At 38.1% G+C, this 144,179-nt stretch overlaps 1 protein-coding gene across 1 annotated transcript; it reads left to right on the top strand.

The window, feature by feature from the left end:
- The first annotated feature begins 25,034 nt into the window (after positions 1-25,034).
- Positions 25,035-137,079, top strand: LOC150085172 (protein-tyrosine sulfotransferase 1-like). The gene is made up of 6 exons (XM_090373061.1): positions 25,035-25,229; positions 53,079-53,270; positions 75,726-75,965; positions 92,550-92,744; positions 106,070-106,323; positions 136,399-137,079. The coding sequence occupies exons 2-6, from the start codon at positions 53,142-53,144 to the stop codon at positions 136,781-136,783; spliced, it is 1,203 nt and encodes a 400-aa protein (XP_090229187.1). The 5' UTR covers positions 25,035-25,229; positions 53,079-53,141; the 3' UTR covers positions 136,784-137,079.
- Positions 137,080-144,179: the final 7,100 nt, after the last annotated feature.

Here is a 144,179-nt window from a genome sequence, read left to right as displayed (position 1 = left end):
ACCCACTGACCTGATTTTCATAGATTCTTACGGCTCCTGTAAAATCAGATTATGGAAGTTGTCTTCATCTGTTTTTATTCTTAGCTGTTCAGCTACTGCTTTTGCCCGTTGTGCATTTATTTGGAGTATCTTCAGGACACTGTGTTGTGGGTTTAAGACTTTGTGCCATAATCGGTCTTTGATTTGGATAAACTCTTTGCCTTTAAATAGATCGGACATTTGTTGTCAAGGATGGAGTGTTCGTGAGGCATCTTCGGTCCCTTGCAATTTGCACAGACGGGCGGTTTTTTTTATTAGGGCACGTATTATACTCGTGGCCCTTTTCAGCACAATGGCCACAAGTAGCAGCTTGTCTGGGTGCAGGTGTGGGTGGTGTGCCCAAAAATTCCGCAATTAAAGCATCTGGGTACAGTTATGTGATCCCTGAAGCTGTGGCTGCCCCAGTTTATAAAAACTCTGTCTTGGTGAATGATTGTTTGCCAATGAATAGGGGCAATTTCAAAAATCCAGTTTACGTTGTTTCCATTCTCGGACTTTGTATGGTACTTTGGGGTGATACTTTCCTCTGGGTTGACGTCTAGGAGAGTTCTCTGGATATTTGTTCCGTATAGCTCGTCCCGAACCCGAGTCCGGGTGAGATCTTCGTCAATGTCAAAGACAATAATGGAGGGTCCTCTTTTCTTTGGTGGCACAGCTATGAGCCCGGGCATTGGTATCTTGGGGTTGTTCATGATATCAGCAGCTTTTATGAGAGGTTGTTGTTGTTGTTGTAAAGATTGACTGATTGGTTGAATGAAATTGGTTTTCAGCTGCAATATCAGTATGGCTTGAAGAAGCAATGTTCAGCTGAGAATGCTGTCAAAGTTTTATTGGATTACATAAATCAGTCAGCCAGCAGGTATGTTCTTGTGCTGTATATTGATTTCGAGAGTGCCTTCGACAGTATATGGTATGAGAGCATACTCTGCTCTCTTCGACAGCTTTCAATCCTAATCCTCTATATAGAGTTATGGCCATTATTAAAAAAAAAGCAGGAAAGTGGTTTATTAGGTCTCAGCATATGGTATTTTCCAAAATGGTAAGTCGCGGATGTCCCCAGGGCTCAGTTCTGGGACCCATCTTCTGGAATCGAGTGTTAAATTTATGGATGCAGGAGGATATTGGTAACTGTCATTGTGTTGCTTATGCTGATGATCTTGTGGTTTGTGTAACGGGAGGTCCAAACGGGATGTGCAGGAGACAGCCATGGCAGCAATGAATAGTTTATCTTTATTGGCTAAAAAGAACAAACTTAAAATATCTACTAAGAAAACAGACATGATGCTGTTCAAAGGTAAATTAGATATAGAGAGGCCTCCAGTAGTTTTTCTAGAGGGTAAACGTATACCAATGGTTGCTCATACAAAATATCTGACTATATAATTGACAATAACATGTCATTTAAGCTACATCTAGAACATTTAAGTCAAAAAATTAAAACTTTTTCCTCAACTATTATCCGGATAGCTAGAACTGATTGGCGGTTGCGGAGGAGGGCCTTGGTGTTATATTACAGGGCTCTCTTTCTGCCGATTGTAACATATGGTTCTAATATTTGGTATGTCAGGGTTGTAAAGGTAAAATTTAAACAGAAACTTCTTTCAATTCAGAGATCAACTGATCTTTCATTGTTCAAAATTTGTAGAACAGTGTCCACCAACGCTATGCAGGTTCTGTCGATCTTTTTGCCGCTTGACCTGTATGTGGTTTATAGAGCCTTTATTTATAATCTAAGGAAGGGTTTGTCGTTAGAATTCATATAATTAAAAGGGGAAATAACAATGGAATACGGAAAGGCAAAAAAATTAATTATGAGTCAACTGTTGGAAATATGGCAACAAAGATGGGAGGAGAGTGATACTGGATGTGTGACCAAACTCTTCATACCTAGGGTATCTTTTGCTTTAGATAAAGTGTTAATGTATGGTTTTTCCCTGAAATGAAAGCAACTTACTTTCTGACTGGTCATGGAGCTTTTCATTTTAAATGATTTTATTTTGGCCTAGCTGTGGATCCAAGATGTTTTTGTGTGTGTGAAGAGTCTTGGTCACATATCTTGTATGACTGCCTTATATGTGAACAATTCAGAATGAAAATTAAGCAAGTAGTAACAGAATTAAGTAGTACGAGCCGGGTACGAGCTGTTTTGACTGCTCAATGAGCAGTAAAAGATTTAATGCATTGCAGGAGTTTCTACTATGCAAATAAATTTTTTTTTTGGTCCCAGGTTGGGCTGCCTGGAAGTCAGAAGAGATTTGGCACCTATAGGTATTAGTGACATAGTGACATAGTGTTTTTTGACAAGCGGCACCGGTGCTTTCGCACAACTCCGCATTTGAATCCCTTGTGAAGTAAGACAGTACAGTACTGTCAAGGCCAGATAGCATATGTTAGTGTATGTTCATGTTTGCTTAGTGCGGGTTATGTTGTTCATCTGGCCGCTTAGCCTAGGGTCCATGGAACACCACAGACCGCTAGTTACCGTCACTGGCACTGGGAGCCGGACCAGGTATGTGGGAAGAGAACTCTGGCTGGCCGACCCTGGGGTTCGCCTGAGCTTCCCAGGGAGAGCCAAAAAATAAAATAAAATAAAATAAAATAAATTAAAAAAAATAATAATAATAAAAAATTTTAAAAAATAATAATAATAAAAAAAAAGAAAAAAAAAAAGAAAGAAAAAATAATAATAAAATAACAAATAAAAAAAATAAATATAAAAAAATAAAATAAAATAAAAATAAATTTTTTTTTTTTTTTTTTGAAATAGGAGAAGGGGTGAGAGATTGAGGTGAAGAAAGAAGGTAAGCAGAAGAAAGAGGGCGAGGTAGGGGGGAGTCCGCCCTACCTCAGGAAGAAGAGAAAAGATTGTGAGGTCAAGTGACCCACAAAGTCAGATTGCCTAATAGCATGACCCTGCATTTGAGGTCAAATGCCAGTCCCACTCCCAGAGGAGTATTTATATGAGTTCCTACACAAGTAGGAAAATCAGATATTGTCCTACACCTTTAAGAGAGGAGGTGCCGGCAAGTGAGTGGGTGCCACATTGGGCAAGGGGCCAGTGTCAGCAATTTAATCTACTTCATCCAAGGGTGACTTGTGGGCAATGAGCAGTGTCCCACACTGGGTAGAGGACTTGGATAACCTTCTCTTAGGGGATGAGAGGAGGCGCATGTATTCATGAAGCTCGAGGATTGCTTGGAGTTATTGTGTCTATTGTAGAAAAGTCCTTTTTGGGTTCGTGGATTTGTCAGATAGCTTCCTTTGTGAACGTCGAGAGATTCCTGTTAGGTCAGGATAAAGATCAATATTCTGTTTGTGTTTTCTTTGATTCCATTCAGGATATGTTCTGTGAATTGAGTTTTGGGTTCATTATAAGATGGGGGTGCGTTGAACGGTTTGCTGTAGGTGAATTTGACGCATTTCAAATACAGTCTGGGCAAAAGTAGTGAAGGCTTTGTAGTTGGTTTCGTCAATTATGTAGAGATGTTCCTGCCCACTGGGTATATTTCCAGTTCTGGTAATTAGGAGACTTCTGGGTTAATCATAAAGAGGGCAATTATACATGAGGTGAATCCAGTCTTCATTGTCGCCGCATCTGCAGAGAGGAGAATCGGTGACACCCAGGGCATGCAGCTTGGCCCGAAACGATCCATGACCAGTGAGGAAGAACGAGACGTGAAGGCCTGGTGAGTACCATGGAGGAGGTTTTGGTGCAGTTATCATAACTTGTGGAAGAAATCTTTTAGTTGTTTCACCTTTGGTTGTTTGTTCCCAAGATCTTTGCCAATGCTGGAAGAGCTTAGAGTAAATCTGTTTCATTTCGTTTTTTGGATCATTAGCTAGATCGAGTGTTATATCCAGAATGGTGGTGGGAATTCCTCTCTTTATGCGGTATGCAAGGCCGCGACGAATAACCTCCAGGTCCAGAGGAAGAGTACCTGCTAAGACCTGCAGGGCAGGATTACTGACTGTGCGGCAAGCTCTAGTTACAGTGAGTAGGATATTGCGTTGAATTGTATGTAGCTTTGCTTTATTACGGGCAATGATGGCACGAGGGAACCATATGGCTGCACCATAGCACACAGCTGGTAAGAAGATGGTTTGTAAAGTAGCATGAGAGTCCTCCTCTTCAAACCCCAGTCTGCTCTGCTTATTCTTACGATCATGGCAGTATAACGACGTATTTTGTTGGAGAGGTAATTAAGATGAGGTGAGAATGTTAATCGGGAGTCGAAGGTTACTCCTAGATATCATAGTTCTGTTTTGAGTTGCAATGTCTGCCCAGAGATTTTAATTTGCGGTCTTTTTATGTCCAAGGATCCTTTGAGGAGGATAGTCTTCGTTTTTTCCCCAGAGATGACTAACTTGTGCTTGTTTGCCAAATTTTGGAGGATCGTTAAGGCAGGGGAGGCAATTTTCTCAATCTGAGTTCTTGAATCAGCTTTGATAAGGAGGATGAGGTCATCTGCATAGGCCATGCAGTCCACAGGACCTAGATCCATAAGAAGGTATTGTACTACTTCTGGTGGGTGCAGAGATGGTGTTATTAGCACTGACAGTGAATATACTCAAATCCAGCTCCACAAGACTAGGGATACGCACCGGGTAACTGGTCCCCTTGATGGAGCCTGCTCTTGGTGGCGAAGGGGCTTTTTTTTTTTACTCTTTTTTTTTTTACATGGCAAACACACTGATACACACACTTGACACTACAGCCCATTCGTAAAAGTTCTACTTGGATACAAAGTATACAGGTGGAAGTGAATGTTTGTTCTGGTGCCACCTTAGACATGAACCCATACCTAAACATCATTGCTGACCAGGTACACCTTTTCGTGGCAACCGTCTTACCCTCTGGCGGTGCCGTCTTTCAACAGGCTAATGCACCATGTCACACCGTCCGAATTGTTTGAGACTGGCTCGCGGAACACGAAGAAGACTTACAGGTATTGCCCTGGCCTCCAAATTCCCCAGACATCAATCCCATCGAGCAGCTGTGGTTTGTGTTGGAACAGCAACTCGGATCTGCGGCGTCTCAACAACGAACCTTACAGAAGTTAAAAGATCTGCTGGTTACATGTTGGTACCAGATACCACAAGACATTTAGAAATCTTGTAGCAATCATGCCTCGCAGGGTACGGGCTGTTTTGGCTGCACGTGGAGGACCAACATCATATTAGGTAGGTAATCATAATGTTTTGGCTCATCGGTGTATTGTTTATAGGCTGCGACCAAACAGTCTTGTTTGCGGTACACAAAGAAAGAATTAGTCACAAGTAGACTGTTTGCGTGAAACACTATCACGAGATGGTTTGTGTGATATTTAAGGGAAATTAGTAACCATAAAACGAATATGCGGACACTTGAAATAGTGGCTTTTTGTTACAATTTGTGCAGCCAGAACTGCCTGTTTAACTATTTTGAAATTTTCGTGTCTTTAGAATTTTAGTGATTTATTTTTGTCGTGTTCCAATGTGATTTTTCGTGTTGTGTTAATTTGACATAAATTTATTGAATTCCTGTTTTATAAAATAAAAACTACTATTTTTTCCGGGGAGAATTTTATTCCACTTAGAGTGAAACTCACCCTCAGTTACCCCCCCCCCCCTGGATACAACACTGTCTACAACACACCATATTCCATTCAAATCAGTAATAGAATGCAGAGTTGAGTTGACATCGTATTTTACACATATATTTCAGTTTAATAACCATTTATTTTCCGAGTTTCGTTATAATTTTTCCGGAACAGAGAAAAAAGAAATAAATCTATATATAATTTTCTACCCACTCCATTTTGAGATGTCTCTAATGAATGTGAGATGAATCTGATATTACTGTATCTTATATGATTATTTACAAAACTTATCAAAAATATAAATCTGTATTTTTGTGATAATTACGGAATTATTATAAATTTTAAAATAATAAACACATCAGGAAAGTGATCAGGTGTGGATCAGGAAAGTGAGGCAGGATAATGAACAGTCTCTGTGGATAGCACAGTGGTATTGTCACCTTCCCATGCCGGGCGGATAAGGCTCGGGGTCGAATCCCGTCGATGATGCACGGAACTTTAATGGGCTTTTTTTTTTACTCCGTGGTTGAGTTAGTCAGTATCTGGCGTAGATAGCAAGGGTTCCCCTCCACAGAAACTGGGGTTTTTTTCGTTCAGCCCAATAGGCAAATCGACTAGAGAACACACAATTGGCAGACACAGTACACGTGGCTATATAAAAGAAAGTATCGGGTGACTTTAATATAATAGTTTGGTTTGGATAATAAACAACTGAAAGCTAAGATCGAGGTGCTTGCATTTTGCCATTAGCAAGGTGCTGAGTACAGTCACAGCTTCAGAAGAGCGCCAAGTTGAGGTCATAAAGAACGATGTATGGATTTACTGTGCTGCTGCATTAAAACAGCCAGAGCTTCCAACCAATAAAGGATCCAAACTTGCTATTATACTGAAGGAAGATGAAATTACCGCTCTAAAGAGCTGTGAAATGCTATCATTTTTATCCCTTTCGCCCGCTTTTAAGAAGCATTTATTCCTCAAAGTGCCCAATACTTTTTCCGTGGCCTGTATAACTAAAGTTGCGTCACTTCATCGGAATTTGTTGCGTCACTTCATCGGAATTTGTTGCGTTTCACTTTCGTTTTGGCACCTGCAACCAGCATCCCCCCCAGGGGATGCTGGTTGCAGGTGCCATCCGTTAAGTGTCCAGTCGATTAGTGATGTCATCCGTTAAGTGTCACATACATCCGTTAAGTGTCCAGTCGATTAGTGATGTCATCCGTTAAGTGTCACATACATCCGTTAAGTGTCCAGTCGATTAGTGATGTCAGGTCCCTCTCCTGATAGCAGGCAGGCAGGCAGTAATAGCCCCAAGAACGACGAGGGGAGAACGCAACTTTTTCGGGGAAAGGTGATTAAGCAGAACAAGAGACATGATATCTTACGCAATCGAATCCGATAAACATTGTCATTTCAAAATTCCATATGTAAAAGTGTATCGATTTATGTTCGATGTCCGCGATTGTAAAACAAAAGAAACTGCCCCAAAACAATAAGAGATTTCCATTCTACATATAACATATCATTTTTAGTAGTGTCAAATCCCAAAAGTTACAGTCCCCAAGTGTAATTCTTTCCCCCACATAATTAACTCATGAAATCAGAACAGGTCGTGGGAAACTTAGGAAGGGGGAGACAGGAATATATATATATCTGAAAAGGGGATAGAAAACGCAAGAATCTTTGGAGGATTCAGAGTTGTAAGAGAGTTTTTGGCTAGATTTTGGAACTTTCAGAGTTATGAAAAGAGTTTTGGAAGTCGATGATTAGATTCAAGAGTTCACAGAGTTGAAGAGTTTTCTAGAAGCCGAGTGTCGTCAACAGAGCCTTAAAGAGCGCCAGATAAAGAAAACCGAGGAAGATCGCAGATCTTGTCAATTGAGCTAATATTACCAAAACCGTACTTATGGAGCGAAGAGTAGAATCCAGAAGTGTTGTAGAAGAATGTCGATTTGTTGGGAAGTTGACTATCCTTTTTTAGAACAAACCAGACCCGACTACTCAAAGTTAATCCTCCCCCCCCCATTCCTGTAATTTATCCATATCCACTGACCTCTCTTCTCATAGACACATTCTTACAATTGTTTATCTACTTTTAGTAATTAGAATTTAACAGGTAATGAGACTTAATGATCTAGTTGTCAAAAATACTAATTATTATTGTCAACTTGACATATAACCTTATTCTAACAGTAGAACAGTTGTATGGTATGACCGACTCCAGCCATTGTGAATACTCGTGAGAGTAATGGTGGAAATGCCAACACAAAGAACACTGTAAAATTGTAATACTAGTAGCAGAAAGATTATACCTGCTATTCAGTTAGTTTCCGAACAATCGATTGCCAATTATGCTAAAACTATGGCCGGTTCTTTTGTAACTGTTTGTATGACTTATATGTGTAATAAACCTTGTTTTTTGACCATTTTGCTTAGTCACATTTCTCTGCTACACATAACTCACTGAACAAAGTGTTGAAGAAGAGCCATAGTTAAGCGGCACTTAAAATCCAATTACAAAGATTGGATTTACAAAAACAACGCAATTTTCGATGCTGCGAGCTTGCTCTCAGTGCCAATCTGAGTGAATCTTGAGGGCGCAAGATTTGTCCTAATCGAAACTACTGGAGTATCATATGAAACCCAGGTTTTCTGGGTACACATATTAGCGTGCGTTCTTACCGACAGTTGTATAATTCACAGAGAGCTTCGATTTACGGCAAGATAAAACCAACAGCACATGGGAAAGCGCACATGCTATAACAGAAACAGCCTGTGGAACAGAGCAGTGAGGAAATTAGAATGGAAGTTATGAAATCTCTTTGTCCACAACTTACCTAACTTAGAGTAAAGAAAATTCGGAAATTTTGAGATTGCAGCATCATCGTCGAAACAGCATTCAAGGAAGATGCAGAGCAAATCGAACAGTGTCAAAGACTGGTGGTCATGGGCCTGACAGCCAAGATCCCCAAGTTACGGGGACCCAGAATCCTCGTCTATGACGTTGATGCCTCTCTTTTCAGTGTGGAGCTAGCCTCCGAAATAATCACTAGAAATTTCGTCAGCTTCCTCCAGCCCGAGAAAGCAAAACGCTTGGTCAGGGTGCAGTGCTCCACAAAGACAAAAGGAAAAATATAGCCTTAACTGGATGGCAGAGATCTCCCCAACCTTAAGAAAGATCCTACGTAACCAAATAAAAATATTCATAAGGTAGTCTTCATTCCTTTTCAATTTCGTGATTTTGTGCGCGTCATCAAGGGTTATAACTGCCTTGGATATGAGCACATATCCTCCAGATGCATCAGGCCACAACCAGTATGCGAGCTATGTGGTGAGGAGGGTCGCATGTTCAGATATTGCCAAGCCAAGAATCTCCCTGCAAAATGTGCTAACTGTAAATATATCACAGGACCACATGAACATTCCGTTAGGGAAGATGCATGTTCTGTCTATCAACGTGCAGTAGAGAATCTCAAAGCGAACACCTATTTTGGGCCATTGCTGTAATCAATCAGGCTTTGTTCTGCACAGATCAAGAACCGTAATTAAACAATTGCACCAAATATTTGAAGAAAGGAACATCGATGTTCTAGTCTTCGAAGAACCATACTGCTCACAGAGCAGACTAGCTGAATATCCCTGGGGGAAACTTCTTTGGTTTTGAACCCAGGAATTATGGTCATGAACCAAGACATCATTCTCACACGAATGCATTCCCTCCCGAACACAACAAGCTGCACCAAGCCCGGAAGGTGACTTTCGTACAATCACAGTCCTCCCCACATAATTCCAATATAGTCAGGACATTGCATCTCACCTCGTATAGCTGGAGTGCGCCCTGGATCTTCTGTGTGTCTGTGTGTGTAGCACAGTGGTATCATCACCGTCCTCCCCACACCGGGTGGTAAAGGCCCAGGTTGGAATCCCGTCAATGACTGAGTAACATTAATTGGGTTTTTCACTCAGTGGCTAAGTTAGTCGCTCTCACGTGTAGATAGCCAGGTTCCCCCCCAAAAACTAGAGTTTTTCTTCCAGAAAAACAAACAAATCGACCAGAGAACATGTGCAATTTACAGACATAATGTAGAAACGGTTATATTGGAGGTTGGAAGTGGTGGAGACTAAACCCATGTTTAGTCTCTAGAGTTAAGTTCCGGTCAACCCTTCCCTATGTCTTCCATCATGCAGTATGATTGATGACTTTTGATGTTAGATGAACGTCCTGGCGAGATCCAATATTCCTTACCTTTCAAGGGTCAGCTCTAAAACGGTGTTCGCAGGCCGGCCGCTAGTTAGTACACCAGACCGAAACTATTGGTAACTCTCTAGGAGGCTTCCGGATCAACTGGTGTATAATCTTGCTACTTCTACTCTGCCAGATAGTGACTGGACGGAGTCCGAGTAGTGTGTATGCGGGGAGCATTGTCGATGCCACGTTATGTCAATGATCTGGGTATATTCTTACCACGTGTACGCCATATCCAAAAATTTCATTACTTTATACAGCATGTCCCACCCACTTTCTCTTACTATTGAATATACCATGAATTGTCAAACTAATAGAGCAAGCTTATCTGCAAAAAGATCTAAACCTCCCAAGCACTTCCTAATTCATTTCACAAATATACGTGGTCTCAATTCTAATCTCAACAATGTTCATTTCCACTTGCAGTCTGCCAAACCCCATGTACTTTTTCTGACAGAATCTCAGTTATCGGTTGATTCAACTACTGCTCATTTCAGATGCCCAAATTATTCGCTGTATGATTCCTTTCGCCTCAAAGGTGGTACTTGTGCATATGTCCGTTCTGATATTCCCTGTCAGAGACTTGGCAATTTGGAATCTCCTCTCTTTGATCTTCTCTGGCTCAAAATGTCTCTACCTCATTGTGTCAAATTCATCTGTTGTCTGTACCGTTCTCCCAACTCCACTAATCACTTGGAGCTCTTTGACTTCCTCTCTTTGCAACTTGACTTTCTCCAGTCCAACTTTCCTAACAGTGAAGTAATTTTCCTTGGTGATTTTAATGTTCACAACTCCAGCTGACTTCCGTTTTCTAGTCACACCGACCCAGCAGGTCGAGATGCTGAGGCTTTTGCAATTACTAATGACCTAGCACAGATTGTTCATTTACCTACAAGAATACCGGACAATGCTAATCATACAGCCAATATGCTTGATCTTTTTCTCACAAACAACCCTTCTAAGTACACGGTCGAAGTGAGAGGTCCTTTAGTCACTTCAGTTCACAACTTGGTGAAACACAAGTAGTTCTTCTTGACATCTCAAAAGCTTTTGATCGTGTTTGGCATAAAGGTCTTCTAAACAAGCTTCCTTCTTATGGTTTGCCAACTGTTTTTAGTAATTGGTTATCCAGTTTTCTCTCTGATCGCTCACTGAGGGTGATGGTAGATGACTCTCTGTCTTGTAACTTCTCCACTAATGCCGGTGTCCCCCACTCTTTTCCTCTTGTATATTAATGACCTTCTTCCAATGACTGGAAATCCTATCCATAGTTTTGCCGATGATAGCACATTGCTTTCCACTTTCCATTTTGAGAAACCTTGTCCTGCTCAATCACCTTCAACTTCTCGAAAATCTGCTACCAGTTCCTTAAATGCCGATTTTCAGGTATTTCTCCAGTGGGGCAAAGACAACTTAGTTGATTTCAATCCCTCTAAAACTCAGTCTTGTCTTATATCTCGCAAAAAGGATTCTTCTGCCCCTGTGCTTATTTTTACTGTCACTACAATTTCTAGGCAAAATGATATATCTCTTTTGGGGATTACCCTGACTTCTAATCTCTCTTGGCACAAGCACATTACAAATATTGCTTCCTTTGCATCTAAAAAACTTGGTTTTCCCTCTCGGCATTACTTTTCTTCCAAACAACTGCTCACTCTGTATAAATTGCAAATCCGCCCTGCAATGGAATATTGTTCCCACATCTGGGGTTGTGCCCCCAAAACCTCTCTCAGGCTTCTTGATTTCATTCAGAAGAGGACAGTTAGGTTAATTAATGATTCATCTCTAACATCATCTCTCCACTCGCTTTCTCATAGACGTGCTGTTTCTCCTGCATGCCTCTTCTACAGATACTTCTATGGGCACTGTTCTTCTGAATTGGCTGCTATAATTCCCGCTCTCTCTTTCAAAACAGTCCGAACACGTGCCGCCATCAGCCAACATCCATTTACTGTCCAACTTCAAACCCACAGAACGAAATTTTCATCTTCCTCATTTTTTCATTCAACTGCCGTTTTCTGGAACAACCTTCCTTCATACGTATTTCCTGAAAATTACAATCTACAGAAGTTCAAGTCCAATGTCAACAAATATCTTCTTTCGTCTTCTCAACCTCCAACCCAAGCGCGGTACTAAGTACTATAGGTTCTAATGCCTCTCGTGTTTGGGGTTCACATAAAAAAAAAAATTAAAAAAAATATGTAATCATTTTCGGGAGACCGTAATATAATATATATATATATTTTTTTTTTTCGAATATTCTGGATGACTGCCGGATCATCAAAGCTTATAAACACAAATGTCTGCCTGTAGACTTTTTGATTAAATTATTCTACTGACGAATGGGCTGATAATTGAACCAAATTGTCATTTGGTTCAATCCTTCTACTGACAAATAGTTCGAAAAATTGGCAGTCCAATAATGACTTCACCATGATGATACATTTCCTGGTTTAAGATCTATCTGGCTGGTGCGTTTATGAATACTTCACTTCTAGTGATCATAGCTTTATCACCTATGAGGTTTTCAGTGTTAACCAGTCATGCCATCATTCGGAACGACATGGCTCGTTATGCCAACAGATCTACAATATGGTAGCTATTCGACGAAACTGTCTGGCAGACCTGCCCACAGGAACAATCACTAGAAATCTTATTCACCATAACAGCTACCCAGAAAACGGATTTTATCGAACAACTCCTGGCTCAATCCTCAGACACAGCTATGAGATTGCGGAAACGCCATCAAAAAAGCATACGCTGGTCGACACAAGAATTGTCTACTTTAAGATTTGACTTAATATCTCCAAGAAAATAATATCAAAGAGTAGCCCGGCAGGAACAGCAGAGTCTCTATTTGAAAACTACAAAACACCCAGGTGAAGATAGTGCAATACTGTTTACTATTGAAGACATCTGCAGACACCTTTTCCAAACTGAAGGAAGGAGAGATCCATCGGGCATAGTCCACGAGATCACCTGATAGAAGCTCAGCACTCCGGATTACATGAAAACTACCTCCTCATTGGGGACCATGGGAAAGATACTCGATCAAATCATCATAGAGGATAATGGACACAATTCGCACAAAGAGCGCCACATGATTTCAGAAAATTTTCTTAATATTCCCATGAGCAGGGAGAAAGATTTTTCCCAACAGGAGGTTTCCGATGCCATCTGAAAAATCATGTGTGTCAAGGCTCCTAGACTTGACTGGATTGAAGGTGAAACAATTTAACGGCTATGGTCGCTTGCTCCCAACTTACTTGGAGATTTGTTTAATACCTGCCTTCGGAAAGGTAACTTCCCTGCCCGCTGGTAATTCCTAGCGACCTATTGCCCTTCTTTTCATTATGGGTAAGATACTTGAGCATTTGCTGCTAGGCAAAAGCTCAAGGACCTATTGCAGGGTTTGTAGGCTATTACCTATCTATGAAAACAAGGGATTTAAATCCCCCCAAAATTATGGATTTAAACCAAGATGCTCCACTATTGACACAGTCCAGAACATTTGCAATGCAAAAGAGAGATGGCATTTTAAATACATTCCATCGGGGATTACAAGGAATGCCACTAGAGGCAGCCCGCAGGATTTCTTTTTTGGCCCAACTGTGTCGAACATGGTGTTGGATGAGTGGCTAAGCTACAAGTTGGAACGCGCGTCCATGTTTTCATAATCTGATGACCTCGTTATCCGGGTAGAGGGACCTACTCGTTCCTCGATTGAGAACTCAGCAAATCACGAAACTGAAGCTCTTGCCACATGGGCTTTAACTCATTAGTTGATGATCAGCACAAATATGAGTCTGCGCTAGTCATTCGCGAGATCTACCACTGGACATAAGCCGAAGCTAAACCGGTACAAATCCATAGATGAATGATGTCCCAGAGAAGTATTAATTATACTGCATCGAGTGCGGCGCAGGATGAAGTCATTCGCGTTCAGGCCTTAGGCAGAGGGGACGGTTCGAAAAATCAGAGCCGGTCTCCCGAGGAAGGCAGTGGAGCAAGTGGCGCTGTCCTCCATATGGCTACCACAAGAGAAGGGCAAGACCAACCAGCCCCACTGGAAGTGCTTCCTGCGCAACTGCGCTAGTGACCACCCAGGAAGGGGAAAAAGCCAACACATGAAGTGGAACATCGAAAGGAATACGTACATCATGCATCACTACGAAATAACGAAGTTGGAGACTAATATGACAACTTACAGGGCGAGACTAAATACCAAGTACCTGGAACGATTCTGGGATTTTCCGGACATAGCAAATAGCGGACCAGAGGACCATCGTCACGAAGAACCTAATAGCCCTGCAATCTTGAAAAAACTCAAGCAGGACGTGAGCGATCAACTACAAAGGATAAAGAATATGGAACCAGAGGAGGAAGAACATACCACCGCCTAGCCAGAGGAAGAAAAGCAAGAGGAAATACAACCCGCAGCAGATGAAGTGGAAACAGAGGAGGTCATGATATCCAGAATAGAGGACGAGTGGAAGAAGGCCCTAACAGAATTCGAAGGAATGGACCCCACAAAGATTCACTTGATACCGAAGCAGAGGCCAAATAGAACCTTGTGGAGAGTCACAGACCACCTGAATCGGCACATAATACCGCATTACCTCGAGAGCAATGGTGCAACACTCGAGGCCATCCACACAGCCGTGTATTGTGCTACGGTAGCAGCCACAAGGATTAATAGAAGAGAAGTGCGTGACCAGCAGCAGAAGAACCAAAAGCAGAAGGAAACACCAGCTTGGGAAAGAAGGCTTCAGAAGAAGACCCAGTACCAAGGACCAATAGGAATAAGAAATTAATTGTAAAAGTGAAAAGCATCCTCAAGAGAGACGGCGTTCCCAGGAAACATGAGACAAAAAATCAGAGAACAGGAGAGCATTTGGACACACTGAAGCAGAACCTTCTTGCACTCAGCAAGAGACTACGCCGATACAAAGAGAGCTCCCATAGGAAAATAATCAACAGAATCTTCGATGAGAACAAAAGAGGCTTCTACTGGAATCTCGCAGAAGACGGGAAACAAGGGAACGGACCACCCGAGAAGAAGATGATTGAGGATTTCTAGGGAAACATATGGAGCAGGGAAGTAAGACATAACAGCCGAGCCACCTGGATAGAACTAGAACGCAAGAAAACCAAGGACTTTCAAGAAATGAGATGGTGGGAGATTTGGGGAGAAGAAGTAAAACAGACGATCAAGAACTCTCACAACTGGCTAACTCTAGGAATAGATAACGTCAACAACTACTGGTACAAGAAACTCACATGCACACACAAGCACCTGGCAGAACAGTTCACCTGAACGATAAGGCACCCAGAGACAATCCTGAAGATTCTTACTCAAGGAATCACATATCTGAAGCCTAGAGACAAGATACAAGAAACCCGGCGAAATATAGGCCAATCATTCAACAATGTACAAGATCCTGACCAGCTGCTTAACCAAGAAAATAACAGACCACTTGGAGAGCCAGAACATAATGGTCGAACAGCAGAAAGGATGCAAGCGGCTGAGCAAAGGTTGCAAAGAGCAATTAATCATAGATGCTGCGGTTATCGAGCAAGCATTCAAGAATCGCCACAACATGTCCACAGCCTACATCGATTACCGCAAGGCCTTCGACTCCGTGCCTCATAGCTGGCTAACAGAGGTGCTGAAAATCTACAAAGTCAATCCAATAGTGACAAACTTCCTAGGAGAAACGATGACGAAATGGAGTACCACAATTAAGGTCGAAAACATCACAACCAGACCAATACCCATCAGGAGAAGAATCTTTCAGGGATATGCCATGAGCCCATTGGGGCATGGGCCTGCTCCACTGATTTAGCGGTCATCTTCTCTATGGACCCCTTATCTCTGTCTTTTTTCCCAGCCTTCAGTCTCTCTTCCCCTTCTCTAACTTATAACCAGTGTCTGAACCAACTCTAAATTGCCTGAGCTCTAGACCCAAAAACTTATTAAAAACATCAGTTGCATAATCAGTAATCCTTTTGGCTAACCCCTATCTGTAGCATTTTTTTTTTATGTCCTAGCCACTGAAATCTTAGGAAATTAGGTGGCAGAACCTGCCAGAGTAAATAACTATAATACTGGTGTACCTGGTCTGCCTCCACGGGCCAAAGTGTGGACAATGTTGGAACCCATTAGTGGCCCAGCAGCTAAATGACCAGAGGAACAACGGTACACAACGCTACACATATACGAAACCCATACACTTTTAAACCTCTGGCATTGACAGTGTTCTGTTCCATACCCACAATGTATACTATGCAGAGGTGGGGGGGGACCCCTGGTGCCGTTTGACACTAAACATACTCTACACTCTGTGGTTCTGTCTAGCACTTAACCCACTATCTACCATGCTCAACAGAAGCAAGAACGGATATAACCTCAAAGAAGGAAGGAAAAACCTGTACACCCTAACCCACCTGATGTATATGGAATGCATCAAGCTCTACGCCAGAGGGGAGAAGCATCTTCAGCAACTACTCGTGATCACCGAAGAATTCAGCAATGATATTAGGATGGAATTTGGTCTAGACAAATGCAAGACCCACGGATTGCGTCAGAGAAAATTAGTCAACTGAAACTACCAGCTGCAGAGTGGTAAAGAGATCGAAGCCATGGCAGAGGGGACAGGCCTACAAATACCTGGGGGCGATGCAGTCTCAGCAGAAGGAAATTAAGGCCTGCCTGACCGAAAAATACCATCAGATACTCAGAAGCATGCTGAAGCAAAGCTGAATGGAGGGAACACAGTTAAAGTCATAAACACATATGCAGTCCCAGTGCTAACATACTCCTTCGGGATCATAAATTGGACTAATACCGAGCTGGAGGATATCATGAGAAAGACAAGGACAATGATGACGAAGAGCCGCCAACACCACTTGAGATCTGCCATGGAGAGACTGACAATTGCCCGGGAAGGAGGAGAAAGGGGCCTTATAGACCTCATTGAGCAACTGAAGTCAGCGATAGTTAACGTGAAGGATTATTTCTAGAAACGCACAGCAGCACTCCACCAGGCCATATGGACGATAGAGAAGCGGAGGTACAAACGAAGCTAGAATGATGGGCAGACAAGCCACTCCATGGCAGACACTACACTGATCTGTAAAAAAGTGTAAAGTGTGTTTAGGGTCAAACGGCACCAGGGGTTTCCCCCATCTCTTCATTGTTTTCATTTTGGGTGTAGCAGTTCACTGGAAATGCCAGAGATTTAAAAGTGCAGATATTGTATTTGTGCAGTGTCATGTACCGTTATTCTTCTGGTCGTTTAACCGCTGGATCCCTGCTGAGGCCCAACGTTGCCCTACTTTCGCCCGTGGAGGCAGACCAGGAAACACCAGTAAACTAAGATTTATTCTGGCAGGTTCTGCCATTTAATTTTCTGAGATTTCGGCGGCTAGGACCTAAAAAAAAAAAAAAAAAAAAGGAATAATCGCGTAGGTAGTGGGGACAGCCTTAGGATTTGAAAGGCCGGAAATATTAATGGGCGAATGTAATTTAGACTAATGTAATTAGGTTTGGAAAGTGTGGAGCATACGTTTGCATCAGATAGAGTGGGGGAGGGAGACTGAAGGCTTGGGAGGAGATAGACAGAAATATTGGAGTCAATAGGCAAGATGAGTCCAGATTTTGGTGGCGCATGCCCATGTCCCACCAGAAGGGAAATTGGGGATGGCGAGGAGGGTTGGAAACAGGAGGACCGTCTACTCCCCTGCTGGGGAAAGGGAAGGAAAGGTGGGCCAGGCAAGGGCGCCAGCTCAGACCACCAACATGGCTTGTGTCATCAGTCGGTGGAAGGTCACTCATAGGACGGCATTCCGAACACGGTATCCAAAGATCCAATTTATTTAGTAGTCATTCATGGGACTAGTCTCGTCCATATCGTCTTCATTTCTTGCTTCTTGTACTCACTACAGTAGAAGTGTCGGTGGTGTAGTCTGTTTGCGGGCAGTTTATGCCGTTCGGGTTTATGTTAGTATGAGGTCCATGCCGTGGTTTGGCATAGTTTATGCCTGGTAGACTCTTTACAGCTGCAGTTGTGGTTGCGGCAACATCCTTCTTCTTGTAAAGAGATCTTGTGCAAACTGGGTCAAAGCATTGTAGATGTCTTCTTCAGTTAGTAGAAGGTGCTCCTGATCTTGTAATATTAGTTGGGTGTTGGTTATGAGTCGGCAATGGAGGTCTTCGTACAGTTGGCAGTCGTACATTAGGTGTCTCCATGTTTCCCGTTGGCCACAGTGGCATAAGAGGGGTGTCGCTAAGTCAGAATCCTTAGAGTTCCTCTCTTATAGCGCCGTGTCCAGTTAACAGAAAGGTAACAAGTAGTTCGGGAAAGAGCCAAGTTGGATATTTGGGAATACTAGTTGTATATTGGGTATAATTTTTCTAGTAATTTCACCCTTGCTTGATGCTTGCCAGCGGTTTTGCCAAACCTGCTCGAGCTATATGGAGAGACGTTTACATTCTGATTTGGAGTCGTTTGCAGGGTCCACAATGAAGTCCAAGTGGGTGGCTCCTCGTTCTTTGGAGAGTTGGTATACTAGACCACGGCAGGCAATCTCCAGGTCGAGGGGAAAAGATCTCCATCAGGATAACATAGATAAAATTGCTTCCAATGCATGGCTCACGAGTGGACGCTTTTCCCCGATATGGAAGGCTTCATGCTCACCACAAAAGACCAGGTAATCAACACTAGGAACTACAGAAAATACATCGCCAAGGAGCCCGGAGTGTTTGATGACACATGTTGACGATGCCACCTGGCCTCAGAAACGATCCAACAAATCACCGCAGGATGTAAGGTGATCACCCAGACTGAGTACACTCATAGACACGACCAGGTAACCAGAATAATACATCAGAAGCTAGCAGTGAAATACCATTTGGTCGAAGAAAGTGTACTGTACTACAAGTACGAACCCCAGGTAGTGCTAGAGACCCCAACCTACAAGCTGTACTGGGACCGAGCCATAATAACGGATTGGACAGTCCCGCACAACAGACCGGACATAACCCTTGTGGACAAGAAGGAAAAGGCTACCTATCTGATTGATATGGCGGTATCCAACACTGCCAACCTGCAGAAAACCCATGGGGAAAAAATCAGGAAGTATACGAACCTAAGACAGGAGATCAAAGTGATGTGGCATATGCAACATGTAACGACCATCCCGATCATCGTCTCAACCACAAGTATGGTGCCAAAGACCCTATATAACAGCCTAGCAGCAATAGGTCTCCCTGCGAACAACTACAATGAACTCCAGAATGTCTCGGTCCTGAACACCTGTAGGATTGTCAGAGAGTTCCTCGACCAACAGTAACATCAGACCTAACAACGACCACCCTGTGTACTTGGTAGCAATACCCGTCACTAGGTGGAATCAGGGAGAAATAATAATAATACAGGAGTGGCCTACTTAATTTGTGATGTGATCTACTTTTTTCCTTCAAAATGTGCCGTGATCTACCATCTGAAAAATTACATTGCCTAAGGTGCACAAATCGAGGGATGACTGTATATTTAAAATTCGTAGTGATCGACCGAAATTAAATCCGCGATCGACTGGTAGATCGCAATCGCCTCGTTGGCCACCCGTGATAATAATTGAATAGAATACAATACAATTTATTTTTATCAAGAGAATTTGTTTTCAATAAATGAACTTCTTAAGAAAAGTAAATTTCTTGACAACAAGTTGTAATTCTTCAATTCAATAGTTTTTCCATACAAATTTGTTATCTAACAGAAAAGATAATGAAATCATAATACATTCCCCACATAGTACATTCCGCACTGCAAACAGAGATAGCAATTTATCTGCATAGCAATTCTAATCTACTGTATCATTGATTATCAAAAATTTTCTTATTAAGAATTTTAATTTGGAGTTAGAATAACTATTCCTGAGTCTGAAATCTACACTAGCCAACAAGTTGTTTATTATATTCATTGTATGCCTATCTCCAAATCTATTTAGTACCCTAGGGTGAAGCAAAACAATTGCTTTTGGGTTCCTTAAATTATGTGACATATTTCTTTGCAGATTCGACTCTTCAAAAATAGTGTTAAGATTTTGCAAGATTAAATTTAACTTTAGTTTTTGAACTGGATATAGTATTTTATATTTCAACAAAAATTGCCTTCTCTTATTCAGGTCATTCCACAAGTTTGTCCACATTAAAAGTCTCAAAATCCTGTTAATTTAGTTGTTTATTACCCTTGTTTGATTTAGATTTGCTCGTGCCCATACATTTACTAAATAATTGAGTTGGGAGTCCACTAATGCATAATATAAGGTAACTTTTGTCTAATATTTAACTTATTCTTAATGTAGTAAAAAAAGTACACATAAAATCTCATCTTTTAGTACAAATTTGTTATATACATTGCCCAACTTAGATTGTAGTCAATCCATAACCCAAGGTAACAATGATTTGAAACTTCTTCCACAGTTAGACATTTGCAATTCTGGAAATTCTGATATGTAGGCATACATGTTTATGTAATTTAATAGAGGGATGAATGCCCAAGGTTTGATGAGGAGGTCTAATTACCAAAAAGTTTGTTTTTCAAAGTTGAGTGGTAATTTATTATCATGCAATCAAGTTTGTACAAGTATTACATCCTGCTATAAATCTTTAGCCATTTTTGTCAGGTCTTTCCAATTGTGTATAATATTATATCATCTGCAAAAATTTTTATAAAGGAGTTCTTTATTACTTCGAATATTTCATTTATATAGATGTTGAACATGATTGGCCCTGCATGAGTGCCCTGAGATACTTCTATCTTTACATTATATGATTTTCCCTTTGTATTTTCTACTTCAACTGTTATTTTTCTTTTCTTTAAATAACATGCTCAGAATTGATTGATTCTTTCCCTTATATCATATTTCAGTAATTTTTGTTGCAATATTGGGATATCAATTAAATCATATGCTTTGGATAAATCTATATATAGAATCATTATGAAGTTATTGTTGTTTAAATGTAAGTTAAAAGAGTCTACTGAATTCTCTAATAATTTCTGTGCGTTCTTGCTCTTCTGATATGAGAATAGAGAGTTGTTTAACAGTCCATACAAATGTATTGGTGTAAATATTTTCTTATATGGGAAAAAATATAATTTTCTATTATCTTATTTATAACTGACTGTATTGTTATTGGACTATAATTGCAAAAGTCATCTGGTGATCCTTTTTATATATAGGTATTACCTTAAATGAAAGTAAATTTGTAGGATAGCTTCCTGACTCTAACATCCGTGCTATAAGCTCCACCAAAAGAACAGAGAAAAGTTCTTTATTTTTCTTTACTTCGGTTACTGTAATACAGTCCAAAGTAAGATTTTTTGTTCTTTAACTGTTCTATAAGCTTAAGAATCTCAATATATTGTAGAGTTAAGACTACACAAGAGTTCACTATCTGAGGAAGACTAGTTGATTAAAGGAATTTTTGGCAATAATGAATATATTATCTATTGAGATCTAATACAACTTTGGCAAACCTATTTGCAGCTTCATATTGTTTCTTTGTACCAGAAATCTGTTCTAATTTGATTTCCCCTTGATAATTTCTTCCTTGTACCTAACAGTTATTGATAATATTCCATTTGTCCTTTTGAGTTATCTGCTTATGCATAAAAAGTTGATTGTAATAAGTGTTTTTTTTTGTTTTCTAATCATACCTGTCAATTTGTTTCTGAGTGTTTTATAATTGTGATAATGTATCTTTGATGGATAATTTCTATACTGATATTTTTATTATACTGATATTTATTGTACTAATAATAATAATAATAATACAATACAATACAATTTATTTTTATCAAGAGAATTTGTTTACAATGAATGAACTTGTTAAGAAAAGTAAATTTCTTGACAACAAGTTGTGATTCTTCATTTACAAGTTTTTGCATACAAATTTGTTATCTAACAGAAAAGATATCTGCTGGGACGTGGAAGATTAGAATCATATCATGTTTAACTGTGTTGCCTTCTTAGACTTCAGACAACGTCATCTTCTGGAGAATGTACTACAAATCTACTACCTGCCCACTCCCTAAGTGCAACAAAGAGAACCTTATTTGCCTTTTCTAAAATCGTGTTTAAGCGGAGAAGTAATCTCTTGGCAGCTCTCCCACAACCACAACGTAGTATAACATCCAGCTAGAATCAGATATATCACAATCAATATCGTGGATTGAAATTGCTATGTGGCGACCTTCAACTGCATATCAATTATTGATGGCCTGGTAATTTACTTTGCTGACAACTGCCCTTGAGATTGGGCACCCCCATTTGAGAACCTTGTTATCCCACTGAGAGGTTCAAACATTTGCTTGGAACTCTGATTGGGATAATTAGGCTGCTAAGTGGATGACTTCCACTACAGATAACCCCATCTGGAGTAGGATATCTGCTTTCTGGTCTGGAATACCATGCAGGATTAAATACCATTGCTGGATTCCCAGAACATGGCTTTAGGGTTGGATTTACTTGCCTGGTGTCCCTCTGACTGACCATTCACCTCTCACCACTAGTTCCCACAAAGAGCTTCTTAGATCACCTCATGGATGAAACATCACCGACTTCGTTCCTTTACTCGAGAAAACTTCCTGTCAGTGAAATAGCCCTTGAGCTCCAGGATGCTGCTTCAGAAATACTCCTTAAAATTATCTATTTACGCTCAGGCACTTGTACTCAAATTAAGAAAGGACAGATGTAGAATAGATGTGCGGAAATTTGCCTTTAGCCAGCGGGTGGTTAATTGCTGGAACAAACTTCCATCTGTCGTTGTGGAAGTTGATAGGTTGAATAAATTTAAGGAGGAACTGGACAGGCATTTGGAGGGAATGGTGTGATTTTTTTTTTTTTTGGCTGATGCTGCATAAGCTCATACATTTGCTTTCTTGCATCAGATGCCACTACTACTACTCTCTTTCCCTTCCCCACCCTTCTTTAGGCCATCCTATGTACTACAAGTTTTCCTAGCTCCTACTTGCCTTAGGGACATGTCTCTTGGTTTCCCCCTTTCATCACCTTTCCCCCTCATCAGACGTTCTTATACACTATGTTCACCTTTATTATATGATGTATATACCTAAGGCTATAGTAGGCCTTGTCTACTTAATGCAATATTTCCTTTCCCGTCCGTCCTCTCGTAACGAACTTTGGGATATGTATTTAATACAAAATTATTTAATTCATTTATAATTTCATGCCCCTAGTGTATAGTTTTACTGAAATAGTATGCATAAATAAACGAAATTCAAATATTGTACTGTATTCTTTTCATTGAGTCCCATTTCCATTAAGTGGGCCACAGTAGATTTTAAATGGAAATAGTACAAAATGCATTTTTTTTCGTATTTGCTTGTGTGATTGCTGTTTTAGATGTATAGTTGAACTTGATACACACAATTACTTTACTGTATTTTAGCTGATAGTTGAATCTTAAAAAATCTTGAATGAAAAATATTTGTCAGAAAATTTTATCAATAAACTGAAATATCCAGTTCCGATTTTGTGAACACGGTTAATTTTACTATATTTTGGTTAATTAATTTCTAGTGTTTCTAATACCACGTTTACTCGTTTGCACTTAGTATGTGGATTCATCAAGTTTTCTGCACAACCGTTGGACATTTTTACTACTAATATTGTTAGGACATTGTAGAATTGTTGGGCTGTTTGTAACTGAGCTTTTGACATCGAATTTGGCTTGCTGCTTTTCATAGCTGTTCTTATACAAATTGTACATTATAAATAAATAAATAAGAAAAAAATTTAATTGACTGAAGTACGAGTAATTAATTAATTTGTATTTTAATTTTAATGAATATATATTAATTAAATCAATACTGTATTACACTCTTAAATTAATTTTTAATTAATTGTAGGGTCTACTGTAATAAGGTCTATTGATATGATGAATCATGAAATGTGATGGCGACTGTCATATACAGTTTCAACTGAATTTGAATTGTCAAGAAAATTCTACCCATTGAAAATTTTCCACCACTGGTATTATTATTATTATTATTAGCTATATGGTGCAAGGAAGCCTGAGGCTTATGCTGCACCAGCCAAAAAAAAAAAAAAATTCCGCGAGTTACTCTGAGAGAGACAGAGAGAGAGAGAGAGAGAGAGAGAGAGAGAGAGAGAGAGAGAGTCACCAAGAAAGAGAAGAATGATGATATCCAACTCAGGACTCTGGGTGTGCCAAGCCCATACTCACCAGATGTGAGCCCCCGGAGATAAATTGCGCTTCCTTCAGTGGATACGGGATTAGTACATTAAGTAGGTAACATACCCATCTACTCTTGTCAAGCAGCAGCAGCAGCAGCTGCCCATCTATCGTCTGTTTTCTGGTGGCTGAGGCCTGATATAAACAACGCATATTACGTTACACACACACTAACGTATATTTACCCTACATATCAGGCCGTTTTACAGAGGTCTGTATTTCGTCACATAGACATATTGTGGAGATGGACGTCATGTCTAGTGGCCACCCTCGACAAGCTAAACATAAACACATACACATCGAGGGTTTTGTGTCAAGTAACGTTAACTACAAAACTGCATTTTCTTTTTGCGATAATTTTAGTTTTACTTTATACAAATAACAATACATATGATGTCATAGAACTTTATCTCTCTTGTACTTTACAGGTTAGCTTAATCTATAAGTACATTTCCGGTAAACGAAGAAAATGTCAAATGAAGTTTTTTTTTTTTTTCTTAGTTAATTATGAAAACATCAACTACAAAATGATTTTGTAGGTAACGTTGTTTGATACTCAACCCTGGACATGTATACACGTAAAAATGCTGAGTTGGGCTATTTATTTTCCAAATTTATTCCTTGTGTAAATGGGCACCGCTTCGCTTTCATTTTCTGTTGTACCACGTTGTAGCTTCTGTTTGTGTTTTGGAAATGTCAAAGTGCTTGTTAATTTTTATAGTTATTCGCTTGATTTTCTGCCATAATATTTTGGTTTATAACCTTAACTGTATATTATGAAAAGAAAACGTATGTTTATTTGTGGCTAATAACTTGGAATCATTAATTTTGTTCATAATTGGTGTGGAATTATTTAAATCGAGCTGATCAATTAATACCTAGTGATGACATAGCATTCTCATTTTCTTGAAAATGTCCAATTATATGAGGGGTTAAAATTGAACGAAGTACGTTTTGCCTGTCGTGGTTTCTTGTGGAATTTCTCTGAATAACACATTGAATTTGTTTAGAGAATACAGTAATGTTGTTAACGGGTTTTAAAGTTTAGTGTTCCGATTAGCAACATCTTCATGTGTTCGTTTTGGTAAGCTATTTTATCTTATATTTACAACAGGAGTTTGTATTTTAGTAACTCCAAAGGAAGTTATTTTATTTCATCTTATGAAGATGCTGTTTTTAAATTATGTGCCAAGCTGTCCGAAAATGGTGTATATATATATATATATTTTTTTTTTGTAGTGAATAACAGCTTTAATCAAAATTCTATGCGTATTTCATTGTGGATTGTATATTAATATAAATGTACATGACTAGAGTACATTAATTTACCCTGAATTTATGCAAATAAAATTATCTCCAAAATATTTTGCAGCATTAGTAATGTATAACTTTCATTAATTACTTTAAAACGTTATTTAGAAATGTTCACATTATTTATTTAGAGAAAGATAAAAACGTACAAATTGTGATTTTATATTTAATTAAAAAAATTGCAATGGCATATTGTTCCGGTAAATATCTCCTAACACGAAACTGGAAGTGTGTGTTAACAGTTTAAATTAGAATTAATCCATGAGATATATCCATTTTATTGTATTATGACGATATTATCACTTTAACTTCAATAGTAAAGTACATATCGCTTCAAAATACTTTGGGTTTCATGCTTGTGTGGATTTATGCATATATAAATAATCCTGATTCCACCAGGAAGTTCCGGTCTTGGTTTATGTGGGGAGGGGGGGGAAACTTGTCTGCTGAACTTCTTTATGGGGGGGGAACTTGTCTGCTGAACTTCAGCTTTATGAAATGCGTGACGCTACGCATCAGTGATTTAAATCGAAAAACATACACTCACTCACACAGGGAGCTTGTTTGCATTTTATATTCGATAATTATTTGCAGCCATCTCTCAAAAAAATAAGTCATTTATTCTGTCAGTTAGCCAGTCAGACATGTTTTCATGCTTGAGAATTTGTGGAAGCATTCTATTTAAATTGCTTAAATTCCGAAAATTTATTTTTTCCATCTTTCAACAAACTATCTTTTAAGCTATGGAACATAAGTCAAGGTACATATATTTTATTCATATATTTTACCAAATAAGGTAAAGTATATGCATATACTTTATTACATGTACTTTATTAGCAAATAAAGTATATGTAATAATATATATATATATAATGATAATATATGTGATGGTATTGTTTATATATAGTAATAGTAATTACTATTAATATATATATTAATGTATTATAACTGCATTTTAATTATATATGCATATATAGCTATATATATACAGTATATAAAATATTTTGTATAATATTGAAGACAATAATATAGAAGGCAATTCAAGCAGACAATACCAAGCAGGACCCAAAGAAACGCAAGGGATATAAAAAATATATATACATAAAATTTATCATTGTCCACCCACTATCTAATTTATCATTGTCCACCCACGTCGTTTTTTGCCTTCAGTCTGGGTGGTTGGCCCCAGTTGAAGTCACCTAGATTGTAGGTGGACATGACAAGAAGTTCTCTGTTAACAGAGAACTTGTCATTTTTTCTTGTTCTCTGTTAACAGAGAACTTGTTGTTTTTTCCTTCAGTCTGGGTGGTTGGCCCCAGTTGAAGTCAGTGGGTGGACAACGATGAGTTTTATGTATATATATTTTTTATATCCCTTGCATTTCTTTGGGTCCTGCTTGGTATTGTCTGCTTGAATTGCCTTCTATATTATTGTCTTCAATATTATACAAAATATTTTATACACATTATGGTTGTAATGCATAATTGCTCTAGCAACTGCATTGACCCATAAGTATTAGTTACAGCTTATTACAATTTATTAACTTTCTTTCCATATTACTCATAAATAAATATATATCATAACTTGGTCCATTCAGAGGCTTCCATTTAATGCTTCTGATAGTGTCATGTATGCAAATCAGTATCCATTCCTACTCTGTGTATCTATGAATGTGTTCCTCTTAACTTCTGTTAGCCTATAGGGTAAAAAAGTTCTATGTTTGGCATTCTGTTTCTGTTTCTATCCTTTCTGTACAATGTGTACAGAAAGGATAGACAGGACAGAAAGGGAGGAGGTGTTATGCTGTTAATTAAGAAAAACATAAAATCAAAAGAAGTGCATCCAGTTGATATAGATGGACAGTGCACTGTTGAGTCAGTTTGGTGTGACATAAGCACTGCAAAAGCAAAAATAAGAGTAGGAGTGTGTTATAGGCCTAATGACTCGAATGAGTACAATGAACAATTGTACAGAGAAATAGAGTGGGCCAGTAAATCAGAATGTCTTATAATGGGGGATTTTAACTTCCCAGATATTGACTGGAACTTGTGGGTTGGTCACTCACACACTAGTCAGACTTTTGTGGATTTATTGGATGATTGTTTTCTGCAGCAGCATGTTCGAGAGGCAACCAGAGAAAGTAATACTCTTGATCTGGTTATCAGCAGTGATCATTCGTGTATTAAGAATTTGCAGATAAAGGAACCACTAGGTGGCAGTGATCACAGTGTGCTGAAGTGGGATTTACTCAAAGAGGTAACTACCGTCAGGGGTAAAGGAAAGGGTTTTTGCTTCCGTAAAGGGGAGTACAGTGGTCTCAGACAGTTTTTAAATTCTGTACAGTGGGATCGACTGACGATGTTACAAACAGTAAATTCTAAGTGGGAAGCATTCAAGGAATTAATTGTGGAAGCTACTAGACTTTTCATACCGATGAAGAAATATTGTTCAAGGTTTAGGCCTAAATGGTTATCAAATGAACTAATGAGACTCGTGACAGAGAAGAAAAATGCATGGGATGCATATAAATTATCAGGCGACGCAGAAACCTGTAGCAGATATAAGCTAGTCTGTAATCAGGTCACAAAGGAGGTTCGGCAGGCAAAGGCGGATTACGAGAAATCTTTGGCAAAAGATGCTAAGAAAAACAGCAAGGATTTCTTTACTTATATAAACTCTAAAAGGAAGGGGCTGAATATGATTGGTCCACTTGACATTGATGGTTCGACTGTTGATGATCCTGCTCAGATAGCAAACAAACTGAATGAGTATTTTGCATCTACATTCACACGTGAGGAATCATTACAGTTTGAAAATGGAAGAAGGTTATCAAATTGTAGCAGTGTGCTTAATGATTTTGTAATAACTGAGAGCAAAGTGGAGGAGAAATTGTTGAAGTTAAACATAAGAAAGGCACCTGGGGCGGATGGGATCTATCCAGTTATATTAAAGGAGGCGGCAAAGCAACTAAGCAAACCCTTAGCCATAATTATGAGAGCGTCCTTGGACTCAGGGAAGGTTCCCACGGACTGGAAATGTGCAAATGTATCCCCAATTCACAAAGGAGGTTCGAAGGGTGACACGAATAATTACAGACCAGTTAGTTTAACTTCTGTTCCGGGTAAAATAATGGAGTCACTGGTTAAAGATGCATTGCAGGATCATCTAGACAAGACTGCAGCAATAATTCAGACAGCATGGGTTTGTTAAGGGAAAGTCTTGTCTGACAAATTTGATTGGTTATTATGATGTGGTCACAAAGGAACTGGATGCAAAAAATAATTTTGATATCATATACTTGGATTTCAGGAAAGCTTTTGACACTGTTGCGCATGGAAGACTACTGTACAAATTGGAGCAGAATGGTATTAAGGGTAAGTTGCTACAATGGATAAAAGGATGGTTAAGTGGGAGAAGACAGAGGGTGGTAATCAATGGGTGCTGCTCTTCGTGGACTAATGTTATTAGTGGAGTCCCACAGGGTTCGGTGTTGGGGCCACTGTTGTTTTGTATATTTATCAGTGATATTGATGAAGGTATATCAGGCTTAATGTCGAAGTTTGCAGATGACACGAAGGTTGGCAGGGTTATTAATGACAGTAATGGCAGTGTGCTACTGCAACAGGATCTAGATAATTTGGGCAGATGGGCTAAGAAGTGGCAACTGAAGTTTAACCTTGACAAATGCAAAGTACTGCATATGGGTAGAAGTAACCCCAGAGAAACGTACCAACTGTGTGGTACTACACTTAAGGTGGTAGAAAATGAAAAAGACCTGGGAGTAATTGTGCAGTCAGATATGAAGTTTTCTGAGCAATGTAGACAGGCTGCTAGGGCATGTCATGGGGTTTTGTCAATGATATATAGGAATTTTGCTAGCAGGGAAAAGGAGGTGATTGTCCCTCTGTATAAGGCAATGGTCAGGCCACGCCTTGAGTACTGCGTACAGGTCTGGAGGCCTCATTTTAGGAAGGATGTAGATTTGCTTGAGCGTGTACAGAGAAGAGCAACACGATTGGTGAGGGGAATGAAGGGATCCTCTTACCAAGAGAGGCTTAAGTTCTGCAAATTGCAGTGGCTGGAGACTAGGCACCTGCGCGGTGATCTGATTGAGGTCTAGCCGACCGGGCTAGCCGAGTGGGTAAAGTACCTGCCCGGCAACCCAAAGGTTGCGGGTTCGATTCCCGCCTTGGGCTTGGATCAAAGTACTGCAAAAACCTTGGGAGGTGTAATATGGCCATAGAAGCCGATGCGCCAACAACTACCAAACAAAAAAAAAAAAAAAAAAAAAGATTGAGGTCTATAAGGCCTTGAATGGGTTGAACACGCTGAATTCTGATGGGATCCTCCCACTTGTTCAGAATACGAACCTACGGGGACATAAGTTCAAATTAAGAAAGGATAGATGTAGAATAGATGTGCGGAAATTTGCCTTTAGCCAGCGGGTGGTTAATTGCTGGAACAAACTTCCATCTGTCGTTGTGGAAGTTGATAGGTTAAATAAATTTAAGGAGGAACTGGACAGGCAATTGGAGGGTATGGTGTGATTTTTTTTTTTTTTTTGGCTGATGCTGCATAAGCTCCTACACTGCTTTCTTGCATCAAGTGCCACTACTACTACTACTACTACTACTACACTTAATTTTGGAATTTGTTAGCTTCCAAGAATTATCTGTCTAATAATAATATTAATACACCAGCATCAATGTTATTATTGGTAGAATGGTTCAAGGAATTAAATAAAGGAACAGAGTTTAATTTTAATGCAGGTATTGAAATAATTTGGTAATGTTGTTGTTGTTATTTGGTTTTTAGGAGCATTAGCAACTAAGGCCATATTGCTCCGGAGATATGCGGTGGTCATTCCCTGACCTTTCTGCATCCTCCGTATTTGGTGTTCACGGGCTCGAACCCCCGGTCCAATCAAGAAGCGTGTGCTATGCACTTCTGCTCCTGCCCACCTGGCAACGGAGGTGCCCATTTGGTAATAAATGCTCAGTATTATATTTTTCCATATTTTTGTCTTGGGCAAGCTTTGTTCCACGTAGTAGCATCAACAGACTGAAGTGTAAACTTGCTGTGGAAGTGAAATCTTTGTCCATGAGTTGATCCTAAGTTACTAATATCTTTTTTAATCAAATAACATCACAAGGAGGTGAACCCATTGTTCATTAAAAACTCAGACGCCGAGGAGCTACTAATTTTTGAAACTAGTAATAACAGGTTTGTCTTCTTGGTGATGTTATTCAGTTGAAAGCACTATTAGCAACTTTAAGTCAACTTGTGGGTGAAAGTTTGTTGCTGTCATTAGAGGGAATAAATACTGATTAGGAGTTAAATGATTATATGATAACTGAAAGGAAGATACAAAATAAATTTTTCATCTAGAAGTAAACAAGGTGGCTGGAGCTGATAAATTATATATCCAAATTTAATTCAAATAAGCAACAGAAAAGGTAATATTTTAGCTATAATAATAATGAGAGCCCCCTCTGAACTCAGGGATCTATTTTCGTAGACAAATCACTTGCCTATGTCAATCAGTATATCTTTCAGGTGTCTCCGTAGCCAGGTGGACAGGAGCAGCAGTGCGTAGCACGCGCTTCTTGATTAGACTAGGGTTCGAGTCCGTGACCACCAAATACGGAGGATGCGGAAAGATCAGGGAATGACCACCGCATATCCCCGGAGCAATATGGCCTTAGTTGCAAATGCTCCTAAAAACCAAACAACAAACAAACAGTATATCTTTTGCCCAAGGCACGGAGTTGAGGAAGCTCTGGTTGAGCTCTCACATGTCCAAGATTGTGACTCAAAATATGTCTTTGCCATCTATGTTGATTTTACCCCTGCTTTTGATCATCATTGGTGGCCCAGTTCGGTTGCCTTGGTTGTGTCGTGCATCTTGTCCAGTCTCTTTGTGTAGTCTAACTAAATGCTACCTTGAAGACTGATCTGTTACTGTTCTCTCTCTCTCTCTCAGGCTACAAATGCATTACGTCTGTCAGTCGTGGTTATCCACAAGTGGACCTAACATTGATGTTAGGTCCATGATGTTCCAGATGAGTGGACCTAACGTCAATGTTAGGTCTACTCATCTGGTACTTTGTCCTGGACAAATAGCTCCTTAGGACTGCTCATGACATCTCTAAACTGGCATATGCCAGTGATCTTGCATTGCTTGTAAAAGGATATACCTATTTCTCAATTGAATCTGATGCATATGCTATTATTACTGATTTGTCTCAATGGTATACCATCAACAAGTTGTCTGTATCATCAACCAAGACTACAATGATGATGCTGAAGGGATTACTTGGTCCATCCTGGCTTCCGATGGTTAAATTTTCAAATCAGTCATTGTTTTTTGGTGGCCTTTGGAGGATAAATTTCTTATTATGATCATTGACTCCAAACTGAATTTTATTAAAGTTTTGGCATATCTTCATGAAAAAAAATCAAAAATTATATGGTCCCTGTTGAATGCCTATCAGTGTATATAGCCAGTAATTAGTACATATGTATTGTTTTATTTTATGCTTTGTTTTATTTCATGCTTTTATTTATTTAATTATTTTATTTTCATATCTTGGCCTGATTAAAATCAATTCACAGCTCGTTTTTACACAGTATGACATTAATTACTGGTTTTTAACTTGGGTACAAAATTAAGGACACCAGTACTCTAATAAAATTTAAATATATATATATATAATCAATTTTTACAATAGAACCATGTTAATACAAACTATTTGCACAAAAACACTCCAATTTAACCCCTCTGTTCATTCGAAATACCTGTCCAGCTGAGCCTTAAATTTATTTAGGCTATCGCTTTCCACAACAAGGAATGGAAGTCTGTTCCACCAACCAACGACCTGCTGGCTAAAGGAAAACTTCCGCACATCTATCCTACATCTGTCTTTCCTCAATTTGGATTTATGCTCTCTCAGATGATTATTCTGAGCAAGAGAAAGAATCCCATCAGCATTGAGCATGCCCAAACCATTCAAGGCTTTATACACCTCTATCAGATCACCTCGCCGGTGCCTAGTCTCCAGACACTGTAATTTGCAAAACTTAAGCCTTTATTCATAAGAGCAACCCTTTGTTCCATTCACTAATTTTGTTGCCCTTCTCTGTACTCGTTCCAGCAGCTCTACATCCTTCTTGAAATGAGGCCTCCAGACCTGTATACAGTACTCAAGGTGTGGCCTGACCATTGTCTTATACAAGGGAATAATCACCACCTTCACCCTGCTAGAAAAATTCCTGTACATCATTGACAAGACACCATGAGCTACTCTTGCAGCCCATCTGCACTACTCAGAAAACTTCATATCTGCCGCACAATTACCCCCAGGTCCTTTTCATTCTCTACCACTGTCAGTGTAGCACCACAGAGTTCATACGTTACTCTGTGGTTACTGTTTCCCATATGTAGTACTTTACATTTGTCAGTGTTAAACTTCATTTGCCACCTCTCAGCCCGTCTGCTCAACCTTTCCAGATCCTGTTGCAGCAGCATACTGTCAGTAGTGTCCTTAACAACCCTGCCAACCTTTGTATCATCTGCCAACTTGGATATTAAGCTTGATATACCATCATCAATATTATTTATAAATACAGAAAACAACAATGGACCCAACACTGAACCCTGAGGGACTCCACTAATAACATTAGTCCCTGAAGAGCAGTGTCCATTGATTACCACTCTGTCTTCTCCCACTCAACCATTCCTTTATACATAGCAGCAATTTGCCTCCATTGCCGCACTGCTCCAATTTGTGCAGCAGTCTTCCATGTGTAACAGTATCAAAAGACTTTCTAAGATAAAAATATATGATATCAAAGTTATTCCCTGCATCCAGTTGCTTTGTGACCACATCATAGTATCCAATGAAATTGGTCAGACAAGACTTCCCCTTAACAAACCCATGCTGTGTCCGAGCTATAACTGAAGTCTTGTCTAGATGATCCTGCAGTGCTTCTTTAACTGGTGCCTCCATTAATTTTCCTGGAACAGAAGTTAAACTTGCAGGTCTATAATTACTTGTGTCAGCCTTTGATCCTCCTTTGTGAATTGGGGGGTCACATTTGCACATCTCCAGTCTATGGGTGCCTCCCCCGAGTCCAAGGAAGCTCTCATAATTATGGCTAAGGGTTTGCTTACTTCCTTTGCTGCCTCCTTTAATATAACTGTATAGATCCCATCCACCCCGGGTGCCTTTATTATGTTTATCCTCAACAATTTCTCCTCTTTCCTCTCAGTTATTACAAAATCATCTAGCGCACTGTCAGAGTTTACTTCACCTCTGCCATTCCCCTTCCTGAATAACTCCTCATGTGTGAATGTAGATGCAAAATACTCGTTTAGTTTGTTAGCCACCTGAGCAGTATCATCAACTGTTGAACCATCAATATCCAGTGGACCATATCTCTCTATCTCTCTCTCTCCCCCCCCTGCTAAAGGAGAGGCTCCTCTACATATTCATTTATTACAAATGTCTGTTTTTATCCCATGAGAAATAAATCATATTATTTTATTTTGTTAATACAAGGCTTGGTATGATCCTAATTAATTCAAGTTTAATGTATTTCCAATTATGTGTATCACCAATATGGTTTGTTTGTTTGGGGATTTATTAAGCACATCGGCATCTATGGCCATAGTGCTCCACACCAATATGGATTCCATCAGTTTTGATTCACTGGTATTATATTGGCTTATGTTACCCATCTCTGGATAAATTTGGTAAGACCAAGTATTTGCTCTTGACATTCTAAGGCTTTTGATTAAATGTGGACTGATATTCCAGAGCTAACAGTGGTGATTTTATTCTTGAACTGAGAATAGCATCAGTGAATATGGGTAAGACTAATCTCAATGGCTCAGACAATTTTAAAATTCAAGAGCAAATTTCTTGTTTGCTCTTGATGTTTGAATTGGCTGGATGGACTTTGGAAATCGCTGCCTACTTTTGAATGGATGCACTTCATTCTCTGTATGATATTGTAAATATGTGATGGGGTTGCCCGAATTTTGCAGGGACCACCTAGTACAATAAATATAAATGGCATATAGGTCTTCTAAACAAGCTCCCATCTTATGGCCTGTTGACTTTTTTGTAATTGGGTATCCAATCTTCTCTCTGACTGCTCACTGTAGGTGTAGGTTGTAGTAGTAATTCTCTGTCTTCTAACTTCTCTATAATGCTCGTGTTCCCCAGGGTTCACTTTTTTCTCCTACTCCTTTCCTCATATATATTAATGACCATCCACTGACTAGAAAGCTTATCCATAGTTTTGGTGCTGATAGCAAAATACATTCCATGTTCAGTTTGAGAAACCTTTTTCTGTATAGAAATAACGTCAACTTCTTGAATATCCTCCATTAATTCCTTAAATACTGATCTTCAGATAATTCTCCAATGGGGTAATGAAGTTTACTTACCTTCATTCCCTCTAAAACTCAGTCCTATATTATTTCTTGCAAAAAAGAGCTTACTGCTCATATTGGATGACATTCATCTAGACAAGATCATATATCTCTACCTTAACTTCCATTCTCTCTTTTGGAAAAAGCATATCACAAATATTACTTCCTCTGCATTAAAAAAAAAATATTGCGTTTTCCCGTTTTTTCATTTAAAAAAACTGCTTTTCCTTTTTCTCTCTTGGCATTACTTTGATTCTAAATAACTATTCATTCTGCACAAATCTGAAATCTGCTCTACCATGGAATATTGTTCCCATATACAGAATAATGCCCAGAAACCTCTCTCAAGCTTCTTAGCTCTATTTTATTTATTTATTTTTTGGTACATTCTATATATCAAGGAATAATGATAAATAATAATATCACAAATAAAGGAAAAAATTTATTTAAATTAATCAAAAAAAATAATAAAAACAAAAGCCTTGTCTTACAACACAGTAATAGGAATAACACATTTTTTAAAGATTTTATTTGTATATAAACTAAGAGATCTGCTGGGAGTTGTCATGGAACAAGTAAGTACATGGGTTGGGGTAACTAAGAGTAAGAATAGTTGTATGTATACTTGCATGTACACCAATGCTAGAATTATAGTAAATGAATTTGAGGTGCTGGTGAAGACATCAAAGGGATATCAGAGACGTGTCACGCAGAGAGCAGAATCAGAATTTGGGGAATACAGAAAGGAGAGAAGGGCTGAAGCTATTAGTTAAGAAACAAAATCTAAGGAAGTGCATCCAGTTGACATGGGTGGATAGTGCAATATTGAGTCAGTTTGGTGTGACATAAGAACCAGAAAAACCAAGTTGAGAGTAGGAGTATGTTATTGACCTAATGACTGTGATAAGTACAATGAACAACTGTACAGGGAAGTAGAGTGAGCCAGTAAATTAGATTATCTTATAATGATGGGGGATTTTAACTTCCCAGTTAGACTGGAACTTGTGGGTTGGTCACTCACACAGTTGCAAGACTTTTGTGGATTTATTGGATGATTGTTTTCTACAGTGGCATGTTCATGAAGCAACCAGAGGGAGTAATACTTTTGATCTGATTATTAGCAGTGATTCGTTAGCATTAGCCATTAGTAGAGGCACATGATGCAAGGAAGAAAGCAAGCTTATACAGCATCAGCCAAAATAAAAAAAAATAATAAAATTTTTTAATTTTTTATTTATTGCCAAACAATACAAGATTGGGAATAGCCATGAGAACAAGGCTCTGTTTGAGAAGAGACAATCAGCAGGTTGTGATCTGAGGTACCTAAAGGACCACTCGCTTTGACCGTGTACTTAGGTTTGTTTGTGAGAAAAAGATCAAATGTGTTGGCTGTACGGTTAGGATTGTCTGGTATTCTTGTAGATAAATGAACAATCTGTGCAAGGTCATTAGAAATTGCAAAAGCCTCAACATCTCAATCAGCAGGGTCGGTGTGATTAGAAAACGGAAGCAAGCTGGAGTTGTGAACATTAAAATCACCAAGGAAAATTACCTCGCTGTTAGAAAAGTTGGACTGGAGAAAGTCAAGTTACAAAGAGAGGAAATCAAAGAGCTCCATTAGTGGAGTTGGAAGAATGGTAGAGACAGCAGATGAATTTAACACAATCAGGTAGAGAGATTTTAAGCCAAAGAATATCGAAAAGAGGAGATTCCAAATTACCAAGTCTCTGACAGGGAATTTCGGAACGGACATATGCACAAGTAGCACCTTTGAGGTGAAAGGAATCATACAGCGAATAATTTTGGTAACTGAGATGAGCAGTAGTTGAATCAACCGATAACTGAGATTCCGTCAGATATAGTACATGGGGTTTGGTAGACTGCAAGTGGAAATGGACATCATTGAGATTAGAAGATTAGAATTGAGACCACGTATATTTGTGAAATGAACCAGGAAGTGTTTGGGAGGTTTAGATCTTTTTGCAGATAAGCTTACTCTGTTAGTTTGACAATTCATGGTGTACTCAATAGTGAGAAAAAGTGGGGGGGGGGGCATGCTGTATGAAGTAATTAAATTTTTGGATATGGCATACACATGGTAAGAATATACCCAGATCCTTGACATAACGTGGTTTTGACAATGCCCCCCCGCATACACACTACTCAGACTCCCTCCAGTCACTATCTGGCAGAGTAGAGGTAGCAAGATTATACACTAGCTGATCCGCAAGCCTCCTAAAGAGTTACCAATAGGTTCGGTCCTTTGTACTAACTATTGGCCGGCCTGCGAACACCGTTTTAGAACTGTACACTCAAAATGTAAGGAAGATTGGTTATCGCCATGATGTCCATCATAACCTCAAAAGTCATCAGTCATACTACATGATGGAAGAGATGGGGAAGGGTTGACTGGAACTTAGCTCTGGAGACAAAACTTGGGTTCCACCACTTCAAGCCTCCAGTAAGCAAAGTGGTGGCATTGCACCGGTTGATGAGAGTCATCTACCACCTAGTATTGCCTGCTAACACAGAGGGGTAGCATTCCTACATGTGGTGTGGGTGCCACGCCTCGGCCCTGCTTACATTGGTTCATATCTGTGTGGTGACCCGCAGCGTGCTCTTGCTCAGATTAAGAACCTGAGGTGGCATAGATTCAAATTGAGAAAAGGCAGTTGTAGAATAGATATGCGGAAATTGCCTTTAGCAAGCGGATGGTTAATTGCTGGAACAGACTTACATCTTTTGTTGTGGAAGTTGATAGCCTAAATAAATTTAGGCTGAGCTGGACAGGCATTTTGAACGAATGGAGGGGTGAAATGGGGGGGGGGGGTTTGGCTGATTCTGCATAAGTTTGCTTTCTTGCATCATATGCCTCTATTAATGCTAATGCTACCGTGTCAGGTCTGGAGGCCTCAGTTTTCTCTCTACTTCCAGTAGCCTTACTCGCTGCCTGAACAAGTAGAGAGAAGGGCAATAAGATTATTGAATAGAACAAAGGGATGCTGTTACGAAGAAAGCCTTAAGATTTGCAAATTACAATGTCTGGTGACTGGCACATGCGAAGTATATAAGGACTTGAATGGTTTGAGCAGGCTCAGTGCTGATGGGATTCTTCCTCATTAGCATTAGTAGTGGCATTTCATGCAAGAAAGCCAGCTTACGCAGCATCAGCCAAAAAAAAATAATAATAAAAATAAATAAAAAATAACCACTTACACTTCACCCCTTTGTTCGTTCGAAATACCTGTCCAGCTGAGCCTTAAACTTATTTAGGCTATCAACTTCCACGACAAGGGATGGAAGTCTGTTCCACCAACCAACCACCCGCTGGCTAAAGGCAAATTTCTGCACGTCTATCCTACATCTGTCTTTCCTCAATTTGAATTTATGCCCTCTCAGGTGATTATTTTGAGCAAGAGGAAGAATCCCATCAGCATTGAGCATGCTCAAACCATTCAAGGCTTTATACACCTCTATCAGATCACCTTGCTGGTGCCTAGTCTCCAGACACTGTAAACTGCAAAACTTAAGCCTTTCTTCGTAAGAGCACCCCTTTGTTCCATTCACTAATCTTGTTGCCCTTCTCTGTACTTGTTCCAGCAGCTCTACATCCTTCTTGAAAGGCGCCTCCGTAGCCAGGTGGGAAGGAGCAGCAGTGCGTAGCACACGCTTCTTGATTAGACCGGGGTTCGAGCCCGTCACCACCAAATACGGAAGATGCGGAAAGGTCAGGGAATGACCACCGCACCGGAGCAATATGGCCTTAGTTGCTAATGCTCCTAAAAACCAAATAACAACAACATCCTTCTTGAAATGAGACCTCCAGACCTGTATACAGTACTCTAGGTGTGGCTACAAGGGAATAATCACCTCCTTATCCCTGCTAGAAAAGTTCCTATATATCATTGACAATAAACCATGAGGTACTCTTGCAGCCCGTCTGCACTGCTCAGAGAACTTCATATCTGCCTGCACAACCACCCCCAGGTCCCTTTTATTCTCTACCACTGTCAGTGTAGTACCACAGAGTTGATACGTTGCTATGGGGGTTGCTGTTTCCCATATGCAGTACTTTACATTTGTCAATGTTAAACTTCATTTGCCACCTCTCAGCCCATCTGCTCAACCTTTCCAGATCCTGTTGCAGCAGCATAGTGTTAGTAGTGTCCTTAACAACCCTGCCTACCTTCGTATCGTCTGCAAACTTGGACATTAAGCTTGATATACCATCACCAATATCATTTATAAATACAGAAAACAATAATGGACCCAATACTGAACCCCGAGGGACTCCACTAATAACGTTAGTCCATGATGAGCAGTGTCTATTGATTACCACTCTGTTTTCTCCCCCTCAACCACCCCTTTATCCATAGCAGCAATTTGCCTCCAATGCCACACTGCTCCAATTTGTGCAGCGGTCTTCCATGTGCAACAGTATCAAAAGCCCTTTTAAGATCCAAGTATATAATATCAAAGTTATTCCCTGTATCCAGTTCTTTTGTGACTGCATCATAGTATCCAATCAAATTGGTCAGGCAAGACTTCCCCTTAACAAAACCATGCTGTGTCCGAGCTATAACTGAAGTCTTGTCTAAATGATCCTGCAGTGCTTCTTTAACCAGTGCCTCCATTAATTTTCCTGGAACAGAAGTTGAACTAACAGGTCTATAATTACTTGTGTCAGCCTTTGATCCTCCTTTGTGAATTGGGGTCACATTTGCACATCTCCAGTCCATGGGTACTTCCCCTGAGTCCAAGGAAACTCTCATAATTATGGTTAAGGGTTTGCTTACTTCCTCTGCTGCCTCCTTTAATATAACTGGATAGATCCCATCCACCCCAGGTGCCTTTCTTGTATTTATCTTCAACAATTTCTCCTCCACTTTACTCTCAGTTATTACAAGATTCTCTATCTTACTGCCAGAGTTGAATACACCTGTGGCATTCCCCTTGCTGAATAACTCCTCATGTGTGAATGTCGATGCAAAATATTCATTGTTTGTTAGCTACCTGAGCAGGATCATCAACAGTTGACCCATCGATATCAAGTGGACCAATCTGATTCATTCCCTTCCTTCTAGAGTTTACATAAGTAAAGAACTCTTTGCTGTTTTTCTTTGCATCCCTTGCCAAAGATTTCTCGTAATCTGCCTTTGCCTGCCTAACCTCCTTTGTAACTTGGTTACAGATCAACTTGTATCTATCATAGGCTTCTGTGTCACCTGTTAATTTGTATGTATCCCATGCATTTTTCTTCTCTGCCATATGTCTCATTAGTTCATCTGACATCCACTTAGGCCTAAACCTTGAACAATATTTCTTAGTTGGTATGTAAAGCCTAGTAGCTTCCAAGATAAGTTCTTTGAATGCTTCCCATTTTGAATTTGCTGTTGGTAACATCATCAGTTGGTCCCACTGTATAGAATTTAAATACTGTCTCAGTCCATTGTAGTCGCCTTTACGAAAGCAATAACCCTTCCCTTTACCCCTAATGGTAGTTACCTCTTTGAGTAAATCCCACTTCAGCACACTGTGATCACTGCCACCTAGCGGTGTATTTACCTGCAGATTCTTAATGCATGAAAAATCACTACTGATAATCAGATCAAGAGTATTACTCCCTGTAGTTGCCTCCCGAACATACTGATGTAGAAAACAATCATCCAATAAATCCACAAAAGCCTTGCTAGTGTGTGAGTGACCAGCCCCCAAATTCCAGTCAGTATCTGGGAAATTAAAATCCCCCATTATAAGACTCTCTGATTTACTGGCCCACTCTATTTCCCTGTACAGTTTTTTATTATACTCATCAGAGTCGTTAGGCCTATAGCACACTCCTGCTCTCAATTTTGATCTCCCAATGCTTATGTCACACCAAACTGACTTGACACTGCACTGTCCAGCACTGTCAACTGGCTTCACTTCCTTGGATTTTATGTATTTCCTAACTAATAGCATAACCCCCTCCTCCCTCCTATCCTGTCTATCCTTTCTGTAGACATTGTACTCCCCAAATTCCAGTTCTGCATTCCTTATACATGTGTGACACCATGTCTCTGAAATCCCCACAATATATGCCTTTGATGTTTTGAGCAATACCTCAAATTCATCAGATTTATTTACTAATAAACTTAGGTATATCAGGTGGAGTCTTTTTATTGGATTTCATTCACAGAGATATATATCCCATGTAACAAATGCATTTTGAACATTTCTGCAACCCACAATGCAGTGCAAAACATTATTTGCAAAATGTGAAAATTATGCAGTTTTTTTGTCCTCTACTGTATATATAAAATATTAATTTCATGTATTGCCATGGTATTGTATTACCTCGAATAAGTAACACTTCACCAGTGGAGAAGACTACTGTTACTTATTCTCAGTGGATACCACCACTCAGACGGCACCATTTCAAAGCTTGTTGGCTTCTCCTCGGTGGGTGGGCAGGTACCCTGGTGTTGCCAATAGTGACAGCCTAATTATGAAGTATAACTGCACAATACGAGAGATGCCTGAAGATGTGCAGTGATATAGACTATAAACCAGGGTATAATACCATGGTAACTTGTTAATTAAATTGGCAACAATGCCAATTTAATTAATTAATTTAACTACTTTGGTTGATGGCTACGTTAAAATGATGCTTTTGCACTAACCTATATGTTAGTCATTTTACCTCATAGCATGAGGTCTTTGCCCTTAAATATTTTATGTTAATTTTATTTATTGTGAAACTTTTAGCGTAGATGAATACACGGTGCAATTAAATGCAATCTTTGATAAACTATAGGCCGTGTATGCGAACTGAGGTATCCTTAGTTGTAAAAGCAAATAACAGCTGTCTATGAGATGCTTATAACAAGTAAAGTTAAATTTGGAAGAGAGCATAATATTTTTATTTATATATTTCATATTGTTACAGGTATGTGACATTCATTTCGAGCTATCCCAGATAGCTATCCCAGACGGAAATCTAAATTTGATGGGGAAAAAAAGAGAATCACCTTAGATTCAACCAAAATTAATTCACAGAGCTGTCCCATAATAATTTCCGAACTGTCCAGGCTATTTGTATTACAGGATTTACAAGAGACAGTCCTGAAAAGAAGGGAAGATTGGAAGAAAAAAAAACTTTGAGAAGGCTCTGGAAAATAGTATTAAGAGTAAATAAGATTATGAAAAAGCATGAGAATTTCATGTTCCCTACTAGCAGAGTGCTTGAATAGACGTACAGTATTCGAATGCTGGCAAGTTATTTCAAAAAATAACTGTATTGTGTTTTTATATTTAATATATCAGCCAGCATCTTCCATTGCCTATTCAGTTGTGATTAGTGCAGATTTGATGTTGTCGGTATCATTTGTTGGAATGGGAAAAGAATGCATGCAGGTATTCCCCTGAAGTATTGATGTTTTCGATATCTCTACATGCCTACAAATTTCTACAGCATTCTGCTTTCCTACTTCTCCCTCATCCAAGTACTCTTTGTAGGCTCTGCTCTTTTCTAAACGCAAAAATTCCAGATGATCCGCAAAAGAATTATTTTCTGATGTGTGCTACAGAAATTGGCCATTTTTTAATTCTCGAGAATGCAAAATTAGTTTAATGATCGATGAAATGAAATCTTATGTTGATTACTGATTGATTTTCTTTGAATGATGTTTGCAAAAATGGTCATTTGGAGAAATAATTTTAAATTTGCTAATTAATACCATTATCACTATTTTGCTTAACAATTTTTGTTAAAATAAAAATGTATTAAAAGCAACACATAAACTTAAACTTCAAACATCAAAAAATAATTTCTGTTCAACTACAGTAATTAAATTATTAGATTTAATGAATAAATGTATGCATTAGTTGGATTACAAATTACATGTAAAACATTCAAAATGTAATAAAATAGTTAACTATAAAATGTGTTGTCTTCATTTTTTCAGAATGTTATTGATTAAAAAAAATTATCACACTTCAGTATCAAAACTGTAATTTTTTATTTATTTATTTTTTTTTCATATTGTTCCTTGCAACATGAGTTAGCTTTCCATTATGCCTAGAAAATAAAGTCGATTTACATTCAACTCTTGCTTTAGCTTTTCTCAGTTCTGCGCAGCATTGTAGCTTTATGTACTTCTTATGGCCCACTTATGATGACGTCAAACATGCAGTGATCAGGCTTTATCTAACCATGACGACGGCCCGCCTAACCTTTTCTTAACTGTTACAGATCAATTTGTAGCTGTTATAGGCTTCAGTACTTTTTTTTGCTTTGTAAATTTTCCATGCTGTCTTTTTCTGCTGAAGTAATCTGGCAATTTCATTATTCATCTGACTTGGAATTCTCCTCTTGGAGTATTTTTTTAATGGTATTCATTGCTTTGGCAGGTGTGGGTCTTCCTGATTGCCTGTCTCATTTTTTCTTCATGAATCTCCCATTTTGTCATTTCTTGTATGTCCTTGGATTCCTTCCATTCTAGTTCTATCCAGGGGACTCGGGTATTAATCTTACTTCACTGCTGTCTGTGTTGTCTCACAACTCCTCGATCATCTTTTTCTTGGGTGGACCATTACCTTCTTTCCTTCCTTGTCCAATACCATATACAAAGCTCTTTGGTTTTCATTGAAGTTTGGTTGTTGTTTGTTTTCCCTCTGCGTGCTCTCTTTGTATTGGTGTAGTCTAGCTAAGTGTGAGGAAGTTCTGCTTTTAAGTAACCTTTGATTCTCATGTCTGCCATGGATGTTTTTTTCTTGAGGATGCTTTTCCAGTCCATTTCTTACTTCTCTTACCTTGGCGGTATTAGGTCAGTTGGCCTCTCTTGACTCTTAGTTCTATTTTTTGCCAAATCAATCTTTCCCACACCAGACGTTACTCTCTTTTTTTTTTTTCTTCTTTTGTTTCTCCTTTTGCTGGTCTTTTTGTTTCTCTTCCATTGGCTATGGCAGCACAGTACATACACAGCTGTAGTAGTAGTAATGTCAAATGATGCAAGAAAGCAAGCTTAAGCAGCATCAGCCAAAAAAAAACACTTTTGTCTGTACCCTCCAAGAATGTCTAGTTCTCCCTTGAATTTATTCAACCCATCTACTTCCACAACAGCAGATGGAAGCCTGTTCCAACAATCAACCATTCGCTGGATGAAGGCAAACTTCCACACATCTATCCTGCAACCATCCTTCCTCAACTTGAGTTTCTGCCCCCTAATGTGTGTAGTCTCAGCAAGTGGAAGAATACCATTAACATTCAGCTTACTCAATCCAGTCAAGACTTTAACCACCTCAATCAGATCTCTTCCACAGGTGGCTAGGCTCAGCACGTGCAATTTGCAGAACTGAAGCCTTTCTAGGTAAGAGCACCCTTTTGTTCTCTTCACCAATCTGGTTGTCCTTCTCTGCACCCATTCCAGCAGATCTACATCCTTTTTAAAGTGATGACTCCAGACCTGTATACAGTACTCACAATACTCACAATGCAGCGTAATCATGGCCTTATACAAGTGGGATAATCACTTTATCACTGCTAGCAAAGTTTTTGTATATCATTGACAAAACACCATGATCTATCCTGGCAGCATGTCTGCACTGCTCACAGAATTTCATGTTTGACTGCACAGTTACCCCAGCTCTTTCTTTCTCCACTACCCTGCATGTTTAGTACCACACAGTTGATAAGTTACTCTGGGGTTACTGCTACCCCTCTGCAGTAAATTGCATTTGTCAATGTTAAACTTCAGCTGCCATTTCTCAGCCCATCAACCCAATTTTCTCAGATCTTGTTGTATTAGCTCACCCTGAATGACTCATTAATCACCCTGTCAACCTTTGTATCATCTGCAGACATTAGGCCTGATATACCTTCATCAATATCAATGATAAATACTGAAAACAACAATGGATCTAGCACAGAACCCTGGAGAACTCCACTAATAACATTAATCCAAGAAGCAGTAACGTTCCCTTAATGCCACATTGCCCCAGTTTTGTACAGCAGTCTTTTATGTGGAACAGTATCAAAAGGCTTCCTGAAATCTAAGTGTATTGTGTCAGAATTATTTTTTGCATCCAGTTCCTTGGTCACTGCATCATAGTAACCTATCAGATTGGTTAGACAAGACTCCTTGAACAAATTCATGCTGTGATTGCAGTATATAAGGCTTAAGTTCTGTAAATTGCAGTGCCCGGAGAGTAGGCACCTTCAAGGTGATCTGATTGAGGTGTATAAGGCCTTGACTGGGTTGAGCAAGCTGAATGCTGGGATGGGATTCTTCCTCTTGCTCAGATTAAGAACCTGAAGGGACATAGATTCAAATTGAGGAAAGACAGTTGTAGAATAGACGTGTGGAAATTTGCTTTTAGCCAGTGGGTAGTTGATTGGTGGAACAGACTTCCATCTTTTGTTGTGGAAGTTGATAGCCTAAATAAATTTTAGGCTGAGCTGGACAGTTATTTGGAACGAACGGAGGGATGAAATCAGTGAATTTTTTTTGGCTGATGCATAAGCTTGCTTTCTTCCATTGTATGCCTCTACTAATGCTAATTACATGCCTGTCCAAATGGTCTTACATTACTTCTTTAACCAGTGACTCCATTGTTTTCCTTGGAACAGACATTAAGCTAACAGGTCTGTAATTACTCATGTCATCTTATGATCCTCCTTTATGAATTGGGGATATATTCACACTTCTCCAGTCCATAGGGAATGAATAGGGTCCCTGAATCCAATTATGGTCTCATAATTATGGCTAAGGTTTGCTTACCTCCTTTGCAGCCTCCCTTAATATAATTGGATAGATTCCATCCACCCTAGGTGACTTTTTTATGTCCATCCTCAACAATTTCTCCTGCACTTTTCTTTCAGTTATCACAAGGTCATTTAGCTCATTGTTAGAGTTTGGTAAACGTTTGCATCCCCTACTCTAAAATTCCTCATGTGTGAATGTAGACAAATTAAATACCTATTTAATTTGCCTGCAACCTGAGCAGGGTCATCAATTAATCCATGATTCAATCCCTTCCTCCTACTGTTACTATAAATATTAGCATTAGTATTAGTAGAGGCATACAATGCAAGAAAGAAGCTTATGCAGAAAAAAAAAAAAAAAACCCTCCCATTTCACCCCTCCATTCGTTCCAAATGCCTGTCCAGCTCAGCCTTAAATTTATTTAGGTTATCAACTTCCACAACAAACGATGGAAGTCTGTTCCACCAATCAACTACCCATTGGCTAAGGGCAAATTTCTGCACATCAATTGTACAACTGTCTTTCCTCAATTTGAAATATAGAAGTCTTTGCTGTTTTTCATTGCATTGTTTGCCAAAGACCTTACAAGCTGCCTTAGCTTGTCTAACCTCCTTTGGTACTTGATTATAGACTAGTTAACTGTGTGAATGGCCTCCGGAATTGCTCTGCTGTTCAGGTAATGTGGTATTATTTGCCGATTGAGGTGGTCTGTGACTTGCCACATGGTTCTATTGGGTCTCTGCTTTCATATGGCATTGGTCTTTGTGGAATCCGTTTCCTCAAATACTCTTAGGGCTTCTTCCACTTGTCTTCTATTCTGGATACTGAAGTGGAAACATTACCTTGTCTGTTTCCACTTCAGCTGCTCTGGGTTGTATTTCTTCTTGCTCTTCCTCCTCTGGTACGATGTTGCCCATATTGTTTATTTTTTCTTATTGATCGCTCACATCCTGTTTGATTTTTTCCAAGATTGCAGGAGCTATCAGGTTCATTGTTTGATGGTGGTCCTTCTCTTTCTGCTATTTCTTTTCAATGATCTGAACAGTCAGGAATTGTTCCAACCACTTGGCATCTATTCTCATCCTGTACATTGTTGTATCAGTCTCTAGCTTGGTTATTTTGTAGTATGTTTGCATGATGAACATATTTATTTCGATGCTCTACTTCCTGCATTGGCCTTTTTTCTCTCTCTTTCTGGGTGGTCACTAGGACGTTTGCTCGGGATGCACTTCCCTATTACTATAATTATTTTGTCATTGTTCATTATTATTATTATTATTATTATTAGTAGTAGTAGTACTGGGAAATGATGCAAGGAAGCAAGTTTGTATAACATCAGCAAAAAAAAAACACTACCTACCTCATAATCCGCTTTAATAATATGTCTGATTTTTTTCTTATTTTGAAGTATATTTTTTCTGTATTTTGAAGGTATTTGTTATTCTAACAATCAGATACTCTGGCTTAAAGAAACTTCTGCAGCCATCCTTTTTTCAGTTTAAGTTTATACCTCCTTGTGTGTGTTGTCTTAGAAAAACTAAGAATACCATTAGTAGTAGTAGTAGTACTGGGAAGTGCAAGAAAGCAAGTTTATACAGCATCAGCCAAAAAAAAAATAAATAAATAAATAAACCTTCCCAATTCACCTATCCATTCACTCCAAAAGTTTGTAAAGATTCATCCTTGAATCTATTTAAGCTATCAGCTTCCACAAAGACAAATGGAAGTTTGTTCCAACAATCAACCATCGTTGACTAAAGGCAAAATTCCGCACATCTAATCTGCAACTCTTTTCTCATTTTGAATTTGTGCCCTTTCAAGTGCGTAATCTGAGCAAGAGGAAGCAATCCCATAAGCATTGAGCTTGCTCAAACTATTCAAAGCCTTATACACCTCGATCAGATCACCTTGCAGGTGCCTATTCTCCAGATCGTGTAGTTTGCAGAACTTAAGTTTTTCTTGGTAAGAGCACCCTCTTTGTTCCTCTCGCCAACCTTGTTGCCCTTTTCTGTACTCGTTCCAGCAGCTCTGTGTGCTTTCTAAAATGAGGCCTCCAGACCTGTATGCAGTACTGAAGGTGTGGCCTGATCATTGCCTTATACAAAGGGATAACACCTCCTTATCCCTGCTAGCAAAGTTCCTGTATATCATTGACTAAGTTTCCTCAATTCAAAAGCCTTAAATACTTCAATCAGGTCTCCTTGCTGGTGTCTAGTCTCCAAGCACTGCAATTTGCAGAACTGAAATCTTTTGTGGTAAGAATACCCCTTTGTTCTCTTTACTAATCTTGTTGTTCTTTTTTTGTATGTGTTCCAATCCTCATCAGTTCATCAGATATCCATTTAGGTCTAATTCAGACTTGCATGCAGTACTCATGATTCGGCCTAAACATTGCCCTATACAGGGTGTCTCAAAAATATTGGTACAAACGTTTAGGGGAGGTAGGTAAAATCTGAAGGAATGTGAATCGCATAGGAACCCATAACCGAGAATGTCGCCGTAAGTTGGTACATGGCACTGTTCATCAGTTTGCGAGAGGGAAAATTTCTGGTTTACTCATTCAAGCAGCAGTAGTCACCGCACGAAGAGCATGCATCGATATATGAACTGTGAGCTGGCAAACATGCACCTAGTGTATGGATTAGCAGAGGGCAATGGACGAGTCGCTCAATGAATTTATGGAGAACGCTTCCCAGACAGACATGTACTGGACCACTGTTTGTTTGTGTATGTGCATCAAAATTTGTGCAATTATGGGTCATTTAGAGGTAACAGGAGTAGTGTGGGCAGACCACGTTCGACGCGAACTCCCGCCATGGAAAAGGGGGGGGGGAATAATCCTGCTACCAGCACACGTGCCATTGCCTCTGCCTTAGGAGTGTCATGTTGCAATGTACAGCGTGTCTGGCACGACGATTCCTTACACCCCTTTCATCTCCAAAGGGTTTAGTTACTGCTCCCCCAAGATCATTCTGCACATGTGGCTTTTGCGCAGTGGTTTCTCCAAGAAAGTGTTCAAGACTCGAATTTTCCAGCCTATGTTTTGGTCACGGATGAGGCTTATTCAATCAGCACAATGCTCATGTGTGGGCTCACGACAACCCACACGCCTCACGCCTCCACGTGGCACAACATCGCTTCGCAATGAATGTGTGGGCAGGTATGGTCGGTGACTGCTTAGTCAGCCCATACCTGTTACTATCCCGCATGAACTCCGCTAAATATCGATCTTTCTTGAACAAGTTCTACTAGGGTTACTTGACAATGTTCCAGCAAATGTGAGATGCAACATTTGGTTTCAGCACGATGGGGCGCCTGTCCATTATGGAAGGTGTGTTCATGACCATTTGAACAGACGTTTTGGGTGTCGATGGATTGGCCGGGGTGGACCCGTTGCCTGGCCCCATGCTCACCTGATTTATCGAGCCTTGATTTCTTTCTGTGGGGGCCCTGAAATCTATTGTGTATGAATTGCCTGTGGAGATGGAAATGGATCTCGTGGCCAGACTCGTCTGTGCTGCTGCTACTGTCAAAGAAACTCCAGGTGTGTTCGACCGTGTCTGCCAATCCGTGCTGGGTCGGTGTCACGCATGCATCGCGTCTCATGGTGAAACCTTCAAGCATCTGTTGTAACATCATGAAATGCCTCCATCTCGTACTCCATTGTTAATATTATGTCAAATAAATGTTTGCCACTAATTACTGTCTTGTGTCATTTCTGCTTCTTGTGCCTCTGCTACTACTTTACCATGCCGTTTCCGGTTATGGGTTCCTATGCAATTCACATTCCTTTAGATATTATCTACCTCCCCTAAATGTTTGTACCAATATTTTTGAGACACCCTGTATAATGAGATATTCACCTCCTTATCCCTGCTGGCATGATTCTTGTGTAGCATTGACAAAAGCCCATCGACTGACCTGGCAGCCTAGCTGTATTGTCACTATCAGAGACAGTGCAGCCAGCCTGCCATATGTCTGTACAATTACCCCTATGTCTTTTTCATTGTCTACTACCTTGAGTTATTCTGGGATTACTGCTGCCCATATACCATACCTTGCATTTACCGATGTTAACCTCAGTTGCCACTTCTCAGCCCACCTGCTTAATTTTTCTAGATCTTGTTGCAGTAGTGTGCCAACCCTCTCAACTTTTGTATCATCTCGAAACTTAATAAGCCTGAATCTTAGTATTAATAATGGCCGCATGGTTCAAGAAAGCCCATGGCTTATGCTGCACCAGCCAAAAAAAAAAAAAAAACGAATAAAACAATGATAAAAAAAAAAAGTTAATAATTAATAAAAGAAAAGAAAATTAAACGTATCATTCTATGCGTTTCCCTTACCCGAAAGTACTATCCAGATGACCTTTGAATTTCCCCAAACTGTCAGCCTCTACCACCCATGTAGGTAACTTATTCCAGTAATTTATAACTCACTGGCTAAAATAAAACTTCCTGCAGTCCAATCTAAACATTCCCCCCCCCCCCAAAACTTGAATTTATGTCCCCTAGTTCTAGCATCATTTATAATCTTGAAAATTTCTTTCTCATTCATTTTACTGATGCCTCTCAGAGCCTTAAACACCTCAATCAAATCTCCTCTAAGGTGTCTAGTGTCCAAACTCTGCAACCCACTTATTCGAAGTCTTTCTTCATAAGGACGCCCTTTTGCCGATCTCACCAGGCGAGTTACCCGTCTTTGCACTCTTTCAAGAAGCTCGATGTCTTTCTTTAGGTGCGGTCTCCATACTTGAACACAGTATTCCAAGTGTGGTCTAACATAAGCCTTATATAATGGGATTATCACGTCCCTATCTCTACTTGCAAAAGTTCGATAGATCATCGATAGGACACCATGGGCCTTCCTTGCAACCATGGGCCTTCCTTACAATGCTCAGAGAATTTCATGTCTGACCGTATCGTAACACCCAAGTCCCTTTCCTCCAGTACTGGGTTTAGTTGAACTCCACCAAGTGAATAAGTTATTTTGGGATTACTGTTTCCCAGGTGTAATACCTTACACTTTGTTGCCATTTCAGGAATGGTCAGAAAAATGGCAGCATAGCTGCCATTTTTCTGACCATTCCTGAAGCCTATCTAGGTCTCTCTGAAGAAGCTCAACTTGACAGTGATCATTAACTACTCTACCAATTTTAACATCATCTGCAAATTTAGACATCACGCCCGCTATTCCTTCATCGATGTCGTTTATGAAAATTAAAAACAACAGTGGTCCTAATACTGATCCTTGGGGAACCCCACTTCTTACATCAACCCAATCTGAGGAATAGCCATTTATCACTGCCTTCTGCCCCGAAGTCATCCTGCTATCCATCTAAGGATTTTCCCAGCAATTCCAACGTGTTCCAGCTTATAAAGCAACCGCTCATGTGGGACTGAGTCAAAAGCTATGTTGAAATTATTCCCTAAATCCAGCTTGTGAGTGACCCTTTCAAAATAGTGAACCAGATTTTCAAAATAGTGAACAATGTCCTTTTGAACCAGAGTAGTTTGCACTTGGTTTTTCTGTTTTGAGGCCCGAATCGGGTGTGCATCACTTGGTAGATTGCTGGAGTCTTGAGTCCCTGACGAGCTCCCAGATGCATTATTCTCGAGGGCAAGCACCCGTTTTTTTAGTGACTCAAATTGTTCCATCAGTTCACTAAATTGTAATTTAAGATCAGTGCACTCCTTACATCGATCAGAAATAATCCCCAGGTGAGCTATGATTAGTCACCAGGTTGACCTTGGAAAACATTCCACAGGTTCCGCAACAGATTAAATCATGACTCACCTGTAAATCGCCATCGGCTATTTCCGTGTGAGTCACGATACCCCATGACGTGTTTAAGGCAGATCTTGTAACTACCATTATAAAATTAGCTAAATATCAATGAAAATTAACTTTAAAAAATTATATCTATAATATTATAAAAACCAAACTGTTACAGGAAAACCTATAACAAAATAATCCAACAATATCTAAATAAATCAAATATTTAAAAGCACTAATCAACTGTAATCCAATCCACTTAACTAAGGAGCCTGACGAAACGCGTTCACTCACCTCGAATGCCAACACTCGATCTTTCATCAGTATATGATCAGTATTTTTATCATTAAAAATTTAGACAACACTGGGGGCAGCACTGAAACCTGGAGAAATTCACTAATAACTGTAGTCCAAGAAGAGCGGTACCCATTGATAATCACTTTATTTTTTCTCACTTAACCATCCCTTAATGCCATGCTGCTCCAATTTGTATAGTAGTCATTCATGTGGAACAGTGTCAGAAGCTTTTCTGAAATCTAAGTTTATAATGTCAGAATTATTTTTTGCATTTAGTTCTTTTGTTACTGTGTCATAGTATCCAGTTGAATTGGTCAGACTAGATTGCCCCTTAAGATATCCATGCTGTGGGTGCAGTATAACTTAATTTCTATCTTGATGGTCCTGCTTTTCTTCTGTAAGCACTGAATCCATTATTGTCAGATTTATCAACAGTTAAACTATTCATATCTATTGTACCAATGTGATTCATCTTCTTCCTTCTAGTGTTTGCATAATAAAGAAATCTCTGCTGCTTTTCTTTACATTCTTTTCCAGAGACTTCTCATAATTTGCCTTTGTTTGCCTACCCTCCTTTGTGACTTGATTGTAGACTAATTTATATCTACTGTAGGCTTCTGTATCAACTGATAAATTATTTGCTTCCTATGCATTTTTCTTCTCTTCCACAAGTCTCATCAGTTCATCAGATATCCATTTAGAATTTGCTAATTCACTGCCTCCGTAGACGAGTGGTGAAGAGCGGGAGTGCAGTAACACATGCTCTTTGAGTAGACCAGGGTTCAAGCCCCTGACTGCTGAATACGGTCGATCTGCCAACTCGCAATGGACCAGCGTGGCATGGCATTTCCCTCAGCATGAATTGTTGAGGAGGCTTCCATCCTGCAGTGGGTTGATAATGGCTGCACTTTACCTTTAAGTCATTGCTAATAACCAAATCAAGAAAATTACTTTTTCTTGTTGACTAGCCAGTATGCTGGTGTAGAAAACAGTCATCTAGTAAATCTGCAAAATCCTTGGCTGCTGCAGCAGTGACCAACCCACAAATTCCAGTCAATATCTAGAAAGTTGAAGTCCCCCATTATATGACATTCTGATTTACTGCTTCACTCTGTTTGTCTGCAGTTGTTTGTTATATGGATCACAGTCATTAGATCTATAATGTACTTCTACTCTCATTTTTGTTTTCTGTGTAGGGGTTTTTTTTTTGGTATTTTTATTTTGTCCTTTTTTGTATTTTAACTCCCAAAAATTTGGATCAAATGGGTTGAATTTTAAAAATCAGAATATGATTGAGATAAAATGTAAAATTACAATTATCTTTACTTTATATATAACCTGTTTTATTATTATTTTTTTTTAATAGAGAACTTTCTTTTTGAAGTACATTGACATGTTATGGAGGTAATTTTAATGTTAAGGAACTGAGATGGTTGTTCGCTGGGCAAAAAAGTATATGCTCTGTGCAATCTTAACTGTGATTGGTCTTGTATTACTCTATAATGTTCAGACACCCTGCACCCAGAATCTGCCTCCTGGTCTTATGATAGCACCACAGGTATGAAACTTATTATTAAATGTATTAGAGTGATTTTTTTTTTTTTTTTTTTTAATATCACTTTACTTTTAAATGTTATATGATCTTAGTTTTAATCTTCTGAATTGTGATTGTCTTAATTTTAGTCTTGTATTTGTAGCCTTTATAGCATCACCAAAAAAAAAAAAAAAAAAGGGGGAGGAAAGAACAAACTAAATACTTTTTTTTCATTTCATTTGCTAATTCCTTCTAAAAACTTCCTATACTTTTAAATTTATTCAAACCACCACTTCCACAGTACTGAGTGGATGTTTATTCCAGCAATTAATTACTTTCTGGCTTAATGCAAATTTTTGTACCTCTGTTCTGCAACCATTGTTTTTAAATTTAAATTTATATCCCGTTTTGTGTGTGTGTGTGTCATCTGAGAAAGGATAAAGATGCCATTAGCATTTAATTTACTTAACCTTTTTAAAGACTTACACACTTCAGTTTGGTTACCATGCAGATGCCTTGTTTCCAAATGTTGTAATTTAAGATATTTTTACCATATAATTTAGGATATTTTTACCTAGACAGGCTGAGTTAGAATATCCTAGTTCCCCTAATTACTCTTCTCTGCATCCTGTCCAAAATATCTGTATCCATCCAAAAATGAAGTTTTAAAACTATATGCAGTATTTTGTATTCTTTCTGTGGTATAACCATTGGTTTATAAATGTGGGATGCACCACTGAGAAGAGAAGTGACCATATTGGTTTTACTGTTAACTAAAAGCGCCAAAATTTATGAAATATATTATCTGTCCATTTGTTTGTTTTATATTAATAAATTTTTAGAAGAATAAGAGAAATTTACCTCAATATACTATCAAATTTATATTAATAAATAAATACCTATTTATTTGTATGTGCATAAATTTATCAGCATTCAGCCATATATATGATGGGGTTAACACAGATCTTATCGTACACCAGCACACAATACAAAAATACATAATATACAATACATATATACATACATAACCATATATCAGATCAATAAAATAGAAAAAATTACTAGATCATAGGTATAGCTTAGCTTAATTTTTCAGCACTCACCTCATGAGGTGAGTGCTGAAAAATTAAGTTAAGCTATACCTACGATCTAGTCATTACATTACAGCACATAAGGACTCCTTAAAAATCAAGAGTCAATAGAAGAAATATAAATATTACAGTTAAGGAGAATATACACTCAATGATCAATGAATTACACCACCCCATCCAAAATGGACTGTGTTGCATATCTCGCAGTATAAAATGCTGAACAGCTTCATATCAGCAGTAGTAATTGCATCAGGTCATGCAAGTCAAAGTGATAAAATGCAGTTATGAGATGTAGTAAAGATATCACAGTTTCGATAGGGTGTGATTGTGGGAGTTGTGTGTTGGGTTGGGTGCTTCCATATCAGAAACAGCATATCTTGTCGGTTGCTCACGGCCCACTATGGTTAATGTGTACAAAGAATGGTGTTGAACTGGCTGACAGAACTGTAAAGGATTATACCAGGTGAATATTCGTGGTGAGAAAAAGGATGCAGTGCATTTTATGGGCTCAGTGGGAGGTCAGTTTTGGACAGTTGACATTGCAATACAATATGGAGAGTGCAAGAACAGTATCCCAAATGACAATTGGCCACACACTCAGATGTATGGAGCTCCACAGCAGACAACCCAAGAGAGACCCTCTCCCAACCTCTGATCATCGTCGATGGCAAATGCTGTGGTGTCAACGACATACCGGTTGGACACTAGAGGACTCGTCCAACCTGTATGGATTGTCCAAACCTCGTACAACATGTCGATGGACACCTTTATGTGTGTAACACAAGTCCATAGACCCATTTTGCATGGTGCCCACTATCTAGGCAGGTGCAGGTGGTTGCTTAATACGGGGCATGTTTTTTCTGCAATGACGTACTCCTGGTGAATATGGACCAATGTTTCGCTGTAGGGGTCTACAGCAGCTCTTAGGAGACCATATGCACCTGCCATGTTGCATTTTTTCCTGGACAAAAATGATCTTCCAAGATGATAATGGGCCATGTCATCATGTCCACATTGTATGTGAGTGGTTCAAGGAACACGGTGAAGATATCACCCATCTTGATTGACCTCCAGCTTTGCCTGACCTCAGTCCAGTTGAACTCCTGTGGGATGTTTTGGAATGGGAAGTTTGGTGTATGGGCATGCAACAATTATCTGTTCTGACACTGTGGAAAGCCTTGCAGGCAGAATGACTGCAGAACCCTACAGATGTCTTCAGACATCTAGTGGAGTCAATGCCTAGGCAAATAGTAGCTGTTATCCATGCAAATGGTGGCCCAACACAGTATTAGGTAAGTGGTCATAATTCAGTGATCAATGGGTATATGTGTAGATGTTAAATACCATTGATGGTCCTGGGGACAAAACTTTTATAAAGCAATTTAATGCTATGGTCCAAGTATTTCAAGGGGGGGAATATACCAGCCGATTCTGTTCCAAATAGAAAGTGAGAACAAAAAAAAAAATGAGTGCTGATGTAGTTTAGTGAAGGAAGATAAGGATATTCATTTAAAAAATATATTAAATATTTTAAATCACTCTGTATTCTTTACACCTTTTATTTTCAAAAAATATATACAGGAATACCTCGCATAGCGCGGGTTTCGCTATAGTGTGGTTTACAAATTGAAAAAAAAAATTAACTGCGTTACACACCAATACATTTGATATGTACGTATATACGTATTATAATGCCAGCACATAGGTCAATGCGTTATGGATTCAAGGCCATTCTAACTGTTGTTGAAACTCCCATTATATACGGACTCTGCTAGCATTCATACATTAATAAACACTCTAGATTCTGAGCGGTGAGGTCATTGATTGTGCGTAAGTTGTACAAATATTTTTCGCTGTGTATTTTTATTAAAGATTATTTTTTAAAAATGTTACACTTTTATATGCAAATCTGAGTGGAAAGAAAAAATGTAATGGCGCTGAGTGTTCTTCTAGATCCAAACATCGAACGAGGTATGAAAGTAAGTTAGGCGTTGCAAAATGACATTTGATGTTATAAAGAGATGTATGCAGATAAAAAGAAAGAAAAAAACTGTGCAAACTAAGCTGATCAGTTATTTTTCAAAATAAAAATACAGTAAAATACTTCATACTTCAAAAAATACTTCAAATAACTTCACTTATATTCTTTTGGTATGTACATACTGCAATAAAAATCATTTCTAACGTACTTACTAGTAGTATTTTTAATTTTTATCATTTTAGTTTCTTTTTTTTTGCAAGAACTTCGTGTGCATCAATTTACAGTAAACAAACACCTATATATTTTTGCAACTCGACCCATATAATCAAATTGTTGGAACGCATTACATTAAAATACATACTAATATTACCTTGGTCAGTGCGGTTTCGCATAGCACAGTGTTTTTTTGGCACGAATTAACCACGCTATGTGAGGTATTCCTGTATACTTTATTAATTTTGCCAAAAAATTGCAAAAAAAAAATGTATTACTCTTAAAATAGAAACATCAATCTCTTAGCCTGTGCATTTTCCAATTTTGATGATTAAGTGTGTGAAATTTCAAACTGCATATGGGCATTTATTTCTGCTTATTATGCATATAAATACAGTCGATTCCGGTTATTTGGGACTAATGCATTTTGGCCCGATAAGTGGCTGGCCCAATTATCTGAAGTTTCACGTAAATAGTTAAAAATACAATGGACCCCAAAAATACAATGGACCCCCTGCTTTACTATTGGTTCACTGTACAATCAAATCACGTTACGATGGACTCACCATAGTAAAGTACCGTTCACTATACCGCCAGTCATTGTGATCACGTTTGTGAATTGAATTTTAATTCTATTTAACAGCGATTCTAATTAGCGAAAATAGGAGGAATATTATCCACAGGCTATAAAAGTAAGGTATATTAAGCATAAATTTACCCTTTATTACCTTACCAGTTAAAAAATTAAATGATACGTGAATATCGTAATTATATAATTGATAATCGGAATAATTAATACGTACTGTATAATATGTACATACTAACTAGTTGGCATTTCTGTTCACTGACATTTGTGGGTGGGGGTTAAAATTTAAAACAGTAAAAAGATAAGCAATCAGTAACAAAGAACACGGCACACACAAATTGCAAGTAACACGATATGTGCAAGTGAGAACGGAGTAACAGTTACGAAGCTTTAAAAATAGGGATGAAGAGAAGATTCTGAAAATTATTTTTTTTATGTAATTGAAGATTTCATGGAAGTGTAAACACATTTCACCATAATAACCTACAGAATTCCAGCTGTTGGTATTATCGCAAATTCAATAAGATTGAGTTTACTATCCGTTTATGATAGATTTCACTAACAGAAAAGCCTAATAAACAGATGACTGCTAATTGTCTTTATTATTTTATGGTTGTGACCTCCAGAAATCCAACCGAACCACGTGGTACAGTCAGAGACAATTGTAGGGTAATCTCCAGTACTGTGGTTTCCTGCCCCGATTAAACGGCATGTTGTCCCAATTAAATGAAGTAAACCCTGGCTATTTTCTTGATTGGGTTCTGTTTTAAGATTTGCCCTGATTAACCGGTGGCCCAAATAACCGGAATCCACTGTATTATTAAAACATTACAAAAATTAAAATATCATATACACAAGTGGACAAAATAATGGAAACACCGGTGATAAAAGTTATAGGTATGCAGTAATATGGTGTTGGGCTATCCTATACTTTTAAAATAGCTTGTTTTTTATGTGGAATAGATTTGAATAAATATTGAAATGTCCTAAGAGGAATATTAGACCATTTTTTATGGAGAACCACTTCGGGTTCCACGAGTGATGAAGGTGGAAAAAATCTGCTTCTTACTCTCCTCTCTAAATATGTCTACACAGTAATGTTTAAGTCTAGTAATTGTGCAGACCATGGGAGATGCTTAGCCTCAATTTACTTCTCCTCAAACCAAGATTGGACACATATGACGATGTGTATTGGAGCATTATTATCTTGAAACATGGCATTGTTTGTGGAAAGCAGTGTTTGCACTGTGGGATGAACCCAGTCACTCAAAATATCAAGATAATCAGTGGCAGTAATTCACCTGCTCAGGGTGGTGATAAGATTAAAAAAATACTAAGATATTGCTGCCCAAACCATTGTTGACACTCCTCCATGTTTGAAAGTTGGCACAGGGCAGTCCAGGTGGTGCTTTTCCTTTGGCATTCACCAAACCCCAACTCTCATTGATGTTGGAAAAAGTGTGAATGATGATTCTTCTGAAAATATGTTTCCAATCATCAAGTGTCCATGTCCAATTTTTGTGCTTCTTTCACCATTGTATTATCTTTCTAGTATTAACGTCAGTAACAAGTGGTTTGACTTTTCAATTTATGACAAGGAGAAACTTTGAAAGCTGTCCATTGATTATCCCAAAAGCTATTTTTTATGCCCACGAGTAATTTACATCTCCGTGTTAATTTTCAGTAACTGTACTAGCACAAGTTTCCTGTATCCATGACTATAAAATGCTACAGTCACATGCACCATTTCTTGCATATTACAAAAATATACACTTTATACATCCTCCCACTGAGAAGTGTTATGAGAAAGGGGGTGCTCACTCTGTGATTATAATTAATTGAAGTTTAAGTTTATTGAAGTGTTATTTATAAAATTTCTCTTTAGGAACTGTTTTTTCCTTACAGGGAGTTGCTTTTAGCTGCACATTGCTTAGTAGCACTGCTCAGCAATGCTGTTTTAAATTTAGGTTTGATTTTTAGTTAGTCCTTAATAATCAAATATTGTTAATCTTCATTTTGTGTTTGATTGATTGATTTTAGTTTAATGTGTATGTAGTTTCAACTTCTTAAAATGGCCTCAAAGGGAATAAGTGAGTGCTAGTGTTAATAACATGAAGACGAAAGGCTATTGGAAACTAAATTGTGCATTATAAAAAGACTGGCTTCAGGAGATTGCTATATTTACAATACATTTAGTTGTTTTGGGCAATCTAAAAATTAATAGTATCATAAGCTGTTAATGTGAAAAAGTAAGTATATATAAGGTCTAATTTATATATATATATATATATATATATATATATATATATATATAAAGTTCTGTAAGTTTAAGGTAAGTTTCTTGCATTTCCTTGAGCATATACTGTATGTTTTATCATGTAATTTTTATTTAAAAGTTTGAATGTTTCTATTATATTTAATATTACTATGTCGAGAAATGGTATGTTACAATCAGCCAGAAATAATGCCCACACCAACCACTTAAAATTATTTACATTATTTCCTAGGCATAATACTATAAAAGCTTAAAATTATACTATTAAATATTGGTGTAGATACAGCACGGATAGCTCTTAAGCGAAAACTACATTCAGAGCATGAACTAAATGATCTGATAAAAGATTTAAATTTACCAAAGAAATCTGTAGGACTCCTTGGCTCTAGACTTAAATCAAAAAATCTAGCACATGGGACAGACACAAAGAACGAGAACCAGTTCCCTACTTTTCTGAGGATGTTTCTATTGTTTTTTGCAGTAATATAAATGACTTAATGAACTACAGTCAGTCCTCGTATAACACGTGTTTACATTACACGAATTCGATCATACACGATTTATAAACAGGGGAATGATATCTTATATAACACGAACTGAATTCGCTTATGCATGATTCGCCTTTGTGTTTACAAGAAATGGTAGTTGAATGCAGAATCACCCCAACCGAACGCAACAGGAACGCATAGGAATGAAGAGAAGATTCTGAAAATGTATTTGTGTTTTTTATATAAGTGAAGGGGAAACACATTTCACCATAATAACGTAAAAACCAACACAATTCCAGCTATCAGTATAATCACAAATGCAATTAGATCGACTTTACTACCATTTATAACAGATTCCACTAGCAGAAATGCAATTGAAAATTGTTTTTATTGTTTTATGGTAGTAACTCCTAGAAATGTGCTTTAGTAAAATGTGAGGTGTTAATCTCTGCCTTTACGGTGTTGTTTATTCAGTTGCTACACGTGTGCAGCTTTGTTTATGTGTATCAAGCGTGCCTCCTCGTTTTGTAATTGTGCTTTATTCCCTAAAAATGAGTAAAATGCTTAAAAGGTGTGAAAAGGAAGCGTCCTGGTGAAGACACTGCAGATTCAGAGAGAAAAATAAAAGCAATATCGATAAACAGAGGCGGACTGGGTCAAAAATTCTTACCTGGGAAAATTTGTAGTGACCTCATACTAGCGCATATGGCCAAAATCACACTGGCCTCCGGCCCACCGGAGTTTTCCCCGGGAACGCTTATAGCCAGTCCGCCTCTGTTGATATAGAAAAAATATGAAATTGTGAAACGCTTTGAGCGAAATGAAAGACCATGTGATATTGCACGTGCTACAGACCTAAATGGGGCAACGCCGAGAATTACAAAGAATGCAGAGAAAATAAAAACAACTTTTATAGCAGGACCAACTCAAAGTGTAATTAAAATCCATTAGATTAAGACACAAAGAATTGGAAGAGATGGAACGGCTGTCATCTGTTTGGATAGAAAATCAAACAGAAAACAAGTTTACTTACGATAGAAGCAAAAGCATTAGCAATATTTTATTACGTAATAGTTGTAATAAAATACGTAAGTATTTTATTATGATTATTTCTTGTGTTTGGTAATGTTTTGGTTACAAATGTGTGTTCAATCTTGGGTGGTTGGCACCTAACCCTATTTTTCCCATAGGGCCTGTTGTTTATATTGCATGATTTTGCATTGCACGAGGGTGTCTAGGAACACAACTATCGTGCTATACAAGGACTGACTGTATTTAGGAATTAGTTACAATCCTACACAGTGGAGACTTTTTATTGATTCATCAAAGAGGAGTCTCAAAGGTGTGTTACTCTACAATGGATATAAATATGAGTCAATTCCAGTAGCTCACTGTGCATTTGAAAAAAAAACTTGACAAAAAACTCACTGTTGTGTATCAGTCAACACAGCTGCAAACTTCAAGATAGAATGCGCTGGTCCCATAATAGCTAGTTATTGTCAGGAAAACAGGAAATATCTTGTGCAAGAAGGATATAGGATATGGAATAGGACCAGGGTATGTGTGGCAGGGGCAAAAGTATTTGACATTGTAGAGCAGATATCATCTTTTAAGGGCACAAAAGGTGATATTGTTGCACATGTTGGCACTAATGATATTAAGAATAAGAGAGCTGAGGACTTATTCAACAAGTACAGGGCAATGTTGGCAAACAGTTGCAAGTTAGAATTGATATCATACACGTTGGCACCAGTGATATTAAGAGTAAGAGATCTGAGGACTTAAGAAGTATAGGGCAATGTTGGCAAACAGTTGCAAGTTAGGGTTGAACTTGAAAGTGTCTGCAATTCTGCCCAGACATGATAGGAGGGAGTATGCTTTGAGAGTCTTATAATCCTTAAGATCATCCCCCCCACCCAATGGTGGGAATGATCTGAAGGATGATGGCACAATTCAACCTGTATACAATTTCTAATTTTGATGGTATTTTAAATGAGTGCAGAACTTGTTTAAAAGTTCCCTAATATAAACAATACACATAACTGTCAAAACACTTGCACAATATGGTGTTCCTTATTGAGCTGATGTGGAACACATTAAGAAACAAATAGATATGATATATGCAACAGCCTGGAAAGCAAGGTGCCTGGGATTTCTGCTGTGGGTCATCATGGAACAGTTGAATACATGGGCTGTGTTAGGGTAATTAAGAATAGGAACACATGCATGTATACTTGCATCTACACTAATGCTAGGAGCATTGTAAATAAATTGATGAATGCAGATATCGTAGGAATAGCGGAAATGTAGTGTCACTCAGACATAAGTGATACTGAATTTGAATATGAGGAGTGCAATGTATACAGGAAGGACAGATAACACTGGAAAGGTGGAGGGGTTATGCTTCTTGTTAAGAAGAATATTAAATCTAAGGCAGTGAATCCAGTAGACTTGGGTATCAAGTGTAATGTTGATATAAGCACTGGGAAAACAAAATTGAGAGTAGAAGTGTGTTTAGAGGCCTACCAAACAGCTATACAGAGAAATAGACTGGACAGTAAATCAGAATGTCTTATAATTAGGGATATTAAGTTTCCAGATGTTGACTGGCATTTGTGGCTTCATCATTCACACCCCAGCATTGCAGGTTTCTTGGATGACTTTTTTAAGCAGCATGTTAGAGAGGCAAAAAGAGGAAGCAATACTCTTGATCTGGTTATCAGCAGTGATTCTTCATGCATTTAGAATCTGCCACCCAGTGGGTCTTTTACCAGCAGATTCAAAATGCATGAAGAATCACTGCTGATAATCAGATCAAAAGTATTGCTTCCTCTTGTTACCTCTCTAACATTCTGATTTACTGTCCCTCTATTTTTCCCTATAGCTGTTTGGTATACTCACCAGGCATTAGGCCTATAACACACAGTGTACTAATGTGGAATTTAATCAAAGACATAGCTACTGTTAAAGGTAGTTTGTCTTTAATTAAAGGTTGCCCTTCTCTGTATCCTTCCTAAAGTGAGGCCTCCAGACCCGTATCTGGAAAAAAAAAAAAAAAAAAACGAGAGACTTGAGATAACACATAGGCAAAGTTAAAAGTGACAGCTTACAGAGAAAAAAATGAAATATAGATATAAAATTAAAAAAATAATGGCACCTGGAAATAAATTTTCAACCAGAATCAAAAAATTTCTAAGTGTAAAAAGCATGTTAAGTGACATAAGAATGGAAAAAATAACTCAACATTGTACAGATATGTGTTACAGTTGTTTTACCACCTTTTTCCTCACATATCTCTACAATGCAAGTTATTTTTTCCATTCTTATGTTTACTTAACATGTTTTTTACTCTTATAAATTTCTAGATTCTGGTTGAAAATTTATTTCTGGGTTCCACTATTGTTTAGTTTTATATCTATATTTCATTTTTTTTCCCTCTGCAAGCTATTGCTTGTAGTAATAGTAGTACTAGAGGTATGTGATGGAAGAAAGCAAGTGTATGAGCTTATGTAGCATCAGCCAAAAAAAAAGTTATCTCAAATCTCTTGCTGTCTTTTAAGGCTATTTGCTTTTAACTGGTTTAATTGGGTTAAAATCAGTAGTGAAACAACCATTGATTGTAACTCAATCGAACAAACCCTTGCAGTGTGATAGACCTGGCCACTGTGGGAGTTTGAACAGTCAGGGAGTTTCACAGTTGATATGGTATAGTTGTCAAAGATTATGTAGAAGCTGTTTGGAAATCTTGTGGGGGCAGAAATTATATTACACCACTGATTACAATACATTAGTAAAAACATTAAACATAATCTAAAAATGAGCCCATGCTACTGTCAACAAAGAATCTGAACATGAAAAAAAATATTGTGATTTTAAATGTTTCTCACCAACCACATATTAAAATAAGACACAGAAACTGGAATTTTAGGTAAACTATGTGTTTACTTCTATATATTTACAATTAAAATAACTTTACAACTATAAAGGATAAAATACATAAAATATATATATACAAACCAACCGTAGCTTCAGCGGTAACTTCCTTGTACTGCGGTGCATCTTAAGTACCAGCAGGTTCACGGTCTAAATCACTTGTTTCATCACCACGTGTTCTATTCTCCTGTGTACTGGGACAGGAAGCGGCTTGGGAATGCGTCATATGAAATCGTTCATCCCTTCTGAGGATCGTAGCCTCAAATAGGGGGATGAATCCGCAAACCTTTGTCTCTATTGATGTTCTCTGTCAAACTAATCCGCAAACTCTCGAGCCACTTGTGGTCCCAGAACCTATGTGCCCGATCAGTGATGATAGCTTCATCCGGGGAGATCTGGTGTTGCTTCTCCCAAAAATGCTCGGCCACGGCGGACTTACCATAATCTGCATTCCTTATTGCCTTAGTGTGCTCCCCCAGCTGTTCTTTGAGACGGCGCTTTGTTTCCCCTACATAACATTCCCCACAATCCGGGCATTTAATACTATAAACGACCCCACTAGCATTCTCTTTTTGAATGGGGTCTTTTACTTGTGATACGACTGTGTGCAGCTTCCGGCCTGGAATCTGCACACAACGCATCTGATAATTTCTTAGTACCCTAGTTATATGCTCAGTTAAGCCCGGATAGTAGGGAATGTATGCAGTGGCTATTGGAGTGAAGGGTTCATCTCTTCTCTGATTTTCTCCAATATACTTTTGTATAATCCTCTGGGGGTAGCCACACTTTGTAAGATCTGCCGTGACACGTTGATATTCTTCTTTCCTATCCTCGGAGGTACTACAGTGCAGTTTTGCCCTGTCTATTAACGCTCTGACCACACTGTTCCTATGATGATTGGTCTGAGCAGAATTATATTGTGAGTACTAGCCTTTACACATCGGTTTCCTATAGACTTTAGTTTTTAGTTGTTGGCCTTCTCTACATTGTCTACATTGTGCTGCTAAGTTTAAATTGGAAGCACCATATAAGGCTGAGAATGGCTGAGAACGAGATTAGCCTGTGCGGACGTACATTTTTGCCGCTCCTGGAACAGAGAAGTTTTTTCTGATTTATTTTCTGTTTTATTAGCTTAAATTGGCATATTAACTTATTTTCTAGAGTAGCTTTATATTCCTATTTACGATATTTAGTTTAAAGTAACTTAGATAGAGATTTTGTAGGTATTACTTAGTATCGGAAAGGGTATCAAATCCACGTGTTTACCGTTCGTAAATTGCCGCCATTGTTACGTGATAATAGATAGCATAAGCTTAATATAGTATAGTATAGTACATAATATTGTCAATTAATCTTGTTGAACTTCATTGTCAATTAAATTGTACTTTTAACTATACATATAATGACTTGGGTTACGTAACATAAATAATTAGTAAAAAATAAATAATTAATACTTAACTTGATACAGAAGTTATATAAAAGGATTTCGTAGATAACACTCAATACTGAAACATAAATATAGCATTATAACTGTGTTGGGATATAAGTTTAGGGTTTTAATTTTGTACTGAAATTGAAATTTTATTGAAATTAAATCGAAATCATGACTCAGACCAGAGAAGCAAAGCAAAAGGCTCAAGCTAATGGGAGTGCTGTGGATCGGGGGAGAACTGAGGGGGGCAGTTGCCCTCTGAATCACAGCCTATTAAAATGCACTACTTGCTTGATGTTTGTGGAGCAGTCGGGTACGGGACATGATACTGCCACGGGGGATGTCTTTGTGTGTGCGCGCGCGCGATGCAAGGAGTGTAAGGAAATCAGGCAACAACTCAGCATTGTTATGGGCCTATATGAGAGCTTGAAGGACAGGGTGGATGCCCTCGAAGGATTAAAAGTGAGGGGCCCATCAAGCTCTCAGCTGCCCACACCAATACCAGAGCTTGCACTTGGTCATCATGCAACACAGCGGCAGCCCCCAAGGCAGAATGTGCTGGTCCTAAAGGAACTAGTAGTTGTTGGTGACTATTGTCAGGGAAACGGGAAACATGCTTTGTAAAAAGAATAGGTGGAACAGGACCAGGGTATGTCAGCCAGGGCCAAAGGTTGATGACGTTGTACAGCGGATATCATCTTTTAAGGGCATAAAAGGTGATATAGTTGTACACGTTGGCACTAATGATATTAAGAGTAGGAGACCGGCGGAATTACTTAATAAGTACACGTCACTGTTAAAAAAAAGCCGTGAATTAGGGTTGAATTTGAAAGTGTCTGCAATTCTGCCAAGACACGATAGGAGGGAGTATATGATGAGAGCCCTGTCAATCAATTCGGCCCTGGAAAGATTGTGCAAGGCTCAAGGGGTAGAATTGTTTTCAGCCTGGTCTGTACTTGTTAACAGGAGAGACTGCTTCTACAGGGATGGGATACACTTAAATAGAAAGGGTGCAAGAATGTTTGCTGATGCTATCGAGGCAGTGTTAGGTGTGTCGGAAAACTTCTAGATTGGGGCGATACAAGAACTAATAGATTAACAGTAGCCACTGGCAGAGGTGAAAGTGATTCTTGCACTGCTTCTATTGGAATGAGCCGAAGCCTGGAAAATAAGATGCAGGATATTTCAGAGACTGCTGGGAATCATTGGGGTACAAGTAAACACATGGGTTGTGTTAGGGTAGCTAAGAAAAAGAACGGGAGCATGTATACGTCCGTGTACACCAATGCTAGGAGTTTAGTAAATAAATTTGATGAATTTGAGGTATTGCTCAAAACATCAAAGGCAGATATTGTGGGGATTTCAGAGACATGGTGTCACACAGATATAAGGAATGCAGAACTGAAATTTGGGGAGTACAACGTCTACAGAAAGGATAGACAGGATAGCAAGGGAGGAGGGGTTATGCTATTACTTAAGAAACACAAAATCCAAGGAAGTGAAGCCAGTCGACATCGCTGGACAGTGCAGTGTCGAGTCAGTTTGGTGTGACATAAGCATTGGGAGATCAAAATTGAGAGTAGGAGTGTGCTATAGGCCTAATGACTCTGATGAGTATAATAAGGAATTGTACAGGGAAATAGAGTGGGCCAGTAAATTAGAGAGTCATATAATGGAGGATTTTAATTTCCCAGATATTGACTGGAATTTGGGGGCTGGTCACTCACACACTAGCAAGGCTTTTGTGGATTTATTGGATGATTGTTTTCTACATCAGCATGTTCGGGAGGCAACTAGAGGGAGTAATACTCTTGATTTGATTATCAATAGTGATTCTTCATGCATTAAGAATCTGCAGGTAAATGAACCACTAGGTGGCAGGGATCACAGTGTGCTGAAGTGGGATTTACTTAAAGAGGTAACTACCATTAGGGGTAAAGGGAAGGGCTATTGCTTTCGTAAAGGTGACTATGATGGACTGAGACAGTATTTAAATTCTATACAGTGGGACCAACTGATGATGTTACCAACAGCAAATTCAAAATGGGAAGCATTCAAAGAACTTATCTTGGAAGCTACTAGGCTTTACATACCAACTAAGAAATATTGTTCAAGGTTTAGGCCTAAGTGGATGTCAGATGAACTAATGAGACATATGGCAGAGAAGAAAAATGCATGGGATACATACAAATTAACAGGTGACACAGAAGCCTATGATAGATACAAGTTGATCTGTAACCAAGTTACAAAGGAGGTTAGGGAGGCGAAGGCAGATTACGAGAAATCTTTGGCAAGGGATGCAAAGAAAAACAGCAAAGAGTTCTTTACTTATGTAAATTCTAGAAGGAAGGGGATGAATCAGATTGGTCCACTTGATGTTGATGGGTCAACCTGTTGATGATCCTGCTCAGGTAGCTAACAAACTAAATGAATATTTTGCATCAACATTCACATATGAGGAGTTATTCAGCGAGGGGAATGCCAGAGGTGTATTCAACTCTGGCAGTAAGCTAGATAATCTTGTAGTAAAGTGGAGGAGAAATTGTTGAAGATAAATACAAGAAAGGCACCTGGGGTGGATGGGATCTATCCAGTTATATTAAAGGAGGCAGCAAAGGAAGTAAGCAAACCCTTAGCCATAATTATGAGAGCTTCCTTGGACTCAGGGGTAGTACCCATGGACTGGAGATATGCAAATGTGACCCCAATTTACAAAGGAGGATCAAAGGGCAACACAAGTAATTATAGACCTGTTAGTTTAACTTCTGTTCCCGGAAAATTAATGGAGGCACTGGTTAAAGAAGCACTGCAGGATCATCTAGACAAGATTTCAGTTATAGCTCAGACACAGCATGGTTTTGTTAGGGGGAAGTCTTGCCTGACCAATTTGATTGGATATTATGATGCAGTCACAAAAGAACTGGATGCAGTGAATAACTTTGATATTATATACTTGGATCTTAGAAAGGCTTTTGATACTGTTGCACATGGAAGGCTGCTGCACAAATTGGAGCAGTGTGGCATTGGAGGCAAATTGCTGCTATGGATAAAGGGGTGGTTGAGGGGGAGAAGACAGAGAGTGGTAATCAATGGACACTGCTCATCGTGGACTAATGTTATTAGTGGAGTCTCTCAGGGTTCAGTATTGCGTCCATTAGTGTTTTCTGTATTTATAAATGATATTGATGATGGTATATCAAGCTTAATGTCCAAGTTTGCAGACGATACGAATGTTGGCAGGGTTGTCAAGGACACTACTGACACTATGCTACTGCAACAGGATCTGGAAAGGTTGAGCAGATGGGCTTCGAGGTGGCAAATGAAGTTTAACATTGACAAATGTAAAGTACTACATATGGGAAACAGCAACCCCAGAGCAACGTATCAACTCTGTGGTACTACACTGACAGTGGTAGAGAATGAAAGGGACCTGGGGGTGGTTGTACAAACAAATATGAAGTTTGCTGAGCACTGCAGACGGGTGCAAGAGTAGCTCATGGTGTATTGTCGATGATATATAGGAATTTTTCTAGCAGGGATAAGGAGGTGAATATTCAGCAAGGGGAATGCCAGAGGTGTATTCAACTCTAGCAGTCAGCTACAGAATCTTGAAATAACTGGGAGTAAAGTGGAGGAGAAACTGTTGAAGATAAACACAAGAAAGGCACCCGGGGTGGATGGGATCTATCCAGTTATATTAAAGGAGGCAGCAAAGGAAGTAAGCAAACCCTTAGCCATAATTATGAGAGCTTCCTTGGACTCAGGGGAGGTACCCATAGACTGGAAATGTGCAAATGTGACCCCAATTCACAAAGGAGGATCAAAGGCTGACACAAGTAATTATAGACCTGTGAGCTTAACTTCTGTTCCAGGAAAATTAATGGAGGCACTGGTTAAAGAAGCACTGCAGGATCATTTAGACAAGACTTCAGTTATAGCTCAGACACAGCATGGTTTTGTTAAGGGGAAGTCTTGCCTGACCAACTTGATTGGATACTATGATGCAGTCACAAAAGAACTGGATGCAGGGAATAACTTTGATATTATATACTTGGATCTTAGAAAGGCTTTTGATACTGTTGCACATGGAAGACTGCTACACAAATTGGAGCAGTGTGACATTGGAGGCAAATTGCTGCTATGGATAAAGGGGTGGTTGAGGGGGAGAAGACAGAGAGTGGTAATCAATGGACACTGCTCATCGTGGACTAATGTTATTAGTGGAGTCCCTCAGGGCTCAGTGTTGGGTCCATTATTGTTTTCTGTATTTATAAATGATATTGATGATGGTATATCAAGCTTAATGTCCAAGTTTGCAGATGATACAAAGGTTGGCAGGGTTGTCAAGGACACTACTGACACTATGCTGCTGCAACAGGATCTGGAAAAGTTGAGCAGATGGGCTGAGAGGTGGCAAATGAAGTTTAACATTGACAAATGTAAAGTACTACACATGGGAAACAGCAACCCCAGAGCAACGTATCAACTCTGTGGTGCTGCACTGACAGTGGTGGAGAATGAAAGGGTCTTGGGGGTGATTGTGCAGGCAGATATGAAGTTCTCTGAGCAGTGCAGACGGGCTGCAAGAGTAGCTCATGGAGTATTGTCAATGATATACAGGAATTTTTCCAGCAGGGATAAGGAGGTGATTGTTCCATTGTATAAGGCAATGGTCAGGCCACACCTAGAGTACTGTATACAGGTCTGGAGGCCTCATTTCAAGAAGGATGTAGAGCTGCTGGAACGAGTACAGAAAAGGGCAACAAGATTAGTGAATGGAACAAAGGGGTGCTCTTACGAAGAAAGGCTTATGTTTTGCAAATTACAGTGTCTGGAGACTAGGCACCAGCGAGGTGATCTGATAGAGGTGTATAAAGCCTTGAATGGTTTAAGCATGCTCAATGCTGATGGGATTCTTCCTCTAGCTCAGAAAAATCACCTGAGAGGGCATAAATTCAAATTGAGGAAAGACAGATGTAGGATAGACGTGCGGAAATTTGCCTTTAGCCAGCGGGTGGTTGGTTGGTGGAACAGACTGCCATCCCTTGTGGTGGAGGTTGATAGCCTAAATAAGTTTAAGGCTCAGCTGGACAGATATTTTGAACGAACAGAGGGGTGAAGTGGAAGTGGGTTTTTTTTTTTTTTTTTTTTTTGGCTGATGCTGCATAAGCTTGCTTTCTTGCATCAAATGCCTCTACTAATGCTAATGCTAAAATTCCCTTGTATAAGGCAATGGTCAAGCCACACCTAGAGTACTGTATACAGGTCTGGAGGCCTCATTTCAAGAAGGATGTAGAGATGCTGGAACGAGTACAGAGAAGGGCAACAAGATTGGTGAATGGAACAAAGGGGGTCCTTTTACGAAGAAAGGCTTAAGTTTTGCAAATTACAGTGTCTGGAGACTAGGCACCAGCGAGGTGATCTGATAGAGGTGTATAAAGCCTTGAATGGTTTGAGCATGCTCAGTGCTGATGGGATTCTTCCTCTTGCTCAGAATAATCACCTGAGAGGGCATAAATTCAAATTGAGGAAAGACAGATGTAGGGTAGACGTGAGGAAATTTGCCTTTAGCCAGCGGGTGGTTGGTTGGTGGAACAGATTTCCATCCCTTGTTGTGGAAGTTGATAGCCTAAATAAGTTTAAGGCTCAGCTGGATAGGTATTTCGAACGAACAGAGGGGTGAAGTGGAAGTGGTTATTTTTTATTTATTTATATATTTTATTTATTTATGTTTTTTTGGCTGATGCTGCATAAGCTTGCTTTCTTGCATCAAATGCCTTTACTAGTGCTAAAGGTTCCTTGGTGGTCTGCTGATTTGACTGCCTTACAATGTTGAGGTGTTTGACTTGAGGAGGAGGTTTCAGAGATTTAGAAATTGGAGTTACTCTGAGGCTGTTATGTATAAAGAGCTATATAAAATCAAGAGAAAGCAGTATCAATATATAATCATAAGATTAAGGCTTGGCAGGAACTGGTTCATGCTGTTGGGAATAGTGATCCTTAGGGGCTCCTATTTAAATTACCTAGAAATATTACAAGACTGATGGAATACAAGTGATACTGGAGCAGTTACCAGGCTGTTCATTCCAGATGTAGGTTTTAATGTGGGTAAAAGTAACCAATGGTTTTATCAAACAACGGAAACCTCATACTTGCTTCAGGGCATAGTTTGTTAAAATCCAAATTGTCACTTAGGCTTGGAAACAGATCCCCTGTGTTCTTGTCGGTCTTCAGAAACTTGGGAGCACGTCTTGTATTGCTGCCCAATTTATGAGGAATACAGATGTATTTGGAGATCTAGTTTGTCTGAATTAAACAGGGGTACTGAAGCACAATGGCTGTCTAGTTTTGACAATTTTGCTGTTTCAGGATTATTTTAGGAGAGTATTCCATAAACAGAAACAAATATCTGTATTAATTCATGTTGTTTACAATTTTAAAATTGGAGTTTCATGATACTGTATATACAAAGGGTACTAGGAAAGTTTTGCAATACAGCTTTGTTTATTTATTTTTTTTAAAGTAATTTCCTCTACATTCAATACACCTCTCTATCCTCTGAAACCAATCTTTAAACCAGTTCTGCCAAGTTTCACTAGGGAGTAAAGCACACTCGTTGTCCCAAGCCCGTAGAAGGTCCTCATCACTGGAAAACCGCCTCCCTTTTAGCTTCATTTTCACATGCGGGAACAGTGCAAAGTTGCAGGGAGCAAGGTCTGGACGGTAGGGAGGGTGCTCGAGAAGTTTCAGTCCTGTCGTGGTCAAATATTCGGTGCAGGCTTTGGCGCGGTTAGCTGGAGCATTATCGTGATGGAGGTACCAGGTGTCCATTCTTGACTTTGGCCGCAGGTTCTTCATAGATCCAATGACTTTAGGCAGGCATTGTTCAGTATACCACTTAGCTGTGACTGTCTTCTGCGTGTCCAAAACGACACGTTCCACAATTCCACTCGATTTGAAAAATACAGTTATCATTTTCTTCTTTACAGATCGGGATTTTCTGACAATTACGGGTGTGTCGTCATCATCAAAGACCCAAACTTTGTTTTGAGCCTTGGTCGGCAGATCGTAATAGTACAGCCAAGTCTCGTCACCTGTCACGATGTTGTTCACATACCGAGATTGTCCCTTATCAATCTTTTTTAACATCTCCCGGCACCAAGTCACACGTCGTGTCATCTGCTCTTCAGTCAGTTGATGCGGCACCCAGAGAGAACAAAGTTTCTTCACGTGCAAATGATCTTGCAGAATCGAACGAATTGCTGGTGCATTTAGGCCCAAAGTATCCTCTATATGTTGGTAGGTCACTCGCCTGTTTTCGTCAAGCATTTTCCTCACAGCAGTAACATTTTCCTCCGTAACTGACGTTCGTGGCCTTCCCGGCCTCTCAGAATCCTCCAGAGTGAAATTTCCCCTTTGGAATTCTCTATACCACCTGAATATCGTTGTACGATGTAGACAATCATCATCTAGTGCAAGAGTCATTTCTTCTAAGCACTGGTCTATGGTTAAACCACGCACGAAATTATACTGCAAAACTGTCCTTATCTCATTTCGTGACCACGATGCCATCGCAAGCACTTTACACTCTCACTACTAATGAATAACTGAGCCCATCGACTTGGCACGGCGGCTACTATGCATGTATGAACATGTCTCAACATGCAGCAACAAGCAGCTTCCTGTGATTCATTGTTGCGTAATATTGCAAAACTTTCCTAGTACCCTTTGTACATATATTTTTTTTTCTTCCCTCAGACTTATTGGGTGTCTGTCTGGGGGCTTTTTTTGTTCCCCCCAGATTGATGACTGACTCTCTAGGGGTAGGATAATTTTTGTTGTTGTTTTGTGTTGTGTTTAACGGATTCGCATGAGTCTTTATATTCTTAAGTATCAGGAAGATAATATTGATATGATTTGCACTCTTGAGGGTATGTATGGGTTTTTATTTTCCCCACTGGCATCGGGTAGATTTTGCTGATGCGGGATATCGATCTTGCGGGTTTGTTAAACACTTTTTTTTCTTTTCTGTTTTTTTTTTTTGCTGGCTCCTTAGGTGTGGGCAGCCTGGGAGTGGGATTGTGTGCTTACAGCATAGAAAGTTTAGTAGAACCGGTTTTGGTTTTGCATGCCAGGAAGGGGCGCCAGGTAGCAGATGCCCTGGTGGCTAAGTGGCCTGCCAAAAATCACGAACATTACACTACACTACTCATATACTGACACATTTACACTGCAGGCCTATATGTGGAAGATCCACTCAAATAAACAAGATACAAGGTGGAGATGGGCATTAGCCTGGGTGCCGCAGAAGACAAGTTCACATACAATACATTGGCCCACATATTAACGTTAATTCCCACTTGGAAATGGGATTGCAGAATGGTGTGAGGATTTTCTACTGACCATGCATGGAGATTGTGCATGTTGAATATCGCATCTTGTGTAAATGTTGCCTCATCAGTCCACAGGATATTGACAAGAAAGTCAGGGCTGTTGTTCATGCGATTAAGTATCTATAAACAAAATTTCTCACATACAAGTAAATCTCCTGCTTGCAATGACTGAATTGTGTGTGTGTACAGCCTGTGTGCACCAAATGAAGGTTTGGGATGATCCTTTCTTGCAACAACTCTTCATGTGCTGGTGGAGGGATCCAATGTCAGGATATCCAGCAACTCTTCCTCTGCATGTGCAGAATGTGATCAGGGCTGGCCTCGGTCATGATGCTCTTTCACTGCAACCCATTCTCTCAAATTACGGTAGAAATTGACAAACACATGCCAGTTAGAGTGTCGTCTTGCTGGAAAACGATGCTCATATTCGGTGTCTGCAGCTCTAGCATTTAGTAGTAGTAGTGGCATGTGATGCAAGAAAGCAAGTGTATGAGCTTATGCAGCATCAGCCAAAAAAAAAAAAAATCACGCCATTCCCTCCAAATGCCTGTCCAGTTCCTCCTTAAATTTATTTAACCTGTCAACTGCCACAACGACAGATGGAAGTTTGTTCCAGCAATTAACCACCCGCTGGCTAAAGGCAAATTTCCGTACATCTATTCTACATCTGTCTTTTCTTAATTTGAATTTATGCCCCCTTAGGTTCATAATCTGAATAAATGGAAGGATCCCATCAGAATTCAGCATGCTCAACCCATTCAAGGCCTTATACACCTCAATCAGATCACTGTGCAGGTGCCTAGTCTTCAGCCACTGCAATTTGCAGAACTTAAGCCTCTCTTGGTAAGAGGATCCCATCATTCCCCTCACCAATCTTGTTGCCCTTCTCTGTACACGCTCAAGTAAATCTACATCCTTCCTAAAATGAGGCCTCCAGACCTGTACGCAGTACTCAAGGCGTGGCCTGACCATTGCCTTATACAGGCAATGGTTGATTTCCTTCACATACACCATATACAAAGTGAATGTCTGCATATTCTGCTGACATTAATGCTTTTCTACTTGCCCTACATGTAAGGAAGTTACTCTACTGCAGCCTTACATTTTCATCAAGCATTTTATAAAAAATACAGTACAACAATTTACATAACATTCTGTGCAACAGTCATTTGCATAAATCACTTTGTGATGTTCGCAAGATGCTAGAGGCAGAAATGACATCACTAAGCTGTTTAATACTCTAACTCAAAACTCGTTCCTCCTAATTCAAATTGAGTGTAGATGTTTCTTGTATTTTTAACAAACCATTCCCTCAATAAATATCAATGTCAATTTCAAGGATATCCTGTATGGCCACCTTTTGAATTATTATTACCTCTTTTCATACTGTTAAAGAGTGGCTAAAGGACCAAGGTAGCAGGTTCTATTTAAGGGGCCTAGAATGACAAGAAAACATTACATCAAATGTGTAGCCCTCAGAGATACTTACGTTAGATAAAAGTTGTATCATTTCCAGATTTCCCAGATTTCTTCATTCTTTCTGTGAAATCTGCATTGGCATTGTTGTTGACTATGATGGTACAGAGATGCTAGTTGGTCTAGTTTGACTTATTTTTATAATGCTACATAAGGACTATGCTCACAATCCATCCAGTTTGATATGTTCTCAGGTGTAGACATTTTTAACTATAAGCCATTTCTGGCGATAATACACCATTATGCTGGTTGCTGTAGCAGCAGTATCACCCAATTGTTATACGACATTTGAAATCAATATCACTTTCCCCTTTCACCATTGCAAATGGTACTGTAAATGATTGCTGCAAATGTAACACTGAGAATATGATGTGCCATCCAAGAAGATAAGGGAAATATTCTAGTACAGCCAAGCTAGAGGGGTTTACATAAATAAAATGATGTATATTAAATGGGTAAGTGTGGCTTTAAAGAAGGAATAAAATAAAAATGTAACGAGTTCATTAATTTTCTTTAAACATGATGCTACCATGTTTTAAAAATAAATCTCTCTTTCTACATTGATGTTCATTACTTGTGGTTATTGAAATTTTAATCTTACTTTTGTCCAGCGATACATTGTGGGAACAGATTCTAAAAGATATGTATATGACCGGGGTATGTCACTAATATTTATTGGTGGAATGCCAAGAAGCGGAACAACTTTGCTTCGTGTTTTGTTAGATGCTCATCCTGATATTCGTTGTGGAGAGGAAACTCGTGTCATTCCACGGCTTCTCAGCTTAAAACAGCAGTGGCTAAAAGCACCCATTGAATCTCGAAGATTGCAGGAGGCTGGCATCAGTGGCGAGGTAATATATATATATATATATATATATATATATTTTTTTTTTTTTTACATTGGCTATTTTGAAATCATGATGATCATTAATTTTTCTTGTTTCTCTTTACCCTATACCAGAAGGCAGATTTGTCTGTCATTGTTTTATCTATTTCAAAGTTATAGCAATACTTGTAGTTTCTTATATACCTCTAATTGACAGTATGCATCATTATAAACTGACCACTGAAGTATTAAAATGCAATAGAATAAGTATGGAGTCAGAGAACTGATAAAAAACTTTATAGAAATTCACTCATAATAAAATATAATCATAGCTTTTGTGAAACTAGCATTTTCTTTTTCAGTTAAAAATTCAAATGATAGTAAATTCATTGCCAGAAAGTTAAATTTATATATATACAATAAATTCATTTTTTTTTAAAGAAGGGGAAGAGAATTGTAATAAATGGCTTATTTCTCTTTACTGATAGTTTAATTTTTATTAATATTGATTAATATTATTTATGTTATGAGTTAACTTCTTGAGTATTATTTGACTGTGTATTGATGAGCGTATCCATGTGCCAATCAAAGAATTTTCTCTTTTGGGAACAATAAGTTGTTTTGAAAAATTTTGCTCTTTTATTGACCTCATTGTCATATTAAATTATATTCTGTATATAGTTTATAGTTCTAGTGATGCTCATTAGCTTATTTTTTAATTTAGCTAGAGATTTTGTAAGTTACTGCTCAATAAAAATTCAGAGCTACAGGGCTCAGAGTTACTGCTTAATGTACGAGAGCCTTTGTATTGTTTGAATTTTGCCACCATTTTAATAGTATTATAATGCAAGTGGAAATTCTAGAATTTTAATTGTGGTAATAGATGGCTTGAAAGTTTGAATCATGAAGGTTGGTGCCAGTTGGATAATTTCATTATATATTGTAATTAACTTAACTTTCAACCATAATAGTATATCCTAATACAGGATCATCTAGACAAGACTGCAGCAATAATTCAGACACAGCATGGGTTTGTTAAGGGAAAGTCTTGTCTGACAAATTTGATAGGATATTATGATACGGTTACAAAGGAACTCGATGCAAAAAATAATTTTGATATCATATATTTGGATTTCAGGAAAGCTTTTGACACTGTTGCGCATGGAAGACTATTGTACAAATTGGAGCAGAATGGTATTAAGGGTAAGTTGCTACAATGGATAAAGGGATGGTTAAGTGGGAGAAGACAGAGGGTGGTAATCAATGGGTGCTGCTCTTCTTGGACTAATGTTATTAGTGGAGTCCCACAGGGTTCGGTGTTAGCTCCACTGTTGTTTTGTATATTTATCAATGATATTGATGAAGGTATATCAGGCTTAATGTCGAAGTTTGCAGATGATACAAAGGTTGGCAGGGTTGTTAATGACAGTAATGGCAGTGTGATACTGCAACAGGATCTAGATAATTTGGGCAGATGGGCTAAGAAGTGGCAACTGAAGTTTAACCTTGACAAATGCAAAGTACTGCATATGGGTAGAAGTAACCCCAGAGAAACGTACCAACTGTGTGGTACTACACTTAAGGTGGTAGAAAATGAAAAAGACCTGGGAGTAATTGTGCAGTCAGATATGAAGTTTTCTGAGCAATGTAGACAGGCTGCCAGGGCAGGTCATGGGGTTTTGTCAATGATATATAGGAATTTTGCTAGCAGGGAAAAGGAGGTGATTATCCCTCTGTATAAGGCAATGGTCAGGCCACGCCTTGAGTACTGTGTACAGGTCTGGAGGCCTCATTTTAGGAAGGATGTAGATTTGCTTGAGTGTGTACAGAGAAGGGCAACAAGATTGGTGAGGGGAATGAAGGGATCCTCTTATCAAGAGAGGCTTAAGTTCTGCAAATTGCAGTGGCTGGAGACTAGGCACCTGCGCGATGATCTGATTGAGGTCTATAAGGCCTTGAATGGGTTGAGCATGCTGAATTCTGATGGGATCCTTCCACTTGTTCAAATTACGAACCTAAGGGGGCATAAATTCAAATTAAGAAAAGACAGATGTAGAATAGATGTGCGGAAATTTGCCTTTAGCCAGCGGGTGGTTAATTGCTGGAACAAACTTCCATCTGTCGTTGTGGAAGTTGATAGGTTGAATAAATTTAAGGAGGAACTGGACAGGCATTTGGAGGGAATGGTGTGATTTTTTTTTTTTTTTTTTTTTTGGTTGATGCTGCATAAGCTCATAGATTTGCTTTCTTGCATCACATGCCACTACTACTATGTAATGTAAACTTGGTAGCATGGTAGTATTATTGCTGCGTACATGGTGAATTGGAATGGGATTATTATTGCATTTAACTTTTGATTTTAAATTAGAAGTTTAGTTGTTATTTGTGATTCTCTAATTATGTTTGTGAATTTGCTTGTTACTTATTGTTTATAATTGCTTAAGAAACCATGTTTGACTTTTGCTGCCATTATTTTGTATCGATAAGAACATTCAAATTTTGCTACCATTGTTATAATATTGAGCACTTGGTAGGGATATTCTGGAGTTTTAATTGTGGCAAATAGATAGCTCAAAAGTTCGAATCATGTAGGTGTTTAGTTAGATCAATTTATTATCTGTTATAATTACTTAGATGGTATAGCATAATACATAACTTACACTTGATAGGTGATACAAAATACATAGTGTATGTATTTCATTATTGCAATATATATATATATAATTAATAATGTATTAATTATATATTAATATGTTATTAATATTGCAATACATATATAATTAACCTCGATATTGCAATATATATATATATAATTAATAACATACACTTAAGAGCTTAACAAGTGCAATAGCTTAATAGCTTATCAATAATATTATTAATGCATTAGGTATAGTGTAGTGTAGTGTTTTTAATTATATTGAATTTGAATGAAAATCGGGCTTCAGAGCAGCAAAGCAAATGGCTCAAGGTAATGGCAGTGCTGTGACTCGGGAGAACTGAGTCACTTATTGTTTGATGTTGGTGGATCTATCTGGAACAGACATGATATTGCTGAGGGGGATGTCTTTGTGTGTGTGTTTGATGTAAGGAATGTGAGGATATTAGGTGCCAACTCAGCGTTGTTAAGGATTTTTATGAGAGCTTGAAGAACAGGGTGGATGTCCTTGAAGTATGTAAATTGGGGCCCATCAAGCAACATAGCGGCAACCCCCAAGCAGAATGCACTGGTCCTGTGTGACCAGTGCATTCTGCAGGAAATATATTGTGCAAAAAGGATAGGTGAAATAGGACTGAAGTATGTCTTCCAGGGCACTAAAGGTGATATTGTTGTACATACTGGAACTAATAACATTAAGAGTAGGAGATCTACAGACTTCCTTAATTTGAAAGTACCCAGACACAATAGGAAGGGGTATGTGATGAGAGCTTTGTCAATCAATTTGTGGTTCCCTGGAGAGATTATGCAACGCTCATTGGGTAGAATTTTGCTCAGTGTGGTCTGTGCTTTTTAACAGGAGCAACTTTTTATAGGAATGGGATACACTTAAATATAAAGGGTGCAGGAATATTTGCTGATGCTACCAAGGTAGTGTTAGGTGGGTCAGAAAACTGCTTGCTTGGAGAATGCACAGACTAATGGATTAACAAAGGCTGCAAGCATAGGTGAAAGTAATTCTGACACTGTTCTATTGGTACAAGCAGCAGCCTGGAAAGTAAGGTGCTGGGGATTTCGACAGATGGCAGTAATCCTAAGAGTAAGAACAGTGCATATATACTTGCATGTACACCAATGCTAGGAGTATAGTAAATAAATTTGATGATTTTGAAGGGCTGGTCAAGACATCAAATGTGGACATTGTTTGTGGTGTCACTCAGATATAAGTGATGCAGAATTTGAATATGGAGAGTACAATGTGTACGAGGATAGCAGAGGGGGACACTGTAATCAGGTGGCAGTGATCACAGTGTATGATGTGGGATTTACTCAAAGAGATAACTACTATCAGGGGTAAAGGAAAGGGTTTTTGCTTTCGTAGAGGTGACTACAGTTGTCTTAGACAGTTTTTAAATTCTATACAGTGGGACCACCCAATGATGTTACCAATGTTGAATTTTTTTTTTTTTTTTTTTTTTTATGAAAACCCCAAACACGAAAGGTATCAAAACCTATAGTACTTAGTACCATGCATGGGTTAAAGGGGAAGTATGGGGGAGGGGGGGATGCCGGAAACTTTGCTCTAGAGACTAAACATGGGTTTCACCACTTCAAGCCTCCAATAAGCAAAGTGGTGGTATTTCACCGGTTGATGAAAGTCATCTACTACCTACAATTCTAAATGGGAAGCATTCAAGAAATTAATCATAGAAGCTACTAGGTTTTTCTTGCCAACTAAGAAATACTGTTCAAAGTTTAGGCCTAAGTAGAAGGAAATTAAAGTTGTCCATCATCAAGTTCTTGTGACCAAAGTGATCTATTGTTATAGTAATATTGCAAAGACAGCTGTCACTGATGAAATGAAAAGAAAATACAGGCAGTTTCCGGGTTTACGATTTTTTTTTTTTTTTCCAAGTATCAACAAAATCGAAAATATGAACATTAATTGCAAAAAATAAATGTTAAACATTGATAAATACAACATATCAAACCACACTCGTCACTATAGAATACAGTGTACCCCACTTTACGATATTAATCCATTCCAGAGTCACCATCGTATCGTGGAAAATATCATAATGTGATGCAGGGGGGGGGGCTTAGAGGGGAACAGGTATCCTGTGTGTTATCAGACACTCAGCCTAAAACACTGATGGATCCAATATCTCTCTATTACAGAAGATTTAGGAGAAGTCCGGTTGGCCTGCCTCCCTAAAATCCACTAATGCACACCTTCTCGATGGTAAGCCCTGTTACGTCACTTAGGTGGCAACGAACGTGTAGAGTGGTTCTCTTCAAGACACCTGGTCAGCGTGAAGAGGAAAAGACCAAATCCTCCAGCATATGACAGCACGACAAAACAAATGGCCCTCAGTCCCCAGCAGCTTTCACTCTCCCTCTTACGGCAGCGAGAGGATCAGAGTGGAAGCAGAGGGTGCTAAGAATCTCTGGTTACGACCAGGCTGCCATGCATGGAAACTGAACTTGGCCTGTTATAACGTAAGATCACTCATCGGTGAAGACAGGATATTAGAGCTGGAAAAGGAATTAGAAAAGGTGAATTGGAATATCATCGGTTTGGCTGAAACAAGAAGAAGAAATGAATCACTTATAAGTTTATCAAGTGGAAATCTGCTGTACACCAATGGAAACAGTGAAAGGAGTGAAGGTGGAGTTGGGTTTCTGGTCCATAAAGATTTAAAAAACAACATTTTGGAATTCAAAAGTGCATCACCAAGGGTGTCAAGACTAATACTCAAGATTTCTAAGAGGTACAAGCTAAAGGTTATAATGATTTATGCACCAACATCGAGCCATGATGATGAAGAGGTTGAAGAAATGTACACCGAAATTGAGTCTTCTAGATGAGCAGAAAACCCACTACACTATTATTATGGGGGACTTCAATGCTAAGATTGAAAGAAGACAAAACAGCGCAGAAAGGGGAACTATAGGAAATTTTGGAATTGGTGAAAGACTTGTGGAATTTGCAGAATCTCAAAGATTGTCAGTAATGAACACTTTTTTTCAATGAACGGGTGAACAGAAAGTGGACATGGAAGAGTCCAAATGGATTAACAACTAATGAAATCGACTTCATCCTCACTAACAGAAGATATATTGTGAATGATGTTACCGTCCTGAATAAGGTAAATGCTGGAAGTGATCACAGAATGGTAAGATGTACACTTGATATAGATGTAGGAAAGGAAAAAACTGACTCGAGTAAATAATACAAAGGTCTTTGAGATAACAGAAGAGGAGAAAAAGCAGTATGTACTGGAACTTAAGAACAAGTTTGAGCTTCTGCAGACTGCTCAAGACCAAGATACCAACAAGGAATATTACAACTTTCTGAAAGTGATAAAGCCCAAGAAACCTATAGGGAAAAAGAAATCCAAAGAAGAAAAAATTAGTCAAGAAACACTTGTTATGATGAACCGAAGGCGAAAAGTGAAGAGCAAGATAAACACTGACAAGGAAAAAATTGAGTATACTGAGTTATGCAAAGCCATTAGAAAGAGACTCAGAGAGGACATAAGATTTAACACAAGAAACGTAGAACAAGCAATAAAGTAAAACAAAGGATTTAAATCAGCAGCCATGAGCAGTAATACAGAAAGACAAATGATACTGAAACTGAAGAATAGCGATGGCGTACTTATAAACAGCAGAGAAGGCATAATTCAAATAGCAGAAGACTACTATAGAGAATTATACAAGGAGCGAGGGAATGATGCCAGCAGTGGGAAAGATGGATTGCAAAGTAGCAATACATACGACATACCCGATATTCTTCCTGATGAGGTAGAACATGCATTGAAGAAAATGAAGAATCAGAAAGCCCCGGGGGAACATGAAGTTACTGTAGAGTTGTTAAAATTGGGAGGAAGAGACATAACACAAAAACACAAAAATTGGCAAGGATCTTCACTGTGACGCCTAGCAGTGGAATAATGCAATCATAGTTTTGCTGCATAAGAAAGGAGATAAATCAGAAATTGGAAATTATAGACCAATTAGCTTGTTATCTCACATCTACAAGTTGTTCACAAGGGTCATTATTAACAGATTAGAAAGAATACTTGATGAGAATCAACCAAAAGAGAAAGCTGGCTTTAGGACAGGATTCTCAACCATGGATCATCTTCATGTAATATCACAGCTAATGGAGAAAGCAAATGAATATAAAACACCATTATGCCTGGCATTTGTGGATTAGGAAAAGGCATTTGATTCCATACAGCATAAGGCAATGTTTCGGGCACTGGAAGGACAAGGCATAGATACCCCACATAATATGATTTTGAAGAAAATATATGAGAGCGCTACCCCCTTTATTAGACTAGACAAAGACAGTAGGAAATTTAAAATCGAGAAAGGAGTTCGACAAGGAGACACAATATCTACGAAGCTGTTTACTTCTGCCCTTGAGAAAGCTTTCAGAAGATTAGACTGGTCGCAGAAAGGAGTTAATGTGAACGGAGAGTACATAAACCATTTACGATTTGTAGATGACATTCTGCTCATAAGCCACGATCCCAAAGAATTAGAGGAAAATCTTAATCAGGTATGCATAGTTAGTAAGGATTTTGGACTAAAGATGAATATGGCCAAAACAAAAGTAATGATGAACAGGTATGCCACAGAAAAGGAAATAATGATTGAAGGAGCAGTAATTGAAAAGGTAGAGTCATATACTTATCTGTGACAAGTTATTAGCTGTAATAATGATAAATGGCTGGAAGTCAGGAGAAGAATAAATTTTGGATGGCTACTAGCATTCAGGAAATATAGTCACATACTGAAGAGCAATATCCCAGTTTGTCTGAAATGTAAAAGAATGAACCAATGTATACTCCCCACAATGACTTATGGAAGTGAAACTTGGGCACTCACCAAAAGAATGGAAGAGAAGCTGAGAACTACACAGCGAAGAATGGAACAAATTATATTGGGAATTAGACTGTTAGATAAGAAGAAAAACAGATGGATTAGGCAGCAAATTCAAGTAAAGGACATTCTTATCAAACTAAAGAACTAAAATGGTCTTGGGCAGGACACATAGCTCGAAAACATGATGACAGATGGACTAAGAAAATAACAGTATGGTACCCAAGAGGAGCTAGAAGAAAACTTGGAAGGCAAAGGCGGAGATGGATAGATGAAATTCATGAGTTTGTGGGTAGTAAAAGGATGGCCAGTGCTCAAAACAGAAGGAACTGGAAAGTTGCTGGAGAGGCCTTCATTCTGCAGTGGATTGAAAATGCTTGATGATGATGATGCAGGGGATTTCAGAGACTGCTGGGAGTTATTGCGGTACAAGAAAACACATGGGTTGTGTTAGGGTAACTAAGAATAGGAACAGGTGCATGTATACTTGCATGTACACCAATGCTAGGAATTTGGTAAATAAATTTGATGAATTTGAGGTGTTGGTCAAAACGTCAAAGGCAGATATTGTTGGGATATCAGACGTGGTGTCACACAGATATAAGGAATGCAGAACTGGAATTGGGGGAGTAGAATGTGTACAGGAAGGATAGACAGGATAGGAAGGGAGGAGGGGTTATGCTTTTAATTAAGAAACACATAGAATCCAAGGAAGTGCAGCCAGTCGACATCACTGGACAGTGCAGTGTCGAGTCAGTTTGTTGTGACATAAGCACTGGAAAATCAAAATTGAGAGGAGTGTATTATAGGTCTAATTGACTCTGATGAGTATAATAAAAAACTGTATTGGGAAATAGAGTATTGGGCCAGTAAATCAGGGAGTCTTATAATGGGGGATTTTAATTTCCCAGATATTGACTGGAATTTGTGGGTTGGTCACTCACACACTAGCAAGGCTTTTGGGGATTTATTAGATGATTGCTTTCTACATCAGCATATTCGGGAGGCAACTAGAGGGAGTAATACTCTTGATCTGATTATCAGTAGTGATTCTTCATTCATTAAATATCTGCAGATAATGGAACCACTAGGTGGCACCGATCACAGTGTGCTGAAGTGGAATTTACTCAAAAAGGTAACTGCCATCGAGGGTAAAGGGAATTGTTTTTGCTTTCGTAAAGGCAACTACGGTGGTGGGACCAACTGATTGCTGGAAATCAGAGCTTTTTTTTTTTTTCTTTTTTTTTTTTTCTTTTTTTTTTTTTTTTTTTGGCTGATGCTGTGCATAAACTTGATTTCTTGCATCGTATGCATCTTCTAATACTAATACATGATGTTACCAACAGCAAATTCAAGATGGGAAGCATTCAAAGTGTTAATCTTTGAAGCTACTAGGCTTTACATACCAACCAAGAAATATTGTTCAAGGTTTAGGCCTAAATGGATGTCAGATGTTTGAGACGTGTGGCAGAGAAGAAAAATGCATGGGATACATATAAATTATAAATTAATGGGTGACATAGATATAAGCTGGTCCGTAACCAAGTCAGAAAGGAGTAGTTAAGAAGGCAAAGGCAGATTATGAGAAATCTTTTTCAAAGGATGCAAAGAAAAACAGCAAAGAGTTCTTTATGTATGTAAACTCTAGAAGGAAGGGGATGAATCAGATTGTTTCACTGGATATCAATGGTTCAACTGTTGATCATGCTCAGGTGGCTAACAAACTAAATGAGTATTTTGCCTCTACATCCACACATGAGGAGTTATTCAGCAAGGGGAATGCCAGAGGTGAACTGAACTCTGGCAGTGAGCTAGATGATTTTGTAATAACTGAGAGAAAAGTGGAGGAGAAATTGTTGAAGATAAACATAAGAAAGGCACCTGGGGTGGATGGGATCTATCCAGTTATATTAAAGGAGGCAGCAAAGGAAGTAAGTAAGAGGTGCCTCTGTAGCCAGGTGGGAAAGAGCAGCAGTGTGTAGCACACGCTTCTTGATTAGACCGGGGTTCAAGCCTGTCACCACCAAATACAGAGGATGTGGAAAGGTCGGGGAATGACCACCGCATATTCCCGGAGCAATATGGCCTTAGTTGCTAATGCTCATAAAAACCAAAAAATAACTAACTAAAAGAAGTAAGCAAACCCTTAGCCATCATCAAGAGAGCTTCTTTGGAGTCAGGGGACGTACCCATGGACTGGAGATGTGCAAAATTTTTTTTTTTTTTTTTTTTTTTATGAAACCCCAAACACGAAGGTATTAAAACCTATAGTACTTAGTACCATGCATGGGTTGAAGGAAAAGTATGGGGGAGGGAGATGCCGGAAACTTTGCTCTAGAGACTAAACATGGGTTTCACCACTTCAAGCCTCCAATAAGCAAAGTGGTGGTATTTCACCGGTTGATGAAAGTCATCTACCAAAATGTGACCCCAATTCACAAAGGAGGATCAAAGGGCGACACAAGTAATTACTGACCTGTTAGTTTAACATGTGTTCCAGGGAAATTAATGGGGTCACTGTTTAAAGAAGTACTGCAGGATCATCTAGACAAGACTTCAGTTATAGCTCGGACACAGTTGTTAAGGGGAAGTCTTGTCTGACCAATTTGGTTGGATACTATGATGTGGTCACAAAGCAACTGGATGCAGGGAATAACTTTGATATCATATATTTTGATCTTAGAAAGTCTTTTGATACTGTTGCACATGGAAGACTGCTGCACAAATTGGAGCAGTGCGGCAATGGAGGCAAATTGCTGCTATGTATAAAGGGATTGTTGAGTGGGAGAAGACAGAGAGTGGTAATCAATGGACACTGCTCTTCGTGGACTAATGTTATTAGTGGAGTCCCTCAGGGTTCAGTGTTGGGTCCATTGTTGTTTTCTGTATTTATAAATGATATTGATGATGGTATATCAGGCTTAATGTCCAAGTTTGCAGACAATACGAAGGTTGGCAGGGTTGTCAAGGACACTACCAACACTATGTTGCTGCAACAGGATCTAGAAAGGTTGAGCAGATGGGCTGAGAGGTGGCAAATGAAGTTTAACATTGACAAATGTAAAGTACTATATATGGGAAGCAGTAACCTCAGAGTAACAGATCAACTCTGTGGTACTACACTGACAGAGAATGAAAAGGACCTGGGGTAACTGTGCAGGCAGATGTGAAGTTTTCTGAGCAGTGCAGACGGTCGGCAAGAGTAGCTCATGGTATCTTGTCAATGATATACAGGAACTTTTCTAGCAGGGATAAGGTGATCATCCCCTTGTATAAGGCGATGGCCAGGCCACACCTTGAGTATGGTATACAGGTCTGGAGGCCTCATTTTAAGAAGGATGTAGAGCTGTTGGAACGAGTACAGAGGAAGGCAACACGATTAGTGAATGGAACAAAGGGTTGCTCTTACAAAAAAAGGCTTAAATTTTGTAGATTACAGTGTTTGGAGACTAGGCACCTGTGAGGTGATGTGATTGAGGTGTATAAAGCCTTGAATGGTTTTAGCATGCTCAATGCTGATAGGATTCTTTCTCTTGCTCAGAATAATCACCTGAGAGGGCATAAATTCAAATTGAGGAAAGACTATTGTAGAATAGATGTGCGTAAGTTTGCCTTTAGCTAGCAGGTAGTTGATTGGTGTATCAGCATTCAATCTTTTATTGTGGAAGTTGATTAATTTAAGGCTGAGCTGGACAGGTATTTGGAATGAACAGAGGGGTGAAATTGGAGCGTATTTTTTATTTTTATTTATTTATTTATTTTTGGATGATGCTGCATAAGCTTGGTTTCTTGCATCGTTTGCCTCTACTAATGCTAATGTGACCCCAGCAACACATTGTTTGATCAAAAAATATTTCTTGACTGAATGTCTAAAATATGAAAGAGGTGGTTTATGCATGGGTATGGTACATCCATCATTTCTGCTACCCAGGTAGTATGAATGCGCATTTATTCATATCTCATATTGCGAGCACCATCACGAGTTGCATACGTATTGCACTACTTCAAATAAGTAACACTTCTCTGGTACAGAAGACTACTGTTACTTAAGCTTAGATGGCACCACCACCACCACCCAAACTGCACCATTTTGAAAGCTAGTTGGCTTCATCATCGGTGGGTGGGCAGGTACCCTGTTGCAATAGTGAAAACCCAGTTATGAAGTATAACTCCACAATATTCGAGATGCTTGATGGTGTGCATGGTTTAATCGAAAAATATTTGTTGACTGAATGTCTAAGAGTGTGAAAGACATGGCTTATGCCTAGGTATGGCACTTCTATCATTTCTCCTACCTAGGTAGTATGAATGCATTGCTTATTCATATTGTGATATTGTAAAAAACGTAAACCACCTCTTCATATCTTTCAACTCATTGTTTTTTTTGGTAATTCATTTCACAACCTCGGAAGTTGAAATTTTTGCTGTATATTTACTCTATTTGTAATTTGTAAATGCTGTAATTTTTACTCTATAAAAAGGTCGTTTTTATAGAGTAAATTGTATTAGTTACCAATTCAAGTCATTAAAATGATCATATGTTCCGTTATAAGAATCAGTTTTGAATGCCTTTTTGATATTTTTCTGAAACACATTTCTGGAGGTCACTACCATAAAACAATAAAAACAATTTGCACTTTCCAGTTTATTGGGCTTTTCTGTTACTGCAAGCAGTTATAAACTCCATGTTATTGCATTTGCAAAAATATCGATAGCTGGAATTGTGTGGTTTTTTTTACGTTATTATGGTGAAATGTGTTTCCCCTTTACTGAAACCTTCAATCGTATAAAAAACAAATAAATTTTCAGAATCTTCTCTTCATTCCTTTTTTTATAAGCTTCATAAACTTATTACTCCATGCAAATTGTGTTAGTTTCAATTTGTGTGTTCTGTTAAAAAATGCTTTACATGCTATTGAAATTTATAAAGAAGAGAGAAGATTATCTTGGAAACAAATGCCTCTTGAAGCATTTCTGAAGAAGAAGATTACTCCTTGTGCAGTAGAAGACTACTGCACAAGGAGTGCCGAGCCAATAATGAGTGATCAGTGAGTGTGCATTTAGTCGATGAAGATGAAGAATAAACATTCTTTAACATTTGTAATTCATAAATAATTTCTTTATTATTATAATTTGCTTGATTTTATAGGTCTACTTTGGATAAACCAAGCAATCATTGTTTAAACATAAACTGTTGTTATTTGGTTTTTAGGAGCATTAGCAACTAAGGCCATATTGCTCCGGGGATATGCGGTGGTCATTCCCTGACCCTTCCGCATTCTCCGTATTTGGTGGTCAGGGGCTCGAACCCCAGTCTTATCACGAAGCGTGTGCTATGCACTGCTGCTCCTGCACGCCTGGCTATGGAGGCGCCAAACATTAACTAATTAGCTAACTAATTTCATTGTTGAGAACGTAACCCCTATTTTTAACATTGTCTATGGGTAATAAATTCCCGCTTTACGAGCGCACGCTAGGAATGAGTACCTGTACCATGAAAAGTTTGACACCATTATATACATATTTCCAATTCAGAAATAAACATAATAATGTCAGTTAGGTTTTAAGTGCTCTATTATCTTCAAACAAACATTTTTATTGCAGTGCTCTTATCCTATGTGAACTGTGTTAAAATTAAAATAAAAAATTAATTTTGTTGCTTGCTTCTGATGTTAGCATTTATTCTAAAATACAGAGTTTTCCATTAATTTTATGATTTTGTATTGTTGAATATTACATTCTTCTTCTTTGTCTTCGCCTTTTCCCACGTTATGGGGTCGGCATTCAATGTTCCCAATTCACACTTTACATCCTCTTCTTCTCCTTTAGTTGGATTAACTTCTTAACTGGAACACATCTATTGGTTTTGGCATAGTTTTTACGACTGTATGCCCTTCCTGACGTCAACCCTCACCATTTATCCGAGCTTGGGATTTAAGAGCTTCCGAGCTTCCGAGCTTCCGATCTGCTAAACCTGCATATAAATGGAGTAGCTCTTATTCAGTGATGAAGCTTCTTCGTGATGTCATAATTTAATAATTTTACGCAATTTATGCCGAATTTCTAGTCACCACTGAACAAGCAGGTGGCACTGCTGTAGTTCTTTTATCTCCTGGAAACATCCAAACGGCTGACTCGGTAGAATTACTGTGACCTTGAAAATACCAATAATGTATAACTCAGCAACACGTGAATATTTTTAAATACAATTTGGTATCCTGAAAACTTCTACATCAAAGCTATCAGGTAGCACAACTATTCTACTAAGAATTCCCAGTGACTGATTATAGTTCCTTAAAAATTTAATGACCTTGCAATTTCCTATATTTTCCTATGTCTGAACATAACAGTGATATCCATTTTAAAAAAGTTCACAGTCCGAAAAATAAAACCACCTTTAGGTCCCAAATCAACCTATCACTCACCCACACTTGTTTTATCTAAAATATAACTTCTTTTTGAGCAATACTCCCGAAAACCTTCTTTATTAATTAATTTTAATAGCGCACTAATTTAGCTAGCATACAGCTGGTGCCACCAGCGCCACATTGTTGAATATTACATTAACAAGTAAAAAAAATATAAAACATTGTTTATATAGTAATGTTAGGAGTGGTGTAAATAAAATTAGCAAACCTGAGCTTCTGATCAGATCACTCATGTTGGTATAGTTGGAATAGCTGAAACATGATACTATTCTGAGATAGATGAATTCCACCATGGTTAATATGATGCCAGAATGGAATTCTGAGATAGATGATCAATTGACTATAGTTAATACGATGTCAGGAGAGATGGGGAGGAGCAAAGTTTTAAGGGTTTAAAACAGGGTTTAAGGGTTTAAAACAGGGGTGGGCAACCTTTTTAATTGACGAGCCAAATAAAATGTCTGAGAGGTACATGCGAGCCAAATATTATTTTAGCTTTCTACGATTTTTAGGATTATTAAAATGGTGTATAATGAAAAATTTGTCATACACAGTTTGTGTTATTTATAGTAATATTTACATGCAAATATACATGCATGTTCTTACTCTTAGTTACTCTTAACACAGCCCATGTATATATTTGTTCCATGGTGACTTTCAGCAGTCCTTGAAATACCTAGCACCTTACTTACCAGACTGCTGCTCATTCCAATAGAAGTGCAAGAATCACATCCACCTCTGCCTGTGGCTATTGTTGATTTGTTAGTCTGTGTATCCTCCCAAGCTAGCAGTTTTCTGACTCACCTAACACTGCCTCGATAGCATCAGAAAATATTCTTGCACTCTTTCTATTTAAGTGTATCCTACCCTTGTAGAAGCAGTCTCTCTCTTTTATTAAAAAGAACAGACCACGCTGAGAAAAATTCTACCCCATGAGCCTTGCACAACTGCTCCAGGACCAAACTGATTGACAAGGCTCTCATCATATACTCCCTCCTATTGTGCCTTGGGAGAAGTGCAGAAACTTTCAAATTTAACACTAACCCGCAACTTTTTTTCAACGTTGACCTCATTATTACTAAAAATATGTTTCTCCGTATGAGTGGTGAAAAAATACTTCGTTGCAAATAGTGGGTCTTTTTTCCAGTAATCTTGGATTTTGGGTGCATGAATTGACCCTGTGTGAAGAACTAATCTCAAGAAAATTTCCCCCTCTTCCTGCTAACACCTTTCCATGCATTTATTAGTGAACTAGTTTTCACACCTGCTTCATATTTTACAGTGGCTGTATAGAGATTGGTTTCATTCCCAAATCAACTGAAAAAAATTTATCAATTGCAAGCAACTCAAAATAACTAATTGGATAATTTCTCTGGGGCCCTGGAACAAGTAGGCACTGTTTTTTTTTTGTAAATGGAAGGGATTTCATCTGTGAAGAATTGTCACTCCATGTAACACCAGCATCTGTTGTGTGTAGAGGTCTAACATCAGTAGATGTATTTAAACAAGATTTAGAATCTGCATTACTTGAATAACAATCATTTTTAAGTATCAGACATATTATAAAGAGCTGATTTAATATCAGAATACTGCCCAAACGTGTTCCCTTTCAGTCTTGATGTCCCAGGCTATGGGTCCATTGTAACAACCATTTAGGGTAAAATTTTATAGCAAAAATAAAATTTTTTACACAAAATTTTATCAGTAGACACACACACACAATAAGGATGATGTTTAGTTTTTCACAAACTAAAGAATTAAAATTCAATAATTTTCAAAAAAAGGTTTACCTTCTTTTGGAAAATACTCAACTAGATAAAATGACTTCAACACAAGCAAAGAACATATGAAAATGTGAACCAAGTATACAAGCTTTTATAGTGCTATCTAGACTATGGGATTGTTGCTAAGTGAAATTCCATCAGTAATGCAAATAGGGCATGGTTGAATCAGTGTATGGATATTGCTCGATTGTTCATTTCATGTGCCCTTCCTTTTACAGCACTCAATTTATCAATCACAATTGAATGGATGCATATGTGCATTAAGGCACGAAAATTGCAGTTCATTCTGATGCAAAGTGAACGAGTTAACCTAACTTATCGTAATGAACCTGTTCCGTCCAGTTACTTTAGGAAAATGGGGAAAAAAGCTATTTATAATTTGAAGTTAAAAGAACATTGCTTTCTTGGCAGCTTAATGTTTTGTGAAACCATCAAATGCTGGTGATTGTTGTCTGCCATTCCTGTATCATATTGTTGATGGAACTGGTCATGCAGAAATACTGGCAAACCACATGATATCTGATACAGTCATCAAAAAGCAAAGCCTCTCTGTAGATACGGTATATATTTATCCTTGGGATGCCTCAACATCAAAGAATTTCTATAGTTGAGTGTTAATTACAAGTGCAGAGAGTTAGTATTATTATTAACAAGCCTTTTGTTAACAATAATACCTGATGTGTGCTCTGGAGAAAACTAAAATGCATGTTAGTCGTTCAGAGCTTTAGTGTGGGGTCCCAAAGAGATCTTTTATTATCTTATGTTTGCTTATTTAAACTTCAGTTATTCAATTCAAATGCATAATGTATATTTATAATTTTATTCATTAATTTTTTTATGTTTTTCAGGTATTAGATAATGCAGTTGCTGCATTTATTTTGGAAATTGTTGCTCGCCATGGAGAGCCTGCTCCCCGGCTCTGTAATAAGGATCCATTTACTTTACGTTCATCGGTTTATTTGCACTCATTGTTTCCTAATGCAAAATTCATCCTTCTTATTAGAGATGGCCGTGCTGTTGTTCACTCAATAATTGCCAGAAAAGTAAGTTATAAAAAAATGCTTTGATTTTGTACTCATAAAAGAAATATTCCCTATGGGATTTTCCTGAGTATGTGGGTTCTGTATTTTCTGCTGTTATTCTTCTCATACCATGTGCAACTAAGCATCAAGATAAGTGTAATTAGCTGAAATTAAACAATGATTTATTCACTTATAAACATTTAAGACATGCATAATTAGTTATGTATGTCTTAAATGGTTAAGTATGCATTATAAGCTTATAATGTGTTGTAGTGCATGTTATAAGCTTATTTTTTTCAGAGTAATTTTGCTTTTTAGCAGAATGTTTGTATGGTTGTTTAACATTTGTGCCAAGGCAACTATGGTCAAGGTATCTGTATATTAGTATCTATATATTTATTAAAAGCAAAACAATGTAAAGAAACATTTTTATATGGCATTGACCTTTAAAAAAGAAATAAGTGAACTATTATCTTTTGGTATGTTAAATAAACTGTCCATAAATTTACACAACCCCTCTAGTGCTACAGGACTGGATAGCAAGTTGTTCAAATAGTTACTAATACTTTTGCTGAAAGAAAAATTTCTTTTATCCAGTCTACAACTATCCTTCCTTAATTTAAATATACAGTGGATTCTGGTTAATCAGGGCATCCGTTTGTTTGGGACAAATCTTAAAAAACAGAACCCAATCAAGAAAATAGCCAGGGTTTACTTCGCTTAATTGGGACAAAATGCCACTTAATCGGGGCAGGAGACCGCAGCACTGGAGATTACCCTACGATTGTCTCTGACTGTACCACGTAGTTCGGTCGGATTTCTGGAGGTCACAGCCATAAAACAATAAAAACAATTAGCAGCCACCTGTTTATTGGGCTTTTCTGTTAGTGCAATCTATCATAAACGGATAGTAAACTCGATCTTATTGAATTTGCGATAATACCGACAGCTGGAATTTTTGGGTTATTATGGTGAAATGTGTTTACACTTCCATGAAATCTTCAATCATATAAAAAAATTAATTTTCATATCTTCTCTTCATTCCTATTTTTAAAGCTTTGTAACTCGTTACTCCGTTTTCACTTGCACGTATTGTGTTACTTGCAATTTGTGTGTGCCGTGTTCTTTGTTATTAATTGCTTATCTTTTTACTGTTTTAAATTTTAATCCCCACCCACAAATGCCAGTGAATAGAAATGTCAGCTAGTTTAGTTAGATGTACATATTACAGTACATATTAATTATTCTGATTATCATGTATATTCTTCCAAATTTCACATATCATTTAATTTTTTAATTGGTAAGGTAATAAAGGGTGCCTGTGGATAATATTCCTCCTATTTTCGCTAATTAGAATCGCTGTTTAACAGAATTAAAATTCAGTTCACAAACGTGATCACAATGACCGGCGCTTACTACACATCATATAGTGGACCGTACTTTACTATGGTGAGTCCATCATAATGTGATTTGATTGTACAGTGAACTAATTGTAAAGGGGAAGAGGTACATTGTATTTTTAACTATTTACGTGAAACTTCGGATAATTGGGGCAGTCGCTTAATTGGGCCAAAATGCCCTAGTCCCGATGTTTCCCAAATAACCGGAATCAACTTTATATCTGCCACTTGCAAAAGAAAAAAATATATTCCTATTATTTTGTTTATTCAAAATCTTTAATGCCTCAATGAGGTTCCCCTTCCAGACATCTGATCTTAAGGCTTTGTAACTGAAATTGTGTATATTGTGTAGCCAGCTTACATGTTTATTCGAATGAAAATCCTAAGTTTTTGGGAGAACAACCATGTGGCCCTAACAGTCTGACCACAGTGCAAAAAGAAAACTTACAAGAATTCCTCCCATCTTGATGAGATTCAGGTGAAGCCTTTTCCACATGGTATCCAAAAATGATTATAACTGCAACTAGCCATGAAGACTTAGAAAAAAAAATTACATAAACAAAACAAATTTATACAAGAAGATTAACTTATTGAAACTTACTCTGTATGATTAATAAAGACCTGTATCTCATTTTCTGTACAGGTTGTTAAAAGTAATATTTTCTCTTGCCATATTTAACATTTAAAATATTTTTGGCCATCCTCTACCAGATATGCTATCAAATCTTCCATTACAATATAACGTCCCAGCCATATCATTAACAACAGGTCATCAGTCTTCATAGGGATGATGTATTTTTTCCACTCTTTTTTTTTTTCTCTGTTAATTTACTCGATGGATTTTCCAAACACTCACTCACTCACTCACTCTCCAAATGACATTTGACCACTTTTGAACCTGAAAACACCATTGTAATGTCTATGTCCTTCCCATACCATCATCACTGTTTTTTGGCATCTAATGAGTTGGAAGCTGTTTCACTGGGTTTAAAGCAACACCTTTGTATGTGTCTGTGTTAGGCTACTTGTGCAACAAAGCAGCATGCCATGCCATACCATACCAACCTTGATGGAGAGCAATATAATAGTACCTAGTGGTGAAAAACTGTATTATGTGCCAGAAGCTTTTGATCTTTTGATTTACAGTGTGTGTGTGTGCGCGCACGCGCATTTAATTAATTCGATAGATATAGCTTAAAATGGAGGTGAATAACCGCAACCTACAAAGGATCCTATCAATCTCTATGTATAACGAAGTCAAACAAAATCCAAATCATACAAATACTAAAATACAGAAAAATGCCAAATTTTAACAGTTATTATTGAAATAGGCTTACATCGAAAGGCACGTCATCATGGGGCTAGCGCCTCTCAATATATGCCATCAATAACAACTTAAGCTATCTGCGTAAGTTTCTGCTAGTTATATGTCAGCCTAACCATATTGTGATATATTAAATAGTATAAATAATAGCATTAAGTTTAAATTAAGTTAAGCAAAGAAGCATTATTTGAGTTGATATAAGGTCATATTATTATAAGTTATCTGAAATTACATTATATGAAAAATAATGGCAGGCTGGCAAAAATAACTGCTTACCCTACAGGTAGCCAAAAACTTAAACATTAAAATATATACACAAGTGTTTCTGTTTCTTAAGCAAAATGCACAGGTGAAAAGCAAAGCAAAGGCATAGGCAAAAGGAATAGGTATAATTCAAGGGAGATTGAGGTGCTATTTCTATCCTTGTAGGCTATTCCTTTCGCCTAGTTTTTGGTCTATGCTTTTGCTTTGCTTTTCACCATATATCAGCCTGATCTGTGCTTGTTAACAGGAGAGCCTGCTTCTACAGTGATGAGATACACTTAAATAGAAGGGGTGCAAGAATATTTGCTGATGATATCGAGGCAGTGTTAGGTGGGTTGGAAAACTGCTAGCTTGGGGGATTCACAGACTAAAAGATTAGCAGTAGCCGCAGGCAGAGGTGAAAGTGATTCTTGCATTGCTTCTATTAGAATGGAGGGTGGGGTGCTGGGGTTTTCAGGGAACGGTGGGAGTCATCACGAAACAAATAAATACATGTGCTCTGTTAGGGTAACTAAGATTAAGAATAGATGCATGTATACTTGCACCTATTCTTAACCAACTTTGAAAGAGGTATGATAGTGGGTGCCTGACATATGGGTCACTCTATGAGATGACCCATATGTCATCTCAACAGTATCAAGAGTGTATCGGGAATATGCCATTTCCGGAATAACATATCATCTTGAGCGGAGAAAGGTGGTGGATGAACATGGCCGTCTGTCTCGCATTATTTCAGCCAACCAAAGAGCAACAATGGTACAAATCACCGCGAATTTTAACGAGGGAGGTGCCAGAAATGTCTTCCACCAAGACCATCAGGTAGTCATTAGCCGCAATAGGTCATGGGATCCACCAACCCACCAGAGTCCCATTGCTAACACCACGACACAGGACTCTACACCTCAACTGGGCAAAAGGACATCGGTACTGGACCTTGGATGATTGGAGATGGGTCTCCTGGTCTGATGAGTCCCAATTCCAGTTATTTTGAGCAGACAAGAGGGCACATATCTGCATTGGAAACCACATGAAGCTATATATCCGTCATGTCAACAAGGAACTGTTCTGGCAGGTGGATGGTTGGTAATGGTCTGGGGCGTATTCATCACTCGTTGGGACCTCTGGCATGTTTAGACACATCTCTGAGCGGTCCAGGTTACGTGTCCAACCTTGCAGACTATCTGCATCACTTTATGGTCATCATGCAACCACTGGGCAGTGGACTCTTCCAGCAGGACAGTGTGCCTCCCCACAGAGCCATGGTGACTAGAACACAGTTTGAAGAGCATTCTGCAGATTTACCACCATGGAATGGCCTCACCATTCATCGGACATTAACCCTGTGGAGCATCTTTGGGATGCTGTGAAAAGGTCCGTTCAAGCTTTGGATCCTCCACCCAGGAATGCAATGGAATTATGGACAGTGGTGCAGCAAGCTTCGATGGAAATACAGTGGAACTTCTCTATTACTAACTTTTATTTAACGAATTTCTCTATATTACGAATTTTTTCGTAAAACATTGCACTTTGAAACGAAATTACATGTAAAATTAACCCCATATAGCAAAGTGTTAGTCTCTCTATAACGAATTTTTAAAAAAATTAGTAAAAGCATTTTTGAAGATTTTCAAGCATTTACTGCTAAACAGCCACTCAAATATACTGCCTCCTTCCTTCCAAAATTGCGCATTAGCATCTGGAATTAAATAATCATCCTTGTTAATAGTTATTAAACCAAATGGGTTTTCTTAAAAGTGGTCGTAAACTTTACAATAAATAGGGTAGATTTGTAAATTGATGTTGGCTCAGGGGGAAAACGAAATTCGCTGCGGTAAACCTTTAGCATACTGTGGCGACAATACATAAATGCTACCATAGTCAGTTTTTAGTAACGCCTACTGAGTGACATTCGCTTCTCACCTCAACTGTACCACGTGACCTTCCTGTCAATCATTATATGATATGTCTGTTCTCGTCTAACTGGACTCCCAGTAGATGGTTTTCATGAATTTTTTTTTTTTAATTTCGTTTGTCATCAATCACATAGGCTATATGCTCTTGTATTTTTTTTTTTTTTTCTAAAAAGTAACATACAGCATGCATTAATCATTAATTTTCTTTCGTGTATATATGAATGAAAGCAGAATAAAAGAAATTCACAAAGTCGTTTCTTCAAAGTGATTGATAGCATTAGTAGAGGCATTTGATGCAAGAAAGCAAGCTTATGCAGCATCAGCCAAAAAAAAAAAAAAAAAAACCCCCACTTCCACTTCACCCCTCTGTTCGTTCAAAATGCCTGTCCAGCTGAGCCTTAAACTTATTTAGGCTATCAACCTCCACTACAAGGGATGGAAGTCTGTTCCACCAACCAACCACCCGCTGGCTAAAGGCAAATTTCCGCACATCTATCCTACATCTGTCTTTCCTCAATTTGAATTTATGCCCTCTCAGGTGATTATTCTGAGCTAGAGGAAGAATCCCATCAGCATAGGAAAGGTCACGTGATTCTGTTGAATTGGCAAGCGAACATCATTGAGTAGGCAGTACTAACAATTCACTATATGGCCAGCGCAACAAAGTTTGTGATATGTGTATCAGCAAGAACTGCAGTAGAGTAATTTTTACAGTTGCGGAAACAATGTCGAAGAGAAAGTGTTTTAAGTATTAATGATAAAGCAAAGAGGCCTCCGTAGCGATAAAGCAAATATTCTTCGTGATATTGACCAGGGTTTTAAGAAAAAAGATATTGCGGAGAAATATGGCATACCTACAAACAGTTTATCTAAGATTTTAAAAAATCGAGAATCAATTTTAAATGCAATTGAAGGAGGAGCAGACAAGAAACGAATTAAGTTGTGTATATACGAAGATGTTGATAAAGCTGTTCAAAATGGGTGCAAATGATACATGAAAAGAATATCCTAATATTAGGCCTAATAATTAAACAACAAGCTCTGAAGTTTGCACAGTCCCTTGGACATACAGAATTTAATGCGAGCACTGGGTAGCTAGATAAATGTAAGAAGCGCAACAGAATTGTGGAAAAGTTTTTGTGGAGAAAGTGTTAATGTAAGCGAAGAAGATTGCAACAGTTGGAGGAACAATACCTTAAAGAAGATTTTGGAAGAATATGAACTTAAGGATGTTTTTAATGCTGACAAAATGGGTTTATTCGTTAAATGTTTATCAAATAGAACACTTGCTTTTAAGGATGATAAATGTTTTGGCGCAAAGCAAAGAAAGAATCACTGTGCTAGTTGGAGCAAATATGACAGGAAGTGAAAAATTAAGACTTTTAGTCATCAGAATACCAAAAAACCCAAGATGTTTTAGAGGCACAAAATCTTTGGAAGTCGACTACACCTTTAATAAAAAAAACATGGATGACAAGTGATATTTTTGAAGAATGGATATTAAAACTAGACAAACGTATAACAAAAGAAAAAAGGAAAATCGTGTTGGTAACTGACTACTGTTTGGCACATCCTGCCAGACTTAAAAGTGCAAAGTTGTTGTTTTTACCACCAAACGGCGCCTCCGTAGCCAGGTGGGCAGGAGCAACAGTGTGTAGCACACGCTTCTTGATTAGACCGGGGTTCGAGCCCGTGACCACCAAATACGGGGGATGCGGTGGAAAGGTCAGGGAATGACCACCGCATATCCCTGGAGCAATATGGCCTTAGTTGCCAATGCTCCTAAAAACCAAATAACAACAACCACCAAACATAACGTCAAAACTCCAGCCAGTGGACCAAGGCATTATTAAAAATTTAAAATTTCATTATCAAAAGAGAATAATAATGAAGATTGCCAATGCGTTAACAGAAAATAGAAACTTGGAGGTTACAAGTAACATTAGAGATTGCATCTCTGAACTGGCAAAAGTTTGGTCAAACGATGTCACTGAATACACTATTCAAAATTGTTTTTCGAAAGCGGGATTTGCATTGAATACAGAAGTCGAATAATAACTGGACGAACTGCCCCTTTCACAACTGAAAAACTTTTGGTCATTATTAGAATCGTCCGGAAACATCGAAAATGAAATAACACTGGATAATTATGTTTATGTAGATCAAGATCTGACTACAGCAGAACATCCAAATGAAGATGAAATACTGTTGAACAGTGTTAGACGTGACCATGATCACGAAGAAATTAACGATGATGCTGAAGATGCATCAGAACAACCCGTAGAAAAGCCAACTCTCAAAGAAATGATTAACACTTTTAAAACAGTTCGTATGGGTCTACAGTTTTGTGAAAATGTTCCTGATGTTTTTAATGCTCTGAACAAATGTGAGGTTTTCTTTGAGAATCAGACAATTTTTTTAATTGTACTGTGCAAACGAAAATTACAGATTTTTTTTTAATTTGTGATACTTACTGGCAACTATGACCCACATAGTCCACGTGCCTCTAAACCCCAATACAAACCAAACTCAGTGTATATTGTGAAAGTTAATTTTCAAAATGAGGAATTTGTCATGTATTTTTTACAGGTAACCATATATATATATATAATTTTTTGATAATAGTTTAATTAAATTAGGTACGTGCTGTTTAATAGTATATTATGACTAAGGCGCATTTAGGGCTAGAGCCTCAAGCTGCGAACAAATTTAGACTATGTATATAAAGTGCTTAGCATCATAATACACAGCCATTTCTGAATAAACAGAAAATTTTTAAAGTGGCATCGTTTTAGGTTATATCTCATATTGTGAATACCTTCACAACGAGTTGCCATGATATTGCACTACTTCGAATAAGTAACGCTTCACCTAAGGAGAAGACTAGTGTTACTTATTCTCAGATAGGTACCACCACCCAGACAGCACTGTTTCAGGGCTATTTGGCCCTTCGTCAGTGAGTGGGTAGGTACCCAAGTGATGCAATGATGGCAAAAACAGTTAAGTATAACTCCACAATATGAGAGATGCCTGATGGTGTATGATGTATTTAGACTAAGGCGCATTTAGGGCTAGAGCCTCAAGCTGCGAACAAATTTAGACTATGTATATAAAGTGCTTAGCATCATAATACACAGCCATTTCTGAATAAACAGAAAATTTTTAAAGTGGCATCGTTTTAGGTTATATCTCATATTGTGAATACCTTCACAACGAGTTGCCATGATATTGCACTACTTCGAATAAGTAACGCTTCACCTAAGGAGAAGACTAGTGTTACTTATTCTCAGATAGAGATATAACCTAAAACGATGCCACTTTAAAAATTTTCTGTTTATTCAGAAATGGCTGTGTATTATGATGCTAAGCACTTTATATACATAGTCTAAATTTGTTCGCAGCTTGAGGCTCTAGCCCTAATAAATGCGCCTTAGTCTAAATACATCATACACCATCAGGCATCTCTCATATTGTGGAGTTATACTTCATAACTGTTTTTGCCATCATTGCATCACTTGGGTACCTACCCACTCACTGACGAAGGGCCAAATAGCCCTGAAACAGTGCTGTCTGGGTGGTGGTACCTATCTGAGAATAAGTAACACTAGTCTTCTCCTTAGGTGAAGCGTTACTTATTCGAAGTAGTGCAATATCATGGCAACTCGTGGTGAAGGTATTCACAATATGAGATATAACCTAAAACGATGCCACTTTAAAAATTTTCTGTTTATTCAGAAATGGCTGTGTATTATGATGCTAAGCACTTTATATACATAGTCTAAATTTGTTCGCAGCTTGAGGCTCTAGCCCTAAATGCGCCTTAGTCTAAATACGTCATACACCATCAGGCATCTCTCATATTGTGGAGTTATACTTCATAACTGTTTTTGCCATCATTGCATCACTTGGGTACCTACCCACTCACTGACGAAGGGCCAAATAGCCCTGAAACAGTGCTGTCTGGGTGGTGGTACCTATCTGAGAATAAGTAACACTAGTCTTCTCCTTAGGTGAAGCGTTACTTATTCGAAGTAGTGCAATATCATGGCAACTCGTGGTGAAGGTATTCACAATATGAGATATAACCTAAAACGATGCCACTTTAAAAATTTTCTGTTTATTCAGAAATGGCTGTGTATTATGATGCTAAGCACTTTATATACATAGTCTAAATTTGTTCGCAGCTTGAGGCTCTAGCCCTAAATGCGCCTTAGTCTAAATACGTCATACACCATCAGGCATCTCTCATATTGTGGAGTTATACTTCATAACTGTTTTTGCCATCATTGCATCACTTGGGTACCTACCCACTCACTGACGAAGGGCCAAATAGCCCTGAAACAGTGCTGTCTGGGTGGTGGTACCTATCTGAGAATAAGTAACACTAGTCTTCTCCTTAGGTGAAGCGTTACTTATTCGAAGTAGTGCAATATCATGGCAACTCGTTGTGAAGGTATTCACAATATGAGATATAACCTAAAACGATGCCACTTTAAAAATTTTCTGTTTATTCAGAAATGGCTGTGTATTATGATGCTAAGCACTTTATATACATAGTCTAAATTTGTTCGCAGCTTGAGGCTCTAGCCCTAAATGCGCCTTAGTCTAAATACGTCATACACCATCAGGCATCTCTCATATTGTGGAGTTATACTTCATAACTGTTTTTGCCATCATTGCATCACTTGGGTACCTACCCACTCACTGACGAAGGGCCAAATAGCCCTGAAACAGTGCTGTCTGGGTGGTGGTACCTATCTGAGAATAAGTAACACTAGTCTTCTCCTTAGGTGAAGCGTTACTTATTCGAAGTAGTGCAATATCATGGCAACTCGTTGTGAAGGTATTCACAATATGAGATATAACCTAAAACGATGCCACTTTAAAAATTTTCTGTTTATTCAGAAATGGCTGTGTATTATGATGCTAAGCACTTTATATACATAGTATATTATGTTAGATATTATGGTGGTGTCCGAAAATATAAATCCGATTCTATACAAATATAAGAACATATGTATATTAACTAGCTGCCCAAAATATATCCGTAGATCAAAGCACCAATTAATTCTATAATAGCCGATACCGGCCCCCGTGGCCAAACCTAGTAAAGAATAATCATTAGTAAAACAAAGTAATAATAGTATAATACATAATGTTAATTATAGGTAATTGGATACGTTGAAAGGAACTTTATCGAGGGCTAACCCTCTCAATATATCCCACTCATAATTAACAGAGCTATCAGTTTCTGTTGTCATCTGCCTGTTTAACATGGTCAAATATGTAATATTAAAAGTTTAGTGGTTAAGTAGATAATTTAGTTGTTAACAGGCAAGATGACATTTAGCCCTAAATGGGCTAAATGTCATCTTGCCCTAAATTAACCCTAAATGGGCTAAATGTCATCTTGCCCTAAATTAACCCTAAATGGGCTAAATGCCATCTTGCCTGTTAACAACTAAATTATCTATTTAACCACTAAACTTTTAATATTACATATTTGACCATGTTAAACAGGCAGATGACAACAGAAACTGATAGCTCTGTTAATTATGAGTGGGATATATTGAGAGAGTTAGCCCTCGATAAAGTCCCTTTCAATGTATCCAATTACCTATAATTAACATTATGTATTATACTATTATTACTTTGTTTTACTACCAAATACGGAGGATGCGGAAAGGTCAGGGAATGACCACTGCATATCCCGGAGCAATATGGCTTTAGTTGCTAATGCTCCTAAAAACCAAATAACAACAACTTTGTTTTACTAATGATTATTCTTTACTAGGTTTGGCCACGGGGGCCAGTATCGGCTATTATAGAATTAATTGGTGCTTTGATCTACGGATATATTTTGGGCAGCTAGTTAATATACATATGTTCTTATATTTGTATAGAATTGGATTTATATTTTCGGACACCACCATAATATCTAACATAATATACTATTAAACAGCATGTACCTAATTTACTTAAACTATTATCAAAAAATTATATTACGACGGATGTAATGTTCTATCTAATGTAGATGGCATTAATCCGATTTGGATAATATTGCATAAGATATTTATAAATTGTTCCTATTTATATATATATATATACAGTGAAACTTCCCTGTAACGGACAGCCATGGGGAATGAAAATGTGTCCGTTAGAGAGGTGTCCGCTAACAAGAAGTCTGAGGGAGAAAAAAAAAAGAAAGAAAGAAAAATCGTTAAACGTTTAATGTAAAATTAAATTAAAATATATACAGATTTTGAACAATATTTTTGTAAATAATATACAATTACATACACAAGTGATAAAGAAAAATCGTTAAACGTTTAATGTAAAATTAAATTAAATTATATACAGATTTTGTACATTATTTTTGTAAATAATATTATGACTTTATCTTAAGAAAAATGCATACAGTAATCACTTATTTTCTTCTGCACCTTCTTCCGGCTGATAATTTTGTTTTCAACATTTGTTTGGAGTGAAGAAACCATCGAAAGTCCTTCCGTATCTTCTTCAGCGGCGAAAAACATTTTTAAACGATTGATTTCTATGAGCGCTTCTTCTATTTTCATCGGTGGTTCATCGTTAATATGTTCTTCGACAGAATGACCTCCTTCCATTTCTTCATCCTCATGAGGAACTTCTTGAAAAATATCGATGATAATGTCGTTGATATCTAGAGCACCATCTTCTGTATCTTTGTAGCCAGGGTCACTTGTAGCGGAAGTATCGTACATTATCAATAGATGTTGAAGTTCTTGTTCTTCTTGGTGCTCCACATGCTGTTCACAACTTCAATTTTTGCATTTGAGAAGCCAGACTTTACAAAACAGTTCACGACAGTTTGTTTTCTAATTGCGTTTACTGAAGAGGAAATCCATTGAATCGCATCTAGGATGCTGATTTTCTTTGCAAGGTCACTTGCACATGTTACATCGTTCATGTTTGCAATGAGATGTCTTAAAATACGTTTTTCTGTAGTGAAGTTTAAAATTTTTTATTATCCCTTGATCCAAGGGCTGACACTCTGCAGATGTGTTTGGTGGCAGAAAAATGATTTGAATGTTGGACAATTCAATGTGCGGGTGAGATGCAGCATTATCCATGAAAAGAATAATTTTTCTGTTTTGACGAATCATGTTTTGGTTAAATTGACTTATCCATTCGCTCGTGATATCTCGTGTCATCCATGCTTTTTTATTAGACTTCCAGTCAACATCCAAAAGATTCAACTTTATGCCCTTGAAACAACGAGGATTTTGTGGGTTTCCTATAACAGGAGGTTGTTCAAGTCTCCCAGCATATTTGTACACAATAGTACAGTCAAGCGTTCCTTAGAAATTTTTCCGCCCTGGCACTTTTCATTTTTTAGACTCGTTGTTTTTTCAGGAAGAGCTTTAAAAAACAACCCTGTTTCGTCACAGTTGTAAATATCCTTAGCTTCAAAATCACGACATAAATCTTCCAATTTGACGGTCCACTCTGTTACAACCCCAGTATCAACAGATCCACCTTCACCACTTACGGTTTTCCAAGAAATTTTATGCCGAGTTTTGAACTTGTCTAGCCATAGAAGCTTTGAACTCATTTACTCCCATAGATTTCGCAACCTCCAAAGCTTTTTCCCTAATAATAGGCCCATTAATGGGAATTTTTTTAGCACATGCACGACAAATTTGAAGTCCAACAGTTTTCGGGAATGATTTTTGAACCTGATCATTTCCGTGTTGCCAAAATTGTTTGAGCAGTTCATTTTTTTTCTTTAGGATGTCGCTTACCTGCGTCTTCCCGATTTTGAATTTTGCAGCAAGATTGCGAACACTATTTTTTTGCCGATCATACGCATTAATGAGTTCGACTTTATCTTTTAAAGTTAAATGTTTACAAGAAGACATTGTGCACTTCACACGACACTGAACAAAACTGAAAAGACAAAAGGCCGACCGTATTCCCCTCCCCCTGCACAGTAATAATCAGAAGTTTTACACGTGCCTTAAAATTCTTGAAAAAGGGTTTAGAACCGCGACGTAAACCTTGATAAAATTCAGAGAATCGGAAATAGAAGATAAACACACGATTGAGGCAATGCGTGGAAGAAAAGTTCCTAGAAAAAGGGCCATGAGCTCTCCCGCAGTCCGTTGTGGGGAGATCAAATTAAGTGCTAATCTAAACGAAACAGTGCAGATTGCCTGTCTGCATCCGTTAAAGAGAATGTCCACTAGACAGAAGCTGCAAACACGTTAAAACCAATGGAGGTGAGTTGGGGAATTTGAAAATGTCCGTTGTAGAGAGAGAGAGAGATGTCCGTTAACGAGAGGTGTCCGTTAGGAGAAGTTTCACTGTATGTATATATATATATATGTTTTTTTTAATATTTTTTTAGGTAAGCTAATATTTTTTTTATCTATTTATACATATATATTTTTTATCCTTTTAAAGGTAACTATAACAGGTTTTGACTTAAGTGATTTTCGCCAGTGCTTGAAAAAATGGAATGTGGCAATGCAGGCAATGCATGCTCAATGTCAGCATTTAGGACTTTCAGTTTGCTTACCTGTGTACTATGAACAGCTAGTACTACAGCCACAAATATGGATGGCACAAATATTAAAATTTCTTGGAGTTCCATGGAATGATTCAGTTTTACACCATGAAGAATTAGTTGATAAACCTGGTGGGATTTCTTTGTCAAAGTAAGAGCCGGTATATTTTACTTATTATTTTATAATTGTTATAAAAATACATAAGCTTAATTTTTTAAATTCCATATTCCAGTACATACTACTCCTTTTTCATTATGAGATAAGTAACACAATACTAATGAACAAGTTCCTAAACTAAGTAAAAAGAACTATGACCAAAATAATTTTAAGTATGCTTAAAAATGAATGTTAGAGTTCCCCAAAGTTCTGTTCTTTCACACATTATTGTTCCCTCTATATTAATTACCTTCTTCCACTGACAAGTGGAATCCACCTCATACTTTTGCTGATGAGTTTTCCTGTGTGGAAAACCCTGCTTGGCATAAACAGCAACATCTTAAATATCTACCCCTAATTTTGAGTGAGTGGGAGTATTGAGGAAGAAGACTTTGTCCCATGCTCATCTTTAGCAACATTAAGATTTTTAGACAAGAATACATCTCTTCATTGAGAATAGTCCTTACTTTTCACCTGGACATTGGCATTATCATCAGTGTCATTTCTCTGCATTGAAAGAAAACTTTCTCTTTCCCCATTGTCCCCATTGCTTTTCTTTTAAGCAGCTGAATCTGAATCTTTTGGTGAATCTGTACAAATCACAAATCTATCCCCCTGACCCAAATCTTTGAAACTTTTCGTCTCTATCTGAAGGAAAACAATTCATCAGGCCACTTTATTCGTTAAAAAGAAATCCCCAAAAAATCCAGGACTTTTCTGGGTAAACAAGGATGTCATAATTTTCTAATTGTAATGTCATTCAGAAATAAAACTGTGCTATAGATATTTGTTAAAGTTGGGGCAACTTGTGGCCATCAACATGAGTTACATCAGTGACAACCACACTACAAATAAGGAACATTTCTCTGAAAGAGAAGTATAATGCTACCAATTCATAATTTGGTGTCCCCCTCCCCCAGATGGCCATTTGAATGAACCTCATAAAAAAAAAAATTCAAGTACTAATATAGAAATAATTATCTACAGAAAACTAAGAACACAGAAGATCACTGAAGGGCATGTGAAGGATATTCACATGTCCTTCAGTGATCATATCTGAAGCCTAACTGTTGGCTGTAGCCAGCAATATTTAGCCATCTCATTGAGGTAGGATTAGCCAAAAGGCCTCAAGGCTCATCAATTGCAAATGCTGAAATCATGGAATGGAAGACATGATTGCTACAATTCAACTGTCAGTAACCAAAGAGCTAAGCAAGCTTCCTTAAGAACTGTTTCTTTTAGAGTGATGTGCAATCAGTGATGCCTCGAGTCAACTACTATGAAGGACTACATACATGCATCCATTTCCTTCAGAAAGTGGGACCTGCACACATAGGATTTCGGGTTCTTCAGACTCTTTCCCATGTTACTTTATTTTTTAAAAATGCATGCATTATTCATAGCAAAATTCCTTTGTTCTGCTGTGTACTTTCTGCAAACACCTGTAGTTTTATAACCATAGATGAAACTTGGCTCATTCTGGAGAATGATCCTACTTCCCTAGTTGAAAATTTTTACCTTAATGCATTTCTGCCTTGTAGTGATTGTAATGGAAGGATGGTGTATGTGTTTATAAGATTACTCTGTTCAGCAGTTTTCATCTGAGTTGGGTTTTTTTTTTTTTTGTCAGCCAGAATTAAGGCAGTTTCTGTGTCAGTCTTACTCGTGGTAATATATTGCCCTCCCTCTTATCAACTATGTTTGCTATTTTTAGTTGTTGGCTCTCTCAAATTGCTTAACTTCTTCATATTATCACAGGCAGTCTAAAATTTAGCATTCAATTATCAAGTATACAACTACTCTAAAAAAATTGCCCTCAGTGCTGCTGGTTTTATAGAGTAGTTGTATACTCTCTGCTACACTGAAAACTGTCATCTGCATTACTACGTCTGACACTCATCTTGATTATATTCCTACACTTTGGCTGCTCTCACCCTAGAAAATATTTCCTTTTTCTTCATTTCTGATCAAAACCCCTGAGGTATATTTTTCTGTTGAGAATAGAAAAATCTGCTCACCAACATACTACACTTTCCTTCTCATAGAAAATATCTGGATTATGATGATCTTGTTCAAGGTTGGGATAACAAAGCACATTGTGGCAAACCCTTGTGTGTTTAAACATGCCTTGTCCTTACCTCCACATAATCACTTGCTTATGGCAGTCTGTTATTGTCAGCTGATAATAAATGTTTCATATCTCATCATATTTCAAAATGTCAGTGTACTGAACATTGTCAGTGGATTAAATTTTAGTTTAAAATAAACCACAAGTTAAACACATGGGGACTCTGCAATGGGCCATATTATGCTATTCATTATGCTACTGTGGTCCTTGAGGTTGTCGCACACATTCTCTCAGATATGCCAGACAAGCTGTACTTGCTACTTGGGAGTCTAAAACGCTAATGGAACTGATATTCGGGTGACACTCAAGTCAAATGGACCCAATTTTGGTGAAGTCCATACGGTCTGTGACAGCCAAATCCTTTGCTTGCACCTTCACGATGGTGGGACTGTTAGTAATCCTGGGTATAACCTCCATGCACAAGTACATGGAGGGTGACCAGCCAGGTGTGAACCAACATAAGTAGGGGGTTGAGGTGTGGCACCCACACCACATGGAGGAATGCCGCCCCTCTGTGTTACCAGGCAGTACTAGGTGGTAGATGACTCTCATCAACCGGTGCAATACCACCACTTTGCTTATTGGAAGCTTGAAGTGGTGGAACCCACGTTTAGTCTCCAGAGCTAAGTTCTGGTCAGCCCTTCCCCATCTCTTCCATCATGCAGTATGATTGATGACTTTTGAGGTAATGATGAACATTGTGGTGAGATCCAATCTTCCTTAGATTTCGAGGGTACAGCTCTCAAACGGTGTTCACAGGCCGGCCGCTAGTTTGTACACCGGACCGAATCTATTGGTAACTCTCTAGGAGGCTTCCGGATCAGCTAGTGTATAATCTTGCTACCTCTACTCTGCCAGATAGTGACTGAAGGGAGTCCGAGTTGTGTATGCAGGGGGGCATTGTCGAGGCCACGTTATGTCAAGGATCTGGGTATATTCTTACAACGTGTACGCCATATCCAAAAATTTCATTACTTCATACAGCATGTCCCACCTACTTTTTCTTACCATTGAATACACCATGAATTGTCAAACTAATAGCATTAGCATTAGTAGAGGCATTTGATGCAAGAAAGCAAGCTTATGCTGCATCAGCCAAAAAAAAAAATAAAATAAAATAAAAAAATAATAAATAAATAAATAAATAAAAAATAACCACTTTCACTTCACCGCTCTGTTCGTTCGAAATACCTGTCCAGCTGAGCCTTAAACTTATTTAGGCTATCAACTTCCACGACAAGGGAAGGAAGTTTATTCCACCAGCTGGCTAAAGATTTCCTCACGTCTATCCTACATCTGTCTTTTCTCAATTTGAATTTATGCCCTCTCAGGTGATTACTCTGAGCAAGAGGAAGAATCCCATCAGCATTGAGTATTCTCAAACCATTCAAGGTTTTATACACCTCTATCAGATCGCCTCGCTGGTGCCTAGTCTCTAGACACTGTAATTTGCAAAACTTAAGCCTTTCTTCGTAAGAGCACCCCTTTGTTCCATTCATTAATCTTGTTGCCCTTCTTTGTACTCGTTCCAGCATCTCTACATCCTTCTTGAAATGAGGCCTCCAGACCTGTATACAGTACTCTAGGTGTGGTCTGACCATTGCCTTATACAATGGAATAATCACCTCCTTATCCCTGCTAGAAAAATTCCTATATATCATCAACAATACACCATGAGCTACTCTTCCAGCCCGTCTACACTGCTCAGAAAACTTCATATCTGCCTGCACAACCACCCCCAGGTCCCTTTCATTCTCTACCACTGTCAGTGTAGTACCACAGAGTTGATACGTTGCTCTGAGGTTGCTGTTTCCCATATGTAGTACTTTAGAGTAAGTAATAGAGTAAGCTTATCTGCGAAAAGATGCTAAACCTCCCAAACACTTCCTAATTCATTTCACAAATATACGTGGTCTCAATGATGTCCATTTCCACTTGCAGTCTGCCAAACCCCATGTACTTGTTCTGACAGAATCTTGGTTATCGTTGATCATCTCAGTTGCCCAAATTATTCGCTCTATGATTCCTTTCACCTCAGAGGTGGTACTTGTGCATATGTCCGTTCCGATATTCCCTGTCAGAGACTTGATAATTCGGAATCTCCTCTTTTTGATCTCCTCTTGCTTAAAATCTCTCTACCTCATTGTCAAATTCATCTGTTGTGTCTACCGTTCTCCCAATTCCACTAATCACTTGGAGCTCTTTGACTTCCTCTCTTTGCAACTTGACTTTCTCCAGTCCAACTTTCCTAACAGTGAGGTAATTTTCCTTGGTGATTTTTATGTTCACAACTCAACTTTTTGCTTCCGTAAAGGTGAGTACAGTGGTCTCCTACAGTTTTTAAATTCTGTACAGTGGGATAAACTGACGATGTTACCAAGAGTAAATTCTAAGTGGGAAGCATTCAAGGAATTAATCGTGGAAGCTACTAAAAGTTTCCTACCTATTAAGAAATATTTTTCAAGGTTTAGGCCTAAATGGTTATCTAATGAACTAATGAGACTCGTAATAGAGAAGAAAAATGCATGGGATGCATATAAATTATCAAGCGACTCAGAAGCCTGGCAGATATAAGCTAGTCTGTAATCAGGTGACAAAGGAGGTTAGGCAGGCGAAGGCAGATTACGAGAAATCCTTGGCAAAAGATGCTAAGAAAAACAGCAAGGATTTCTTTACTTATATAAACTCTAAAAGGAAGGGGATGAATCTGATTGGTCCACTTGACATCAATGGTTCGACTGTTGATGATCCTGCTCAGATAGGAAACAAACTGAATGAGTATTTTGCATCTACATTCACACATGAGGAATTATTAAGGTTTGAAAATGGCAGAAGGTTATCAAATTGTAGCAGGATACTTAATGATTTTGTAATAACTGAAAGAAAAGTGGAGGAGAAATTGTTGAAGTTAAACTAAGAAAAGCACCTGGGGTGGATGGGATCTATCCAGTTATATTAAAGGAGGCGGCAAAGCAACTAAGCAAACCCTTAGCCATAATTATGAGAGCGTCCTTGGACTCAGGGAAGGTTCCCACGGACTGGAAATGTGCAAATGTATCCCCAATTCACAAAGGGGGATCGAAGGGTGACACGAGTAATTACAGACCAGTTAGTTTAACTTCTGTTCCGGGTAAAATAATGGAGTCACTGGTTAAAGTTGCATTGCAGGATCATCTAGACAAGACTGCAGCAATAATTCAGACACAGCATGGGTTTGTTAAGGGAAAGTCTTGTCTGACAAATTTGATAGGATATTATGATGTGGTTACAAAGGAATGCAAAAAATAATTTTGATATCATATATTTGGATTTCAGGAAAGCTTTTGACACTGTTGCGCATGGAAGACTATTGTACAAATTGGAGCAGAATGGTATTAAGGGTAAGTTGCTACAATGGATAAAAGGATGGTTAAGTGGGAGAAGACAGAGGGTGGTGATCAATGGGTGCTGCTCTTCTTGGACTAATGTTATTAGTGGAGTCCCACAGGGTTCGGTGTTAGGTCCACTGTTGTTTTGTGGCTGACCGGGCTAGCCAGGTGGGTAAAGTGCCTGCCTGGCAACCCAAAGGTCGTGGGTTCGAATCCCGCCTCGGGCTTGGATCAAAGTACTGCAAAAACCTTGGGAGGTGCACTATGGCCACAGAAGCCGATGTGCCAACAACTACCACAAAAAAAAAAAAAAAAAACCTGTTGTTTTGTTTATTTATCAATGACATTGATGAAGGTATATCAGGCTTAATGTCGAAGTTTGCAGATGATACAAAGCTTGGCAGGGTTGTTCATGACAGTAATGGCAGTGTGCTACTGAAACAGGATCTAGATAATTTGGGCAGATGGGCTAAGAAGTGGCAACTGAAGTTTACCCTTGACAAATGCAAAGTACTGCATATGGGTAGAAGTAACCCCAGAGAAATGTACCAACTGTGTGGTACTACACTTAAGATGGTAGAAAATGAAAAAGACCTGGGAGTAATTGTGCAGTCAGATATGAAGTTTTCTGAGCAATACAGACAGGCTGCCAGGGCAGGTCATGGGGTTTTGTCAATGATATATACAAATTTTGCTAGCAGGGAAAAGGAGGTGATTATCCCTCTGTATAAGGCAATGGTCAGGCCACGCCTTGAGTACTGTGTACAGGTCTGCAGGCCTCATTTTAGGAAGGATGTAGATTTACTTGAGCATGTACAGAGAAGGGCAACAAGATTGGTGAGGGGAATGAAGGGATCCTCTTACCAAGAGAGGCTTAAGTTCTGCAAATTGCAGTGGCTGGAGACTAGGCACCTGCGGGGTGATCTGATGGAGGTATATAAGGCCTTGAATGGGTTGAGCACACTGAATTCTGATGGGATCCTTCCATTTATTCAGATTATGAACCTAAGGGGGCATAAATTCAAATTAAGAAAAGACAGATGTAGATTAGATGTGCGGAAATTTGCCTTTAGCCAGCGGGTGGTTAATTGCTGGAACAAACTTCCATCTGTCGTTTTGGAAGTTGATAGGTTGAATAAATTTAAGGAGGAACTGGACAGGCATTTGGAGGGAATGGTGTGATTTTTTTTTTTTTTTTTTTTTTTTTGGCTGATGCTGCATAAGCTCATACACTTGCTTTCTTGCATCAAATGCCACTGCTACTACTACTATTACTACTACTCCAGCTGGCTTCCGTTTCCTAGTCACACCAACCCAGCTGGTCGAGATGCTGAGGCTTTTGCAATTATTAATGACTTTGCACAGATTGTTCATTTACCTACAAGAATACCGGACAATCCTAACCATATAGCCAACATGCTTGATCTTTTTCTCAAACAACCCTTCTAAGTATACGGTCGAAGTGAGAGGTCTTTTAGGCACCTCAGATCACAACTTGGTGATTGTCTCTTCTCCAATGAAGCCTTTATCTCATGGCTATTCTCAACCTCATATTGTTTGGCATTACAAAAATGCAAAATGGGATGACCTGCGAGATTTCTTTTCTTCTTTTCCTTGGTCGGATTACTGTTTCAAAACTTCAGATGTCAACGTTTGCTCAGATCATGTCAGTGAAATTATTCTTGCAGGAATGGAATACTTCACTTTAAAATCTCGTCCTTTATCTAAACCTTGGTTTTCCAATAAATGTGCTAAGCCTGTTCAAGAGAAGAACATTGCATACCGTAATTGGCTTGTTTGTAATTCTTCAGTTTCATTTTATGAAACTGAAGTAGCCGAGCATGAAACTGAAATGGTAGCCGAGCATTCTGGTCTCTTGCCAAAGCTATTGGCCGCAACTTTTGCCCATCTCTGCTCCCACCTCTGTCCAAACAGATGGTTCTGTTGTCACTTCGGCCAGGGATAAAGCTGACCATATGAATCCCAATTTTCTTCCAACTTACGTATTAATGATCTTAGTAAAACACCTCCCGGCATTCCCAACACACTCCATTCAATGCCTCCTGGGATCTTCCATCAAAAGGATGTCAGAAGGATTTTGACTAATCTTGATGCTAAGAAAGCTCCGTGTCCTGATGGTATTTCTCCCATTGTTCTCAAAACCTGTGCTCCTGAACTTACTTCTGTTCTTTGCCGCTTTTTTTTTTTTTTTTTCACTTTCTTATTCCAAAGGTGTTTTTCCTTCTGTTTGGAAATTTGTTCATATCGAGCCAGCTCCTAAAAAGGGTGACAAATCCCTCCCATCCAATTATCGTCCCATTGCAACTACTTATACTCTTTCTAAAGTAATGGAGAAATCAATTAACCGCCAACTCTTAAACTACCTAGAAACCTTCCATCTGATCAACGATCACCAGTATGGATTCCGTCAGTGTCGATCCACTGGTGATATTCTGGCTTATGTTACCCATTTATGGACTAATTCAATGGAAAAGTCGGTGAAACACAAGCAGTTGCTTTTGACATCTCAAAGGCTTTTGATTGTGTCTGGCATAAAGGTCTTCTAAACAAGCTTCCATCTTATGGTTTGCCAACTGTTTTTAGTAATTGGTTATCCAGTTTTCTCTCTAATAGCTCACTGAGAGTGATGGTAGATGGCTCTCTGTCTTCTAACTTCTCCACTAATGCCATCCCCCAAGGTTCAGTTCTTTTTTCCTCTTGTATATTAATGACCTTCTTCCATTGACTGGAAATCCTATCCATAGTTTTGCCAATGATAGCACATTGCATTCCACTTTCCATTTTAAGAAACCTTGTTCTGCTCAATCAGCTTCAACTTCTCAAATCTGCTGCTAATTCCTTAAATGCCGATCTCCAGGTGGGCGAAGGCAACTTAGTTGATTTCAATCCTTCTAAAACTCAGTCTTGTCTTATATCTCGCAAAAAGGATTCTTCTGCTCCTATGCTTATCTTTGGTGACACTCCGATTTCTAGGCAAAATGATATATCTCTTTTGGGGATTACCCTGACTTCTAATCTCTCTTGGCACAAGCACATTACAAATATTGCTTCCTCTGCATCTAAAAAACTTGGTTTTCTCTTTTGCTCTCGGCGTTACTTTTCTTCCAAACAGCTGCTCACTCTGTATAAATCGCAAATCCGCCCTGCCATGGAATATTGTTGCCACATCTGAGGTGGTGCCCCCAAACCTCTCTCAGGCTTCTTGATTCCATTCAGAAGAGGGCAGTTAGGTTAATTAATGATTCATCTCTAACAGAGTCTCTCCACTCGCTGTCTCATAGACATACTGTTTCTGCTGCATGCCTCTTCTATTGATATTTCCATGGGCACTGTTCTTCTGAATTGGCTTCTATAATTTCCGCTCTCTCTTTCAAAACAGTCCGAACATGTGCTGCCACCAGCCAACATCCATTTCTGTCCAACTCACTGAACCAACTTTTCATCTTCCTCGTTTATTCATTCAACTGCCGTTTTCCGGAACAACCTTCCTTCGTACGTATTTCCTGAAAATTACAGTCTACAGAAGTTCAAGTCTAATGTCAACAAATATCTCCTTTCATTTTCTCAACCTCCAACCCAAGCACGGTACTAAGTACTATAAGTTCCAATACCTCTCGTGTTTGGGGTCTACATAAAAAAAAAAAAAACTATGCTGTATTTCTGTGAAGTTTCTGCCATATGTCAGAAGAGGAATGACTTGAACATAAGTTTCTTCTGACTTGTTTGAATATGTAATTAATGACAGACATTTTTGAAACTTTTCCTAACTGGAGATGAAATGATGAGCATTTACAAGTCATCTCAATGGAAGACTTGTTATTCCCCTGAACCAAAAAGGGTGGAAAGTGTGCAGCAAAATGGAGGCTGCGTTGCCACCATTTTTTTATTGTGATGCTGCTGCCCAACATTAATGTCTTCGAAAGGGACAAAAAATTCTACTTTGACATCTTTATGATGTAGTTCAAAGAAAAAGATCATCAAAATAGAACTGAAGTCTGGTGTTTCACCATGATAATGTGCAGTTCGTTCATAACTACATGTACAGAGTTTTATGGCCAAACAAGATTTGCTCAAGTCCATTGATCCCCATATTTCCCAGATGTGACTTTTTTGTTTTCTAGACTGAAAAAACCCTGAAAGGATTACAAACATAAAGTGTAACATTATAGCTCAGCTTTCCAGAAGGACTTCTAAGAGTGGGAAAGTCATTGAGCTATGTGCACAGCCTCAGAACACTTTCAAAGAGAATTAAATTGCTCACTTGTAAGTATTTACTCTATATTGCTATATTGTAGCAGTCCGTATACTTTTTGAACAGCCCTCATATGTTAAAAGCATTTAGTCTATTTTTTTATCTCTACTTTTCTCTGGTGTACCTCTCTAGAACTTCCCCTCATGGATGCACAGGTTCTGGTTTACTTGTATTCATTTCACAAGCTTCTATCTAAGACTTTACTATCTAACTACTACTACTACTACTACTTGCTTATTTTAAATTTTAGTAAGCCATGATGATTCTTCAAGTTAATGGTTTTATTCAAGTCAAATCAATTTGCTTACGAGAACTTTCAAGAGAGCTCAACAACGACAGTGGTTATCATTGCACGTCTATAATGTTTAGCATTGTAAAAGTTCTAGCTTTATCTGATTTTGTGTATGGCAAACCAAAAAAACAGGAGTAGGGTTTTTCCAAGGTTTCCATGTCCATATTTGAGTCTTTGGATATGCTTTCTTGGTTTGATTTTGTCACTGGACATTATTCTGGATCATTTCAAAGTCCGGAAGTAACATTTCAGCCAATTTCTATCTTTTCTGCCCTGCTCTGTGTAAAATATTTAGGTGTCATTCAGTCTCTTTAATGTTTATAAATTTCCTTTCTGATTTCTATACTTTTGATGGATTCCTAATTGTTGCTAAACATGGCAATTTTTTTTCAATTTCAACATCTTATTTTATTCGGCATTCACCAAATAATATAAGAATTTTGTGTATTTTTTATGTAATATATAATAATAATAATATATATTATGTATGTAAGAATAATATATTTTTGGCCTACTTTATTTATATTGAAATTGAGTTATATGATATGTTATTTACTTTATTCTATTTTATTTTGTTAATTTTTTTTACCTCATTTTATGTTAATTTTATTTCACCTCACTTCATATTCATTCCTTTTAGCTCTTCACCTCATTAATTTCTTGTGCATACCGTAGATTCGATCATAACAACCTTCTATACATTTTCAACCTATTACTTTATATATATATCATCATCATCAGCCATTTTCAATCAATGTAGGATGAAGATCTCTGCAGCAACTTTCCAGTACCTTCTGTTTTGTGCAATGACCATCCATTTACTACCCACAAACTTGTAAATTTCATCTGTCCATCTCTGTTGTCATCTTTCAGGTTTTCTCTTAGCTCCTTTTGGGTACCATTCTGTTATATATATATATATATGTTTTAATAAATAAGACAGTTAGGTGTGAAGATGGAAATGTAAATTACACAGAATACTAAAAGAAAAAGGATAGCAGAAATATGAGAAAATGTAGGTGCGAAAAGCAAAAAAAGAATGTGAATATCCTATATGTTATGATAAATTATAGGCTGAATTGTAAAGCCAGTCAGAGAGGAGTGACCTGTAAAGTAAAAATGATTAAGTCAAAATGATAAATTAATAAAAGTAATAGTACAAATAAGGGTGGGTAAATTTGGCATTAATTCAAATAGGGGGGTAGAGCAAATATGCAATTAAATCTGATGTTAGCAAAAGTAAATATTGATACATGATCAGGTTTTCTTCAGGGGACTACACCTGATCATGCATCAAGGACTGCATTTCTATGCTTATCCATAACTGTGGAAGAGAAGAAATTTAAGAATAAATCAAGTGAGATCAAAAGGAGAAAGTAGTATAACTCTTACAAAGTATGGACAAGGTATTCCCAACGCAGTGTATGTTATATAAAATAAATAAAGGTAAATCAGAAATTAAAACTAGTTGTATATTATAAAAAAAAAAATTAACTAAGTACAAAATTCAGGTATAACATGCAAGTAGAATTTGTAAAAAAAGAATTTGGAGCAGGCAAATGATATAAGGATAGGGAAGGGATAAAAGTGTATCTGAGTAAATGAAGGCAAAGATAGCAAGAGATTAATTTAAGGATATTAGGAACGTTCATATCACCCTCATATTGCACTAATAGCTTTATGAATGGGAAAAAGTAGAAGTAGAAAGTACTGGGTTAGCTGGGATCGTAAAGCCCATTCTTTTAGTAAGGACCCTGACTATGTAAGTTAGTAAGAAAAAGAGACTAATACCAAATGCTTGGTTATTCGGAAGTTGAAAATAAGAGTCAAAAAAGGCCAAGATCTAAAACCGAAAACAAGAATAGTTTGCTAAAAAGCGTATAAAATCGATACCTGTAATATTCAAATAATGCGTAGCAGAGAGAAGAAGAGATGGGAAATGACAGTGTGAACATATACGGTTCAGCCGATAGCTGTAATGCCTTATTACAGCAGTACATGTATGCAGTGGGGCCCCAACATTCGGTAGTAATTCGTTACATAAAATCCATTGTATTTTGAAAATATTGTAAGTTAAAACCAATAATACATTGATTTCCTGTAATTCGTTCCTCAACAACATAAAATAGGTATTTCTTATATGTTATACTTCATTTTTACATTAAAAATGAGTATTTAATAAACAGTTAAAACATCTTAAAATAAAAAGCAAACAAATTAGCATTTACCTTAGACTTTTAAGTGCAGAGCTGATGAAATCAATGGTGGTGTAGTGGTGGTGGTGGGACTATATCAGGCGTCTTTTCAGTCTTTCGTCTTTTGCTTGACTTTGAACAGTTTCTTGGCAAAGAAATTGTCCAAAGTCAAGCAAAGTGGTGTTGGGTGGCAAAAATTTGGATTGAACAAAATCAAATTGTGACTCAAGAGATTGAACAAGTTTGGGATCATGGTCCCTCGCATTATCCAGCAGCAGCAGTTCCTACATAGGCAGCTTATTTTTCTCTTCACTGAAGGACAGAAAACTCCAAGCTACCATTCACTGAAGACATACAGTATCCTGTAACCCAGGCCTTCTTGTTACTGTGCCAAATCACTCCCAGCATGCCTGTGTCAACCTTTTGTTGTTTAAATACTCTGGGGGTGTTAGAGTGACACACACACACACACACAAGCAAAGGCTTCAGCTTAAAATCTCGAGGCATTGGCACCCAACAGGAGAGTGAGCTTATGTTTCATAGGCTTATGCTCAGATAAATCATCCTTAGTGATGTACATTCTGGGCATTTGCTTCCAGAAGAGGCCGGTTTCGTTAATGTTAAAAACCTTCTGGAGAAGATAACCCTCCTAATCAACAAACTCTTGGAATTCAATTTCAGCTGCTTTTTTTTTTCAGCACTGGATGCCTTCCCATGCCTTTCAATGCTTGATATTTGCCCTTTTATTGAAATGCTCGAACCAGCCTCTGCTGGCTTTAAAGTCTTCAAAGCGCACAGCACTGCCATGGTTGATGGAGCCTTAAGTTTCAGATTGTCACAGATCTGAAACAATTGCACAAGTGATGTTCCATGCACTACACGTTGAACAATAATGTTGTTGAACGATAACAGACAACTAATTTGTTGAGAACAATCATACGAGTGACGAAAGATGAAAATTTCCACCCATGTATTGTTCGAGCTATATCGGAAAGTCATCGGTACCTGCAAATATCATCGGTCCTTAAAATAAGAGATCATATGGAAGGTATATCGGTTCCTGAGAATATCGGATGTCATCATAAGTCGAAGTCCCACTTTATATCAAAGTAACAGTTTCTAACATACAATGACTAACATGAAATCTGTTGATGGAAAGGATAGAGATGACCTAAAGGGTAGAACATAGGTAGAACAAGTTCTAAAGGTAGAACCTATGTTATACCTTTAGAACATATCCTTTCTTTCCTTTCCATCTCTATCCTTTCCAGCTAAAGAGGCGCCTCTGTAGCCAGGTGCAGTGCGTAACACACACTTCTTAATTAGACTGGGGTTCGAGCCCGTGACCACCTCATACGGAGGATGCGGAAAGGTCAGGCAATGACCACCGCATATCCCTGGAGCAATATGACCTTAGTTGCTAATGCTCCTAAAAACCAAATAATAATAACAACAACGAGCTAAAGATTTCATGTGATTCCTTTCCAGCCAAAGATTTCATGTTACTCATTGTATGTTACAAACTGTTACTTTGATATATGTGTACTGTAATAAGGCATTACTTATACATACGCTATACTTTGTTTGATACATAATGGCCATGCCATTTGGTCCTAAATCTATTAATTTAGCCTACATTAATTCTATACAGGGTGATTCACTACCAGTGCGACAAAGTTGCAGGAGGTGTAGGGGGCACAAAGACGAATCGGAATCACGTAGCATTGTGGGGTCTGAAATGCCTTCGTCATGCGGTAGAGGACGTTGAACGGGAGGTCGCGTGAACAGCGATCCTGCTGGAAGTCAGCATTTGCGAACCGGTTCCCGAGGCAGTAGGATGGACGAGTATTCAAACGTTGAACTGGCCGACATGCACCTCGCGTATGGAGCTGTGGACTGTAACGGGCGCGCCGCTCTGTGCTTGTACCAGGAACATCTCCCGCACAGGCGTGCTCCTCATCATATGATTTTCGCACGTGTGCACAGAAGGTTACGTGAGACTGGTTGTTTCACGAGAGGTGCCATGAATCGAGAGCGAACGACGAGGACGCCAGACAATGAGGAGAATGTCCTACGTCTTGCAGAAGGCAATCCGAGTACGAGTACTTGAGTGATAGGCCAACAATTGGGTATTTCCCAATCCACTGTATGGAGGATACTGTCAACAAACCAAATGAGTTCATACCATCTGCAACACGTCCAATCATTGGAGCCTGTGGATTATCCACTCCGGAGGACTTTTGCTACTTGGTTTCTTCAACAGAAACGGTTCGCAAATGCTGACTTCCAGCAGGATCGCTATTCACGCGACCTCCCATTCAACGTCCTCTAACGCATGACGAAGGCATTTCGGACCCTGCAATGCTATGCGATTCCGATTCGTCTTTGTGTGCCCCCTACACCTCCTGCAAGTTTGTCGCACTGGTAGCGAATCACCCTGTATACTCCTTCTATATGCTTAAGCACTTAGCAGCCATTTTGTCATTTCTCGAATTGCTGGACTTGTCAAATACTGTTTTCAATATCTTTTTTGAAATTGGTATTTGCCCCTTCTTTCTTGGAGTATTTCATTCCTATCTTCCATATATCTTTTACTTGTCTGTCTGCAGAATTTAATTATTCCGCATATCTGCATTGTGGTTTCCAATGTAGATATTCTTTTTCCTTGCCAATGCTTCATTTGTGTATATCTGTACACTTACTTATTAAAAACGACTATAGAGGTCACTAATTATCAGTTTTTCACAGTTCTCTTTCAAGTCAGTTTTATCGCTATAAATTAATACGAGTTGTAGAACTGTCCCTGTGTGTTGGCTATCAACCATATATGTTCGCACTGTCATTTCCTGCCTCTTCTTCTCTCTACTACGCATTACTTGAATATTATAGGTATCTATTTTATATGCTTTTTAGCGACTATTCTTGTTTTCGGTTTTGGATCTCAGCCTTTTTCGACTTCCCAATAACCGAGCATTTGGTATTAGTCTCTTTTTCTTACTAATACTTACATAGTCAGGGTCCTTACTAAAAGAATGGGCTTTACGATCCCAGCTAACCCAGTACTTCTAATATCTTTGTTTATCATTATACTTTCTACTTCTACTTTTTCCCATTCTAAAAGCTATTAGTGCAATACAAGGGTGATACGAATGTTCCTAATATTCTTAATCTCTCATTATCTTCACCTTCATTTATTCAGATACACTTTTATCCCTTCCCTATCCTCAATTCATTCCCTAGCCTTATACCATTTGCCTGCTCCAAATTCTATTTATATATTCTACCAAATTATATTCACCAAACTTCTATTTGCACTTTTACCTGAATTTTGTACTTAGTTAATTTTTTTATAATATACACCTAGTTTTAATTTCTGATTTACCTTTATTTATTTTATATAACATACACTGCATTGGGACTACCTTGTCCATACTTTGTAAGAGTTATACTTCTTTCCCCTTTCCCCTCACTTGATTTGTTCTTAAATTTCTTCTCTTCCACAGTTATGTACATGTATAGAAATGCAGTCCTTGATGCATGATCAGGTGTAGCCCCCTGAAGAAATACCTGATCATGTATCAATGTTTACTTTTGCTAACATCTGATTTAATTCCATATTTGCTCTATCCCCTTTTTGAATTATAAGTAAGTCCCTGACTTACGTAAGCCCAAGTTATGTAAATTCAGATTTACGTAATTTTTTTTTTTTTTTTTTTTAGGATTGTGAAATTTAAAACAATAAAAAGTAATAATAATAAGCAATTGATAATGACGAACATGGCACGCACAAATTGTACAAGTGAGATATGGAGTAAAAAGCTTAAAAAATAGGAATGAAGAGAAGATTCTGAAAATTTATTTATGCTTTTTTTTTTCTTTTTTTTTTTTTTTTTTTTATGACTGAAGATATCAGTGAAGGGAACACACATTTCACCATAATAAACTAAAAACCCACAGAATTCCAGTTATCAGTATTATTGCAAATGCAATAAGATCGTGTTTACTACCTGTTTATAATAGATTGCACTTTGCACTAATGGAAAAGACCAATAAACAGGAAACTACAAATTCTTTTTATTGTTTTATGGTACTGACCTCCAGAAATGTGCTGTAGTAAAATGTGAGCTTGCGTGAGGGGATAATAGTGTGTTCCTTCTTAACCCTGTGAAGTTCTTTACTTTACAGAAAATTTCATTTTGACCATTATCATGGTGCCGACTAAAAGAATAAGCGACAGCAGTACTAGTAAATTTACCAAGAAAAGAAAAGTGATCGATTTGGATCAGAAAATTAAAATAAGGATATATGAAAATGGTCAAATATTAACATGTATCAAATAACAAAAAGTATCGTGCGAAATTCAGATTTGCCAGTGTCAACGGTGGACACAATAACAAAGGACATAGACAGAATAAGAGAAAGGATCGGCACCAATGAAGTCAACTATAATAACCAAGGCTACAAAATACATATCGGTTTTTACTGTACAGTAACATGCGTTTTTTCTTCCGTTTATGTTTTCTTTTCTTATGTGCCACTCTGGCTACTTCACCGCAGTCACCAGATAAAGTGTTTAATTGAACTAATTAAAAATACAGTAGGATCCGGATAAGAAGTTTTCCAAGGGACTGGAGATTTAGAACATCTTATGAGGGAAAACTTCTTAGAAGGGAAAATGACGTAGGGGTATGAAATATTAACTACACAAATAAAAATGAAAAGACGCACATACATAAGTTAAAAATCATTTTTAAGTATTTCAGAATTTATAAATATTTTACTCTGCTTATGGGAAACATTTTTAAACTGAGGATTTCTAATTGCTTAACATTCTGTTCATTAAACTGAGTGCTTTCACAATGAGTTGCCCTGATATTGAACTACCTTGAATAAGTCAATAGTTAAATATCGCTTCGACAGTGGATTCTCAAATAGGCAACACTTTGCCAGTGGATTCTCGGCAGATATCACCACCCCTTGGTGGTGGTGTCTGCTGAGAATTAGCAACATTAGTCTTCTCTAGTGGCAAATGTGTTGCTTATTCGAGATAGTGCAATATCAGGGCAACTCGTGAAGGCATTCACAACTTGAGATGTAACAAAAGCAATGCTATTTCACTTACTTCAGTGATTTACTACAAACTAAAATGGTGCTATGCGCTAACTTGTTCGATTGCCAAAATGTTTATATTTTTTTAATATATAAAAATAAAATAATTTCTATATTTAAAAAACATTAACTGGGAAAACATCATAATAACACGCTGTGTATTCTTTATTATGAACTTTTTATGAAGGAAAACTTTTTACTCTGGAAACTTCTTACGCAGGAAAACAATACATTATAATATACAGTGGAATCTCGTTAATACAAAGTTCAAGGGACCTAAATTTTCACGTTAATAACGAGGTTTGTAGTAACGAGGTCCCCCAAAAGTGTTAAATTTTTACTGTTTTTTTTTTTTTTTGGTACATACTGTACATCTAAGAATAATAATAATATCAAAAATAAATTAATAAAATAAAACAAAAGCCTTGTCTAACAATACAGTAATAGGAATAATATATTTTTTAAAGATTTTATTTGTGAGATAAACTAAGAGAAAAGAAATAATAATGGGAATGAAAATATTGTACAGTATATATTTTGATATATACAATATTTTAGTATCACAGTAAAAAGAATTACAATCTTAATATAAAAGTAGACATACAAACCATTAACTTTTTAATAAATTGATCTAATTTAAAGAAAGAATCCAATGTTTGCACAGTTTTTGTCTTATATGCATTTTTAACTATAGCACAGATGTTATCAAATGCAGTAGTTGTTTCTTTATCAACGTTACTGCAGGCCAACACAGTTTATGTTTTATTATGTTCAATGCATTTTGGGCATCTTTTTTAGATGGCAGTGTACACGCTTCTTCACTTCCGCTGTCGCTGGTAACAAAAACATCATTTTTTTGGTACCCGGCAGCTCTGGTGTTGGCGTTGTAGTGGTAGCAACTTCATCATCCACCTTCACAAACTCTTCAAACTCAGCAAAATCTATGTGCTCCTTCAAATTCCTCTATTCCTATCACATTCATCTGCTGGACCATGTTTTTTGATGATATTCTCTCCAAAGCCACTCTTTCTGAAGCAATTGATTATTACACTTGATACAATACTGTCCCAAGCAATAACAAGATTACAAATAGCATCCAAGACATTCCAGTTTGGCTGCAAATTCCCTCCTATGTTGTGGATCAAGTATCTTATCAGGTGGGCTCTATATGTTCTCTTGAGGTTATAAATAATGCCTTGATCCAGTGGTTGCATTAAACTGGTGGTATTGGGGGGTAAAAACAACAGCTGAATATTTGTCAACTTAAGTGTCTCGGCAGAATGTGCTGTAAAACAGTCTAGAATCATAAAAATGTTCCTTTTTTCTGAAGCCATTCTTCTGTCCAATTTTGATAACCAAGACTAAAAATTTGGACCATAAGCCAAGCACTTCTGTTGGCCTCAATTAACTGCTTTAAAACATCTTGGCTTGGAAAACTTACCAATCACAAGTGGGCATAGTTTTGTACTGACGTCTGAATTGCAGCATAACAGAACAGAACAGTGAGTTTGTTTACTTAATTTTCCACCGTGACAAGACTCTCCTCGAACAGCAAATGTTTTTTGGCAGCAAATTCTAAAATAAACCTCTCGTCAAAATATCCTTTGCCTCATATTTTTCAAGGTTGGACCAAACAGAACACAACCAGTTTGTAGCCTTTTCTTTGTTGACTAATCCAGACTCACTGCAAATATTTCGCAAAACCAAATTATTCCTGTCATTAAATCTTTGGAGCCAGCCACTGCTGCATTTGAAGTCGCTAATCCCATGTTGCTGAGCTAGATAATTTGCCTTTTCCTTCAAAATCAGACCTGATATTTGCAAATTATATGTTCGCATTTGTTGGTACCACTCAAAGTTTTGTTTCAAGCTCCTCGTGTTTTGCACCACAAATTCATTTCCTGTTTTTCATTGCCACTCCAGTGTCATGCACTTCAAATCTTTTTTGGTTTTTCAGTCTTGTAGATAAAGTAGGTAAAGGGATGTATTCCTTTGCAATGTCCGTTTTGCTTCTTTCCATCCTATCTTGTATAATTTTTAATTTAATTTCCAGGCTTAATTCTGTTCGTCTACGTTTTGTTGCCATAAGATTTAATATAAACAAATTTTAAATTAATTTAAAGACAAGTTCCGAAAAAAGACATCAGCTCAGATAAAATGGCACAAAAATAGATTGCTGTATACGATAGCAAAAGATTCTTTGAACTGGGGTAACAATTGCAACTGACCGTATTCCCATGGAGAGCGAGGGAATGCATATAAACAACGTAGAAAAACTTTATTCTTTTGTTAATTTAACTCATTCTTCAGAAAGATGTTTTTCAGAGTGCACTTGACGTAGCTACCATAAACTGCTTTTGTTTACACAAAACTAATTTCTACAAGTCAGTGCCATCATTCGGGAAGTAGAGAGCCAGGTGGCTGGGGGCAATAATCAGATTGCTCTGACAATATTTATTTCTCACAGGGTGAAAAAGAACTTTAATACATATTAACCGAATTTTGTAATAAACGAATATATTTACATAGAAAAGCCTATCCTTTCACAGGGGAATGGTATGTGCTTCATATAAGTGAATACTTTGTATAAACTGAGTTTGTATTAATGAGATTTTACTGTATAGAGTTGAAATTGGGAATTTAGAAACCAAACATAGTAGAGGGGAAAACGTCTTAAGCGGGAATTTCTTATCCAGGTTCTACTGTATATAACTAATATATAAAAAATATATAACTATTTTTCTTCATTCTTCTGAGAATATTGTGTGGTTTTTGTAATTTTAGCATATCAGAGATATATTTTATTAGTCAGCAATATTTTATTAGTCATTCCTGAGTTACGTAAAACTCGACTTACACAAGAAGTCCTGGAACGTATCTCTTATGTATGTTGAGGACTTGCTGTATAGCCAAATTTACCCACCCTTATCTGCCAGCTACCATTACTTTTATTAATTTATCATTCTGACTTAATCATTTTTATTGTACAGGTCACTCCTCTCTGATTGGCTTTACAATTCAGCCTATAATTTTACTTAATTCATCATAACATATAGGATATTGACATTCTTTTTTTCCTTTTCACGCATACATTTTCTCATATTTCTGTTATCCTTTTCCTTTTAGCTTTTGGCATTCTGTGTAATTTACGCATCCATCTTCACACCTGTTATTTATTAAAACATGCATATATAAACTTCTGCTTCCTTTGCTGCTGCTTTGCGCACTGTGGTGCATTTGTCATATCTAATTTATTTTTATCTTTCCACTACTACTCCAGGTTTTATATAAGGTTTTATATATATATATATATATGCATAAATACTTGTCTTCATCATGTCCTTCCATCCATTTGCATGTATCAACTCAACTTTCAGTGGGCAGATTTTTATGACATTTTATATTTATTTCTTTTAGAAAGATTCTCTAGTCCACCTCAAATTTTATTACAATCAGCCAAATAGGAATCCAGCAATTATTATTTCTTTTTTCTATACAGTGTGGGTGGTAAAAAAAAATCATAAGCTAAATGTGGTTTTAATGCAGAATTTAGACAGTCCACGCATGCTTTTCATGTATTGTTTATGTAAAACTTTTGAACATGCCGATGAAAATGCAAGGAAAATGACGAAGAAGGCCCTACATGTGCTAAAAATTGATTGGATACTATGATGCAGTCACAAAAGAACTGGATGCAGGGAATAACTTTGATATTATATACTTGGATCTTAGAAAGGCTTTGATACTATTGCACATGGAAGACTGCTACACAAATTGGAGCAGTGTGACATTGGAGGCAAATTGCTGCTATGGATAAAGGGGTGGTTGAGGGGGAGAAGACAGAGTGGTAATCAATGGACACTGCTCATCGTGGACTAATGTTATTAGTGGAGTCCCTCAGGGCTCAGTGTTGGGTCCATTATTGTTTTCTGTATTTATAAATGATACTGATGATGGCATATCAAGCTTAATGTCCACGTTTGCAGACAATACAAAGGTTGTCAGGGTTGTCAAGGACACTACTGACACTATGCTGCTGCAACAGGATCTGGAAAGGTTGAGCAGATGGGCTGAGAGGTGGCAAATGAAGTTTAACATTGACAAATGTAAAGTACTACACATGGGAAACAGCAACCCCAGAGCAACGTATCAACTCTGTGGTACTACGCTGACAGTGGTAGAGAATGAAAGGGACTTGGGGGTGGTTGTGCAGGCAGATATGAAGTTCTCTGAGCAGTGCAGACGGGCTGCAAGAGTAGCTCATGGAGTATTGTCAATGATATACAGGAATTTTTCCAGCAGGGATAAGGAGGTGATTATTCCATTGTATAAGGCAATGGTCAGGCCACACCTAGAGTACTGTATACAGGTCTGGAGGCCTCATTTCAAGAAGGATGTAGAGCTGCTGGAACGAGTACAGAGAAGGGCAACAAGATTAGTGAACGTAACAAAAGGGGTGCTCTTACGAAGAAAGGCTTAAGTTTTGCAAATTACAGTGTCTGGAGACTAGGCACCAGCGAGGTGATCTGATAGAGGTGTATAAAGCCTTGAATGGTTTAAGCATGCTCAATGCTGATGGGATTCTGCCTCTAGCTCAGAAAAATCACCTGAGAGGGCATAAATTCAAATTGAGGAAAGACAGATGTAGGATAGACGTACGGAAATTTGCCTTTAGCCAGCGGGTGGTTGGTTGGTGGAACAGACTTCCATCCCTTGTGGTGGAGGTTGATAGCCTAAATAAGTTTAAGGCTCAGCTGGACAGGTATTTTGAACGAACAGAGGGGTGAAGTGGAAGTGGGTTTTTTTTTTTTTTTTGGCTAATGCTGCATAAGCTTGCTTTCTTGCATCAAATGCCTCTACTAATGCTAATGCTAAAAAACATGAATTCAAAGAATGTTTAAAAGCTTAGGAAGACCGGTGTGTGTGCATGCACACATGTGCACGCACACATTTCACCATAATAACCCACAGAATTCCAGCTATCGGCATTATCGCAAATTCAGTAAGATCGAGTTTACTGTCCGTTTATGATAGATTTCACTAACAGAAAGCCGAATAAACAGGTGACTGCTAATTGTCTTTATTGTTTTATGGTTGTGACTTCCAGAATTTCGACTGAACCACGTGGTACCGTCAGAGACAATCGTAGGGTAATCTCCAGTACTGCGGTCTCCTGCCCCGATTAAACAGCATGCTGTCCCAATTAAGCGAAGTAAACCCTGGCTATTTTCTCGATTGGTTTCTGTTTTTTAAGATTTGCCCCAAATAAATGGCTGCCCTGATTAACCGGTGGCCCAAATAACCGGAATCCACTGTATTATAATACTGAAATTTTCACATTTATAATACTGAAAAATTAAGCCCTTGCTATTTTTTTAATTTAATGAATAAAAGATTAATGCAAAATAATTACAGTAAAAAATCAATTGAAAACAATTCACAAAGTTTTAACATAAATTCTGAAAAACAATTTTCCTTCCTGAAGCTGACAGTGCTTTTCGACTATACAGTTGAAAATTCGGGAAGGAAAATGGTTTTTCAAAATTTACGTTGAACTTTTTAAATTTGTGTTTTGATTTTATTTTTTTATTTTATTTTATTTCAAAAATTAATTTTTGAATTGTTTTTAATTGATTTTTTACTTAATCATCTTTTGTTAATCTTTTATTTGTTTTAATTTCTGGAGAGTATCATAGAAGTGTTCTACTTATCATATTGAGGTAAATTTCTCTTATTCTTCTACCAATTTCCTCATTAAATTTACTTCTCAGGTCTTGCCCTTTATTTTGTCTCTATTGATCCTTTGCATGGCACATTCCTTACTTGTAGCTGTGTTTTTCAGTTTTAGCTTGATTTTTATTATTACTGATAAATATTTGAATTAATATCTGCTCCTGGCAGGGTCTTTGCCCATATGATACTGTTTCTAAAATGTTTGTTTATTAAGATATATAGGTAACCCTTATAACACGTTACTTCTACAACATGGTTTTGCTCTACCACAATTGATAAATTGTGCCAATCCTTGCATAACACGGTTAGAGAATTTTGGTAAATCTCGCATAACAGGGTATTTTTGAGCTTTTGTGCAGGGGAAACCCTGCTATTATGTTGGATGTAAATTTTCAACGTTTCCACTCATTTTGAATCTCCGCTGTTGACTCGCTAGTCAAAAAAATATTGAGAAATCCCCATGTTACGTTCTGTGCTATTGAACTTGTGGAAAACTCTAGATTTCAAAGTTTTATTACTATTGGATAGCACACCAGGCCATCCAAAAGATTTAAGTCCTTCAAATGTTGAAGTTTTGTTCGTACCACCACAGTTGTACTAGGTTAATACAACTTATTTCATTCAGCCATTAGATCAAGGCATTATATCCACCTTTAAAACTCATTCCATCAGAAAATCTTTACAATGGATTTTTGAAAAAAAATTGATTCTGAATCTATTGAAGTAATGGAGGCATGGAAACATTTCTCGATTGTGGACTGTATCGGAATCATAGCTTTATTGCTGAAAGAAGTAGAACCATCAATGTTAAATGCGCGTGGAAAAATCTATGGCCAGAGTCAGTTAATTCAGGAAATTTGGTTGTACTGGCAGAAAAGGGAATCGGTGCAATAGTAAAACTTGCTACGTCGGTAGGAGGGGAAGGTTTTGATGATATGACTACTGAAGTCCTTGTGGGTAGCACAGTTGATAGAATCACCCTCCTCCACACACACACACAGGGTGGAAAAGACCTGAGTTTGAATCCCGTCGATGAAGGGAGGAATTATTATGGGTCTTTTTCACAATGTGGCTGAGTTAGATGGGCTCAGGTAAGGGTAGCATGGCTTTTTCTCCCAGAATCTCAGGTTTTTCGTCCGGCAAAACAGAAAATCGACCTCAGGACACACGCAATTTATAGACAATATACACATAGTAACATGGCCTTAGTCACCTACGCTCTTAAAAAAAATTTAAAAAAAGATATGATTACTGGTAGAAAAAGAGACTGGCAAAGCAGATTTGGTGGAAATGGCATCCGAGGTAAAACGAAATCAATTCAGAGGATGATAGTGCAGATGAAAATTCTAAACTTCCAAATTTTACACTAAAAAGCGTACTACAGGAAGGCATAAAGTTAACTGAGCAATTAGAATCTTATTTTTTGAATGCAGATTCTTGAATGAAAGGAGCCCAAAGTTCAAAAGGGAGTTTCAAAAAATGCTTAGTTCTATACAATAAAATTCAAAAGATTTCTCAAGCAAAAGTAAACAAACCCAGATTACTGATTTTTTAAGGAGAGTAGAAGAATGGTGTATTTTTGTTAGCTTTTGGAACGTAACCCCCCCCCCTTTGTATTTTTTTCTTAGTCCCATATAATAACCCAGTTTTGCACAACACAACATTTATAGGAACCTAACTACCATGTTATACAAGGTTTACCTGTGGTAAATTTGGTTTCCAATGACATCTCCTGAACTTTTCCATGTATATAGCCTTCTTTGGGGCACAAAGAAGCCTATATACAAAGACCACATTCTAAAAATGTGTTCATTACACAAATTTATTTTCTTTGCAAAACTATATCAGACATTCTTCTCTATTGTTTCTTGTGCCTAGTCTAAAATTTCCTATTATTCCCTTGACTTGGTGCATTATGGCCTCAGCAGCTAATGTGCTATTAAACATCAACTCAATCAATCAACCTACTATTCCCATTTCTTCTGTACCTCCTACTTTGGCATTCATATCTCTCATAATAAGGAATAGTAAAATATCCACATGGAATATGTGCTGGACATTAACGTGTATAGGTTATGGCAGTCAACAGCCATTGTGTCAGCACCAACACTCGACCACTGGCATGTGGAAATCAGTCACCTGGTTTGATAATCCTGTTTCCAACTCTGTCATGCTGATGGGCATATCCAAATTTGGAGCAAGCAACACAAAACCATGGCACCTGGATGCACTGTTGTCATGGTTTGGGACTTTTCATGGCATGCCCTTGGATCCTCTGATCACTGTTAGTGAGCAGCTCAATGGGAATGCCTACCTTTCTATTATTGCTGACTGAATACTCTCCTTCATGATGACTGTCCAAACAATTTTAATGTCTATCAATGAAACATTCCATGCCACAAGGTCCAGCAAGTTGCTAACTGGTTTCAGGAACATAAAAATGAAATCTCCATCCTTTTGTGGCTGCTGGATCTCAACCCAATTTTGCATGTTTGGGAATTACTACAAAAAGGACATTCGATGCTACAACCATTCATCTGATAATGTGCAGGCATTATTGGACACATTGTGCAATGCATGGACAGCTACTATAGGATATCCACCAACACCTTATGGATTCCATGCCAAGATGTGTGGGCTTTATTATGGACAAAAAGGTGGTCTCACAAAGTAACTAGGTGTTTCTGATGCAAAGCTCGGTGTGCATGCATACCTGAATTATAAGGTTGAGGTGTGAAAGTCAGCCTGTGACCAATTAGGTTATAAAGTGATTTTTTTAAAGAATACCACTGTGACCAATGCAGGTAATATTTTAGAAATTCTGCATGCAGGATAAAAAAAAAAAAAAATGAATGAAAGGTACACATACAGCTATGTTATGAGTTTTTCAATTTGGACTGTATGGAACACCCCAGGTCACCACTTTTGACATGAAAACTCTAGCATCTGATGAAGGATTGATACCATGCTAACACAGATATTGCTCTGCTGCTAATTCACACTATGTTGTCATAGGTGTCAAAGAACTTTCTCTAGAAATATCTGGACTTAATTTCAACTATACATCTTTTTTTTTTATTTATTTTTTTATGTAAACCCCAAACACGAGAGGCATTAGAACCTATAGTACTTAGTACCGTGCTTGGGTTGGAGGTTGAGAAGACGAAAGAAGATATTTGTTGACATTGGACTTGAACTTCTGTAGACTAAATTTCAGGAAATACCTATGAAGAAAGGTTGTTCCAGAAAATGGCAGTTGAATGAATAAACAAGGAAGCTGAAAAGTTGGTCCTGTGAGTTTGAAGTTGGACAGTAAATGGATGTTGGCTGATAACGGCACGTGTTCAGACTGTTTTGAAAGAGAGAGCGGAAATTATAGAAGCCAATTCAGAAGAACAGTGCCCATGGAAATATCAATAGAAGAGGCATGCAGCAGAAACAGTATGTCTATGAGACAGCGAGTGGAGAGACTCTGTTAGAGATGAATCATTAATTAACCTAACTGCCCTCTTCTGAATGGAATCAAGAAGCCTGAGAGAGGTTTGGGGGCACCACCTCAGATGTGGCAACAATATTCCATGGCAGGGCGGATTTGCGATTTATACAGAGTGAGCAGCTGTTTGGAAGAAAAGTAACGCCGAGAGCAAAAGAGAAAACCAAGTTTTTTAGATGCAGAGGAAGCAATATTTGTAATGTGCTTGTGCCAAGAGAGATTAGAAGTCAGGGTAATCCCCAAAAGAGATATCATTTTGCCTAGAAATCGGAGTGTCACTAAAGATAAGCATAGGAGCAGAAGAATCCTTTTTGCGAGATATAAGACAAGACTGAGTTTTAGAAGGATTGAAATAAACTAAGTTGTCTTTGCCCCACTGGAGAATTACCTGAAGGTCGACATTTAAGGAATTGGTAGCAGATTTTCGAGAAGTTGAAGCTGATTGAACAGGGCAAGGTTTCTCAAAATGAAAAATGGAATGCAATGTGGTTTCATCAGCAAAACTATGGATAGGATTTCCAGTCAATGGAAGAAGGACATTAATATACAAGAGAAAAAGAGTGGAGGAAAGAACCGAACCTTTGTGGATACCGGCATTAGTGGAGAAGTTAGAAGACAGAGAACCATCTACCATCACCCTCAGTGAGCAATCAGAGAGAAAACTGGATAATTCTCTCTGATCCAGTTTTCTCAGAGAGAAACTGGATTACTAAAAGCTAATGGCAAACCATAAGATGGAAGCTTGTTAAGAAGACCTTTATGCCAAACATGATCGAAAGCCTTTGAGATGTCAAGATGTTCGGTGAAACACAACTACTTGTGTTTTCACCGAACCTTTCCATTGAATTAGTCCATAAATGGGTAAAATAAGCCAGAACATCACCAGTGGATCGACACTGATGGAATCCATACTGGCAATTGTTGATCAGAAAGAAGGTTTCTAGGTAGTTTAAGAGTTGGCGGTTAATTGATTTCTCCATTACTTTAGAAAGAGTAGAAGTAATTGCAATGGGACGTTAATTGGATGGGAGGGATTTGTCACCCTTTTTAGGAACTGGCTGGATACAAATTTCCAAGCAGAAGGAAAAACACCTTTGGAATAAGAAAGTGAAAAAAGGCACCGTAGAATAGGAGTAAGTTCAGGAGCACAGGTTTTGAAAACAAGTGGAGAAATACCATTGGGACCTGGAGCTTTCTTAGCATCAAGATTCATCAAAATCCTTGACATCCTTTTGACGGAAGACCACAGGAGGCATTGAATGTAGCGTGTTGGGAATGGTGGGAGGTGTTTTACCAAGATCATTAATATATGAGTTGGAAGAAAAATGGGATGCTAGCAGGTCAGCTTTATCCTTGGCTGAAGTGACAACAGAACCATCTGGTTTGGACAGAGGTGGGCAAAAGTTGCGGCCAATAGTTTTGGCAAGGGACCAGAATGCTCGGCTACCATTAGGGCAAGTTTTCTACTCTTAGCCTGTTCCAACTCTAGTTTGGACTGATTAATAACTGCTTTACAATTGTTGCGAGCTTTGGTGTAGGCAGAAAATGAAACTGAAAAATTAGAAACAAGCCAATTACGATATGCAACATTCTTCTCTTGAACAGCCTTAGCACATTTATTGGAAAATCAAGGTTTAGATAAAGGACGAGATTTTAAAGTGGAGTGTGGGATAAAGGATTCCATTCCTGCAAGAATAATTTCACTGACACGATCTGAGCAAACGTTGACATCAGAAGTTTTGTAACAGTAATCCGACCAAGGAAAAGAAATCTCGCAGGTCATCCCATTTTGCATTCTTGTAATGCCAAACAACACGAGGTTGGGAATAGCCATGAGATAAAGGCTCCATTGGAGAAGAGTCAATCACCGAGTTGTGATCTGAAGTACCTAAAGGACCTCTCGCTTCGACCGTGTACTTAGAAGGGTTGTTTGCAAGAAAAAGATCAAGCGTTTTGGCTGTATGATTAGGATTGTCCGGTATTCTTGTAGGTAAATGAACAATCTGTGCAAGGTCATTAGTAATTGCAAAAGCCTCAGCATCTCGACCAGCTGGGTCAGTGTGACTAGAAAACGGAAGCCAGCTGGAGTTGTGATCATTAAAATCACCAAGGAAAATTACCTCACTATTAGGAAAGTTGGACTGGAGAAAGTCAAGTTGCAAAGAGAGGAAGTCAAAAAAGCTCCAAGTGATTAGTGGAGTTTGGAGAACGGTGGAGACAACAGATGAATTTTACACAATGAGGTAGAGAGATTTTAAGCCAGAGAACATCAAAGAGAATAGATTCCAAATTTCCAAGTCTCTGACAGGGAATATCAGAACGGACATATGCACAAGTACCACCTTTGAGGTGAAAGGAATCACACAGCGAATAATTTGGGCATCTGAGATGAGCAGTAGTTGAATCAACGGATAACTGAGATTCTGTCAGAAAAAGTACATGGGGTTTGGCAGACTGCAAGTGAAAATGGACATCGTTAAGATTAGAATTGAGACCACGTATATTTTTGAAATGAATTAGGAAGTGCTTGGGAGGTTTAGATCTTTTCGCAGATAAGCTTGCTCTATTAGTTTTACAATTCATAGTGTATTCAATAGTAAGAGAAAGTGGGTGGGACATGCTGTATAAAGTAATGAAATTTTTGGATATGCCGTACACATGGTAAGAATATACCCAGATCCTTGACATAACGTGGCCTCGACAACGCTCCCCGCATACACACTACTTGGACTCCCTCCAGTCACTATCTGGCAGAGTAGAGGTAGCAAGATTATACACTAGCTGATCCGGAAGCCTCCCAGAGAGTTACCAATAGGTTCGGTCCAGTGTACTAATTAGTGGCCAGCCTGTGAACACCGTTTTAGAGCTGTACCCTGGAAATGTAAGGAATATTGGATCTCGCCACGATGTTCATCATAACCTCAAAAGTCATCAAACATACTGCATGATGGAAGAGATAGGGAAGGGTTGACCGGAACTTAGCTCTAGAAACTAAACATGGGTTCCACCACTTCAAGCCTCCAATAAGCAAAGTGGTGGTATTGCACCAGTTGATGAGAGTCATCTACCATCTAATTCCCAAGTACTCTTTTGTGGTAGTGGCTTGCTGCCAGGGTTCAGGTTTGCATTCAGCCAGCAATAAGCACGGAGACCTGTGTTTAGTGGTATTCTAGGCATAGATATTATCAATCAGTATAGCTTTGTTGGGGTTGCAGAATGTTATCAATGGGGTTGTTTAGTGAATACTTTGTTAGACTTCACTTGTAGAATTACAAGCATAGTTTAGTTTTAAATTTAAAAGCATTATGTGTAATAGCAGTTATTTAAAATTGTTGGAAAAAAAACCTGTCTGTAGTGTAATCTGCTTTAATTTCTTAAAGAATTACAGATTCTTTATAGTTTGTTTCCATTTTACTTTTATTTTAAAAGTAAATTTTGTATAGCATTTTTCACTAATTTATATTTTGTTTTTTTTCAGGTTAGAACGGTCGTCTGATCAAGTAATAAAACCCATCAACATGCATGCTTTGACCAAATGGGTTGGCCATATTCCTGAAGATGTAGTTCAGGATATGGCAAATATTGCTCCAATGTTAGCAAATCTTGGATATGATCCAAATGCCAATCCACCAGATTATGGTAGACCTGATTCGTTTGTTGTGCGTAACACAAAAGACATTCAAGACAATCAGAAGGTTTGGGAAGCAAAAGAGCTTGAACTTATGAAACAGCGAGAAGCCTTGCGTAGTGATGCTCTACGTCAGAAGCAAAAAAATAGTACAGTCACCAAAGGAAATAGCAGAAAATTACTAAGGTTAAATAGAGATACTAACATTTTAGAGCACTTAGCAGAAACAAGGTGAATTTTTTGATGTGATTGTGAATATACTCTCCCAGCCTCCCCAAACAGTGATTTGTGTGTATGTGCCATGGACATAATTATGAAGAATTTACTTATATACATATCATATCTGTATGGTGTATGTTTGTACGTAATACCAGGACACTAAATGCATAGTGTGAGGTTATTTTTATTGGCAACTTTGGTCACACTATTTTTATTAGCGTTACACCCTTAAATTATTATAGAAGTAAAATTTAAATGAACAGTCATCTTGAATAGAATGTGTGAAAGTTCATTAAATGTTCATAATTGTCAAATGAGTGGGCCAGATTTGTATATATATATACTTAAAATATAAATATTGATTTATAATAGAATGTTATGTACAGTATAGAATTTTGTGAGTAAATGCATATAAAGAAATGGTCCTTTGCAGCACCATTTTAATTTAGTAGCCTAGTATAAGTATAGACAGAAACGTTTACAAGTATAGACAGAAAATTGTCCAAACTGAATCTCAGATCTGCATTCTAGACCAGATACACAGTTAGTATTAGTATAGCCATATAGTGCAAGGGAGCTACGTGCTTTTGCTCTATCAGCTAAAAAAAAAAGTAGGTAAGAAAATAGAAATGATGCATTTTCCTCCTCACACAGGTCAACACGTTCGAAGGCCAACTATTCAGTTGACCTTTGAATTTATTCAAACTGTCAGCCTCAATTATCTGTGAAGGCAACTTGTTCCAGTAATCAACAGCTTGCTGGCTAATATAGTCTAAACCTCATTGCCTGTAATATGAATTTATGGCCCTAGTTCTTTATAATAGTGAAAATTACACTTCATTTTGCTAACCCCTCTTAAAGCCTTAGAAACCTCAATCAGGTCACCTCTGAGGTGCATGGTTGTCAAGCTCTGTAGCCCACATAATCGGAGTCTTTCCTCATACAGTCTCACTTTTGCTGATATCACATCTGAAGAATATCCATTGATCACAAACCTTTGCCTTCCGCCCTCCAGCCAACTTGCAGTCCATCTTAGAATCTCTCCAGTAATCCCAACATGGTCCAGCTTATACAGTAACTCTCATTGAGTTGAGTCAAATGCTTTGTTAAAATCCTGATAAGTTATGTCATAATTGTTCCCCACACCTAGCTTCATAAGTTTCTAGGATAGTTAAACATGATTTTCTCTTAACAAACCCAACCCTGAAATTTTCATGTGTGTGTCCTTCAGAATGCCATTTCTTTCTAATGTCCCTGGATTGCAATCTTAATCATTACTTCTAAGATTTTCCTTACCACTGAAGTCAGAACAACTGGTTTACAGTTACCAACTTTATGCATTAGTGAAACGTTGGCACTTCTCCAGTCCAAAGGAATCTCTCCCAAGTCCAATGATTCCCTCATAATTAACCTTACTAGGTTAATACACTCTCTGACCATAGCCCTCAAAATTATTGGGTATATGTCATCAAACTCATCAAACTCTGGTAATCTTACTTGCCTTTTTGGTCGAAACTTTCTCAAATAAACAGTCAGTAAATTCGAAATCACTAATTTCAAATGACTCAACCTCACTCGCACAGTCTCACTTCAGGCGGGAAAGGTCAGTAAATACCAATATAAAGTACCTATTCAATTCATCAGCAACATCAGCTGGGTTATCTAAGCCTTAGTGACACCTAATACACAAGGGTCTGATTTGATTCATTTTCATCTTTGTATTCACATATGAAAAATTCCTTGTTTCCATTCTTTGCTCTCTCAGCCAGTGCTTTCTCATATGCAGCCTTGGCCTCTCTAACCTTATCTGTTGTACTATTACAGATTGGCTTGTAGCTGTTATAACATTCAGTACTTTTCATCACTCTAACTTTCCCATGCTATGTATTTCTGCTCTATTAGACTGGCCAGCTACAGGTTCATCCATTTGGAATTTTCCTCATGGAACATTTTCTTAATGGTATATATATTTACTCGCCCTCCCTCTGCAATCTGCCCAATTAATACTTGCCATATAGCACCTATGACAACTGTCATAGTTCCCTCTTCTGAAATTAAAACCCATGCCTATACCTTAAACTACTGCAACATCTTTTTTCTTCATCTTCCAACTAATGATCGAGTGATCACTATCTACCAGTGGTTCCTGTACTTTTAGCCCAGTGATATTATCTGATTTATCAGTAATGATGGGGTCAAGAATATTCTCACCCCTAGTATTTTTTTGTAGCATGCTAGTACAAATAATAAAGTTTATTTAAAAATTTTTTCCCACAAACCAACTCCCACTGATTGGAATAAGTAGGAGTGAGTTTCCCCTCTCACTTATTCCAATCAGTTAAGTGCAGATTTCAATTACCCATAATAAGGCATTTATGCTTTCTTGCTCATTTCACCTGCATGTAAAGACTTTCTTCACAATCTTCTGGTCCGTAGATTATTCCCCCTCTTATACCACTGCTTACCACTAACTCACACCAAGATAAAATTTTTTTTTTTTTTTTTGCTCTCTCTTGCTGCTTTTGATAAGAAGCATGACCCCCCCCCCCCACTACTCCTGTCTTCCCTAAATACATTATACACACCACAATGGAACTCGTCATCCCCAATTTCTTCTGACTGGCACCACATTTCTGTTATCTTGATTACATCAACATTAGTTGTCCTAACCAGGAGTTTGAATTTCGCCATTTTATTGCTAAATTTGAAGTCTGGTTAGGACAATTAATGCTAACATAATTGGTTAACAACATCCTGACATTACTGTGGACAAATTTAAGACTAAGTATTCTTCTATAGTTTTACTACCCTGGCACACCTCTTTGATATTATTTAGGCTTGCTTCCCTAGTTTTACCTTCTCACGCATTTGAAACGTTGCTATTCTCAGAACAGCTTCCCAACAATGGCTGTTGTGGCAACAAACAAGAATTCTTGAGGTGAGTGAAAGTATTACTTTGACCCATATCATCAGATAAATGCAGATCCATATTACCTCCCCAACAAACCAGCAGTTTTCCTGAAGCCTTAAAGTATCTCAATGACACAGGCAAAAATCCTTGCACCACCTTTGTTTAAATGAGTAACATCTATAAAAAATAAATTCCTTCTACTTACAAGTGTGGGCCATGCTATTAAAAATTTCTCCCTTTAGCTTTGCAGATTCTCTAAAGTCTTGAGTTAATCCACAAGGCTTCAGAAATAATATAGATGTGAAGGTGAATACTAATTGAACAATAATGAACAAAAAATTGATTAATACAAGGTTGGGTCAAAATGCCACAACTGAGGATAGCCTGAATTAGACAGGAATGGCTTCAAGTAATTGTTTTTAAACAAACCTAGTTCAACTGATGATACTTTTCTATTGTCTCAGATTAGGGCACTCTAGTCGCGGAACAGAACAGTCAGTGGATTTTTGGCTGCTGTAAAGGGATAAGTATTTTTAATTTTTACAGTATTCTTTGTTAATTAACATCTCTGTAAAACTATTTAATATCTCTGTAAAACTACATTGTGTTTTACAGAGATATTAAATAGGTTTAGTAGAGTTTGTTAGTTACTATTTTTGGAAGTTACGACTCCCGGTGTTGGCACCAATATTGTTGAATTAGCCACCATATTGTAGTCGATAAGAAATAGCGTAACGTATATCTATATATCTGGAACTGATAGCGTAATACGAAGCACTCAATTAGGAATCAGTTAGCTTATTATAGTATTGTCAGTTAATCAAAAATATTATTAATCTTATTAAATTTCATTATTAATTAAATTGTATTTAATCATGACCCAGACTAGAGCTGCAAAGAAAAGATCACAGTCTAGCAAGAGTGCTGTGACTTGGGGGAGAAATGAAGGGGCGATTCTCCAACGCATCAGTCTCAAAAAATGTGCGAAATGTGAAATGTTTACTGAACTTTCTAAAACGGAACATGATCTAGCCAAGGAGGATGTCTTTGTATGTGCTAAATGCCTAGGGTGTCAAGAAATTAGGTGCCAACTCAGCATTCTGATGGGCATCTATGAGAGCTTGAAGTGTAGGGTAAATGCCCTCAAAGAAATTAATATGAGGGGCCCATCAAGCTCTCAGCTGCCCAGCTCAATGGCAGAGCTCACTCCTGTGCATCAGGCAACACAGGCAATCTCGAAGATATTGCACTGGTCCCAAAGGAACTAGTTATTGTTGGTGACTATCGTTAAGGAGATGGGGAATATACTATGCAAGAAGGATAGATAGGTGGAACAGGACCAGGGTATGTCTGCCAGGGGCAAAAGTTGATGACGTTTTAGAGCAGATATCGTCTTTTAAGGGCACAAAAGGTGATATTGTTGTACACATTGGAACTAATGACATTAAGAGTAAGAGATCTGCAGATTTACTCAAGTACAGGTCAATGTTGAAAAAAAAGTCACAAGTTAGGTTTGAATGTGAAAGTGTCTGCAATTCTGCCCAGACACGATAGGAGGGATTATGATGAGTGTGTCCTTCTCGATCAATTCAGCCCTGGAGAGATTGTGCAAGGCTCAAGGGGTAGAATTTTTTTCAGCCTGGTCTGTACTTGTTGACAGGAGAGACTGCTTCTACAGGAATGGGGTACACTTAAATAGAAAGGGTGCAAGAATATTTTCTGATGCTATTAAGGCAGTGTTAAGACGGGTCGGAAAACTGCTAGCTTGGGTGGGGGGATACATAGACTAAAAGGTTAACAGTGGCCACAGGCATAGGCAAAAATGATTCTTGAACTGCTTCTATTAGAATGGGCAGCAGCCCGGAAAGCAAGGCAATGGAGATTTCTAGGACTGCTGGGAGTCATAGTGGAACAAATAAATACATGGGCTGTGTTGTGTTAGGGTAACTAAGAGTAGAAACAGGTGCATGTGTACTTGTATGTACACCAATGCTAGGAGTATAGTTAATAAATTTGATGAGCTTGAAGTGCTAGTCAAGGCAGGTATTGTTGGGATATCAGAGACGTGGTGTCACATAGACATAAGCAGTGCAGAATTGGAATTTGGGGAGAACAATGTGTACAGAAAGGATGGACAGGAAGGGAGGAGGGGTTATGCTGTTAGTTAAGAAACACAATCTAAGGAAGTGCATCCAATTGATGTTGGTGGACAATGCAATGTTGAGTCTGTCTGGTGTGCCATAAGCACTGGGAAAGGGAAAATGAGAGTAGGTGTGTGTTATAGGCCAAATGAATCTGATGAGTATAATGAGCAATTGTGCAGAGAAATAGTGGGCCAGTAAATCAGTCTTAATAATGGGGGATTTTAATTTCCCAAAGATTGACTGGAATTTGTTGGTTGGTCACTCACACACACTAGCAGGGCTTTTGTGGATTTATTGGATGACTGTTTTCTACAGTAACATGTTCGAGAGGCAACCAGAAGGAGTAATACTCTTGATCTGATTATCAGCGGTGATTATTTATGCATTAAGAATTTGCAGATAAAGGAACCACTGGGTGACAGTGATCACAATGTACTGATTTGGGAATTACTTAAGGATTTAACTACCATCAAGGCTAAAGGGAAGGACTTTTGCTTTCGTGAAGGTGACTACAGTGGTCTCAGACAGTTTTTAAATTCTGTACAGTAGGATCAACTGATGATGTTACCAAAGTTGAATTCTAAATGGGAAGCCTTCAGGGACTTAATTTTGGAGGCTACTAGGCTTTTCATTCCAACTAAGAAATACTGTTCTCAAGGTTTAGGCATAAATGGATGTCAGATGAACTAATGAGGCTTGTGGCGGAGAAGAAAAATGTATGGAATGCATATAAAGTATCAGGTGACACAGAAGCCTATGGCAGATATGAACTAGTTTGTAATCAAGTCACAAAGTAGGTTAGGCAGGCGAAGGCAGATTACGAGAAATCCTTGGCAAAGGATGCAGAGAAAAACAGACTTCTTTACTTAAGTAAACTCTAGAAGGAAAGGGATGAATCAGATTGGACCACTTAACATAGATGGGTTGATTATTGATGATCATGCTGAGGTGGCTGATAAACTGAATGAGTATTTTGCATTCACATCACACATGAGGAGTTATTCAATGAGGGAAGTGCCAGAAGTTTATCACACTCTTAACAGGGAGCTATGTGATTTTGCAATAACAGAGCAAAAGTGGAGGAGAAATTATTGAAGTTAAACATAAGAAAGGCATCTGGGGTGGATAGGATCTATCCAGTTATATTAAAGGAGGCAGCAAAGGAAGTAAGGAAACCCTTATTCATATTTATGAGAGCTTCCTTGGACTGGAGGTGTGCAAATGTATCACCAATTTACAAAGGGGGTTCAAAAGGTTACAACCTTAACTATAGACCCGTTAGTTTAACTTGTGTTCCGGGGAAAATAATGGAATCACTGGTTAAAGAAACACTGCAGGATCTAGAAAAGATTGCAGTAATAGTTAAGACACAGCATGGGTTTGTTAAAGGGAGGTCCTGTCTGACCAATTGGATACTATGATATGGTCACAAAGGAACTGAATGCCAAAAGTAATTTTGATATCATATACTTGGATTTTAGGAAAGCTTTTGATACTCTTGGAGGACTGCTGTACAAATTAGAGAGGTATGGCATTAAGGATAAGTTGCTACAATGGATAAAGGGATGGTTGAGTGAGAGATGACAGATTGGTAATCAATGGACAGACACTGCTCTTTGTGAACAAATGTTATTAATGGAGTTCCCCAGGATTCTGTGTTGGGCCCATTGTAGTTTTGTATATTAATCAATGATATTGATGAAGGTATATCAGGTTTAATGTACAAGTTTGCAGATGATACAAAGGTTGGTAAGGTTGTTAACGACAGTATGCTACTTCAACTGGATCTAGATAAGTTGGGCAAATGGGCTGGAAAGTGGCAACTGAAGTTTAACATTGACAAATGCAAAGTATTGCATATGGGTAACAATAACCCAAGAAAAATGTACCAGCTGTGTTTTTTTTTTTTTTTTACGTAAACCCCAAACATGAGAGGTATTAGAACCTATAGTACTTAGTACCGTGCTTGGGTTGGAGGTTGAGAAGACGAAAGAAGATATTTGTTAATATTGGACTTGAACTTCTGTAGACTGTAATTTTCAGGAAATACGTATGAAGGTTGTTCCAGAAAACGGCAGCTGAATAAATAAACGAGGAAGATGAAAAGTTGGTTCTGTGAGTTTGAAGTTGGACAGTAAATGGATGTTGGCTGGTGAAGGGTGGGCACGTGTTCGGACTGTTCTGAAAGAGAGAGAACGGGAATTATAGAAGCCAATTCAGAAGAACAGTGCCCATGGAAGTATCTGTAGAAGAGGCATGCAGCAGAAACAGTACGTCTGTGAGACAGTGAGTGGAGAGACTCTGTTAAAGATGAATCATTAATTAACCTAACTGCCCTCTTCTGAATGGAATCAAGA

This window comes from Mastigoproctus giganteus, chromosome 5 (assembly GCF_048544385.1).
Source record: "Mastigoproctus giganteus isolate SK-2022 chromosome 5, ASM4854438v1, whole genome shotgun sequence".
In the NCBI taxonomy this organism is placed as follows: Eukaryota; Metazoa; Arthropoda; class Arachnida; order Uropygi; family Thelyphonidae; genus Mastigoproctus; species Mastigoproctus giganteus.
This window is presented reverse-complemented; position numbering and strand designations above follow the sequence as displayed.

What these genes read in the sequence shown, in the direction of transcription:
- LOC150085172 (XM_090373061.1), top strand. Translation starts at nt 53,142, where the DNA reads ATGGTTGTTCGCTGGGCAAAAAAGTATATGCTCTGTGCAATCTTAACT. An exon ending in AGGCTGGCATCAGTGGCGAG is followed by an intron (nt 75,966 to 92,549) that starts GTAATATATATA and finishes TATGTTTTTCAG; the next exon opens with GTATTAGATAATGCAGTTGC. An exon ending in GGTGGGATTTCTTTGTCAAA is followed by an intron (nt 106,324 to 136,398) that starts GTAAGAGCCGGT and finishes GTTTTTTTTCAG; the next exon opens with GTTAGAACGGTCGTCTGATC.